The 144,179-nt window shown below is 37.2% G+C and overlaps 2 protein-coding genes across 2 annotated transcripts; one reads left to right on the forward strand and one right to left on the reverse strand.

Moving 5' to 3' along the window:
• The first annotated feature begins 17,207 nt into the window (after positions 1–17,207).
• Positions 17,208–56,731, forward strand: CERKL (CERK like autophagy regulator). Its single transcript, XM_070956871.1, has 13 exons — positions 17,208–17,466; positions 25,074–25,316; positions 35,287–35,418; positions 41,473–41,536; positions 43,600–43,742; positions 47,764–47,838; positions 48,295–48,472; positions 50,969–51,037; positions 51,497–51,522; positions 51,597–51,705; positions 53,378–53,474; positions 55,084–55,256; positions 56,650–56,731. Exons 1-13 carry the CDS (start codon positions 17,208–17,210, stop codon positions 56,729–56,731), a joined length of 1,650 nt encoding a protein of 549 aa, XP_070812972.1.
• Positions 56,732–62,138: 5,407 nt separating this feature from the next.
• ITGA4 (integrin subunit alpha 4) lies at positions 62,139–114,309 on the reverse strand. Its single transcript, XM_070956872.1, has 28 exons — positions 114,097–114,309; positions 112,963–113,084; positions 105,034–105,140; positions 104,650–104,776; positions 103,384–103,451; positions 102,109–102,238; positions 100,588–100,673; positions 94,684–94,746; positions 94,453–94,590; positions 92,635–92,746; positions 91,641–91,735; positions 90,443–90,533; positions 87,086–87,131; positions 85,388–85,542; positions 83,301–83,458; positions 81,369–81,518; positions 79,826–79,902; positions 75,120–75,270; positions 72,922–73,020; positions 71,603–71,682; positions 70,772–70,861; positions 68,526–68,616; positions 67,501–67,608; positions 66,003–66,122; positions 64,065–64,184; positions 63,688–63,786; positions 63,089–63,208; positions 62,139–62,422 (listed from the first exon to the last, which is right to left on the reverse strand). The coding sequence occupies exons 1-28, from the start codon at positions 114,282–114,284 to the stop codon at positions 62,321–62,323; spliced, it is 3,093 nt and encodes a 1,030-aa protein (XP_070812973.1). The 5' UTR covers positions 114,285–114,309; the 3' UTR covers positions 62,139–62,320.
• Positions 114,310–144,179: the final 29,870 nt, after the last annotated feature.

A 144,179-nucleotide genomic window follows, 5' to 3' on the forward strand; every position in this document is an offset into this window, starting at 1 on the left:
TCAGTGTACATACAAGCAACAAGTGATGAATCTTGAGTGATCAAATTATGGAGATGCCCACTGTATTTGAAGCTGGAAGTCCCACACTATGTCTTGGAAGCAGTCCTCATTACCCCAAAGTAAAGTAAAGAGGAATTAAAAATTAAACAGTAAGGAAAAGGTTTACCTTGTTAACAATAGTTATGAATGACTTCACAGGGCTTAAAAATATACATCACAAAGTAAATGAGATGCATCTCAAAGTAAACTGAAGTAAGGGTTGGTTAACCCTCCTCTCTGGAGCAGATAATGTTTAGTTCCACTCTTGCAAATGACCTCAAGATTGTACAGATAAACTGACAAGAAGTCATAGGGTTGTTGCTCCAACTTGTGTGCACAAATAATGCTTAACAGAATTTTTCTGTAACACTAGGTGTGAAATAATTATTGATACCAAAGTGAAAGTCTTTCCAACTGAAAAAAATTGGAGGAAAATAAGGATAAGATTTTAAAAAGCAAAGATCTGAGTAAAGTATGATTTCCCAGGTGTTCTGGAACCAACATGTTCTCCCTTCAGTTTCAACACCAGTTCCATTTTCTCCAAATCAAGTGGGTGTCACTTGGAAAACACTAATATGAATAATCTTCAGCAATGATGTTTGGATTTAATTTCTTCTCTTTGATGATGACATGCATACCAATAATGCTTGCAAACTAGTATGTGAGTGAAGAGATGGTTCCTCAAAAGTAGGCTTTACAACAGAGGGATGGGTATCCCAGTCAAATGTATTAGCTTGAGAGTAATATTATTGCACTGGACAACATCAAGAGGACAAAACTAATTACAGTAGGTATCTTCTGGCATCTTATTCATGTATTTAGAAACCTGTTCCTGAATAGGACTTTACAAATTAAGAGCTTGGAAAGTACATTTTTAATTCGTCTGACTTTCAGGGATTTAAATCAGATAAAATGATGCCCATGGGACATTGATAGCACTGATGTCTCTAAATATAAATTAGAGAATAATTTCAATATCCCGAGGAAGGGAAGGAAACATTTATAGACCATGTAATTTTCATGAAGAAGCTCCCTGTTATAGCCCCAGCTGAAAAGAATCCAAATAACATTGATAACCCAGAAAGACTCTCTCTGTATTAGAATATATATTGAGTTAGACAGACAAATAATGTGACTTATCATTATCTTCCAAAAATTCAAGCCATATTGACTTCCAAGAAAAGGTGCTGGCTAAAATGCACATCAAGTTTAAGTATCCTCAAATTGTAAATGGAAAGTTGATGTAAAAGCATATTGACTTGCACAAGATAATTTACAGACTTCTTGTTTCGGTCACTAGGCAGACTAGAATTGATAAAATGTCCCCTTGCATCAGCTGGCATAATAAAACTGTGCAACCACAGTTAGATTACTATGTTGTTATCAAGAAACTACATAAAAGGCAGGGTTCCACTTATGGAAGCCACACTCACTTCCATCTTCCAGCAGTGATTCAAACACACAGACTCTATGTAGTGAGTTTCCTTTAAAAAAACACTACCATATGATGCCTTCCGTAGCTTTCTTTTTCATTTTTATTATAAAATGCTGGTTTGCTGTGCTCACACATGTATACATATCATCTGCATACCTATGAACACTATTGTGTAGAATTATTGTGTCTGTGTCAATTTTAAGTTTTCTTCTGAGAAACCAATTCATAATCTGCATGAATGTCACTGAGATTTGATAGCAAAGCACTGTGTGGTTTGTGAATTCCACATATCCTTTTTCTTGTTTCCTATACAAATCTAGCCATTCTTCCCCCCTCAAAGCTGACTGTATTGTCTAGTTTTGTTTTGTTTTTGTTTTGCAGGACTAGCAAAGGTCCCCAAAGAAACACAGGAATCTATTTGAGAAAACATTACCTTTTTTTCTTCCAGATGAACTGGCTAGATCTTAAATTATGTGGAACACATGTCTACTTTTTATATTATGTGTTCTCTGTTTCCACACAACCTGGTTAATGAATAAGCCCATCTTCTGAGTTTGGACAATCCACTGAACTTTAAAATGACCAAATGGGTTGGGTTTGCACAATATGTTTAAACCACAAAGAACTGTATCATTATACTGCATCATTTTATCTGCTAAATCTTTATTTGAACTGGTTAAGCATCTAGTGTGAACACAAACAACATATGCTATGCAAATTACAGGAGTGAGTAAGGATAATGATGGGAAAAATATCTGTGATTTAAATGGGATGGATAGTGCATAAGGAAAGCCAACTCAATATGCTATTTCCTCCATTTAAACACTACTCCTACCAGTGTAGCAAATGGTTCTAATGATGTCTTGGGCTGCCTTTTTGTGGTACATTGAATTGGGCTTGGCATCTATTCTTTATGTTTAGCCTATACATCTGATGGGCAAGTTTACATCGTCCTTAGTTAGGATCTAAAAATTTTATTTCAAATCATTCAACTTGCTCTTCTGCATTCCCCACATGCTCTGCTCTAGGAATTTGCTGCTGTTTTATTTCTATTGCCCGTGCTTCCCCAAAAATAACACCAGGTCTTATTTTCTTTTGGGCCCCAAAATAAGCACTAGGGCTTATTTTCGGGGATGGTCTTCCCCCCCCCCCATGTACAGAAGGCCCACTTCTTTTGCTTGCTCACAGTGGGGCAGGAGGCCACGCAGCGTGTCAGTGCCACCTCTGCGAGGTGTGTGTGTGTGGAGCAACCCAAGAGCCCCGCACCGGCTTATCTCAGGGCCCCACAATCAGGCCACCCACGTCCTGTCATCTGCCTTGCCTCATGGCAGCGGCTCTGGCAGTCCCATCCAGAAGGGCCCCGTATGGCCACCGGCCCACTTCTTCTGCTTGCTCGTGGCTGCAACAGAGCAGGCGGCCGAGCGACATGCCAGTGCCATTGCCACGAGGTGAGGTGGGGGAGTGGAGCTGCCCCATGTGCCCCCCACCAGCTTACCTCAGGACCCCCACAGCCAGGCTATCCAAACCAGGGGTGAAATCTAAAATTTGTTACTACCGGTTCTGTGGGCGTGGCTTGGTGGGGGGGGTTAATGTGACTGGGTGGGCGTGGCCAACTTTTTTTTTAAACTTTTAAAAGCATTTTTTCTACAACTTTAAGAGGTTGCAGAAAAAAATGCTTTTAGAAGCCTCTGACGATCAGGCAAGTCAGCTGGGATTGCCAGAGGCTTTTAAAGGCATTTTTTTTCCTACAACCTCTTCAGCTGAAGAGGTTGCAGAAAAAAAATGCTTTTAGAAGCTTCTGATGATCAGGCAACTCAGCTGGGATCACCAGAGGCTTTTATAGGCATTTTTTTTTTTCTACAGCCTCTTCGGCCAAAGTGGTTGCAGAAAAAAATCACTCAGATTCGGACCGGGTTGGACTCCGACTGGACAGAGTCCGCTGAGGAGACTGGGGCTAGTCTTGATGGGGACATCTGGGTTTGAGCCTGTTTCGCTCCAGCTAGTCCAGAATGCAGCCGCGCAGGTAATTATGGGGGCTTCTCGATACTCCCGTGTAACACCTCTCCTGCGTGAGCTGCATTGGCTACCGGTGGCGTTCCGGATTCATTTCAAGGTGTTGATGCTTACCTATAAAGCCCTTCATGGCTTAGGCCCGGGGTACTCGCAGGACCATTTCCTGCCACTCTCCCATTGTCCCGTGCATGCTCACAGAGTGGGCCTCCTCAGGGTGCCGTTGGCCAAACAATATCGGCTGACGGTCCCCAGGAGGAGAGCGTTCTCTGTGGGAGCCCCGACCCTCTGGAATGGATTGCCCACTGAGCTCAGGACAGCCCCCGACCTCCTTTCCTTCCGTCGCAAGCTGAAGACGTGGCTCTTCCATCAACTCAACTGATCTGTTTGGATGTACACTGTTATAATTTTAAACTGTTTTAATTGGGGTGTTGATTTTAATTTTATTTTATTGTGATTTGTTTTGGAAATTGTCATTTTGTAAGCCTCCTTGAGTCCCTCGGGAGAAAGGCGGCATATAAATTGCAATAATAAATAAATAAATAAATAAATAAATAAATAAATAAATAAATAAATAAATAAATAAATAAATGCCTCTGATGATCCCAGCTGAGCCGCGTTATCATCAGAGGCTTTTTTTTTTACTTTTAAAAGCATTTTTTCAGCCAAAGAGGTTATAGAAAAAATGCTTTTAAAAGTAAAAAAAACAGCCTCTGATGATCACGTGGCTCAGCTGGGCATGGGGAGGGGCGCAGGTATTTTTGCTACTGGTTCTCCAAACCACCCGCCACCATCGCTACCAGATCGGGCGATCCGGTCCAAACTGGGAGCATTTCACCCCGATCCAAACCCTGACATCTGCCTCACCTCGTGGCCATGGCACCAGCATACCACTTGGCCTCCTGCTCAGTTTGCAGCCACAAGCAAGCAGAAGAAGTGGGCCGGTGGCCACTTGGGCTCCTGCTGCACATGGCTGTTGATGCTGCCACCACAAGGCAGGTGTCAGAATGTGGGTGGCTTGGCTGCAGGGACCTGAAGTAAGCCAGTGCAGGATGCACGGGGCAGCTCCACTTCCCACGCCTTGCCTTATGGCAGCAGCAACCAGACGGAATGGGTGGGCAGCCAGCTGCAGAGGCTCTTAAGTAGGGCTCTTTTGGGGGGTAGGGCTTATATTAGGTGCACATGGAAAACATGCTAGGTCTTATTTTCGGGATAGGTCTTATTTTCAGAGAAACAGGATATTACTGCATGTTGATTGGAGCCTTTTAGGCCCAGTGAACGTGGAGGCATCAACTTTTAATTATTTGTTTATTCATCACATTTATATAGCTGCCCATCTTACATATGTGACTCTGATTGGTATACAATAAAAGTGCACATTGATAGCACTTTGATGGTGCCATCGATGTTGCAGTTAATTTCTAGTTGTTCCATCTTGTACATTTGTTTTTGCTACTGATAGAACATAGGGTTATAATTAATGGATGCCAAAGCAAAATCATAGTTCCTCACCTGAGTTTATGACTCATGGGGGCTTTGAATCAAACTCATTATTTTAGTATTACATGAGTGAAGATATGAAAAAAGAGCAGTAATAATATATAGAAGGCAAATTAGATAAAATGATAAATTACTATTACAAATGAAGGCAAATATATATGTCCCAGGATAATGTTGCAGATTCAATCTGGGTTGGTCATTGTCTTCTGAGCTTTTGGATTTATGCTAGAGCCCATCCTCAGGGAACCTCTCTCTCACCAGAATGTGTGCTTTGGACTATTCTATTGTTGCTTGGGATGTTGATGGCCGGTTATTAAGTTGTTGGCTGTTATTTCCTTCTAGTCCTTGGTTCCTAAATACCTGACAAACTGGTGGTAAATCAGCACTCCTGTTGACTGATAAGGGGCCTGTTTCCCAGGCTTCAATCATTTCCCTGGCTATTTTTGTACCTGCTCAGCCAACAATTTTACTAGTTAAGAAATTGAATATATGTCCTTGTTCATTGCAATGTGAGGCTACCAATGAGTTCAGGTCTCCTTGTCTGACTGCTCACTTGTGTTCAAACCACCAGATTGCAAGAACACAAGCACACACTTCTTTGGAAGTGTGGAGAACAGATGAGGTTGCAGTATGCTATGATAATTTCTGAAGATCTAACCCAACTGGCAATGGAAATTGATTGTTTTTGGCAGCTGCTTCTTCTAGATTTGTGATGGTGTAAATATGTTATTCTCCATGGACATCTGAAATATTTAAGACAAGCTTAATGAAAGCAAATAAGATACTGAAGATTTCCAGTACTGTAGGTAAAAATAAAACAAACAAGAACCAGAATAAAGTAAGTCGCAGAAACAAGTTAAATATTGCAGTTGCCTAATTTAGCTATCTCAGATTTCCTTCTTTTATTATCATTGCAGATGGTAAACACATCTAAGATGAAACTCATTTCTGTCCCAGTAGTTACATGGACTTGTCTATATGCAGTAGTTGCTAGGAGTCAAGACTGACTGAATGTCACATATATGGCGCTTGGATTTAGCAAAGAAAGTGAAAGGAGACCTGTATCAAGGTTCATTCACTGAAAAGGGAAGATCCCATTTCTCAATTCTTATCAGGATGACATGTAAATTGAATGTACAAGATTTGAATGTAAATTAGCAATCTGAAGGTTCATAGCTAAATGTCTATGGAGATTCTCAGTCATCCAGGTCATAGTTGTCCCAAAGGTGTTTTTTCAGAGCTGAAGAAGTTTCTTGGATGAGAAGCGAAACATCTTCAAAGAAAAACCAGAAAGTCCAATTGCCTCTTGAAAAGGTACCTTTGGGACAATCTGAAGGTCCTACTTATGACAGCTCTTATAAGTATCTAAGGGCTTTGGAAGAGGAAACAATAAGAGAAAATTGCCTTAATATAGTAGCAGGAATATGTAGCCTTATATCTACTTTTCACGCATCTCATCTTTATTCTAAATTTCAGAGTTGTATGGAAAGTTCCCAGAAATAAAAAGAAAAGCCTAATGTGGCAGACAAGGCATATACATATTCTATAGACACATGTATGTGCATATTTAAATGATTTATTCATTATTTATTAGGTTTTCATCCCACTTTTATTATACATAACTCAAGGCAATGAACATATTCAACACAACTTGCTCCTATTTTCCCCAAAACAACAACACTGTGAAGTGAGTTGGGCTGAGAGAGAGAGATTGATTGGCCCAAAGTCACTAAGCTGGCTTTCATGCCTAAGGTGGGTCTATTCATAACTCATAGACTCCTGGTTTCTAGGATAGCACCTTAACAACCACATCAAATGTGCCATTAAGTTGGTGATGACTATTCATTTTATCCATTTGTATATTAAGAAAATTTATATGACTGCCCAACTTACTCATAGTGACTCTCACCAAAGTAAACCCCAAATACAAAACCCAAGGAACCTCCACTCCCATGGTGACAACAATCAAACCATTTGATCTGCTCTGTATCACTCTGGGATCACCAAAGAGATAGAAACACACATACTAAGCATAGAAGCATCTCGCTTAATGGTGACTCTAAGTGGCTTGCAATTAATACAAGAATAAGAAAAAAACATTAAAACAATGAAAATTAACACTAGAGAAATCATCTTATACCTATGTGTAGGAGTATACATACATCAGAGGTGGTATTCAGCTGGTTCGCATCAGTTCGTGTGAACGGTTTGGCTAAGGTCACCAAACTGGTAGCGATGGCTGGCTGGCCACACCCCTGAACTGGTCCCCCGGTCACTGCTCGCTCGCGCATGTTTGTCACCACCATGTTCTTCATGCACACACATCCCATTACCTTGCAAGTCCAATGGGATGCACATGCGCGAAGAACATGGCAGCTATGACAGCAGCTTTTTCCGCAACCTCTGGTACTTTTCAGTGGCATGGGAGGCTACTTTGCCAGCCGCTTTCCAGCAGTGCCGGCTGGCTGGGGGCCACCGAAAACTCCAGTCAGCTTGCCTTCCAGACTCTGGACCAGCTGCCGCAGAAGGTAAGCAGCCCGAACAAAGAGGCGGTGATGGGGGAGGAAGTGGGGCTAGGGCTGGGGCTGCTAAAGAAGAGGAAATGGGGGTGATTGGTGAAGGGAGGGTGGGGGTAGATAGGTGGAAATTCCAAAAAATTTCCTACCTTTTCCTGTAGGCCTGTTTAGGTGGGGGGGTGTCATGTGACTGAGTGGGCATGGGCATGGGCATGAGTTATGTCACGTAGGCCATGCCCACTCAGTCACATGGCCCGCCCAGCTACACCCACCGAACTGGTAGCAAAAATATTTGAAACCCACCACTGACATATATACACCTCTACATACAGGTATAGAATGAGAACAACATGGATCTGGTGTAGAGATGATGTAGTTTTGGGGAAAAATGTCTTAAGAATAACTTTGGGCACCATGGCCTAGCTGTTCGATCACCATCTTATTCTGTTGTGAAATTCTCCTTAGTTTTATTTCTAGAACTAAGTCCTGTCTCAGAACCATTTGAGCTAAACATTAATAGGCTTTTAAAAAAAAAAAAAAAAAACCTATACAAACTGTATTTCACGAGTCAGAACCTGTATTCAGATGAAGATTGATTAGTCCTCCACCCCAGCACTGCAAAAGAATGAAATGTAGTAGCTGGAGAAAAGTTTGACCTCACCATTTTATATCCACATCTATATCCATATCCATAATCATTTGATAACAGGGGTGGAGGGAGTCCCCTGCTCAGTGCAGGAATCCAAATTAAAGCTTGCCAGACAGATGGATGTTTAGCTTCTACTTGATCACATCCCATGAAGAGGAACCACCAACTCCCTGGCTAATTGGTTCCACTATTGAACTAATCTTATAGTCAGAGTTTATTTTTTTAAAACACTTTATCAATATCTCCCTCCCAATAATATGAAACACTTCTTTTTACATTTCATTATGTTATTTGTCAGATTTTTCTAACCTGAGATTATTTTCATATTTATTTCTGTTTTCTATAGTATTTGACTAACCCATCCAATTCTGTATTATCCATAAATTTGAGATGCATGCTGCCCACCTTCTCATCCAAATCATTAATAAAAATGCTAAAGGGGACCCAAAACAGAACCCAAAAGAGGTTTAGATCAATATGTCTCAAACTTGGCAACTTTAAGATGTGTGGACTTCAACCCCTAGAATTCCCTATTCAGCATATGATTCTATTCTGGGAGTTGAAATTCTCGCATCTTAACATTGCCATGTTTGGGAAATACTGGCTTAGATGCTTTTCTTCCTCTCCGCTTTTTATTTTCTGCCTAAGCTATGGCTGGGAACCAAAGATGCACACAAGTAATTTGCTACACCACAAAGAATTCTGCAGCTGTGCTTCTCCAAAAGCAGCCATCTTGCATGGCAACTAGTTGTTTAACTGGTGGGGACCCTCAAAAGCAGTTTGTGATGTAGTACAAGAGATAAAATGAATAAAATAAAATAAAATAAAACCCAAGACTGTGTCTAAAACAGTGGTTTGGAACCAAGCCTATCTATTAACCACAAATTATATATGAAAGATAATTGATAGCTAATTATACAAATACAGTTGCAAAAAGCATAGTGTCCCTCACTCCTTTAAATTGCAAGATAGAAATTTGCAACAGAGCAGAGAGCATATATGGTTCATTTTTAACTTGTTCCAAAGAGTTACTCATAAATGGGGAAAAGTGGAATAATTTTTGACCGAGGGGAACATTGTTTGTGTTTTATTCTTTTGCGGGAAGTGATTTTATTACAAATAGAAGGATTCTTCTAAAAAAAAAAAAGAAGAAGAAAAAGAAGAAGAAGAAACAAATGAAGACATAGGGGAAGAAAGACAAAATAGAAAGAAGACCACGAAGAAACAATGCTTAAAAATGATATGTATATGTTGTATGTTATGTGAATATCATATATGTGTTATAATAAAATTACAAATTTAAAAAAAAAGAAGGATTCTTCTAGCCAGTCAAGGGGCAACTCACATGCCACCATCTTTTATTCAAAGGAAGGCACAGATGTTCCTACTGCAGGGGAGATTTTAATTTATGAAAATGATATTTTTTATGCATGAATGCACCCTACATAACACACACAGCTTTCATCTGATGAGAGAAAACTGCAGAACCAGTGCCAATGTCAGGAACAGATTCTGCAAATTTAGTTGCTTAAATGTTTAATGAATATTTGGAAGGAATTGGGGAAAAATAGCTTTTCAATTATCTTGTCCTTTTTTTGAAGCTAATCATTTTCACTCTTCTATCCAATGTAATTGACTTTAAAGTCTTGTCAAATGTTTGTACTTGCAGTATTTCAAAAGAAATAGTGATCAAGAGAACAAACAAGCAAAATTACATGGTAAGGAGGTATTTGGGTTGAGAGAGATCAATTTTATATTTTCCAGAACTTTTTTTTTAAACCAGTTTTTTTTTTCCTTTAGGAAGAATTTATTTTCCATTATATTATAACACTGATAATAACTATGTATCAGTGGCAACAGCAATATCAGTAATGATATACAATTGTGCTGAAATATTTGATGCTACTTTTGCTAACATGTTTATACACTACCTTTAAAAATATTATTATTTTAAGAGCCGCGGTGGCGTAGTGGTTAGAGCGCAGTACTACAGGCTACTTCTGCTGACTGCCGTCTGCCTGCGATTGGCAGATCGAATCTCACCAGGCTCATGGTTGACTCAGCCTTCCATCCTTCTGAGGTTGGTAAAATGAGGAGCCAGATTGTTGGGGGCAATAGGCTGACTCTGTAAACTGCTTAAAGAGGGCTGTAAAGCACTATGAAGTTGTATATGTCTATGTGCTATTGCTATTATTAGAAGGCATTTCTTTGATTTTCAGATTGGTATCTTGTATTTTGACAAAATGCATTTTCCAGTAGCTGTGGCATAAACCCTATCTATATTCCTTAGACAATTCAGTTTTTGCTAAACTAAAACATCATTTGTCCCAAATGCCTTATGTCCCATGTAAGATCATTTGGTTTGATCGATCTTGACTGATTATAGGCCATTGAGCTGGTGTTGATTTTTAGCAACAACACAGATAAAGCTTCTCCAGGATGTCCTGTTCCCAACCTGGTTCTTCAAGGTCTTCCAATGGTGCATCCATTTCTGTTGTAATGAAGTCCATCCATATCAGTGCTGGTTACTGTCTTCTTTCCTTTCCTTCTACTTTCCTAGCATTATGGACTTCTCAGGGAGTCTTCATATAATGTCTCTCAAGTACAATTAGAATCTGATAATTTGAGCATCATGTCAGGAATTGATTTGTTTAATGATCTATTTGTTGGCTATCCATAGTGTCTTCAGGAGTGTTCTCTAACACCAAATTTCAATATTTTTTCTGTCCCACTTTTTGAAAATCCAGCGATTGCTTCTATGGTGTGTCACTGGACAAAATATTGCCTGCCATTCTCATTTTGTAGGTTTACACATTTTATAACACCTGAACATCTTTTTCAGGATTTTCAATGCTATCTTATAGAGTGCTGGTCTGTGGCATATTTGTTAATTGAGATTTGATCCTAAAAGGTAAAATTTATCCACCATTTCTTTGTGAATTCTAAGACTAGTTGCCATACCCAATGGCATTAATTTGGTTTCTTTACATTTAATCATAGTTCTATTTTTTTCAAACGGGCTTCTTGGTTTTCATTACTAGAGGTTGCAGATAATTTTCATTTATGTATTTAGCAGAAAGGTTGGATAAATGAGGAGAGAATATATAATCTTGCCTCATCCTTTGCCACCTAGAACCAATCGGCGTTACCATATTCCATCAGGACTGTGGCTTTCTGTCCTCTGTAAAGGTTTTGCATGAGGACAATGAGATATTCTGGGATTCCCATTTTCCTGAGGACATTCTACATTTGACATGTTGATGCAGTTAAAGGCTCCTCCATAAACCGTGAAGCATACATTGTCTTCTTATGGGGATTCTTTGGCTTTCTAAATTACCCAGTATGTACCAGCAATAATGTATGTTATTCTTCTGACTTTTCTAAAGCTATCTTGAATATCTAGCATTGCCTCCTACATGTGGGGCTCTATTCTGCCTTTGATGATTTTAAGCATTAATCTGCTGGCATGGAAATTACCTTCCGACTCTGAGTCACTGCCCAATTACTTTAGGGGTTTTTCCCCCTCTACAGATCACCTGAATCTGGACAATGGAGGATCCTTAGAACAGGAATGTTCTAGGATCAGATTACTTCCAGGGTTGGCTAATTCCAGAAGACTTTAGGATTTAAATGGCTGTGAAGTGAGAGGTTACACCTATTAACATGAATAAGGCCATCAAGCTAGGCAGTGGAGAATAAATTAAAAGGACTGGATGAACATACAGAACAATATAAGGTACAATATATACAGAAAAAGGAGAAGAAAAGGTGAGCTTTCTTCTGTCCAAGCACCAAGGTGTGAGGCAACAATATACTCTAATTTATGAAGCTCAAATTCTATGTTTAAGTAGAGTTCTTTTTACAGAGGGTATCTATAAAACATGTGTCTATACTGTTTATTGTTAATATTACAGTATAGATATAAAATTGTTAGTTCAATTTGGATTTTGAAAATATTGATTCTCGTTGAATGCAATAGGCTATTAATGACAAAGGCAAATTTCCAACTGACCTTTATGAAACAGAGTTTCCCCTACTGTGTGTGTAAATGTCATTATTAATCCTCCGAGAGAGAGAAAAGAAAGGGATATGTTTCTCCTTATTTTAATATGCAAAGTTTATTGTACCTTCAAAAAATGTAATAGCCTTCACTAGTTGTTGACTGACATCTTAAGAAATTATACTTAATGATCTCTGTATTGATTACTTGAATATTTTAAACTAGAAAGATTAGGCAAAAGTGCCAAGACTTCAGTATAGGGTAAGGAATTATTTATAGACCACGGCGTGCCAGATTGTAAATGTAATGTCATTTAAAATCATTTGTACTTTAACTTTCTCAGTCAGGCTCACAAACTCTCCCATGAGAACCACCTTCTGCTTGCAGAAATACTGTCAGTAGGGAGAGAGAAGAGTATGGGGAGAATACTATAGGAACAAATAAAGCCTTTTCCCCATTATCTCTAAATAGAGACGCCACATATAAGGAAAGCTAGGTAATAAATTAATAATGCTGTCTGGATATTCTAGGACAGAAACATGACCAATGAACATGCTAAAAGATTATACCAAAAATAAAGCCCCTTGGTTGGTGCAAAAAATATAGCCAGATAAGGCAAAAGCATTCAGTAAATCAGTAAGAAATGGACACATGCTACACATGTTTGCAAATACTGGAACCATTCTAATGCTGGCATCGGATCCAAAGATCACTGCTGAACAATTGTTTTCTTTGCATGTTGGCCTACTTTGCCCATTGTGAGCAGAATGATTCTACAACAGGCCAAAATAGTGGCTTCTCTGTTCAGTGCAACCTGCAGAGAGATACTAACAAAGGACTGGGCATTTCTACCTCCCTTATCCCCATCTTGGAGCTTTTAAAATCCCCCCAGCTGAACATAACACTGTAAAGCTTGATGGAGAGAGACTCAGGAATGTCACAATTGCAAGCATACATGGGGCTAGAAGGAAGATTGACATTTTTACCTCCCCAGGTGAGAGATGGAAAATGGATTGAGAGAGGAGATCCAGGTGAGGACTAGGAGGATGGCTAGCTGCCAACTAATATTTCTAAATTAATTGTCAGGAATCCCGTTGCCTCTGTGAAATGGAGTTCTGTTTAGCCTTGTATGTAATTATTTCTGTTTTAGGCTTTATTTTCCCTTTGGTTTTGAGCTGTTAGATTAGGTTATTTATTTATAGTGTTTAATATTGTTTGATAAATATATTAATGATACTTGATATTAATTCTACTTATAATTTTTCCTTTTCAATTATTCAATTTATTGCTGTTCTTCTGATGTTTTGAGGCATTTCGGGCAGTATCTACAGTAGTAGGACTTTTTTTTCAATTGAACTATTGAGCAGTATATATTTTAAATGAATATTAATAGTATTATGTCATGTATATTTTTATTGTTAATTGGATCCTGATATATACAAATAAAAAGAAGTCTTCTATTTGTGCAATTCTGGGAGCTTTTGTTTATGAGTCACTGTGTGATACTATACAGGTAGTGGTGGATTAATTAGGATAAACATTCTGGGGTGAGGTTTTGGCCAAACCTAAACTCATGGACAGTTGTACTTCTTATATAAAAAAAGAAACAGATTTGGATTTGTTTTATTGTGGACTATCTTCCCCTGGTTCACGGGTGTCAAACTCGATTGCGTCACATGACGTATTGCAATGTTTTTTCCCTTTGTGGAGCCGAGGTGGGCGTGGCCTGCACATGATGCATCCGGCCCATGGCCTGCCAGTTTGACACCCCTGTCAGCGGGCCCAGTTATATGCTGTATGGATCTAGATAAAGCTCACATAGAACTTAAGTGGAAATTTTTGGGTCTTGATGTTCAACCAGATAGTTCCACACAGAAAGGTACATTAGTCTGATTTCATGCTTTGCTCCTTCCTCACTAGAGGAATATATAGTATTACAATATTCTTTTTATAGGATCATCCTTGTGTAGATTCAAACACCTAGGCCAAGTCTCTGGCAAGTGTTAGATTGCTCCTTATAGTATATCACACCTTGTATTGTGATCTCAACCATCCACTTATTAGCAAGCTTTCTTACAGATCACAATCAGTAATTACAAATCAGCTGCTGCAAGATCACCACACTGAAACTTCTAACAGACAGACCACAAAGTTCTTAGCTGTAGCTATGATAATTAGAAACTGATGAGGTCCTTCTATAACCCATTAAGTGGATGTAAATAAAAGGTTCTCAGCTGCAGCAGTGACAATCAAATTGGGAATTTATACAATTTGTTCTTTGTTTAAAATCAGGGCATACAATTATTGATGCAAAAACAATACCCCAAAATGACTGTTAAAACAGAAAAATAAATAAATAACAGACTTCTTGGATTGTATAATTGACAAATAATATTACAAACTGTGCTTTCCCTGTTTCTTTTCAATTGCCTCTGGAGCACAAAGAATCCTGGACATTGAAGCTCAGAGAAATATAGTCATCCTGGCCTATTGACATAGATGAGCTCCTAGAACAGTATGTTCCAGATTATCAAGTATTTAAAGACAAAAATATCTAAACACCTTGGGGAAGGGGGGAAGATATTTATTCAAACAGGATTTGGACACAATGGTTAACTATGAAAAATTTACCCAAGTCCTTTATAATGAATCTACTTGAATTTGCAAAGCTATTGAGTTAGAAAACATATTATAAGAAAGAGAAAATCTTGACTGCACAGTAGATGAACAGCCTATTGGAATAATCAAAAAGCATATTTTGTGCATGTACAGAATCTAACAAATTATATATATTACAATCCTTTATTTGAACAAAACAGTACAATTGAGAACTGCATATGTGGAACTGATTGAGCCAAATTGTAAGGGTGACAAAGACATATAATTTCCATTTTCTTTATTGATTTCTTTTCTACTTTTAGCATATGATGTTATTAATGTTCTGTGTTTTATATTTTGTTTACTGTGATATGGCCTAATGGCTACTTAATAAAGTATTGCCATGTTTTTCACAATTATTGAGTGTCTTGTTCCATGTCATCCCACCATTCTGTGCACAGTGTAAAATTCAAATACCTTTTGTAACATTTTGTTCCTTGCCAATTTGACTTACTCATTGTGCTGACTTTTGTTATGGCTATATACTGTTGTTTGTATATTTTAGCTTCTTTTAATTATTGTAAATCTTACTACTTTTCCCTCCCCTTCTCCTGCAGTCCATGGCTATTTACAAAATAAATAAATATTGTTTCTAAGAATGCCTCTAGGCCACATTGGGATTAAGAAACTATTTTACTCACAACAATGACACTCAGAATGGGTCCCTTGCTTTGTAGCTTCTGCTTTGCTTCTGCTTTTTTCTAAAGTATTTACAAAAAAATCAAGCCAGTTGTAATACCATCTCTAAAAGCACATCCCCCCCTCTCTCATATCTATGCCTGTGGATACTGTCTCTGCATTAAACAAGAATGACTTCTATAAATTAAACAGAAGTGTTTCTCTACTCCCAATAAAAATATGGAGAAATGTTTTAAGAAGAAAAATGTTCCATTTGTAATTTTTATATGTTTAGAATATATGTGAATTTCTTTAAGTGCCACTTTTCAATTATTTGTGATTACAGTATACAGTACTGAGGACAATTTTTCTGCTTTGTTTGCTTTTCACAGAACATTTCTTTCCACTCTCTACTACAAAAACCTGAAGTAGGTAATGGAAAAATAGATGTATTTGATGCCTGGACAAATCCAGTATTGATTTTATTTATTCTCACAAGAATTATTTTTTGTAGGATATTAAACAGCTGGGCTTATTCTTTACTGTACAGGTTTACAGATAAGCCTGCATTTTCAGATACTTTTCTCCAGATAACCAGAAATGAAAATACTATGAAGTACTATCAGTCCCATGAATAGGAAGTACCTGATATGACACACAGGATGACACACAGTATATGTCTTTTCATGGGAATGTACCAGTGACCTTGCACTTTATCACTACATCCTTGGTGGGGCAGCAGACTAAAGCACTGTTAAGTAACACCAGCTGCCTGCAATTACTGCAAGTTCAAATCTCACCAGGCTCAAGGTTGACTCAGCCTTCCATCCTTTCGAGGTAGGAAAATGAGGACCCGGATTGTGGGGGCAATAAACTGACTTTGTATAAAAAAGAACACCACTTAGGTGGGGCCGATAGTCCTACTAAGCAGGTATATACAAAAAGTATGAAGGCTATTGCTTAACGCATTGTAAGCCGCCCTGAGTCTCCGGAAAAGGGCGGCATATAAATCGAACCAATAAATAAATAAATAAATCCTTTTGCGATCTGGCCTCAATTACCGGTTGTTAACCGAAGACTACAGACTACAAATGAAATTGAGAGAGCAACATCTGCAGATCCTCACCTGCGTCCTGTCATAAACTCAATCCACCCTACCTGAAGCCAGGCTTTTGACATTTACTCCGAAAGAAGTACTCAGCACAACAACCCACTATTTAGTTGGAGGGAGGGAGGGGGCTGAAGAAGCTTCTTGGATGAGAAGCGAAAGGACTTCAAAGAAAAACCAGAAAGTCCAGTTGCCTCTTGAAGAAAAAAAAAAAAAGCACCTTTGGGACAACTATTTGTTTGGCAACCGGAGAAAGAGCGGCGTTCCGCTTTTGTCCTGCTTTTCGCGGGCTTGAGCACGTTGCCACGAAACGAGCTTTTTATTCGCCGTTTTGCTAGCATTTGGTTTCCATCCCTCCTCCGGCCCTCAGAGATCAATCTGAATTCAGCCTCCTCCCCTCACCCTCACACACACACACACACACACACACACACAGTCACACACCCCGCGCGCTTTGCAAGCGCCAGAAAACTTTTCTCTCCCCGCTGGCGAGGCTGGGGCGTCGGTCGCGCGCCTACTCAGGCACAGGGAACGCGCCTTTAGGCCTCTCTTTCGGCTCCCCTCCCCGCCCCCTTCCGAAGAGGAGGAGGAAAGCAGCTCGATCCCTTGGCAGCGGCCGCCGGGACGCTTCTGCCTCCCCCCCTCCTTTTGTTCGGAGGGAGGGGACGGGCGAGATGCCCCAACTGCACAGGTCGAGGAGAATAGGCTGCGCCGAGAGCCCCCCGGAGGTCTCTAAGGGATCCGAAGGAGGCGCCGGGCACGTCAACCCCGGCTACTCCAGCGAGGATGAAAAAGGGAACGACGCGGCGACAGGGGACGTAGAGGACCAGCCGCTGCTGAGAGGAATTTTTGAGGTCAAGAAGAAGAGCTGCGACGTGGTGCTGAGCGCCCAGAGGCTTAGCTGGAGCCCTATCACGCCTGAGAGCCCCCTAGGTGAGGGCTGCGCCTCTTCTGTGAGGGTGTCAATGAAAGAGGGAGAGTGTATAATGTCCCCTCCCTCTCTCTCCATTTCCCCACCCCACCAGGGACAAAACTCCCAGAGACTAGATTTATCCCTACGTAAGTTACGTGGTCATATTCGCTGACTTTAATGAAAGTTGAACTCCCTGCCTCAGAAGTACAGGGAGTCCTCAACTTACGACCGTTCGTGCCACACCCTTGCTAAGGGGATCCCTGCAGCTGTTAAATTTTAGCCACCTGGCTGTTAAGTGAATCTGGTTTCCCCATCGACTTTGAAGCTCACCAAAGGCGATTGGGACGCTGCGACCGTCATACATGTGAGTCGCTCAATCAAGCATCCGAATGTAAATTACGTGAATGCTACAACGGTCGTTAAGTGTGCAAAACGGTCCTAAGTTGCCTTTTTTTCCAGTGATGTAACTTCGAACAGTCACTGAGTGACTGTTGTAAGTGGACTACCTTGTAGACATTGTTCTGTTTTAGTTTTCTCTCCAGCCCCTTTTCACTGAATGGGGAGGTCAAGGGGGGGGTGTTGTGTGGGGTGGGTGGTAGGAGCAGCAAAGCTGAAGGAAAGTTTGGTTAACACGAGTTTGCCAGTGATGGGCTATCTAGAATGTAAAGTTGGGTATAGAACAGGGTACTCTCAAAGAGTGAGAATCTTGGTTTGTTTCGCCTCTCTTTTCTATCTGCAAAGGGATATTTGTGGGGGGAGGGGCTCCTGCTTTCAAACTGCATTTTTACCTAAAGAACACCTTGCTTCCAATGCAAGGTTCAGAAGAAATACAGGCATTTTTACTGTATGTTAAGTTGCAACCACTTTTGCCTATTTTCTCATTGCAAAAAGGAAAAAAAAACTACTCTGAAAACCTATTAAAATCAGGTGTGTCTTTCCATAGTAAGGCTAGAAAGTGGCTTTTGGAAAGAATCCTAGTTTGAGTTAAATTAGTTTACCCAATGAAGCCTTGCAGTCTTGTATGACATGCAATTCCCTCTCATGCAGTCTCACCAGCAAAGGAAAGAATATTTTACTTGTAAAGGCTGACATTTCCTTTTTCTGCTTTCCAATTGAGCTTCTTTTTCTTAATCTTAACCCTGCTTAAACCTTAAAAAGAAAATAGGATGGCAGACTAGTGGCTGAAAGAAAAAACATTGTTCCATTTTTCTATCGAGGGAATAGCTGTCCCTTGTATTTGCTGTGGTAGGCAAGTTTTACGCCAATCATAACTGTTCTTAATGGCCTAATGCCAAGGTCAGTGTGGTTGGAGCTGATCATGAAATGCAGTGTTTTTTCCAGGAATAGGAAAATGTAAATTTTCATCACCACTTGGAGCTTTTCAATAGGGCATGGTTTATTAGGGTATTGCTTATTTATTTTACAGCATTTCTAAGCCACCCAGTTCCCAATGGGTGTTGGGAGGCAAATAAAACAGCAGTACAATACACTAAAAGTATTGTGGAAAAAAGAAAACATCATGGAACCCCACTTCAGTTCAGAACAGAGTTTGTGGCAATCCTCAATCTTGTGTTTCTTAGTAGCTTGGTGAGGGGGAAAGGTTTGGTAACCTAATTCCCAGAATATGCCTGCATAGGACTGAGATAAGTAATAGAATGGTCATTATGGGAAACTGCCAACTTATTCTGCAGGGCTGATAGGGTACTAGATAAAAGCCCATGGAGACATGCTACATGATGCCCTTAGGCTTAGCCAGAGTAGGGAATTCAGGGAGTTGATGAAATCAAAGCAAATCAGGCTCTTAACTACAAGCTCCACCCCTAACAATGGAGTGACTATGTACTATTCAAAGTAAATGAATAGGGCTCTGCATGTAAGGAATTACACATGGAAGTCTGCATGCAATCCACAATCTTGTGTTACTAAGATTCTGTTAGAATTCCTGTCTTGTGAGAGGACTTCCATTTGCATGATGAAGGCTTTTTTCTCCATTATTGTTGATAAACAATTAACATCACAATATAGAGTAAACTTGTATCTTTAAATTTTAAAAATAATAGCAGATTCATTTTCATGGAAATAAATGTTCTTAATGGTTCTTCCCATTAAGAATACTTTAGAATATTAAAATATTTAAAATATGCCCCTGATTATCTTGCATTGTGGTTGTTGGACCATATTTTATTTGTGTTAATGTCCTATCCAAAATATTGTAATGTAAAAAGCCTATATATTAAAATTAAAATAGTAAAATGACAGTTATCTTTGTTGACTTCGTCAGCATAGCAACTTATAGGCAAATCAATTTGTTCTATTTTTATTTATATCGGAACTTTAATCAGTGTATTATTTACAGATAACGTGAATCCTGTGAAATATAGCTTACATAATTTAAAATGTGCTGAACTTTTTATGTATCTTTAGCTTTTGCTGAATAAATTCTGGTAGTCTTTTGAGTTATTTTTATGTTCTTATGACAATGTTCTGTTGAAACAAATGTGTTACATTACCTCTGTGTTTGATACATACATTACCCTTCTACCATAAGGGTCTGCCATTATGTTAGACACCAGCTGATTTTATGATAGTATCAGATTTCTTTCACATATGTTTGTTTTGTCCAGATGAACTCAAAGAACATCTGTTACTTTTGTGGTGGTATCTGCTGCTTCCTTTCAGTATTTGACCTTTTGGTTAATTATAGCTAACAATCTGCAAAATGTTTAGTATTTTTCTCCTATGAGTTTCTTTGGAAGGGGGCAGAAATGAATTTTACTAATCTTAAAGTAACATTTGCATATTTAATACTTAATCATTCAGGTTTTTTTAACTGAAAATATCCAAAGCATCAGAAATTAGGATTGTGTACACTTCAGAAAAAATTAGGAAGAAGCTTTTCAGACCTACCATGAGCATAGCATTCATTAAAGTAGCCCACAGTTTGAATGGTGTTTGTGTAACCTTAAAATAGATGCAGATGCTTTAAAAAGCTGACTCATTAAAGATAAAGGAAACTCTTAAAGCAGTATTATTTTTTTTCAAGTTTGCATAGAAATCTGATACTTGGCTACTTTACTGACTAGAGAAAGGTAGCCTGAAATATTTTTAAATAATTTTTGGACTGTATGCAGCTTTAATGAAAAGAGAATATTATACTTTTTTCCATTTTTAAAATAACTGTAAGACTATAAACATTCATAAAATTCCCAAAACTATAATAAAATATTTCAAATATTTTAAAATTATTATTATAAAATTATAAATTTTAAAAAAATCAGAGGTACTTATAATAATTGGATCAGACTATAATGCTACAATCAGAAAAATTCTGTATTAATGTGATATTTCAGGGCATTCAAATTTACCAATAGTAGGGAGGCCATGATAGTTTTTATAAACTAGTATTTGATACTTTGAGGATGAAGATTTTCAGGAAATCTAAACTCGTAAAAATATACTATGATAATTAACATAATTATGCAGTATGCAAGCACAATTTCTATTTGCCTTGAACCATGAGATGGGTGGCATATAAATTTAATAAATAAATGTAATAAATAAAATTATTATTTCTGAGCTCCAATGAGTTTCAAAAATTTAATTCATGCCTTTATGTACTGTTTAATACAGTATTATTGTTTTATTTTTTTTAAGGTAAAACTGATTTTAAAAATTACAAATTACTCCTATGCTTACTGCGTGTGTAATTATACCAATATATATTTTTTTAAAAAAATAAATGGAAATTGATAATGTGGGGTTTTTTTAATGGTAGCGTTGAAATTAGTTTGCTATATTCACTAAGTGGTGATAGCATCTGTGGTGCAAAAGAAAGTATGCTTAGATTACTTTGCAGACCTTTTAATCTCTGAAACAACAGATGTTAGTCCTATCTAGCAATGTGTATCATGGAAACAGTGATTTTTTTTCAGGGAAATAATTGATGAAGAAATGACATAATTACTGAACCCAAGAATATATATTTGTTATTTATTGACTGATATATTTTGGTTATGATGATATTTTTGGAAAACAATATTATGTAAAATATGAAACGAAATACTGGAAAAGAAATGGGTTATAACAAATGCATATTTTGTCCCCCCTCCCTAGTTTTCTGATATTTCTGTGCTAATGATTATGGACTGGAGCCTAATGTTCATACACAAATGTTAATAAGATAAAGCCAAATTTTATGGCTAATTTTATTCTTAATGAATCTTTTTGTAATATTGCAAGTATCTTGCAGTGGGACATAATATGGAAGACTGTAGGGAAAAGAACACAAAATTTAAACTGAAATATTTTTTTGTTGTCTGAATAATAGTAGTACACATTATTTTGTGATATTTGATGTCCAGTACTGTACAGGATATAGTTTTTAAAAATTAAGTTCATAAATTGTGCTTGATCTAAGAAAAGTAAACACCAAATTCTCCTGCATCTTACCTCTAACACAAACCAAAGTGTATGTATCCTTAATTGCATATGTAATACATACTGCATTCTCTAAATGTATGTAAAGCAGCTCACATTCTAGGATAAAAATGGTGACATTAGTTTTCTTTTACCAATTCTGTCATACAGTTAGGAGATACCAGGTAATGTGCATAATCAGTGAATAAGTATCTTTGCTTAGTTTACTTTTAATGCTACAGTTTGAAACATTATTAGATTTTGCACTAGTTCCACTAGCAATAGTTTTTTCTATATTCTTTCTATAGAAGATAGTTCGAGAGGAAACATTCATTCTTTTGTACAGAGAACATTATTGTGGAATTCTGAATGGTATCAGTACTACAGTTTCTTGCTATGAATGTCAAGAGACAGTAGCTTTAGATGCTTTAGGCTATCTGATTTCTCTATAAAATGTTTGACATGCATTTGATTCATATGCAAGTATAAATTTACAGGTTTCAGATATTAAAAAGATCAAAGTCAATTTATTCAAATCCTTAAATAGCATAAAGTATAAAGTAACACAAAATTAATTCCATAATTAATGTTTTATCTATATTTATAGGTGTTACTAATCTAAATTTCTCTAATTCAAAGTAAGAGAATCCATTTCTCAGCAACTATGATTTGTGTCTTGTTAACAATACCAGTTAGTAATCAACTAATAAGTAGGTTCCTGTAGGTTGTTGAAATATTTTCATATATTCAAATATACAGCCCAATACAATGGAAGGTATTGATTTTAATGGATTGCCCAATCGAATGTCCATTTGTTTGCGCAATCTACTAAAAACAGTACAGTGCCAACAAACTGCATTGGATTATGTATTCTGTTTAGGTTTGTTCACTTTTATAAGAACATAGTTCTTGAAGAATGTACATTCAGAATTATATTTCTTCCTATCCCTACCACCACGTCTCAAAAAGTGTAGAATACAACCACCACACTTAATATTTTTCAGAATTCATGTAGCTTTGTTGATTCTTTTGTTGCCTGGCAGTGGTGATACTTGTAAATATTTGCCAACTTGTATAGTCTTTTTGGAACAAAAAAGAAACTGTCTCTGTGCCATGTTGGCCAAAGCTAAGCTTCTCCACCCACAGATCCAACATATATTAAACCATGAAGAAAGAAAATTTATCTATCTGTATAAATGGTCCTTGGAGTTAATTTCTTTCAGATGATATTTACCTAAAATGATTCTCTTCTGATCAGTTTCCTTCCTTCTGTCCAATTTTTGCATCCTAAATTTTAAAAGCAAAATAATAAGAATAAAAAATATCTCCTTCCCCTTTTATCTCAGAGAGCAAATCTCGGAGAAGTAAAATATGACTTGTCAAATAAGTTTGGTTAATAAATAAAATTAAAAATTTGAAATGTTTGAAAAGGTTCAGGTACTTATGAATGTGATATGCTTAACTAAAGTAATTAACACATGCTAATAGAAATTAATATCATAGCCAACCTTATTTTTGTATTATATTTGAAGAAGTGGACATGTGCAGAAACTGTGAGTACAATTAATGTCAAGCAGATAAATCCACCTCTAATCCTGTTTATGCTCTACATCAGGCAGATGTGCCAAAATTGATGTAGACAAGCTCTTGGCTTACAGTAATATTTTAAAGAGCTACTGTATGTAGTATTGTTTTTGCTGGGGCTTTTCTTAATGTTAAGTGTGGTTAAAAAGAGAAGAAAACTAACAAGTGTAACCTACTTTAGGAAGGTTTGTGGCCTGCTCTTATGATGACAACAACAATAGCAGGAAAGACTATCTTTGTTCCTTGTAATTAAATTGATTTTAAAAATACAGTGGGAAGTGAGCGCTGAATCAAGTAAATAGCATGATATCTAATGTGTACTTAAATCCCCTGTAAGAACAGATGGCACCCTGTATCCTACTAGGTAATATGAGAGGAGAGTTAATGTTTTGAAACAGCTAGCAATAATCAGTATCATACTAATGAATGGACAATTCCTGAATGGAAAAGAAAAGTTTGTAGTATAAATTTATAAGCCAGTTTTAATTAAAAATTTAAAAGTTTTCATTTTTTTAACTGAATGAGAATTTGATGGTGAAAGTCCATTCTTTCAGGTGAAGTTAAAATTTTTGTAATTTCCTTCTAATTGAAATTGTTTATAACTGTTTAAAATAACTGTGTAGCCATTTGAAATTGGGTCTAACACTATGATATCCTTGTTTATAAAAAAAGTTGTAGAACTGCCAATTTCAGATAGTAGTCTCCATAAGACCAATTACATTGGAACTTCAAGAGGTGTTTGTAATACACTAACCATGATTAGCATTCTATTATTTTAATCGCTGAAAAACAAGATCACTACATTTTTTGGGATGTGGCAGCAATACAAAACAACACAAGAGACATTCAATATTTCTATGAACTTCATGTAGTAAGGAGATTTTTTTAAAAAAAATCTCTTCCTATCATGATTTTGTTGGCTGTAGACCTTTGGCTATGTCATTCAACCTGCAGCTAGATGAGTCTTAATGGCTAAAAAGATGTGTGAAAATCAGATTATTTAGGGCTGTGTTTCTATAGATACTGTTCATTTGTGAGAAACTTGGACATGTGCAAAACTTACTGATTTGGGAACTTAATGTTCAGGAAAATTTTGTTCTGAATGAGGTTGAACCTTCTTTATTAAGAAGTAAATCCTTTGAACGAGAATCAGTTTGTGATGTCCCAGATGCTTATTCCTGAATTAATGAGCTTTATATTGTTTGCAGTTACTTCCAGTTCTTCATTACCTGATGGAGATCATTTCACAAGGATTGTCTGTCACTGTCCCAAAGAGGCTTTTTCCAAAAGGCAACTGGACTTTCTTGATTTTTTTTTCCTGAACTGAAATTTCAGAACTGAAGAAGCTTGGATGAGAAATGAAATGTTTCAAAGGAATAAACCAAGAAAGTCCAGCTGCTTTTTGGAAAAAGCACCTTACCTGCATAATTGAGAATTTCCATAGACTGTCAGTAACTACTTATTGTAAACTTATGCTTGTTTCATCATGAGAATAAATAGCCCCTTAATGTTTCTAGTAAGCAATCCAATTGTGTATGTATGTGTACAAATACATAATATTCTCTCACACTTATATATTAAGAACTATACATGATTAAAATGTATTCATTATTTTCCTTTTTTGCAGGAGGTTTCAGTATTGGTTTACAGCGTAAGGAAAAATCTGTTGAAATGAAAGATGTATTTTCCATAAAATTGAAACGGCGTCGTTTTGCTGGGCAAGAAAAAGGAGGCATATTATTAGGAATTACTATTTTTGTGTGTTTAAAAAAAGAAGGCAATAAACTTAAAGATGCCACCATCAATCTAGGTAACATGAGTGAAGACCATTGTTACTTATGGTTTAGATCTTTGAAGACCATTTTGACAGGTAAGTAATTTTCATATTTTCAAAAGGTTTTGTGATAAAAGATATAACAGCAATATTATTGTTTTATCAAACAATACATTCTACTGTCTATAGAGATTCTCAATCATCCAGGTCATGGTTGTCCCAAAGGTGCTTTTTTCAAGAGGCAACTGGACTTTCTGGTTTTTCTTTGAAGATGTTTCGCTTCTCATCCAAGAAGCTTCTTCAGCTCTGACTGGATGGTGAGGAATGGAATCCTTCCATTTCCCACCATCCAATCAGAACTGAAGAAGCTTCTTGGATGAGAAGTGAAACATCTTCAAAAAAAAACCCCAGAAATTCCAGTTGCTTCTTGAAAAAAGCACTTTTGGGACAATACATTCTACTGACTTTAGAAGAGTTTATGTCCAGGTAAGGATAATTAAGATTTACATAATTTTCTTAGCCATACATTATATCTCCTATAACTTATTTGATTCATGTTGATATGGTTTTTATGATTTTTATTATTACTGTTATTGTTTCCTTGATATACATTTCACATGGTGAAATTACACGGATTTTATTTTGTGTATTTGGTTCATAGATAATACTAAACTCTTAATTTGTGTGCATGAAACTCAGCTCTTTTCTCTGTCCCTGTGTTCAACAGGAGATGAGAAACCTTTCCTTCTGTTTCATTACCTGCAATTACTTATTATTTCTGAATCCTGTAAAATTATATCATCTTCAGGTCATGCATTATATTCCTGGCTTGTTTTCCTAACCCATGGGTGACCAACCTTTTTACTCCATTAAATTTTATTTGCATTGATTAGTAAAATACAAGTTGTGGCAATTGATGTGTTCACACCTGATGGGATTTAGGTTTCTTCTCAAAGTTTACTGTGCCTCTACCTGCCTATCTGTAATTTTACTTATTATTTCTGAATCCTGTAAAATTATATCATCTTCAGGTCATGCATTATATTCCTGGCTTGTTTTCCTAACCCATGGGTGACCAACCTTTTTACTCCATTAAATTTTATTTGCATTGATTAGTAAAATATAAGTTGTGGCAATTGATGTGTTCACACCTGATGGGATTTAGGTTTCTTCTCAAAGTTTACTGTGCCTCTACCTGCCTATCTGTAATTTTGACCTTACAAATACAAGTAGATTCCCATTCTCCCTTGGACGTGCACTGCAGCTCTACTTTTGCTTCAAATTGATTGGTACTTGGGAGGAGAAGGCATGTGGTTGAATAAATTTGTTTTTGTTATACATCTCCCCTTCTGCCTAAGCAATACATACTACCATCAGTTAGCAGAACTCTTCCATAATTTTTGTACCAGTCTGATGGGCAGAAACAATTTGCTTAGGAAAGGGATCTGCAAGCTGCATCCAGAATTCATTGTTCTCAGATTAAATAGAATGAACAATTTATAGTGGAAAAACTTCCAGTCTCCTTACAGCCATACTAGTAGGATGAGAGGTGACTTCTCACCACTCTAGTGCCATAGTGTTAAGTTATAGTTTAGCAGTAATGATAAATTGCAGTTTAATGATAATGAACTGTGTTCATATTATCAGGCCACATCAAATTAGTACAATATATGCAAAAATCTTTTGTCCTTGCACACAGTCACTTTATCTCAAACTATCTTGGCTTGCTCTAAAATTAGTACTCATGGTTTATGGATTATCATTTAATGGATGTTCACAAAAAAGGCCTGCCAACCCAGGGAAAAAGATTAGATATAATTCTGTTGTTTTTGATGCCACTAGGTGGGCTTTTAGTGAATTCTATTTAGGTTCTGTGCTTTTGTAGCTTTTAAAATTTATTCCAATTATTTTTACATTTGTTTTATGCAACTGTTTTAGAATTAATCTTTTAAACTGTTTTAAAAATGGTTAAGCTGATTTGCAAACCCCCTTTCTGTTTTGAAAAACTGAATGTCTTACTTATTTTTAAATGATAAAGGAAATTGTATCTGACTTGGGCAACATTTTCTAAACCATGTTTCCCATAAATTAATTGCTACTGTGAAGCCATCCTTATACTAACTAGTTTTCTGTTATAACTGAGTTTGTGCAGTATTGACTTACTTATTTACTTGTTCATCCATCCGATTTGGATGCTGCTTGACCCCAAGTGATTCCACACAGCTCAAAGAAAAAAAAACAGCCTGACAAAAACACAATAAATCGGAATAGAAGAAAAATAATTATTAAAAAAGATAACTATAACTACTGATCCAGAAATCCAAACCACACACCAATGTAAAAGGTAACGGTTCCCCTCACACATATGTGCTAGTTGTTCCCGACTCTAGGGGTGGTGCTCATCTCCGTTTCTAAGCCGAAGAGCCAGCATTGTCCGAAGATTTTCTGTGGTCATGTGGCCAGCATGACTAAACGCCAAAGATGCACAGAACGCTGTTACCATCCCACCAAAGGTGCTCCCTATTTTTCTACTTGCATTTTTACGTGCTTTTGAACTGCTAGGTTGGCAGAAGCTGGGACAAGTAACGGAAGCTCACCCTGTTACATGGCACTAGAGATTCGAACCGCTGAACTGCTGACCTTTTGATTGACAAGTTCAGCGTCTTAGCCACTGAGCTACCGCGTCCCCCTGATATTACAACACCTCAAATAAGGAGTCTCCATCTCATCCATCCCAAGGTTTGGGAGAACAAGTTTTTCAGGGTCTTCCAGAACATCATCAGGATTATTTTTGTTTGTTTCAGGGGTCTATTTCTTCATTGACATGACAGTTTCTTTATCTCTACATATGAGAAGTAAAGGAATTGGAGATGACTTTGTGGAGTGACTGTCTTTCTCAAATGTTTCTCACTACTCCCATAAATCAAGATCTGTAATACCATAAATATTTGCAGTAATTTGGTATCATAGAAAAAATTATGATAAACAATATTTTCATTATCTTTTGGTCCAAAGACCAAAAGCAAATTTAGGAATAAAATTAAGATAATATTAACATGAATAAGCAAAGTTTAAAATTATGTTGCAAATTATATATTATTAAAAGTCAGATAGAATTAAAATGTTTTACCTCCTTTTTTAAGCGATTAGGTTTATAGTCCTAAGGGAGGGAATTGTATGACTGGGAACTGTACCTTCGAGACCGTCTTCTGCCACCAATAGCCTCCCACCGACCAGTCCGCTCCCACAGAGAGGGTCTCCTCAGGGTGCCATCAGCCAAGTTATGTCGGCTGGCGACGCCCAGGGGGAGGGCCTTTTCTGTGGGAGCCCCAGCCCTGTGGAATGAACTGCCCCCGGAAATACGCAAGATCTCCGACCTCCGAGTGTTTTGTTGCGCACTGAAGACCCTGTTATTCCGCCAGGCAGGGCTATCAACTTAATAATTTTAATTGGGGTATTTTAAATGTTTGGGGTTTTAAATCGGCCAAATCTATGTAATTATTTTAATTTTTAATTATTGTTGTGTGTTGTGTTTTTAAATTGGCTGTACACCGCCCTGAGTCCTTCGGGAGAAGGGCGGTATAGAAATAAAATTATTTATTTATTTATTTATTACCAAAAAGCCTCTTCAGCATCCTTGATCACTTCTGCCATTTCCTGATAGCATTTTGTGATTGTGGTACTTTGGTTGACCCTTATTAATCCTGCTTTAATACACAGGATTGTGTTCTCATTTATTGAGTTCTTTTTTTTTTTTTTTGCTAATTTCTTTTCTCCATTTTTCAGTACTTCAAGTACTGAAATAGAATCATACATAGTGATATAAATAGGTACTTTATATTACCTGACCTTCAGTATCTCATTTTGTATCAAAAGACTGATTATTAATTTGATTGTTTATAATGTTCTTAAGTCCAAGCCTTCTAATGGCATTGTAAAAATAGATGTTACTATATCTGCATGTAATCAGATTGTTATAAATGTTGGTTTTATAGTAAAAAACATAAACATAAAAAAAGTTCTGTAGTTAAAATTGAATATTAAAGATTCTGATATTAAGGATTCTGTTATACCTCACAACCAGTTTCTTACGAAAAAATTAAGATATTTATCCTATCTTAAATATTCATTATATTGGTTTTGCACATGTCCCAAAATTGAAACTATACAGAGATCGCAATAATACTTTTGTTGATGAATAAAAGTCTACTTTGATAATATTTCTTTTGTTTGTTTTAAGATAACAGGTTTTAATATATCAAAGATGATCGTGTTGAACTTAATTAATTAATTAATTAATTAATTAATTAATTAATTAATTAAATTTATATACCGCCCTATTCCTGAGGGACTCAGGGCGGTGAACAGCAAAAGATAAAAATACATGTAATACAAACGTTAAAAAACCAATTAAAATATACTAAACACTCTGGTCCTAGATAATTTAAGACATCCCAGTTTAAAACAAAAGCAAAAGCAAAAGCAATATAAAGGGAAAGTTAGGCCAGGCCGGCCTGCTGAAACAGGAATGTTTTGAGGGCACAGCGGAAAGTGCACAGATCCGGGATCTTCTGTATCTCTGGGTGGAGCTCATTCCAGATGGTGGGTGCCCTCACAGAAAAGGCTCTTCCCCTGGGGGCCGCCAGTCAACACTGTTTGGCTGATGGCACCCTGAGAAGCCCCTCTCTATGCGAGCGTACTGGGCAGTGAGAGGCTATTAGTTGCAGAAGGCGGTCTCGTAAGTACCCCGGTCCTAAGCCATGGAGCGCTCTAAAGGTGGTAACCAAGACCTTGAAGCGCACCCGGAAGACCACAGGGAGCCAGTGCAGCACGCGCAAGAGGGGAGCCACATGGGAGCGCCATGCTGCTCCCATAACTACCCGCACGGCCGCATTCTGGACCAGCTGGAGCCTCCGGGTGCTCCTCAAGGGGAGCCCCATGTAGAGAGCATTACAGTAGTTCAGGTGTGAAGTGATGAGGGCATGAGTGACCGTATTTAATGAGTCCCGATCCAGAAAGGGACGCAACTGGCGAATCAGGCGAACCTGATAAAAAGACCTCCCGGCCACAGCCGTCAAGTGTTCTTCTAAAGACAGCCGTGAGTCCAAGAGAACGCCTAAGTTGCGAACCCTCTCCGTGGGGGTTATGATTAAATTATGATTTAATGTTCATTGATTATGTTTTATGTTTGTTTTATGTTTTATTAAATTTGTATACCGCCCTACTCCCGAAGGACTCAGGGCGGTGAACAGGCAAGGAATAAAATGCAGAAATACAAAAGTTAGAAACAATTTAAAACCAAATTTAAAATTATGCTTTGATACTTACTGTAGTGCACATTGATATGTCCCATTAACAGTTTTCAAAACTTTTAAATTAAAACTAGGCTTTGCAGTTCACTGAGATACAATTCTAAAAATATTATGAAAGATAATGTTGCTTGTTTTATGAAATACTGCTATAAAACATAATTATATAACATTATAATTATAATCAGAATAGGGTAGTTTCAATATTTTCATTATATCTATGATGAGGGCTTCTAAGATGAAACTATATCATTTGTCCTATCTTTCAAAATCCGATTTCTAGAACAAGTTAGCAATATATATCTATATCTATATATCTATATCTATATCTATATCTATATATCTATATCTATATCTATATCTATATCTATATCTATATCTATCTATCTATCTATCTATCTATCTATCTATCTATCTATCTATCATCTATCTAGTGGTCTTTTCAGAATAAAAGTAGAATGGTTATTGATATGAGTAAATGTTATTGAATCTCTTTTACAGGACGCCTCCCACACAAACTTTAAAATGGGTGTCTAAAGCTTCATGCATGAAGTCTTAATTATCCTATTAATGTTATACATTAACAGTTGTAGCATCAACTATGTTTTATCTCTAGTTAGCATGAAAAATGTTTATTCGTGTCATTATTACTGTCTCTATGTAGCAATTTTCTTATTGCTGGTGGTATAAAAGATTAATAATATATATGACAGTGACATCATTTCGGGCTCCGAACTTTGGTAAACATAAACCTGCTGCCATAAAACTAAGTACTGAAAGCAGCACAGATGTGTGTCTGAGGGTAGCGTCCCTGCTGCCCTAGGAGTCTTTGTTTTCAGAACACCCTGATTAACCCCTACTTTTCATGGTTCATTGATTCATTCACTGATAGATCAAATTTAAACTAGCGCATATTAGCACATTTGTTACCAGCAGAGGAACAGTTGGCTATTCTCTATAAAAGCACTACTTCAGTTTGGGGAAGAAAGCTACAATAAATTCTTAAATTAAATGTAGGTTATGATGCTGCCAAAGCTGTATAGTAGCCTCTATATGTTTATAGTGGGAGTTGAAACACTTAACACTTAATATTTAAACATATTAAGTTGTTTATTAAAAATTGGCTGAATAATTTCATTGGGGAAGAGGAAAATATGTTAGATGATTTTATGAGGTATGCCACCCAGAGCCACTTTTGAGATGGGCAGCTGTAGAAAGCAAATAAATTAGGAAATGCTTAGAGTATTATTGATACTTTGATAAGGTATTTGCTGATTTAAAGTTCAGTGCTATCAACCTTAGCTATTATGATTCATCAGACTAAGAATAAGCCTTGTGTCTGCAAAATCCTTCCCTGGCACTCCCTCCCTTGCCCTCCATTTAGGTTATTAAATGCAATGATTGAAGAGCTTACACAAGTAATGAGAAGGGCAGCCTTCTTTTCCTGTTTCCACACACTGATTATTGTGTTAGGACCTGAGTTCCCAAATCTAGAACTCCCTCTGTGTGGTTCCTAATGTTCATTTGATTCGCGTCTACTCAGTCCTTCCCTGCTCATTTCCTTAACCCAAAATTTAGGTACTGCCTCAGATACACTTTTAAAAGTTATTTACAACCCACTTCATTTGTTGTGAAGAAAGACAATCATCCCACATTTAGAGATGCAGAGATGAGCCTGAGAGCCTCACACATTGTAACACCCTCCAAAATGAGACTGATTGTCTGTTGCAGAGGGCCTCTTCTATTTCTTTAATGAAAGCTCTTCAATATATTGTAAACTTTGCTTTTTCTAGAGTCTTTAATTGTATGACCACTTCAAGAGATAAAACAACCTGCCTGGTGCAGGCCATTATTTATGTAAGGCAGATAAAGGAGTAAAGTGGAACTCTCGATGCTTTTCATAATACTGGAAGAGGCTTAATCAAGTTTGTCTGACTGGTTAATGCTTATCTGGAACGGGCAATTTTAGACTTGCAAACTGTATTTGGATTTGTTTTTTGTTTAATTGGAACAAATGACAGATTCTTCAGCTGGAGCTAGTCCAATGATGTAGACTTAAAATTCATCATCACTTCAAAAATTTATTCTGAAAAAAATCCCAAAATAAAATAAAACTCCCAGTTTTTCAAAAACAGTTCTGTTCCTGATTATCTTGAGGTTTTCTTCATTTCTGAGTTCTATTTTAGAGTCCTTATATATGGAAGGAATGTTACTGAAGCTGTGAGATAATTGGAAATAAGTGATCTTTGCTTACTAAGCACAAATTATCCTGACAGCTATCAGTAAATTGAGAAATACTTTCTGCTTGTCCCACAAATGTATAGGCTTTAAGGGCCATCTGGATGTTAGGTTAAGAAAAGAAGAAATAACTGATCTAGCTGAATGCTTGAGGGAAGGGGACCAATACATTAAACAGTGATTTGGACTGCTTTATAAAAAGAAAGATTAAATAAGCATTCAAGAATAAAATCAATTCACACTTGACAATTATGAATACATGTGGAAGACTGGTAACCCAAACTTAATGTATGTGAGAAAAGACAGGATTCTTGGTAGAATGAATCATTTTCTGTGAAATAAACACAGAAAATACATTTAACATTAAGGAATTAAGAGCACCAGAACTTGTATTCTTGAACCTTATTGTCTGCAGCTTTCTCTTTAGAGAATAAATTTTGATGCAGCACAAGCCACATCATCCTTAACAAAAGACCAAGAAGACCAAGTACAATCTGTTACAGTGTATAGGCAAAATCATCAAAGAAGCTTACAGGTAGTCCTTGACCTACAACCATTCATTTAGTCACTGTTTGAAGTTACAGTGGCACTGAAAATGTGTCTTACGACAGGTTTTTACACGTATGACTGTTGCATCTCCATGGTTATGTGATCAAAATTTGGTTGCGTAGCAACTGGCATTTATTTGTGACAGTTGCAACTTCCCGGAGTCATGTAACTACCATTTCTAACTTCCCAGCCAGCTTCTGACAAACAAAATAAATGGGAGAAGCCAGGTTTGTTTAATGACCATATGATCCCCTTAACAACTGCAATGATTTGCTTAAAAACTGTGGTAAAATGGAGCACAACTCACTTAACAACTGCCTTGCCTAGCAATGGAAATTTTGGGCTTAATTGTGGTTGTAAGTTGAGGACTACTTGTATTACTCTGATACGTATCAGTATATTAATGATTGAACTAGAATTTCTTAAATTGTTTAGGTTACAATAGGTTCTCAAATTAGGATCGGTTTTCACCACATCCATTCAAATTGAAGAAGGGTGCAATTTTGATACTTTTAAACAAAAATTCAAACGAGATTAAAGAATTGGACACGATTGCAGGTAGCGGCTGCACACAAAAAAGACACAATATAGAACTCAAGTTAACTTTCAGTACTGGATTCAATTTCTTTGTCACATAATGCTAAGGCAACAGTTTCTTATACATCTATAACTTGTCCTGGCAATTAATAAAAGTGAAGGATGGACTTTGGATCACATAAACAGTAACTGATATTTATACTGGATAGTTCAGTGCACTTAGCATTGTATCTTTTCAGATAAACGCTTGGAGAAGAACAGGAAGTCAGAACACACCAACATTTGTGTATAGAAGAGGAAACTATGCCAATTGCGTACCCTTGTCACAATGTTTTTCAGTCTGGCTACCTTCTAGATATGTATGAACAGTCACTCCTAGATGTTCCCAGCTAGCACAGCAGGCAGTGACAATTCTGGGAAAGTCTATAGAACTGGAAGGCACAGTAGCAGGGAAAGATTGCTTTCTCAGAACTTACTGTATACAAATCAACAATTTCAAGATTTTAAAAATGTGAATATGAACATTTCTATTCTACTCGGGCAACTTTTTTTTCATGACTCCCAATTTTATTTTAGTTGAACTGTAATAATATTGTATTATTATAATTATAGTACAAAAGAGAAGAAATTGAATTGTTTCATTATAGCTTCTATGTTTTCTTCTATGGGTTTTTTTCTTGCTCAGGATGGATAAATTGGAAAGTTAACTTTTATACTGCAGAAGAAATGTCCTTTTGCTTTTGTGAAATCCCACCAGAAATAAATATGAATAGAATTTGTGATGAATGAAATTAGTTTTGAGATAAAGATAATTAATAGTTTATTTTAAAAGATTAAATAGGAAAATAACCTCAAATTTTATTTCAAATGTGAATGAAATTGGTTTGATTTTTGCATATCCTTTCGCCCTGTGCCCTTTTTAAAAATCTTTTAATCAAGGGCAGATTTCTTTTGCACCTGCTCCTTCTGTGTGGCATGATACATAATCTGCAAATCCTGAAAATTGTAGTATCAAATCTCTACACCAACTGTGAAGGAGTACTATTATCAAATCCTTGCTGAGAGGCACTTCCTCCTATTCTCCCAGGAGACAATTCTCTTCTCAATTTATCACTCTCCCTCTTTCAGGTTTGAACTGTGACCTAAAATCTTTTTTTATTATAGCTGCTGCATAGTGCTCTTGATGGTGACTCACTTAAAGTAGGTATTGTCAGCTATAAACACACAAGTGGGTCAGTGCTCTAGTTGTATCAGGATTATATTGGGAGTTGGATATAAGTAATGAGCATGCTGGTTCCCTCCCCTCACCTCCTGCCATGGTTACGAAGAACTCTAAAAGCTGTATGGTTCCAAAAATGCATAAATATCTGCCTGTTACCTATGAAACTGTACTTCCTGTTATCAAAGGTGCTGTGACATCTGTTTGTTTTTAGGGTTTCCAAATCGGCCAAAGTCATTAAAGGTATTTATCAATCCAACTAGCCATAAAAAAGAAGCTACTCGGATTTATTATGAGCAAGTTGCTCCCCTCTTCAAACTGGCTGACATCATGACTGACGTTACTGGTAAGATGCTTTAGTAGAGACTTCGGTTTAATCCATTAATACATTGCATGACTCACTAATACTGGAGATATTTGTGTTTCAGTGGACAGGCTGACAAAGTATGAGCTACTGAATTTTCTAGAGCTTATTTTGGGAAAGTAGATGATAATACCAATAGTAGGAAAGCAGTCTGTCAATCCAGAGGCCTGTTTGCACAAGTTTGTCCCCCTATTGAGCAGAGCACATTGCTTATCAGAGATGGGACTGCCGTTCTATGAAAGTTCCTTTGCCTATTTTTGTTTTAAATATTTTTATTTTGGAAATATGATGTTGGCTTTTAATATTTATTGAATATTAGACAAGCCATGTTCCTTTGGATCATCAGAGATATTTCCTTACCTAAACAGAGAAGCAGAGTGACCACAGGTGGGTAAAAAAGCAGTGGGAGTGGAAGCAACTTCTGACTTCCTGCCAGCTTCCCCATTGAATTGCCATGTCATGCCATGGATATTTGTGGGACCGCCTTCTGCCGCCGATAGCCTCCCACTGACCAGTACGCTCCCACAGAGAGGGACTCCTCAGGGTGCCGTCAGCCAGGCAATGTCGTCTGGCGACCCCCAGGGGGAGGGCCTTCTCTGTGTCAGCTCCTGCCCTCTGGAACGATTTGCCCCCAGAGATACGAAGGATATCGGATCTCCGGGTCTTTCCCCGTGCCCTGAAAACTTTTCTTTTACATCAGGCAGGGCTGGCGTGAACCCCCCCCCCTTGTTAGTCTTTTTTAGTTTTTTAGCTTTTTAAATTGTTAATGGGTTTTAATTTGAATTGTTTTAAATTTGGGCCAAAGTTATGTAATTCTTTTAATAATTTTAAATTTTGTATTGGTATGTGTTTTAGTTCTGGCTGTGCACCGCCCTGAGTCCACTAGGAGGAGGGCGGTATACAAATTGAATAAAATAAATAAATGAATGAATGAATGAATGAATGAATGAATGAATGAATGAATGAATGTAGGAAGCTGGCAGAGAGCATTGGAAATCTCCCTTCCCTTCCTCCCTCTGGGGGCAGTTGGGTGGATGGCATACATTGGGAATGGTGTGCAGGGATTCCTTTCTCCCTCTTCCTCCCACCCTTCCCATCAGGAGGGTAAGTGGCTGTAGTTGGATGGGGAGGAAGTGAGGGATTGTGTGAGGGGCTGGGAAATTGTTGTGGAACGTTGAAAATTATTACGTCACTAAAGCAGCAGCCCAGCAGCACTGAAGCAGCCACATCTCATGCCCAAATTTCATTCCCTTGGGAGTCACGGGTCCTAGGTTATGGACACAGTCTGTAAATTAATTCCTTTCAGGTACCTTGGTTTAAAAATGGTGTGCCCCATGTTACAGCTGGTTTAATCTATTGTGGTGGATAACATTAATTACTAGTTTTAAAGTAGAAGTGAATTAAATTTTTAAAACTGAGACGTTCACATTAAATATATGCCATATATTAAAATTTGGTGATATGTAATAATAATTCAAAGAATACTGCTGGGTTTATTGGCTAGCACTCCTTCAGGAGAATTCAACAAATTACAAGGACTTCAGGTTTATTGAACTAGTTATTTTTGCAACAGTATAATTTGATAATCATACATTGACAATCACACAGGAATATATTCTTCCAAAAAAATAAACAGAATAATGGACTACTTAAACATAATTTAAAATAATTCTTTTTCACATATTTGAGTGCATTGTACAATAAAAATAAGTTAACTAAACTACAATTATTATTATTTTTTGTAGTTTTAGGGTTAACTAGATTATAATGAATGTTTGTGGTTTAGAACTTTGTAAAGCATGCAGCCATGGAAATAACTCAATTCTGAAGCTTTGTAGTCGAGACAGTTTAGCTTTGGCAGACTTGATTACTTCTACTTCCTGGAGCTCCCCCTAGGATGAGTCATAATTAAAATTAACAATATTTCCTGCTTCATATGCAATAACAAAGCAGAGTTAGTTGAAAAAAGAACAAATACTTCATATCATCTTATTGAACTACTAAAATGGACTTGTATTTTAAAGCGCAGCAAAGCATTATGTTCCAGCATAACCTATCTCATTGCAGTCATAAACTCTTTGCTTTGTATTGCTTCTCTTTGATTCAGCAAGAGAAAAGGATGTATGCCTTTGTTATATTAATTATTCAGTAGTCAATAGATTGGAATGTATCAGTCTATTGTATCCATTAAGTTCTGTTATCTAGGCAACTAAGCCAGTTTGATGTGATAGTTAAAGCACCAGGTTAGAATGGGTGAGTGACCTTGGGCCAATCCCTTTCTCTGGGCTCCAGGAAACAAGCAATGGCAAAAATCTTGCCAAGAACACTGCAGGGATTAGTCAAGGCAATTGCCAGGAACCAACACTTATTTGATTGTGCACACATACAGGTAATTGGAAGTTTGGGGCTGCGCTATAAATATATCTTCCCAATGTTTATGTATCCCAGTGATACATAAAATCACTGTATTGTTATTTCAATGTTCTATCAACTCATCTGCTCAGCTTTGAAGTATGCACAGAGAATGATAGTGTCAAAGTGCTGCTTCTGAGCTTTGCACAGTATTACTCTGGCCTTTAAGGTTTGGATATGGTGTGACACATGCATAATTTAATTGATGTTATTTTATACAGTAATTTGTTTTCACACCCTTAAGAACATTTTTACTTATTATAATGAATTAGGTGAGCTATAAAAATAAATCATATTCAATCATTAAATTTATTTAAAGTATAATAACTAAAAATATTAAAGCATATTAACATTGGGATTTTACAGTGATGTATCATTTATTCAGTGAATTTAAACATCTACAAAAGTACTGGAAATGATGGAACATACTACACCAAAGACAGCTAAGCATGAAATATTAATGTAATCTTGAATATAGTAATGTACATTGTTACACACACATAAAAAAATCCATCTGGAATTGTCATATCAGTCACCAGAAACCTTTGATGAGTGGATACAGCTGGGCTGCCTCTTCTGGCAACCATGGCCCAGAAAATTGTACATGTGGTTATAATACTTTATACCATCTGCATTGTGCCACTTTATTCTTTATTTGCTGGTGTTTATTGTACTGCACATAATAGCAACCAACAGCAGCAATATACATTTAAAAATTCATTTCCTCTGAGGCCACAGATTCTGATGTGTATGTGATCCATCAGCTTCTTATGTTATTTTATTTTGTTACTAGGTTCCCAGCTTTATTCTTTCCATACTTCATTTGTTCAAATTGAGGCAAAGATTTATATTTTATATACTAATAACTAAGATAATGGAATTATATGTAATAAAACTATTTCTATTAGAAATAACATCTATTTTTCTTGTTATAAAAGAACTAATAAGGTCCACAAAAAAGAAGCAGGTTCAAAAAGTTGTATTTATCATGGAAGCTTATAGTGCTCCAAGATTCTTTTAATTTAGAAATATGTTTTTTAATATAGTACAAGAATTAAGTTGAGCTCATTACTCATTATCTGAGAAAGTTTGTCAGTTCAAATTTTCAACATTTCAGTAGCAAAATTCTAATAGAAGAAACCATTTTGTAGTTGGAAGAAATCATATTGATTAGTTAAATAATTAAGTGTTAGAAATTCTTGCCAAGAGGCTGTAGATCAACCTATCAATAATGATGCACAAAATGTTTTGAATTACGCATTTCCCATTTGAAACCATGGTTTCAAATTCAAAATACCGTATTTTCCGGCGTATAAGACGACTTTTTAACACATGAAAATCTTCTCAAAAGTCGGGGGTCGTCTTATACGCCGGGTGTCGTTCTCCTGTAACCAGGCTCCTGTAACCAAAAGACTCTGACGAGCCTTAAATGGCTCTGGCGATCGAAGCTCTGACGATCCCAGCTTTGCTTGCTAATCAGGCAACTCAGCTGGGATGCCAGAGCCATGTTAAAGGAAAAAACTTTTTTCTTTTTACGTGGCTCTGCAAGCTCTGACGATCCCAGCTGAGTTGCCTGCCGATCAGGCAACGCAGCTGGGATCGCCAGAGCCATCGATCCAAGCTCTGACGATCCCAGCTGCGTTGCCTGCTAATCAGGCAACTCAGCTGGGATCGCCAGAGCCCAGAGCCCTGTAAAAGGAAAAGTTTTCCCCCTCCAGCTTGCTTACCTTAGCTGCTAATCGCAACGCTTGCCTTGCTTCGCTTGCCTGAATCCATTCCATCAGCAAGCCACTCCCTGCCTGCAATCATGCAGGCAGGAGTTGTGGACTTCAACTCCCAGAATTCCTCAGCCAGCAAAACAAAGCTGGCTGAGGAATTCTGGGAGTTGAAGTCTACAAGTCTTAAAGTTGCCAAGGTTGGAGATCCCTGTTCTATTGGGTAAGTTTTTTTCCCCTTTGGGAGCTTTAAAAAAAATAGTCAATTGGGGTTTTTTTAGTTCTTCTTTTTTAGACCTAGCCATTTAAAGTTTAGGAAGTTTTAAATTTAGCTTTCATATAAAAATAAAAATAAAATAAAATAAAGTAATATTTGTGCAGCTTTCTGAGATTTAGTGTGTTTCTGTAGTGTTTCACTCTAACTACACAAACACACAAAATCTCACAAAGCTGTATGTGGAATTTTGTGTGTGTAAAGTGTGAAAGTTGGTTTTTTGGGCTTTTTGTGGCTGTGTGAGGTTCCTGCTTGTTGCAGGGGCCATTTTGAGTCTAGCACAGCTGCTTTTACATTGTGGGTGAGCCTGTTGTGTTGTGTGTGTGTAAAGTGTGAAAGTTGTTTTTTTGGGCTTTTTGTGGCTGTGTGAGGTTCCTGCTTGTTGCAGGGGCCATTTTGGGTCTAGCACAGCTGCTTTTACATTGTGGGTGAGCCTGTTGTGTTGTGTTGTGTTGTGTTGTGTTGTGTTGTGTGTGTGTAAAGTGTGAAAGTAGTTTTTTTGGGGGCTTTTTGTGGCTGTGTGAGGTTCCTGCTTGTTTCAGGGGCCATTTTGGGTCTAGCACAGCTGTTTTTACATTGTGGGTGAGCCAGTTGATGTTTTTTAATTTTTATTTGGTGTGCGTTGGAAGAGGGGCAGTCTTATACGGCGAGTATAGCCCAAACCCTATATTTTAACAGGAAAAGTCAGGGGTCGTCTTATACGCCCAGTCGTCTTATACGCCGGAAAATACGGTAGTTGCTTGCATTTGAAATAGGTGATTTTGATTGTTTTGGTAATATTTTAAATATTGTAATATTTTAAACTCTGAATATTTAAGATACCCCAACATGATTAAAATTTCCCATCCTTAGTGTGAAACAGCTATTTCAAATGCCTTATATAAGAAAGAAACCACCAGGCAGACATTGCTGATGGGGAGGGGGGGGGCGTAATGGTCAAAAGGCTATTCTTTTGCAGAATTCTTGTCCTTAGCATGTAGCACTACCTCCAGCAGAGCATCTGATGATGGTTTGTTCAAGTCTGTGGGCATGCAGAAGCAAACAATATTTCAAAATTAAACTTGGTTGGAACTTGGAGACTCTTTTTCTAAGGGGTGGTGGAAGAGGGGAATTCACTGAGTACCCAACAATTCTCTGGAAAGCGATTCTAAGAATTGTGGATGAATATATATGTCCCAGGATAATGTTGCAGGATCCAATCTAGGTCAGTCACCAGGACCAGAGGTTTTGTCTTCCAAGCTTTCAGACTCATGCTGCAGCCCATCTTATATTCTCTATGTGCTCTGGGCTGCTTTGTGTGTGGAATTTATATGGTGGCTGTTGTGTGTAGCTTTTAAAATGTAGATTGTGTTTCATAGCCAGTCATCAATACCCCAATCTACATCTAAAAAGCTACACACTACAGCCACCATATAAATACCACACACAGAACAGCCCAGAGCACATAGAAAAGTTCCCTGAGGAGGGGCTCCAGCATGAGCCTGAAAGCTCGAAAGACAAAACCTCTGGTCCCGATGACTGACCCAGATTGGATCTTCTAAGATTTGTCTACCTTTTAAGAAGTTCAATACTGTTTAAATGGGTATTAATTGTTTTAGTTTTACAATGAATTATGGGGTCTTTCTTTTTACATAGTTACTGAATATGAAGGTCATGCTCTTACACTGCTCAAGGAATGTGACCTAAATTCTTTCCACGGGTAAGATTTTTTTAAAACCTTCTTCTTTTTACTGTAAGAAGCAAAAGGCTGAAGAGCACCAGTCTTTTTTTTTATAATTTGTGGAATGTGTGCATTGTTTCTTTGCTTATACCCTGTCCAAATTACACAGACTCTGTGTAGCTCATATAAAATTATACTACCATAGAGCAACAATTTAGTAAAGTGCAATAAAACCATAATTTAAAAGAACCTGCAAGAGAGACACCTCTCATCCTAAAGGAAGGAAAAGCCAATTTTTATAGCTTTCCTGATATTTGAAAGTATGGGGACAAGATAAATTGTTCCAGAGAGTCAGGGCACGGGAGGGTTTCCACAGAGTTGGCCTGCTTTGGCCTATCATCCTCCTGACATTCCTAGGGGAGAAGCCACAGAGCATGCCTTCCTGGGCTAAGTGCACAGGACAGAAACATTTCATTCAGAATGGACTTTTCATAGACATTGTGGATCCAACCTCTATAGGGCTTCATCAAAAACAATCAGCCATCAGAATTTTGGACCTGGGTTGTAAGTACCTTTTGGAAGGTCCGTCGTAACTTAGAATGGTTGTTAAGAGACTAGTCGTAAGTCAAGGACTACCTATATTGGTAGTCTTCAGAAGCCGCCCCAAGTAATGCAGTCTTGAATTACTGAGGGGCTTGTTAGGGCCTTATCCTCCTCTAACAAAGACTGCAATTGATGTATCCATTGAAGCCTGGCAAAGAATCTATCCAATAGTCAGGTAAGAGTATGAATTTGGGAGACCCTTAAGCTGTTGCTCTGCATGTTGAGAGAGAAAGCAATCCTATGTAGGACCAGCATCAGAGCTACTAGGGAGTTGGGATCATCTTAGCCATCTTTCTCCAATAGAATGATGCCCACCTTAAACAGAGGCACTAGATGACATTCTGCCAGCATGGTAAACATGGTAAACTTATCACTATAGTACAGGCCTTAACTTGGCTTTTAAGAGCAGTTCTCCTGAAGTAGTTTATAGTCATAAAATACAGTGCTAAAAACTCATGCAATAATAAAAGTGGGTTCAAAATGAATGTCCCTATGTAGTCACCATTATAAGTCATAATTGATTAGAAACCAATTTTTGATATAGAAGTTCTAGTATGCAAAAAGAATTACATCAAATATTCTCCTGAGAAGAATTACAAAGTCTTTCAAACAATGTATTAGAGCAGCAGTCCCCAACCTTTGCGGCTTGGCAGCTTTGCTGAGGGGGTGGGGGGAAGGGGAACTGGGCTGTGTGAGTGGCAGGCTGGTGTGCATGCAGCCCTTGCGTGAGTGGTGGGCCAGCATGAGTGGCGGGCTGGCATGCATGCATGTGAGTGTGTATGGGTACGCTCCAGCCAGCTACTCATGCAGCCCAATTCCAAATAGGCCACGGCTTGGTAGTGGACCCCTGTATTACAGCTTTTCACAAAAAAATGCAACAAGTGTCTGCAGAAGTGAAAGGCTAACAGAATCTGACTCCTTCTCATTTACATTATCATCTGCTTACATCTGCAAATGTTTTCAGTAGTATGCCATACAGTTTGCATGCCCTTTTGGCAAATTATTAAAAGGGAAAATGTTCCGGAAGTAAAAGAGGTCAGAAAGGTATCTTACTAAATAACTCTTGACTTTTATTTGATATATTGTCTAAGGCATTTCATCTGATAGAATTCATACAATATTTATACAAATATTTAATAATGATGAGTTTTTGAGAATTTAATTACTGTTACAAATGAGATGGCTTTTTAATTACAATGAGAACTGTATTTTATATAATTCACTATTAGAATGCAATGCAGATTGATGGTGGGGAAAAATGGAAAAAAGGGATTGCAAAGGAGGAAACAGTGATTTTTTTTTTTTAAAGAAAAAGTGTATTGGGTGACCATTCTTATCAGACTTCACTAATAAAAAAAATGTCAAAGTGGAAGTTATTTTCTCTGTAGAGATAAAAATTAAACTTGGCTAATAAGCTACCTGGAAAAGTTAATAAATTTCTAATATCTAATGCTTGACTCTAAATCGTCTTACAGGAGTATTATTTAATTATTTTGTAGGGTGGTTTGTGTTGGTGGAGATGGCACTGCCAGTGAGACTGCTCATGGTCTTTTGGTTAGAGCCCAGATGGATGCTGGAAAGAATTGTGATAATGCACTTGTACCAGTCAAATCACAACTTCCACTTGGGATAATACCAGCAGGTGAGAGTACATACTAGTAGTTGTTAATATGAAGAAGGTTACATGAATAAGAATCTCTACTAGATTTTATAATAAGTATTTTGATTTTTTAAAAATGCATATTGTTTTGCTATTACTTTCTTACCCTTTGCTTCCGATGAACCCATGATACATGGCTTATCTTGTTAATTTAGTAGTCTTTAGCTATAGGAATTATTTTCTTTGTCATTCTCACACTTTTAAGTATGGCTCCTATAAAATCAGTCCTTGCCTTTAACTTAAGAACTATTTATGGAAGTACTGTATAGCAAATGTACTAGCCCCTATGTCACTTTATGAACAATGCTGAAAAGACAGCAAACCTGAATCATCTTGGTTAATTGTTGAGAGATCCATGTGCATAGAGATGGCAACTCTGAGTGAGAAGGTCCCTCTCTAGCAGTGGTGGGTTTCTACTGGTTCGCCCCGGTTCAGGCGAACCAGTAGTGGCAGTGGTGGGAGGCTCCGCCCACCCACCCAGACGTCATCAAAAACGCTCTGTGCATGCGCAGAAGCACCGCACGCTTGCAAAGCAAGCATGCATGCCCGTGCACTACCGATAGCGAACCAGTAGTGCCGGGATTTGAATCCCACTACTGCTCTATAGCCTAATCTATCACTTGGGGTCACAGAGAAACATCACAGTCTAGTTCAGATGTATACATGTACATGGCGAAAAAAAAGAACCTTGAGAGTTTACAGGATGGGTGGCATAAGGAACAAAACTGTTACAGAATCTGGTAGTCCTGCTACAGATACTTTGAAACCTCCTCCGAGAGGGGAACAACAGAAAGAAACCATGAAGTGGGTGTATGGGGCTCTAACAATACTTCCAGCTCTAAGCACATACTGTAGCACTTATAAGTAGTATCCTGAATAATGGGAAGCAAACTTCCTATAATCATCTCAGCTGTTCTTACTACTCCCTATATCCATGATGGCGAACCTATGGCACGCATGCCACCTGTGGCACGCGGAGCCATATCAGTGGGCACGCATGGATTGCCCTAGCTGAGCTCCAGCGTGAATGCGCGCATTGGCCAGCTGGTTTTCGGGCCTTCTGGGTCCACCAGAAGTCAGGAAACAGGCCATTTCCGGCCTCCGGGGGGGGGTTGCGGAAGGCTGTTTTTGCCTTCCCCAGGCTCCTAGAAAGCCTCTGGAGCCTGGGGAGGGTGAGAAACGGGCCCACTGTGTCATCACGTGCCAAAAGCAGGGGGAGCGCGGGGGGAGGGTCGCATGTGCGGGGGGGGTGCATTGAATTATGGTTGTGGGCATGCAAGTGCGCAACCCCCCAGTGCGACCCCCGCTTTTGGCACGTAATGGCAAAAAGGTTAGCCGTCACTGCTCTATATGGACCTTTTATCTGAGTTTGAATGTTTGTTTCATATATTTATGCAAAACTTAAATGACTAAACCTGAGTTTAACTGTAAAAATAGAATTTTAAGGAAGGTGTTTTATGTGACCCATTTCCTAAATTTTAATAGGGCCTGTATGCTGTTGTTTCCCATATGTATATCCTCACATACATTATACTTCCTTGGGTAAATGTGTTTCTGTATGAGTCTGAGATCTAAATTTATACTATAAATTTATAGTATACTATTTATACTTTAGACAAAATAAAAGAGATCAGATGAAGGATGGCTGTAATTATTATATTACAATAGTGTTTATTTCTCTAATTAGTTCCTTAGTTTTTATTCACATAAAATATGAATATGAATAATAGTTAAGGAACTCAATAGACTTATTTGAATAAGGAGTGAAAAAAAATAGAAAGACAAGGGAAAAGGAATGTCATTGCTATAAAACAAAAGAAATTTATATATTGACTATATAATCTTACAGCCTTAAATCAGTCATTTGCAATGTATTTCTGCTTCCAATTAATTTGTGGAGAGTAAAATATTGTTATGAGACTTAGCTTCCATTATGGCTTGGGCAAAGCATCACAGTGTTGGTGTAGTTTTCATGAGACTCTTAGATATGCATGACTAGGAAGTCATTACATCACATTTATCTATTTGGATGAGGGACACATTAACAGACTTATGAATATTCATGATGTCTGGTTAATTAAGTTAATTGTTCTGCAGGAGTGCTTATACTTCCAAGGACATTTCCCTTCAAAATTTCTGTCTGGTATCTTATCAGTCATGCTTTGCATAAACTATAGATACTTTTGTCTTTATTCTTGCTGTTTGGTATTGGGAATGAAATATTAGTTAATATTAGTGTTAAGCAGAAAAGATTGTATATTGTATCACTTCTTGGAATACGGTTTGGAGAACATGGTGTGAGAAAAAAATGCTGCAGTTTAAATATTTCTATGATAGCTATTAATAAGTAGTTCTTAATACTGCTACCCAGAGCCACCACTAGGGAAACAGGAAATTTTAATTCTCCAAAGGAGTAATAGCATAGCAATAGTATTTAGACTCACATACCACTTCACAGTGCTTTACAGCCCTCTCTAAGCCGTTTACAGAGTCAGCATATTGCCCCCAACAATTTGGGTCCTCATTTTACCAACCTCGGAAGGTTGGAAGTCTGAGTCAACCTTGAGCCTGATGAGATTCGAACAGTCAAATTGCAGGCAGCCAGCAGTCAACAGAAGTAGCCTGCAGTACTGCATTCTAACCACTGTGTCACTGCATCACTGCGGCTTTTTACTTTCAGTTACCTGTCAAGCCTTTACTTTCAGTTTCCTGTCAAAACTTGCAACTGTAAATATTTGATCAATATTTATTATATACTAATATATTTTCAATACCAAATAAAAGTTAATCAAGAGAATAGTCATTGTAATGATAAATAAAACTGATGCACTATTAAAACTCTTGTTCCTATAACCATTTAACTGTGTGAAATGGTGTATCATAAGGAAAGACAAGCTTTTCACAAGCAAAACAAATGGGGAAGCCGATAGGAATGGAAGGGAGGGAGGGAGGGAGGGAGGAAGGAAGGAAGGAAGGAAGGAAGGAAGGAAGGAAGGAAGGAAGGAAGGAAAGAAGGAAGGATGGATTTCCAATGCTCCCTGCCAGCTTTCCACAAGAAAACTCAATGGAAAAGCAGACAGGAAGGCGGAAGTCCCTTGGTTCCAATTGCTTTTTTGCCCACCTATGATCATTTTGTTTCTCTGTTAGGTAGGTTAGGCAATATCTCTAAAAAGATAACTCAATAGGGCAAGGAATATTTAGTAATGTATAATTCTCAAGCTTTGCTGAGAGAAGAAAAATATGAAATAATTAGTTAGGGTTTGAACAAATACTTTGTTCATACATCACAATAAGGTGTTATTTGTTTAATTGGTGAACAATAGCTGCCTCACATAGTGCAATATGTCAAACCAATAATTAGGCCAAAATTGCTTAAATTGGGAATTCTGGGATCTTGCCAACATAGTTTACTGAATCCAAAACTCATTGGTTCAGTTAGTGCAGAAATGGAATAACAGTTCTTAATAGTGCCATCTGCAAAACCAAGATATAAATGAAGAGTGACTTCAGTGTTACCTTTTAAATAGTTGGATCAGGGGTGGGTTCTACTCACCTTTACTACCGGTTCGCAACGGGGCCGCGCACGCATGTTTGCTTTGCTTGTGTGTTCACGCAATCTTCTGCGCATGCACAGAAGCTTTTGCACATGTGCAGAAGCGTTCTGATGAGGTCAGGGTCGGTGGGTGGGGTCTCCCTCTGGTTTTACTACCGATTCTATAGAACCGGTCCGAACCAGGGGCAACTCACCACTGAGTTGGATCCTCACTTGAATTAAATGCTCAAGATTGAGAAAAGATATGGTCAATAAACTTGATCTGATTGTTGAGTTTACAACTGTGCCAATATTGAAAATGTGTATTTACATACAGAAGCAAACCATAGTTTATTAAATCTTTCTTTACATTAATTTGGAGATCATTCTACATTTATAAATTTTGTATAACAATTCTTCATGCTGATTTAGAGAATTCATCCATGAATATTCTCTCTTTAATATTTACAGGTTCCAACAATATTTTGGCACATACTCTGAATGGAATCCAACATACACGAACAGCCACATTGCATATAATACTGGGTAAGTATTGTACGCCTGAAATTTTAGAAAGGAATAGAATAATAAATATCCAGTGGCCTTGTTTTTTATACATGGAATAAACAGGCTTCTATCCAACATTTGTCAAAATTATGATTCAGATCTTCTGTGGGATGGAACATGCTTTCTGAAATTTATTTTTATTCATATTGCATGCTTTTAATTTATTGCAATGTGACTATTTTATTCGGTGCTGTTTTCGTTGATGGAGTATGTGTCCCATTTAAGTGCTGTCCCTTGGAGGCACACTCCAAGGCACACTCCTCTTGACTACACACACAGGAATGCACTCTTGTGTCTTGTACACAATTGTGTTCTAGGATTTTGATCCTCCTGCCCGTTTGCAATTAACATAGAATAGAGCTAGGAAATGAGTCCACTTATAAAATGTATGTATATATATATATGTGTGTGTTTGTATTAATGCTACAATATTAGGGCATCTAAAGTCAGTGGATATGTGCACCTTCAGTAGCCCTATCAAGCTACTTCGCTTTGGATTCTCTTCAATGTTTGGGTTTGGATCAAGGACTCTAGCTTTGGCTGAAAAGCATCGCTGGATTCCACCAAATCAGCGTAAAGATTTTGCTGTAATCAAGACCCTAGCAAGCCTCAGGTAAGATGAATTTGAAATCATTGTGGTATTACTGTAGGGACAGTTTTAAGTGAGTAATTATGCTATGCAAATTAGATTATTTGCATTCTAGTTTTAGCAATTCCCAAAAATCTAAAACAACAATTTTACATTGTGGTGAAGAGAAAACAACAGACCTTTTGTGAGGAAACCAGAGCATCAGAGCACAAGGCTGCTCTGAAGAAAACAGGGAGGGGGAGGATTGGAGAAGAAGAAGGTTGAGGGAGCTGGCAGATGCCAGAGGATGACAAAGAGAAGCCTACAGAGAAAGCACCTGCTGGATTATCGAGCCTCCATAAACAAACTCCCCCACCCTTCTGTGCTTCCTGGCTGGGACTCAGCCTACCGCCCAGGCAGAGGGAAGAGGGCTGGTTCCTCATGCTGGAAAGCCTTACTTAGAGGGAAAGAAGGGACCAGAGACTGTTCCAATAATGGCACTGCTGGTGTGAGAGCAGGTGAACAATCCTCAAACTGCTGCTGTCAGATCCACTTAGTTTCTTGGTTAGATATTTTATTTTGACCGTTACTGTGAGTTATTGGTTTGGACTGATGAGGTTAGATCTCTTTATGTTTTCAACCCCTTGAATGCTCAAGGGATTGGGAAGAATAAATGTCAGTATACGTTCTCTATATCTTGGAGAGTTTGTTACTCGCTAGTCAGTTCTTTAACTCTCTGTCTACAAGGGTCTCTGCCACATAGGTTAATGGCTAATGTTAAGGAGTAATTCTATACCCATCTGTCCATTCATGCCCATCACACTCTTCCCTTTTCAGTAAGTGCAGTTATGTAGAGTGAGAAGTAGTGAGATAAAGAAATTAAAGGCATGAGTTAAGAAAAAAGAAAAGGAATTCTAACTAAATGTAGTTTACAGTACTATTTACTATATCGCTCCATACTTTTCTCTGCAGCCCTTCCTTCCTTTCCCCACATTCACAGAATGTTTGCCTTTTCTTCAATCCTCTCCTTCTCTCCCCTTAAAGGATCTTGTCAATTCCTATTTAATGACTTTTCTTCTTTCACCATGTACACTTTTTAATTGCCTATTTGCACCACATTCAGCTGATTTTTTAAAATGTTTTGTTCTGCCACGACCATTTTCTTTTACTTCTGTAGAACAAAGTAGACAGAAGCACATTTTTATATAGTCATTTTAGCCACTTTTAACAAATATTTATTCTATACACGAGAGCTTTGGTCTTTAGTTTATTCATTTTTATATTCATCACTCCTGATTGCATCATATAATCTGTCTAATATTTTCTGCAAATCATTTATGTTCCCAGCCCACAATTCAGCATCATCTTTATATCTTCATACACCCTATCAACAACATCTCTTAACATTAACACTCAGGTGTTTGGTGTACATTTGTCCATAAATACATTAAATAACAGATTATTCTGCATCCTTGTCTTGCTCTTTGCTCATTGTTGAATCATTCACTAAGCATTCCGTTTGTTCTCAAATATTTATTTATTTCCATTGTTCTTGCAAAATATTGTATATTTCAAGACTATTCAGTTTACCATGCACTTTCTGTAAATTAGCAAACATACAAACTTCCCTTTTTAACATTCATACAGTATGTTTTTCAATTATTTGCTAAAATCATAAAGAACAAGAATTCTGGCCTGATGTATAACATAAAGGCACACTGTATTTCTGAAATTTTGCTCACTATCACACCTTGTACTTTTTCAATCAGAATTCTTCTAAATACTTTCTCGGGACACTTAGCAAACAATCCTCCCATACTTTATTTTCCTGAAAACACTTACTCTCTTTCGTGTTGTATGAAAAACATTAATGCCTTATAATTTTTCAATGTATTGACAGTATTATTTCCTTCGTACCATTTTTTTTTAGCATTAATGTAGCATTTATTTCAACCCCACTCTTCAGTATGTCGCTTTCCTTCCTGTACAAATCTCTAAAATATTCCTTTGCCATTGCTTTACTTTAATTTCATTCTATTTAATCATTTTTAATATTTGTTTTACATTTACTCTGCCGAGGGCTCCTTGTTTAGCGCATTGAGATGCTTCCATTAAAAAGAATCAAAATTGTTCTGCATTTTTCTGTCTCTTTTAAAAAAAAAATTACTGTTCCTTGCTCTCTTTGACTCCATTCTTTTTCACTGTCTTTTGGAAGTGGTTCTCTTACTTGCTTAATTTTTCATCCATAGCCTCTTTCATGTCTTTATTCTACCAAGCGTTGTTTTTCATATTTTTGTTCAGTAGGACATAGTTCAGTCTACTCCATGGAACTTCAAGATCTTCTTTTCTTACATTCATTTTTCATTCATTCTGTTGAGGATTTAGTCTGTCTGTCTCTCAATACTTTATTGAAACAGGATTCATACTTTCTGTTCCTGCAGTTATTCTAGTATAAACTCTGTAATATACTGTTCAATATACATCCTTGATATTCATTTTGTATATTTCTTTGTATGGAACTAAATCTTGTTCTGTCTGTAGACCAGAAGATTGTGAAATATCATTCCTCCCACTGAAGCATCTGCAGCAAGATGCACAAGAAAATGATAGGTAAGTAAACTAGTTAGAGGTTAATGAATGCCAAACTTCATTTTGTCCATAATATTAATTCTGATTAATTTAACTATGAGGGTTCATATCATTTAACTAATTTGCTAATGTTGGTTAGATTGCATTCTGCATTCAATGTTTTCCTAAAAGGGCCAATTTAATATACCTGAAAGAAATTTTAGGGAATCATGTTTCATTTAGATTTTGCTGTGCTGTAAGTAGTTTACCATTAGTATATTTTGTCTTAAAACATGAATAAAAAATAATCATGTTTACTTCAACAATGAAGTGTTCTCTCAAATTATGTGATTAATACAGGATTTAAAGCTTTTCTTTCATAAAGACATTTTTGCTTTAATTCAGTGTTAGATGTTTATTTTCACAACACGACAATCAAGCTGTGTTTATTTATTTATTTATTTTGTCGTCCTTTAGTGACTTTTAATTTGTTATTTTTAGAAGGAAGGAAGGGAGTCTTAAACCAGGTAAGTCTGCAAGTTTAATCATTCATCAAACATAATTAGGGTTACTTGAAGTTAATACAGTATGTTATATTTAGACCTCACAGATGAGTGGCAGAGAATTGAGGGTCATTTCCTGAACGTGAGCATTATGGCAATCCCTTGTCTCTGTTCAGTGGCACCAAGAGGCTTGGCTCCTAATACCAGGTCAGTAAGGATTTGTGCAATTAAACTAATGTCCTTAACACCTTTTTGTAGAAGCTTGGCTTTCTCAGATTGCACGCAATCTAGAACCTCAGGGTTGGGAGAGCATGATGAAAAAAAAATTGAACAATGGTTGATTCTGCATCTTTGGGAATTGTAATCAGTTTTTGTTCAGGCAGATGCGGTCATCCATCTAGAATAATCATTGGATAATTATGGTGATTAAATTATTTTAGAAGTCTGATTTAAGTGGTAGTCACAAGTCATAATCTCCTTTGGGCTTTGTTAATGGGGAAATCTAGACCTTTGGTTTTCACTGATTAAATTCAGTTATTGTGAAAGCTAAATGTAAGTGCTAAAGGGAAAACCTGCATACACAAGGAAAAGCAAAACGAACTGACAACGAAAGACCAGAATTTCATTTCAACCTTGTTATTTTTAGGATCTTTGACATTTGCCAAATGTAGTTCAGCTGCTAGATTACTGTGACTCTTGTTAATTTTATGATTCACCAATACCTCAGCAGGCAGGGAGAATCTGTGGCCCTCTGGGCTTCGCTAAGTATAGCTTTTAGCAACTCCAAATGTCATAATCATAAGGGAAGAAGGCTCAAAATCATGAAAATTAATTGAAACCTTCAAAAAATGAAATAAATAAAAACCTTTTAATGTTTCCACTTTGGAGTTACAAACCTTAGAGTTGTGTAACTTTGGGTTGGCTAAAAACTGCACCAGCCTTTGAATGTTATGGATGGGGATAACTGTGCAAAGGAAATTGGGATTACAGAAAAAAGTTTTAAAAACAGGTGAGGGAATAAATTTATTTTAATTAATTGTGTAGTAAAATATTTTTATTTTATTTATTTATTAAATTTAAATGCTGCCCATCTCTCAGTTTGAGGAAAATATGCCAGTTATACTTATATAGTAGTTATCCACAACTCACATCTTTTTAAATTCCCTCATAAAAATATATGGGTAATATTACTACTAGTAATTATAATAAATATTCCATATATTCCGTACACTCACTGGCATTGTTTTGGCTGCAAAATCTGAAAGAATGGTTCAACGAATACCCAGGCGGACAATTTGTGATATCTTGTGATATCTAAGACCACTAAAAATTGATAAAATGTGTAATATCAAGATTTTCCACAATTTATAGTTCCTTCTATAAATTCTATAAATTCTAGTTCCTTCTAGAAACTGGGTGACTATGAGTTTTAGTCCCATCTTAAGCACAGAGCCCTAAGAAAGAGGCAATGGTAAACCAATTCTGAAAAATCTTGCTTAGAAATTGCAAGGCAATCTCTGAGAATTGGACACGATTGAACAGATGGGGGGGGGGAATCTTACTGTTTCTACAAAGTTAAAAAAAACTAAGACCACACACACACACATCTTAATTCCTACTAGTCACTGGGTATTGTTCCAATATGCCAATTGTCCAGAGAAAAGCTACAAATATTATTGTATGCAGATTCTATGCAGTTATTTTCTGGGAACATTAAGGTTGACAATGTCATGCATTGAATATTATTTTACTTTGAAAGACAAAGATGAATTACTTGGGTTATTAAGGTAGATTCCTGATTATACTATATCATCTTCTGATTAATTCATTGTAAATTGCATTATTTAATTCATGCTTAACTGAACGTTGTCATTTCTAGATTGGATGATGGAAGCATAGCTCTTATAACTGTAAGGAATACTTCCCGGCAAGAATTCATTAAACATTTGAAAAGATATGCTAGTGTGAAAAACCAGGTAAAGGGTTTGCAACCTGATGTTATTTGATTTAAATTTTCTTAGCAATTGCATTCACCAAAAGTCAAAGAAAGAAATAGGAGGAGGAGGAAAAGTCGCATTTTAAAAGATAATGTAATAAAACCAGACAAAGATTTAAGGTGAAAGATAATTCATGATATAAGATTTTAATGCTTTTGTAAAGAGACTTAAACTTCCTGTCAGAATACATTAGCCTATCTTTTTCTGATTTTGAAAATCACCAGACTAAGTCCGATTAGCCTATTTCTGTCCATCTGTTGCAGTTTTATTATAAATGGTTCTTACATACATGAGGTACTACAGTACAAATCTGCTAAACTGATTTTTTTTAAGAATCCCAAATGCTATATTTAAATATAGAGCCTTGGTAGTACAGTGGTCTAAGGCACCCTGTTATTAAGCTGGTTATTAAGACCAGCTGCCTGCAATTACTGCAGGTTCGAATCTCGAAGGTTGACTCAGCCTTCCATCCTTTCTAAGGTAGGTAAATTGAGGACCCAGTATATATATATATATATATATATATATATATATATATATATATATATATATATATATATATATATATATATATATATAGACTGTGCTATATTTAGGGCAAGAGAAGGGTTGTTACATTTTGTAGATTTTTTTAAAAAAATTCCTACAGTGTATAGCTCTTCCTGACAATGGAAGTGACTAGATAACCATTGTATTTCCTTCCATGGTTTTTTATTTTGATATCTGAACCAAGTACGGTACTTCAGTTTATCATTCTCACAATAAATCGAAACAGAAGCCTTGATTTGTACTTGGCTTCTGATTATTGGATTGCTTTATGTAGATACTGTAGCTATATTGTCATGAAAACAAGTTTGAGCTTCTATAGTTTTGAAGTTGCTGCTAGTGATAGGAAGAATCAAAAGAGAGACTCTCCGAGATTATGGTTTATTGCAATCATGTAAACACTTTTCAGATAATTGATACAAAATATGATAGCAAACACTTCTACCCAGCATTTATTCAACACAATATATTTGGTTTGGATTGCAGGAGAGGTGGAAAGAATCTGAGCCTATTTTCACAATGGGATGTATTATAGTACTTGGTTAATAAGTACCAAGGACCATCCCTTTATAGTTTGGAAAATATAGATCAGGATTTATGGGTATTCAGCATGGTTCACAATAATGACACAATACTATAAGCCTGGTATCCAAGGATGAGCTAAGGATGAACTAAGGAAGGTCAATCATCCAATGCAGAATTAAGCATTGTTTACATGTTTTCCTAAGGTGTGTTTGGGTGAGAGTACCATTTAAGTTTTATTTCTTGATTTTACCAATGCTGCAGAATCAACAGAAAAAATAAAATCACAAAGCAAAATGTAGAATAATTTTTTTAAAATTAAAATTTTTTTAAATTTGTTTTGCAAATTCCATTCTCCAAAGCCCATTCAAATTTTCTGTAAGAATGCTAAAATGTTCAACTATATTATTTTGTCTTCTAGCATTAGTTTTCCACTCTATAGTGGAAGCAGACATATGACAAATCTTTGCAGATACCTAATTTTTCAACTGTTGTGTTTATGCTTTGTATTTTATTTTAGTTCAGCTTTCCTTTTATTGATACTTACATTGTTGAAGAAGTAAAAGTGTGTCCAAGAATTGGAATGAAACATATCCCTGCAGATAATCTAAATTGTATAGATTCTGAAGAAAATACTTATCCCTGGAATATAGATGGAGATTTAGTGGAATGGGCAACAGAAGTTCATATCCGGTAGGATTACATTTTGTCATGTTTGAACAACAAGTGTTGGTAATTCCTTTTAGTTTAGCGTAAGCTTTGTGTGGTATATTTCCATATTCTACATTGGATAATGAGAAAATTCACAGTGAGCCAGTGTTTGGTTCTAATTTCTTACAGAAAGATATTTGTCCTAAGATGATCTAGGAGTAATGAGAAAGTTGGGAGTATTTAAGTGGCTTGTCCCTTTAAAGTTTCACCGCATTATATTTTTCTGTCCACTGCTGTATGATGGCCTACTTCTCTTCTTGGACCATAGCCAAATGTTACATTTGATGCAAAGAGCATCTCGTAATGGGAAAACATAATCATGCCTATCTCTACCTGACATTTATATGTCATATTTGCATATGAGCAGATACATCCAAATACAATCTGTAATCTATAGATTTGAATTTTAGAGTTTATGGTTTTTATTGTCTGATACCAGAATATCAGCTGCAAAGTGTACAGGATTAGGCAAGACACTCTGGCATGCCAATCCTTTATGACACACATATTGAAAATGTCAGTTTAGAGCTTAATGTCAGGTAACAAATATCTCAGTGCTATTTTCGAATCAGCAAGATTTTTAAATCAAATGCTGTGTTCGTGTATATCCTTGCTTGTTGGAAACTGGAAGTATATCTGAAGGTAAGTATATTCTCCAGTTAGACTTTATGTATACAGGTAATCCTAGAATTATGACAATTGAGCCCAAAATTTCTGTTCTTCAGTGAGACATTTGTTCAGTGAATTCTGCCCCATTTTATGACCTTTCTTGCCTCAGTTTTAAGTGAATCACTGCAGTTGATGATTTAGTAACCCAATTGTTAAATGAATGTGGCTTCCCCTTTGACTTTGCTTGTCAGAAGGTCACAAAAGGGGATCCCATGAGCTTAGAACACAGCAATCAGTTGCCAAACAGCTGAATTTTGATCACATGACCATGGGGATGCTGCAAAGGTGGTAACTGAAAAACGGTCATAAGTCACTTTTTTCAGTGCTGTTGTAGCTTCAAATGGTCACTGAATGAACTGTTGTAAGTCGAGGACCATCTGTACTTGCTGCATTCTGTTTAAAGTCTGTCAAAGTTGAGAAACGTGGCTGAAGCTAATTTGAGTTACAAGTTAAAATAAAAACACACAAAATAACAATCAAATTCTCAGCAATACATCCATGCTTTGGCGCCTTCAGTTCCATTTTCCTCAATTTATTTGTTATACAAATAAATTACAAATACTTCCCCAAATTGGATTCCCACTTGTGTGAAGAGGACTATTTCTTCTATTTTTTTCCTATACATCTACAATATTTTTTTCAAAAACACGTAAACAAAAAGCAGTAATACAATTATAATTTTTTTCTGTGTTTCTTTCATTTTCAGGGTACATCCCCAGTTGATTAATCTATATGGAGGAAATGTTGTTATTTTAGATGATCTGAAAGAATCCTGCAGTTGTATTTAGAAATAATCTATGAAAAACAGTTACCTACTTTCCACCCCAATCATATTGATATGACAAAAATTGCATATAGAATATGGAAGCCGGGATGATTCAAGTTAGAAGTATGCAGTGTACTGTATCTCAAGATTCAACTCAGAACAAAGTTCAGAATCATGGGAAAATACCTACTTTCTTATCAGGACAAATGCTGTTGCTTTCACCTTCAGATTGGATTGAGGCATATTTTGCAATTCCCGTTTTGGGTTTTGTACGCAAATCACACCCCTGTAGCTTTGACAAATTTTCAGGAATATTTAATTAGGGAAGAATTGGGGGAAAATTTTAGAGAAATAACATAGACTTTGGGGAAGTTGGCTCTTTCAGTTTTAAAATTATTTTAGGTTTGTGTGTGTAACTTCATTGTTTTCAGACAAAACTAGAGGGTATTTATCCCTAAAATCATAGTATCATTTTTTAAACAGCTAGGTGAAAGTGATGAGGAAAAAATTCACTGACTACCTCCAAGTGGATGGTGTCCTCTGCACAGGAAATGATCTTAAAACATCCTACCTGTACTATACCAGGGCTTTTCAAACTCTATTTTATGGAAGTCTAGCAATCTGCAAGAATGCGATATACCATAGTTCCACGAGAGAATTGGATAAGTGTTCCCCCCCACCCTTTGGGTAATTACCCATAAACCCATAACCCAATCACAACAGGGACATTTAAATAAATTAAGAGGGTTTAACCTACATTGGGTAAAAAAAAAAACCTTTATAGCAATAGTAACAGCAATAGCACTTATACTTATGTACCACTTCACAGTGCTTTACAGCCTTCTCTAAGTGGTTTACAGAATCAGCATATTGCCCCCAACAATTTGAGTCCTCATTTTACCGACCTCGGAAGGTTGGAGGGCTGAGTCAACCTTGAGCCTGGTGGTATTTGAACTGCCAAATTGCAGGCAGCCGGCAGTCAGCAGAAGTAGTCTGCAATACTGCACTCTAACCACTGCACCGCCGAGGCTCTTTATGATAAGCAGTTTTGAGGTAATAAAGGGAAACGTTTGGAAAGCATTGTACTGATGGCAAAACAAAAATTCATTTGAACACAGCCATTTTTCTATCACTGAGCTTTCCCTCTCGATCAGGAGTTTTGAATTTGGTTCAGGTCTTCTAAAACTTGATTATAATGAATGAACACATTACATTAAACTGGGCATCATTCACCTGACTTTTTTAGAATATCTTAAGGACTCTCTTCTAATAATTCACAAATTACAGGATGTTTGATGTGAGTTAATGTATAAAATTACCCAGTTTTTAGTTGAAATAGAAATATATATATATATATATATATATATATATATATATATATATATATATATATGTATATGTATATGTATATGTATATGTATATATATTAATTTGATTTATATGCCGCCCTTCTCTGAAGACTCAGGGCGGCTTACAATGTGCTCAGCAATAGCCTTCATCCTTTTTGTATATTTATACAAAGTCAGCTTATTGCCCCCACAACTGGGTCCTCATTTGCATACTGAGAACATTTTTCAATTTCTTTAAAGCAAAACAACTAAAATAACTAGCTATGAATTGAATTATGATTTTATATGAGTAAATAAATGTTGAAGTTGGCATATCAACTAGACATGTCAACATAGTTTTAATGGTAATCATTTGGCAGATTTTTGAAATAGAAATCAGTATATTTGTACATTGTGGCCTTATATTAAGCCTGTTCCTTATATAATTCATTCGTAAATAAAATCCAGCAAAAGCACCAAATAGCATTGTTTCATTTTGTAAAAAGTACACCTATTTGGAAGATGACCATATCTTGGAAACATAGTAAGATGTCTTCATTGCAAGTTCTTTCACTCATATATATTTTGATTGTTATTACAACTATCTGGGCTACGAAGTCTATTCCCTGCTTGCTATATGGCTAGAAATTTTCTTCTGTTCAATTGTATCCAGTTTTTTGACTTTCCAGACAGTTTTCTTGGCAAGATTTTTCAGAAGAGGGTTGTCATTGCCTCCTTCCTAGGCTTTGTGCCCAAGGCAGGGCTAGGACCTGAGGTCTTTCAGTTTTTACCCTGGTGCTTTACCACTAAGCCAAACTGGCGCTCTGACTAACACAATTATTAACATCACTGGGGATGTGTAGATTCTTTGAAAGAGGGGTTCTGTAATAAATGGGACTGCATTCAATGCACTCCTTTTTAATGATTAACTCAGCTGCCTTTTTCATCCAGCTGCTCCCAGTTGTCTCTGTGCATAAACATCCATTTCATGCAAATGCAAAGTAAGATGGGATCAGCTTCTGAAAGACCTGCCTGCTTCAATAATTTCAAGATTGGATTTTCATGTATGGTTCCATTCACTGGGAAGACTTTCATAGATTTATCACGGCCCTAGTATTTATAAAATAACATAACATAAATGACTTAGATGAGGGAATAGAAGGGAACTCATCAAATTTGCAGATGACACTAAGCTGGCAGGAATATCCAATGCCCTGGAAGACAAGCGCAGGTTCCAAAAGGATCTTGACAGACTTGAACAATAGGCTCTATCCAACAAAATGAAATTTAATGTGGAGAAAAGCAAGGTTTTGCATTTAGACCGGAAAAACCAAAGTACAGATTAGGTGAAAAAAGAATAAAAGAGACCTTGGAATCCTAGTGGACGGTCACTTAAACAAGAGTCAGTTTTTTGGCAATAGCCAAAAAAGCTAATATAATCCTTGATTGTATAAACAGAGGCATTACATGAAGTATTAGTATCGTTTTATAAAACCTTAGTAAGGCTACACCTGGAATACTACATCCAGTTTTGGTCACATTACAAAAAAGATGTTGAGACTTTGGAAAAAGTGCAGAGAAGAGCAACTAGGATGATTAAAGGCCTGGAAACAAAAACATGAAGAATGGTTGCAGTATTTGGGTAAGAATAATCTAGAGAAAAGAAGGACTAGGGGGGACATGAGAGCAGTATTCCAGTATTTGAGGAGCTGCCACAAAGAATGGATCAACTTATTTTCCAAAGCACCTGCGGGCCAGACAAGAAACAATGGATGGAAACTACAATGGAGAGAAGCAATCTAAAACTGAGAAACTTCCTAATGGTGAGAGCAATTAACCAGTTGAACAGCTTGCCTTCTGAAGTTGTGGGTGCTTCATCACTAGAGGTTTTTAAGAAGAGACACAACAGCCACTTCTCTGGAATGGCATAGGATTTCCTACTTGAGCAGGGGGCTGGACTAGACAGCCTCAAAGATCCCTTCCAGCTCTATTCTGAATTGAAAATTGAATTATTTATTCAATTTGTATAGCTGCCCATCTCAAACCAGTGTCTCTGCATGGCAGACAATGATTAAAACACTGCCAGAAGAAATGGAATACAAATAGAAACCAAGATATGATATACTGTCAGTGTATTACCACAACATTACCACACACTTGGGATCTGAGGCCCAGGCACATTGCTAGGTCTTCAAAGCCTTCCAGAAGGTCAGCAAGGTTGGGGCCATCCTAATCCAGAGGATAGGTGCTATGGCAGAAAAGGGACATCTCATGGTGACATTCCTTGGCTGACGGGACCCAGAGCATGCCGATCCTGCTGGATCAGATTGGTTGGGCAGAAACAAGGGGAGAAGACAGTCCTTCAGTTAAATCTCATAAAGGCTGTAAAGGCGATAACCAGCACCTTGAATTCCACACAGAAGCATATTGGCAGTTCCCTGAAGCAATGGTGTCACATGTGCCAAATAGCCAATATCATTTACAACCTGTGTTTCTGCATTTTGTATCAGCTGAAGCTTCCAAGTGCTTCTCAAGGAGATCTTGAGCACATTGTAGTAGTTTCAGTAGGGCTTAATACTTTTTAAAGATGGAAAATACCATACAAACATTTATGTCTAATACAGAGGTTTGCAGCTTCTGTACGAAAGATTAGTAAGCAAATTACGGTGATAATTTACATTGTTAACATGGAGGGTATAGGAGAGATTGTCAGAAAATAAACTGTTCATTTTTAAATAAGACGTCTTAGCTTTTCCAGAGAGTTAAATGACAGAACATTGTAAATACCAGAGTTCATAAGTAAATTATATAGGGAAAGTCTAATTGTTAATAATTTTGATGTTTGTAAATATTCACTTTAAAAATGTCACAAAAATTGTATTTAGGAATTAATTCAAATATCTACAATTATTTGACAGCTTCATGTTCCATTTTATTTAATATTTTATTAGTTCAATGTTGGTGATTGTTCCTTTTTACAGTGTAGGGTATACAGTGATAGAACAGATTGGTTTTTTTTAAAATAAGAGTCTTTAATGCATTCATGCTTTCGAGCCTTTGAGGTACAACTGATGTTCAAATAATAATCATCTTGGGGTTAAAGTGCAGTACTTTACCATCTTCTTAAGTCTTATGCTAAACATTCTGAACCTGTATAATGTGTGCAAGAAAATACATTTGTCTAAAGATTAGACATTAGATATCAGGCAAAGATTCTCTCTATTTCTTCAAAATACAAAAATAAATAAAATGATTGCATAAGAAGTGGTAACTGCCATTTCCCTGATTTTACACAATGGGAGGACTTCTCCAACCCAGCCAGGTAGAACCCTCAAAACATGGTTGAGAGTCAAAAATCTCATACAGACCTTGAGCTCAAAGCTCTATTATATCATTCGGGTTTTCAGTTCAAGATACATAGGAAGAGCTCACAAACCAAGTTAGTTTCTTCCTCTCCACTGACCTGACCCCTCATTCCCTGCCAAGGAAGCCTTTTCTCTCAGTAGGGTCCCTACTAATACAGAGTGCCAATATTCCAGGGTTAGTTGCATGGTAAGTCTGAACAGATACAATGGAGGAGACATCCAAGATCGCATGTTGTTCCCTTTTCATTAAAAAATTGCCTCCTTTCACTGGAGAGATCCTACATATAAGCATAGTTCTTCTTGAAATGTGTTTGAGTATTAGTAGCTTGGGTTGGTAATTAGGCTATTGGTTTGAGCTCCGAGCTTGACAATTTGGTTGCAAACATTTCATCACAATTCGAGGAGACATTGTGAGGGCGTTTTTGAATTGTTCTTTTTACCTGGACGTTCCCAATATTTCCAGAGCAAGGTGGAGAAAGTAGAATAAAAATTGTCAGCAGCCACTAAATTTGCAAATCTAAAAAAACGATGTCACTGGTTTCATTTTAGGAACTAGAAGGGGAGAACCCGGGTCTACATTGTGTGGAGACTAAAACTGGTCTAATTTTGCATCCTCCTGAACACTGGAAAGTCTTGGGAAGCGAGGTTATACATTCGCGATTCAAGTATGATTAGTACAATACTCCTTCTCAAGTACTTTTTAAAAAGCAAGGAGCAATTCCTAGTGTTTCCTTGTTCTTGCATTTTGAATTTTTCTTTCCTTTTGATTAGAACTCTTGAAAATGTTTATCCTTCAGAGTTTTCTATGATTTGTGCTTTTGGAAGCCCGTTTTGATGGCTATTCCTTTCACATATGATATGGGGGCTTATGACTTAACAGTTCTTGTAGCAGATAGTTCTTAACTTCTACCAAACGTCCTACTCTGAGGCATTATTGTGAATATGTTTAAAAAACTCCAAACTTTCACTTCCATTTTTTTCCTCAGGAAAACGTTTGTATTTTCTTTTGAAGAATCCCATCTGGAATACACAATTCCAAAAATAGTTACAAGGTTTGCAATTTCAAAGCACTAATATGTATGCATATTTATATTTTAGAAAAAGAACATTACCCATTGTTTTAATATACCAAGATTCAGCTATACTCAAAATACATCCCAAAGTTTAAACATCCTGAATAAAAACTTATTTTTACATTTAAAAAAACAGACGTATTTCATCCAGCAGGAGGATCCCATGAACCAAGTAAAAAGCATTTTTCCTCTAATGTTTAAATCTGTATCATTTCCCAAATTGCAAAGTGTTTAAAATGAAACAAGAGCTCTTTATCTGGGAAGTGAGGTAACCTAAAATCTCTTGAGTTATATCTGATTACCACTTTCCCCCCATAAATTCCAAAGCCTCATTTCTCCTTCCCCTTTGTCATCTGTCCAAATGGCTATTGGAATTCTCTGCTCATTTTATGCTGTCAATTTCCCCAAATCACATTAAAGTGTAACAAGCTACATAAAAACCACATTTGTTCCCGAATGCCAAATAAAAATCATAGCAAAGGCTGTGTGTTCTAGAGTACACTGCAGATTTCTTTTAGTGTTTAGAAAAGCTATTTTTTCCCTTTTTTTTGGATGGATATCTAGCCAACCCATTAAAATGCACCAATGTGTGGATTAATACTGAAATACGTACCTTCCATAAAAATAATATAAGAAGCAAAAGCAAAAAAATTCCAAATAGGGAACCTATTGCAATAAGCAAGACACTGACGCTATGTTTTGTCTTCTGGTTATGACGTCCCTCCAAAATGACCTGTAGAAAATAAAACACACATAGTTATTGCAGGTAGAAACAAGTATTTGGAATACTCTTTAGGAGACCTTTGTTTCACTTCTCACAGTAGTACAGTCTGGATTTGAGCTGTGACTTGTTTACCTTCAAGGTAGATATATAAAAGAGCTTTCATAGAAGTCAAATGCCACTGATTTCAGAGGTATGCTTTAATTCTGATTACAGCATAATTTCTGATGAAATAAACATGCAATAAAGATTCTGCATTTATGACACTGCAAATTAGGCTTTCTTGCAAATAGACGCAAACAACATAATGTGCTTCTTCACAACAGCCCTTGGTTTAGATCTAATAGAATAGGCATCAGATACTGAAATAATGCAAGAACTAATACCAAAAGAATGATAAATCATGTTAGAAAATATATCCAAGTAGATCTGGGTTAATATTCAAGTAGTCCAGTGTTTCCTCCCCTTCACTGTCTGACTCCCATACTTACATGAGTGGTTTGCTTATTTTTGTGGAGTTCAATAACTTTGGGGTTTTGATCTGCTGAAACTTCTCCTTTTATCTCAAAGGTAAGCACTGAAGCTTCATCCTATTGTTAAGTTAAAAAAACATTTTAAATGAGCTGCTCTTTAAGGGTTCAAATAAAAAATAATATGAAATAAGTGAGGCTAAGGAGGTAAGGTGGAGTCTCTACATTGTACAAAGCCTATTCAAAATTATATGCTTTTCAACTGAGGGTATTCAGAGAAAGAACTTTAAGCAACTAAATCTGATACTGAAATATGACACTTTGTCTGTGGTTCTCTGACACTTAAGAATATGATTACACAGCCTTCAGTATGATAGCACAAAGATTAAAATATTTACTATGCTTAATAGTGAAGGTGTTGCCTCAAGATGAATATGAACTGTCGATTCCTTTCCACTCTCCATGTCTCCAAATTTGCAAAGTATTTGCAAACACAGTGGATCGTTCTTCATACAAAACTTTGGGAGAGAAAGAATATAGAGATGTATTATACAGAGTAAAATGAGTGCAGCACACACAGATATATATGCAAAATATACATATACATATACATATGTACAAAATGTACACATTCTGTACAATGGACAGAATATGATTTTTTATTTACTCCTTCCTCAATCCCCCACCTAACCTGTTGGCAGACTGCATGAAATGGAAAGTGGCTGAAGTCAATGCTATCTCCACTACTGCCAGCCTTATGGGATTTACCAGACAGGGAACCATGATCCGGGTGACCGGATTCTATTTTATTATAAGGTTACGTTAACATAATCTTGCAAGTGTGAAAGTGCTTCCCTCTCTCCATCTCCTTTACGGCTCCCAAATTAGGGAGGGTCTTTTCTAAGCCTCTTGCCCCACACATTCCTGCTGTGGGATAGGTTGTCTTTTATATGACTGTTCCAGGGGTGAAATCCAGCAGGTTCTGGAGAACCGGTAGCGGAAATTTTGAGTAGTTCGGAGAACTGGCAAATACCACTTCTGGCTGGCCTCAGAGTGGGGTGGGAATGGAGATTTTGCAATATCCTTCCCCCAGGAGTGGGGAGGGAATGGGGATTTTGCAGTATCCTTCCCCTGCCACACCCACCAAGCCACACCATGCCCACCAAGCCACGCCCACAGAACCGGTAGTAAAAAAATTGGATTTCACCACTGGACTGTTCCATTGGTTAGGTCTCATTGTCTCCCAAGGTCATTCCTATGTACCATTACAGCTACCTATCAGAAGATAGGGATTTGGGGGTCAGAAGGACGGACAAGGAGCAATTGCTCCTGCTTTGGTGTGTTAATAGATTTCATGAGTAATGTAGGAATTCAACATCATGGTTCACTCCAACTCATGAACTCTCACAAGTGCTCTAAGAAGTTGATAGGGGCAGACTAGCAAGGCACTACCTCACATTTTGCATGCTACCTGACAGCCCTCCCCATAGATGCTTTGCTTTGTTTTGCTGCAAATGTTATCCTAACACAGGGGTATCAAACTCGCATCATCACGTGACGTATTGCGATGTTTGCCCCTCTGCTAAACCAGGCGTGGACATGGCCAGCGCATGACGCATCCAGCCGTGAGTTTGATAGCCCTGCCCTAATAGCTGTGATTGTGGTGGATGCAAGATAGTAACAGAGGCTTCTTCCCAGTAAAGCAGAGCTCTCCCTCTCAGCTGGTCAGGCTCTGACAAACTCATCAGCATTATAATCTTTGCCCCAGGAACAGCAATAGGTAGTTCTTGTTTTCCTTGGGCAGATAAACCTACCAACCCAGCACATTGTTTCTTAGGACAGTACCACTGAGACAGAAATAGTTTTGTTTGCGTAGACAGAACGTGTGTTTTGCTGAGCTACCTTGTGCCAACTCCTGTCTGGAAGAAAGCAAGTTAATTTGCCTCACATATAAGCATGGCATAAAGCCTTGATAGTAATGTATTTCTAATTCATGTCAGGAAAGACCTTTAGAAGGCGGCACTGGTTATCACTTGTCAACTGAAGCCTCAGCAAGGGTTATTGCCCTTTTCCTTAAGTCTTCGTAAGTTTGTTTCCAACTGTTGAATTCCTAGCAGCACAACCTGCCTATGTCTTGTGGTAAATAAATGCCCTTGTGTGTAAAGTGACTTGTTCCCAGATAGCTTAACACTGAAATGAGACATAAATTAAGTTATTTTAGCATAATCAAGCTGCTCTGTGGTTCTGAAAACTCTGCTTATAAGGCAGAAATATGCAATAGGACGATATTACAGCTTTAATAAATCAGTAAAAAAACAAACAAACAGTGAAATTACCAGTGGCCTATTGTCAAGTTTTGTGAGGAATGTAATAAGATCTTGCACCATATTTCCCTGTTCTTCTGGTAAAATACAGTCTCTCCTATGACTTTCATAGGTACATTGTCCATCAGTGGTCTGCAAATGAGCAAAATCATAATTGTCTTACATTTTGGTATCAAAGAAATTTGTAGACATTGCATATAAGAACATAAACAAATCAGCTCAGTAAAAAATTACTGTTTTAATAAAACATTCTTAAATTAAAATAAAACAAATTGAAGTAATACTGGGAAGAGCAAGCTTATAGCTAGGATTTAATACTATCTAAATTTGACCCATACTTTAATCCATGTCTTTAAGAAAAGGGGATATAGTTTTATAACAAGACAGTTATTTTATATTTTTATTATTAAATTTATTTGCTGTCCATCTCACAATTTGAACTTTCAAGATTTCCTAAGGCATTTCATAGGATAGGAAAGCATGCAGTGATAACAAACACAATTCATAAGGACTCATAGTGCCTATAACAAGTCTTCATGCCCAAAATATGATTCTGTATGGGAAAAAGAACCCCAAATATTCTATGACCAACTGCACTTTATTGTTGATGCAGCATCACTGAATCTTTTCTCCTCATACGATCCATGAGAAAAGTTTCAAATTCCAAATATACTGTTCTGAGTTGGAACAGCTGTGTCACTTGTGCTGGGAGTATTTTGAGCGTGAAACCATTGCCCTGACCTCAGAACACTTCCAAAGTGACTGAAACAATGCAAACCAGCTGTTTTGAACTCAAAACAACTATTTGGGACTTACCCGTGTTTGAAAAGTTTTGAACCTCCCTGCCTAACCCTCTTTCCCTTTCTATGGAAGTTGTGTAAAAGTAAATCACATTACTTCCGTATTAAAATTATGTGCTGATCTTGAACAGGACAGCTCAAAGGCAGGATGCCAATTACAGTGTAAAAATCCACATCAGGGAGCCACAAACATTTCAGGCAAGGCAGCATCAATCTTGAGGCAAACGCCTCGTCAGGAACATCTATGGGATGTGTGTCAAAATGTGCGAGAAGACAGGTCATGAAACCAGACCTGTACTTTTTGAACGGTTTTTGTGACCTTGAGGCATGTACAAAAGGAATGCTTCTTGCATCATCATCCCTGCTATCTTGCAGATTGTGATTCCTTGTGTTGAAATTATATTATTCACCTATTCTTATATTTTTTTATAGTATTTTCTGATGATGTTTTCTGCAGGCAAAGCAACTCATCAATAAACAAAGATCCTTAAGCCCCCCCCCCCTTTGCCTGTTGTAACATACTCTCCCCTATGCTGCTTTACACCTTTTTCCATCATTGGCACTGCTGGTTTGTTCTTCCTCTTAGATCATAAACGTCAAAGATAGCATATCACAATCGTTCATAAAGATTGTGGGAAGCTAACAACTGCATAATTTGTTATGCTGTATCACATTTCATGTTCCAAATCCAGAAAATAAATTAAGCATACCTTGACATCCAGTATATTAAACAGCTTGGTATCTCTTGGTAGGAAAGAATTGGGTATCTGTATCAGCAGATTTACATCGGGAGCCAGACTCACTCCAGGATTACTGACCTTTGGTGTAAGGAGGGCCAGAGTTGAATTAGTATTTTATCTGAATTGGTATCAGAACTATTGCACCCTATCACCTTCCTCCAGTCAAAGCTTAAAACAATTGAAATTTTAGAAACCTTCACTTCCAAATGTTGAATTCTGAACACATAGTTCCTGATGCTCGACTATACTGCAAGCTAAAGCGTCTGTATATTTTAACATTTGCAGATTAGAACTTTGAATAACTTTATTGTCATTTTGAATGTACACTAATCGGCATATATTAAAATGAAATTCTCTTGCATACAGCTCTCAAAGGGTCACCACCTTCAGTATACACTACATAAACATGACAAAATAAATAAATACAAAATTATGCATATACCCACATATATTATATGACACGGAGAAAAAGATCTGTGTCCAAAGCATACTTAAGGTAGATGAAATGGCATTAAAGGACATTGCCAGACCACAGGAAAAACATAATAATTACATAATTAAAATGGTAGAAGAGACAAAAATAGCTCTTATTTGCCATTCCTCCAGCAAGAAAGTCTTTTTGAAACAATGAACATAGGGAGCAAAAATTAAACACCCATTTTTGAAAGGGGATATTTACATTATAATAAACTCGGCAATTCACAATGGCACTTATAATTCAAAAACTGAGATGACCTCCTTTTTTGTGAACGGAGAGTAGCTGTGACATAATGGGTAAAATTAAATGAATAGTGTTCAGAGAGTGATCAATGTGGACGGAGATTCAGTGGCTAAGAAAGCAGCTTTGTAGAAGGTTAGATGGTGAACTCAGATTGGGAAGACCTAGATTCAAATCTACCTCAGTCATGAGAAAGCATTTTTGTTTTTTTAAAAAAATTCTTTTCATTTAATTCATTTTTCCAAAAGACAATGAAAATAGAGAATAACATTCATACGTAGAAAGTGATGTTGATTGTCTCCTCCATGCAAGAAACTGGTGAATTTTTTTCACTGGGTCCATAAATAAATGATGCTGGAGACGCAGACCTACAAAAAATGTTTTTTTCAAAATAAATAACAGAGAAAATCTTGATTAAAATGGAATTAATCATATGAGTTTCCTTGAGTACCATTTACCATACAGATCTAAAAACTTAGTTACATCCAATTAAACTTCCATAACTGGAGTTTAATTGTTTAAACTTGGGTTTAATTGTTGTCCTTCCTCCTGCTTTTCTACGTGGCCTCTGAACCTGAAGGTGACCTTCCAGAGCAGTTCTGAGAGGTGCAGGAGGGGTTAGAGGTGAAGATGAGATAGTCTTCCGGGACTGATTATCCTGGTGGAGTCAGTCACATATCCAGATTACTTGGGAATATCAAAAAAGAACTCACCTATTTTGGGATGACTGCTCTACCTCAGTGGTGAAATCTGAACTGGTTTACTACTGGTTTGCTGGCTGTGCATGCACAGTGCGCACCGTGCACCAAATGCGAAGTGCACGTGTGCAGTTCATGCCAAAAGGAGGCATGCGGTAAGTAGAACAGCGTGCGAGGGGGGGTGATCAGCTATGGCACGCAATCTTTTTTTTTACTTTTAAAAGCATTGCTTTTAAAAGTAAAAAAAAAAGCCTCTGATGATTGCGCTGGGATCGTCAGAGGCTTTTTTTTACCTTTTATTTATTTATTTATTTTTAAATAGTTTTTATTGATAGAAAATATACAAACAAACATAAATACATTAAGACAACGTACAAAACAAACCAACATCAATTCAGTCCCCTGACTGACTCTTAGTTTCTACATCGGTGGGTTATCAAGTTCTCTTATCTTTCTCTATTCATATCTATCTATATGTTCACATATTTACATAATTGTATATAGGACATTTTGTTCACTCTTTAATTCTATACATTCCTATTGAATATTCAAAAATTGTTTTTATGTTTCTATTTTTCCCTCCAGCCAGCTGTACCAACTTTGCCACACTAAATAGTAATCAGTATCGTCCTTGTCTTGTAGTTCTTTTGTGAGCTTATCCATTTCTGCGCACTCAGTGATTTTGTCGATTAGTTTATCTTTTGCTGGTAACTGCTCAGATTTCCAATTTTGGGCAAATAGTATATGCGCTGCTGTGAGGATATGGATAATGAGATATTTTATTTCTTTGGTGTATTGTGCTGTGATCATTCCCAATAGGAAAATTTCCGGCTTCATTTCCAATTTTTGTTTTGTAATTTTTTTGATCATTATTCTAATTTCTTGCCAGTATTGTTTTGTTCGGCCAAAGAGGTTGTAAAAAAATGCTTTTAGAAGGCTCTGACGATCCCAGCTGAGTTGCCTGATCGTCAGAGACTTTTTTTTTACTTTTAAAAGCATTTTTTCTACAACCTATTCAGCCGAAGAGGTTGTAGAAAAAAATATTTTAAAAGTAAAAAAAAAAGCCTCTGATGATCGCGCGGCTCAGCTGGGCATAGAGGGGGGGCAGGGATTTTTGCTACCAATTCTCTGAACCACCCGCCGCCATCGCTACCGGATCAGGCAATCCGGTCCGAACTAGGAGCATTTCACCCCTGCTCTACCTAGATGGGCATTGTTGATACGGTATTTCTCTCTACAGCATTTGCAACAAGAGTATTTTGCAGCCTTCTCTGAAGAAGTTAAGCATCTTTTAAATTCCAAATGCATACACTCTACCAAGTATATGTCACTTTTTAAAAAAATGCTGGTATCTCTTACTAGTCCTTGAGTTTTATACTATCATCCATATTCCTATATTTACATTTAATTGCAATTAAATACATATTTACAATTAAATTAAATACATACATAAATACATATTATACACAAAGATTTCAAAACTTTGTCATTTATTAAAAAGCTGTATGAGGATCAAGAGCTACTATACACTTTAATATCTTTTTCAGAAATTGGGGCTTTTGTAGGTCAAATAAATCTCAGCTATCCATCTTTATAACATTAAGCCTCTATAAGGTTGAAAGCCCAAACACTGAATTTACCTGGTTATCCTGCTAAAACAGCATTTGTGAAGTTTTTATGCCGCCTTTCCATAAAAATGAGCAAAGCCTGAGCAATTAAAAGAACACACAAGAACATCCACAGGCTCAAAACCCTGAGAAATCAGCAGACCACTGCATGTTGCTTTGCAACAGCTCTATACACATTTCCAAATGCTTTCGCTTACCCATGAATGTGCAGTTCGACTTCGTGTTTCTGAGGCAAAGCTAAAACTACACTGTTATCGGACAGCAGGTCATGGTCTAATTCATTTTCACTAGAAGAAGGAAAGAAATGCATCACAATGTTTACTGACATCCCTGAGTACTGCTTGGTTTTCTTACACAGTACATTTGGCAATAGATCGCATGATCAAATGCCAGCAAGCACATTTTCTATCATTTCGGTACAAGAGTTTTGCCCATTTGAGGACTGTATCCAGTGGTGGGTTGCTACCGGTTCTCCCCGGTTCTTGTGAACCGGTAGTGGAAATTTTGAGTAGTTCGGAGAACCGGTAAATACCACCTCTGCCTGGCCCCGACCACAATCTATTTGCTGCCTCCCGAGTCACAGCTGATCAGCTAGAAGGAAAAAAACTTCAAAGGGCTGCCCTACAGTTGATCAGCGGTAAAAGGCAGTGTGGTGGTAGACCGGTGCGCTCCAAAAACAAATAGGTAGACCGGAACGCTCCAAAAACAAATGGGTAGACCGGTACGGCTCTGCAAGCAGTTAAAAGCCTGGTAAACCAGTACCTCTGCTAAATCCTAAGGAATTATCACCATCAAACCACGCCCACAAAATAAGCCACGCCCACAGAACCATTAGTAAAAAAAATTTAGAACCCACCCGACTGTATTCATAGCCTATTTACCCAACCCCAAAAAGAAACATTGTGCTCCCATTACATTAGACTCTGTGAAATTTCTGCAAATTATGAAATGTATTTTTTATGCAGTTCTTTAGTTTTTTTTTTCAAATATAGGTCTAAGGTAAACAGCCTGTAGTAAACAACGCTTACCAAGTTGCATTAATGCTGATGTGCAAGTCATCTTCTGCTCTGCTGAGTGAACTTGAATCCAACACAAAGCTAATGTCCACCTGAAAAAATGATTATTTTTCAACTTGCGTTAATTAATCCATATTCTATCAGAATGCATAATAGGCACTGTATTAAATAAATTAGCTGTAAGTGTATAGACTACTGAAGTCTATAACTATTCACTTATCAATGCAGCATGAAGATTAACGATCAATACAGTTCTGTGCAGATCTGTGACTTAACCTAATTTAACTACTAAGCATCATAAGAATCCTGTCTATACTGATGTATCCCTGACCCTGTTTAATAACTAGCCATGCTCCATTTTCTTTTTTTTTTCTAAAAAGTTTTTTATTTTTCAATTACAAAGATAAACATTCCATCTTTCCTTAAGCAGTGTGTTGTCTGGGTACAAGCATCTCTGTGCAACTTCTTGCTCCATTTTCATGGTTTCCAAACATTTCACTGAACTGAACATGTAAACACCGACAGCAAATAAGCCCCAAAGTGTTACCGTATGTCCTACTACTGTTCTCATACTTAAGAAATGCTGCAGTTTGACATTTTAATCTGATCTATTTTTAATCTTTTTACCAATTATTAGAGATACTAGAAAATGCATATGGACACCATATTTTGTTAATAATTATTAACAATAATAATATATTTGAGGCGATATATCATAGTTCCTTGGTACTGTTGTGGCCTGCCAGCGTCCTGCGTGGATCGTGGCTGATCCCGACAACGAGGAAGCTGGTGTGGGGTCGCGCCAGCAGCCTCCGCAGCCGGCGCTCGCATTGGACAGCGAGGAGGCTGAAGAGGATGTGGTGCCAGAGGCAGAGACTCAGCCTGGGCCTTCAGAACTTCCAGAGGCTCCTTCAAGTGGAGAGAGCGAAGTGGAGGAACCTCTCCTCAATGCTCGAGCACGCAGGGCTGCCAAAAGGCAGAAGTGGCTACTCAGGAGGAGGAGGTCTCCTTGAGAGTAAGGCTTGAGGATAATTGGCCACTCCCTTAGCCTATTTAAGTAGCACACAGTAATTTCTTGCTGGAAACAACTTGTAATTATCATCAGAGCATTTTTGGAAAAGTCTTATCGTATCTTGTTTTCTGGGCTGGTTGCCAACCTTTGCTGGACTTTGGTTTATTCTTGCTACTTAATAAATTTGATAAGGACTGTTGGTGTGTGTCAATATCCTCGGGAATCCGGAGCTGGGGCAGAACAGGTATACAGATATGATAACAATGAACTATATAGTCTACTATATACTAATCAAGTCACTTTTCATATTTATTCTTACCTTTGAAAGATGATCAACGTATAAATATCCAATGCTACAGGTAATTGTCACTCCATGACTTTCCTTTTCTGATATTTGAAAATGTATCTGTGTTTCTTCCTATTGTAAAAATGAACAGTATATAAGAAGGCACAAGTAGGTGAAAGTTTAGCAAAAAAAACAAACAAACAATTTTTCAAATTGACAAGGCACCAAAAATCTCTATCTAGATCAGAGGCCCCCAACATTTATGGCTTAATAGCCCGGCTGGGGAAGAGAGAGAGGAACTGGGTTGTGTGAGCAGTGGGCCAGTGCGCATGTGCGTGCATGCAGTTCTACTTCCTTGAGCAGTGAATCGGTGAACATGCACATGCATGCCAGCCCGCCACTTGCAGTAGTGGAGCTGTGTCACGGCTCGGTAGTGGACTGCGGCCCAGGAGTTGGGGACTCCTGATTTAGATGTTCTGTGAGATTTTGATTATAAGGAAGACTGAAAACAGGGGATTCTATCTAACCTTTTCCCATTATGCTTCTTTCTTGACTAATTTCGCCCCAATTTTCTGAAAGGGTTTGCTTTGCTAGAAAGGGGTACTTGTGTGTATTCCCAAAAAGAAAATAGCAGTTTTAAAGGAAGGGAAAAAAAATCAAAAAATGATTTAGGGATAAAGGGCAGTGTGGTGACTCAATGGTAAAGATTCTGGGCTTATTCACTGAAAAGCCCAGGTTTGAGACCTGAGCACCATACGACGGGGTGAGCTCCCATCGTCGCCCCAGCTCCTGCCAAACTAGCATTTCAAAAGTATGCAAAACTAAGTAGATAAATAGGTATCACTTCATGGAAAGGTAACAGCCCTCTGTGATGTCATACTGGCCACATGACTGTGGAAATGTCTCTGGATAGCATTGGCTCAATGGCCTTGAAACAGAAATATGCACCATCCCCTATGGCTAGCAATGACTAGCAGAGTAAAATCTGCAGGGACTCCGTTACCTTTTTTAGGGAGAAAAAGTTAACAGCAGTCCCACTTCTCCAAATCAAAATCCTACATCCCAGTTGCTCTTTATTAAAAAATACAGAGGTATTTGGAAGATTGAATAAAACAAGAAAGTGGGATACATTTACCCAGAATGTCTGTAGTGGTAATCATTGTCATACTGCTTATGATCTTTGCAGGCCAATAATACCACCAGCACTAACCACTGATAAAAATCTGAAAGTTTAATTCACATCAATGTAAACCTCAGGTTTTTACAGAAAACACTGATTAGGCTTATCATTCAAAGAGAAAAGAGTGAATTCTATCTTTCCAGTTACATTATGTCTACTGATAAGTTTCAAATCTTTCAAATTGTAAAGAAAATTTATGCTTTACGAAGTTGATGGGACATTGTTATTTTGGATAGAGAAAAGGGGAAAGGAAACGGACCATCATAAAGAAGGCACAATATTTTGTTGCATGAGTAATCGTAAGTCTGTAGTGTGGTCCAACAAAAGTGATTTCCACGAGGGATGATGTTGGTGATGCACCTGCTGGCTGCCAGCTCCTATAAACTTAATTCAATTTTTTTCTAAACAAATTGGAAGCTGTTTGAAGTCCTTACATTCAACACAGAGTAAATTACTTTGTGTTGTTCATGTATCACTGGCCACATGGAGGAGACAATTTATAGATCTAAAAAAAGTGTACAATGTTAAAATTCTGCTTTTAACCTTTTTGTTTTGGGCAAAAAGTGGTATTTGACATCTAGTTTGCTTGCTGCTTCATTAAATAATACTTGGACATTTTTCATTATAATTAAATATACTTTGCCTTGCTAGAAAATTGTACCTGTTGTCTTCCCAAAGAAGAAAGAGAAATTTTGGAAGGAAAAATAATATGGTTTTATAAACAAGTTTTACTGTATAGTCCTTGACATATTTATTCTGCAGTAAGCCCCACTGATTTCTATGAAACAAAAAGTAAAACTTTTTGTTTTAATCTATTCATCTTTTTCTTCTTATTCAATGAGTGATATTAAGAGGACCAAACAGTCTGGAAGAATGACTGTAGTTTTGTACATTGGTTTAAATGAGTTGCACTGTTTTATTTCAGTTTGGTTTGTGAATTAAGTTTCAAATGTTTTAAAATGAAACATTTGTTTGTTTGTTTTTAGCCATGCAAATGAAAAAGTGTCTGGCAAATTATTTTATACAAAGATATATAAGATAGGTTTCTTACCTGTGCTACAAGTTTGGTGAAATAGAGACCTTTAGGCAGCTGGATATGAAGGCTGGTCTGATAAGCATCATCGCCAGCATTGTATAAGCTGATATTTAATATCAACTGTTTTACATTTCCCACTGAAAGGTAAGGTTTCTTTTCATAAGGCCTATACAAAATGAGTAAGAATAGACATCATTTTAATTTAAACCACTTCTTTTTGAACTGCAATTTTAATACAACAGAAAAGGAAACACTGTATTTAATTTTAGATTTCTTCTTTTGTCCTGCATCCTACTGTTAGGAGTTCAGACCTGGCTTTTCCACTGCAAAATTAAATATGTGCATCCTTTCATTAGAAAAACTGGAATTTGCTCTTAACTATGCTATCATTTTGGAAAGTACATACATTTCCGAAATGTATCTTTGATATGAAACACTGCCTGTAGACTATCAAAGTATACTACCCATATTTATATTTTTCAGATGAATTCCTGCAAGCTGATTTGATCTCAGAATGAAGAGAAGCAGCCAACTGTCTAGTGATAATTTACCAAGTGAATATATTTGATCACTTAGTAAGCTGGTTGTTTATGTCCATCTTAAAGGGCAAAAAAAATCTCACTTCAGGTGAATCACGTTCCAGGATAGACCAGCGATGTGATTCCGGAAAAAAGTGAGGAAATATCAAGCAGGTTCTGTGGATTTAGGGGCTTTACGTAAATTTATGTAATAGAGGAATACAAGAGCCAACTAGCTTCACAGATATCATAACAACATCAAATGTGTTTCTCTGGGTCAAAGGAAAACCCCTATGTGATTTAGATGAAGGATAAGATAAAATAGTTATAACCAAATATTTTTTTTCCAGCTATATTTAGAGCCCACGTGTTGTATCTCCCAAAGCCATTAGTGTGGCTTCTACAGAAGTTCCTCCAGCAAATGTCATTGAACTGTAAATGTCAATGCAACAAAAAAGAAAAAAAAATGCACTGGGAATATGCATGTTAACTTTACTTAAAATAAATGCATTTTAATTAAACTCATATCAGATCCAATTTAGCTTTTATTCTGCTTTTAGGGAGGGTAGCCTTTGGGCTGAAAAAAGTGCATAAGATTCAGTTTCTGTACTAGGCATCAGTTGATGTCTTTGTAAGACAGAGTAGTTGCCTCTGTCTTTCTACCACGGTATGAAAAACTTTTTACTGCACATTTGAAGTAGTCAGCACACAACTGTTATCTATTTTCCTGCTAAATTGAGAATTTTTCCATTCCTCAGCTGATGTGTGTGGTATAATTTTCCTTACCATTTAAGCAATGTATAATAGCAGATGATCCATAACCACATATCAAACACAACAAACTTTTGCTTGTCCTCATTCTCTACTCAAACACTGACTCTTTAGTTCTTTATCCTTTCTAGAAAATCTGTTTCCCTCTATATAACTGAAATTGCTCAGTTCCCAATAATTAACAAGACATACCTTCTATGTGTGCTACTTCCACTATCACTGTTGGTTAAACGTTTCCTTTTTAATGCAGTTGATGCATTATCTTATGTTGCACAAGAGCGCCTGTCATTTTACTCTCAATCAAATTTAATGAAAGGCAGGACTTGTGCACACGAGTGAACATGTCTATCTTATGTTTCACCCAGTGTTTTCTAATCATGTTAACTAGCAAAAAGTGGGGGGAAAAACACCTAAGAGGATTTGAAAGTAAACTTCAATTTGACATTAAACTTTAATTAAGACTTGCAGAAGAGCTGCCTTGAAATAAGCATTTATCAAGCATTCTGGCTTGAGACCAATACATTAGTCATTTAATACCTTGGGGGAGAAAAGTTGGCACTTGGACAAGCAACAGAAGGTAAAAGTACTACATAAGCAGTAAGTTTCAAATGAAAATGTGAAATACAAATGGTAATATTTCAGTGGCTGGGCCTCTGGTTAATGGTATACTTGAAAGTTTCTTTAAATATAAATAATTGATATTCTTTCCTTTCCTGCTTTCTACTTCTATGGTATTTTGCTTTGTTAGCAGAGTGATGTGTAGATTATAAGCATCCATAGGGGCAAACTAACAGTTGTTCACTTTATTCAGAGTTTCTTGTTCTTCCTTTAACCCAGTGCACGCAATTTATATGAAATATATACCTGTCAACTCAAACTAATTAAGTTATCTGATTAAAGTAATTTAGAAAGGGCAAATGGGCAGATAAGGCATTAAGTGTACACTAAGGTAAACCATAAATATTCTTACCTGGCTTTTTTAGGTAAGACGGTTGGAGGAGAGCCACGTTAGTGAAATGTAACAAAATGTCAGAAGAAATCTGATCGCAACTTTCTGACTGGCAAATTTTATTAAAAGGCATAAGTTTTCATAAACTGTAGCATCAAATGCATAGATCTGATCTTATGCATCTGGCAAGCAACTGCTTGCAAAAATGTATGCCTCCTAATGGCATTTGTTAGTCAAAAGACACCACCAGCTTCCTGATTGTAAGAAGTTAATAGCCTGGGGGGGGGGGCTGCTGTTCGCAGGTAAAGAATAAGTATCTGGAGAACATAATTTGGCATTTCACACCTTCTGGAAAGCAAAACAAGGGAGATGTGATAGCAGCAATCCTATTTGTTTACACCTCTGCCTGCCACTATTCAAGTTGGGGGCTTTTTTTTTTTAACCAGCAAAAGATGACATGATTAGAATAGGTTTTTTTTTTCTTGTAGCTTTCATCTACTAAAAAAAAACTTCAGAGCAGGAAGAGGAATGGAAGTAAAAATAGGAAAGATAAGGAGATGTTCCCCCTCCCAACCATTTAGCCCTAAATTAAGCCTCCCTCCTTGCTTTATATATTTAAAGTTAAGCCTCCCTCCTTGCCTTATATATTTAAACAGATCTATCTCTCACTCTTAGGGTAAGTATGTTACTAATGAAAAGATGAATTAATGATTTTTTTAAAAAATGGCATTAATCTTCAGCCTATTCTATCCTAATCCTAAAAACTAGGATACACAGGAAAATTTGATGAATCCCAAATTGAGCTGATTTTGAAAACTCCAGGAGATTTTTGAGATGAAACAGAAGTCCTCTAAAACAGGCCAAATCATTATGAATTCCTGGATGGTTCAGAAGGGCATAAACAGGCTACAACTCATCTCTGTAGGAAACAGGTCCCTGGAGAGAAGGGAAAGAGAGGAACAGTAGGAATTGAATGAATGTTGGTTTCTAAGTAGGATTTAAAATGAATTATTTTGACGTCATGCAGAATAGCTGTGGCCCTGAAAGAAGACAATACAAATAGAAATGAAATCAGATTAGAAAAATGTTTCTAAGCTAGGGGTTTGCTTGTTTCCTAAGGAGAGGAAAAAATTAATTCAGCCCTGAAAAGAAGGCCAGGTAAATTCAGGAAATAGAAGAACAGATTATGCAACATTTGCCTTTATAAAAAGGTAATTTAAAAATTCTAGTCTTTGTAACCCATAAAAGCCATAATTTGCAGTTGAACAGAACTTCTGCTTGAATGTGAAAAACAATTACTTTCCCTTTTAATTATGCACAATGATTGTGAAAATACCTTTTTTTAACTGAAAACTAGGTTTGCAGATGGTATCACTGAAGCCTACATATCTATTTACCCACATCATGATAGATAAGACTGGCCTGTGAGACTATTATATGCACAAAAATAGTAAGACTGTGAACTATCACAACGGAAGAATGGATGGTGAAGATGACAGAAATAGCAGAGATGGCAAAATTAACTTATTTGATTAGATAAAGATCAATGCCTACATTTATCAGTGACTGGAAACCACTTATGAGCCCCTTATAAACTCCTTGGAGTTCCCACAATCTGAATCAACTCTCATTAATGACAGATCGCCAATTATTATTACAGGGTAGGAAGCAAAAGACAGCATGAGGTGACAGGTACAATTTTATAATAGAGGACATGCAAAGATCCAGAAAGAAAGGTATACACTTTCCACTAGTAAATGCAAAGTCTGCGATGAATAAGTCTATGCTTTTTAGAGGAAAAAAAAGGGAGAACATTCCTTCTCTGCCTAAAATAGCATGGGAAGATATTATAAACCTGTGCATATAAGTGGAATTTCATTGTCCTATCTAATCAGGTGGCAGCACCAAGGTGATTGTGCACCACCTGATCAAATGGTTATAGGGATATTTTATATGATCTAATATTAGGAAGTTGTTATGCTCTTTCAACAATGTACTCTTTTGTTAAATTATAGTGCACGGGTCTATATGGACATTAATGCATTTGTTGCATTCACACATATTATCAAGCCAGGTTTTTTTAACCATTATTTGTTGAATGGGATAGATTGACATGATTAAACAAATAACACTGCACTGGAAACAGTCTGCATATTGTGCTAAATAAAAAAAAGCAAACTAATGTATATAAAAGTTCAGTATATGTAAACAGACCAGTGAAATGTGTTTTGAAGATAGCAGAATAATTGCAGAATATAATCTCATAAACATAGTTTCTCATACAGTGCCAGGGCTCCACATGTTTATTCAGCTCTTCTTTGTGTCAATTTACTCAGCTCCTCTATGACTCCACTCAGTCACGATTCTTTATGCCTTGCGGAACTTTCTGATATCTGATTCCATTCTTTCTAAAAAGAACTTTTTTAGATAGAAAGCTAAGTTCATGAACCTTGCTCACTTTCTCTCAATTATAATGGACTTACTTTGGAAATGTAAATTTTCCAGAAACTTGAAGGTTTGCAGAACAGTTTTCTTGAGTACAAAATCTTGCAAAGACAAACTTTGAAAGAAGAACAAAAATAACTTTTTAGAACAATTTTGAAGGTATATATTCAAAAATATTTTTACCATGAAATCCAAAATAACCAATAAGAAAACATCATCTGCCTTTCAAATTACATGAATTTGGCACCCTCTATTTCAATTCATGCCATTCTGTCTCATTTTAGGCAGCTTTTTAAATCAATGGCTATATTTTCTTGGGGGGGGGGATTAAAACACAAACCTGAAAAAGAGATTCATAAAAAATGTTTTATAACTTTATGAAGTAAAATCCAAAAGCAAAACCAAGAAAATAAATAATTAAATTAAATAAATATAAAGGGCAGCTTTCTGAAATAAAAGACTTTTATAATCAAAGATATATAGTCACCGTACCAAAAGTTCAAAGCACCCCTTATCACCACATAAAGCTTCAGACACACCACAACATCAAACACAGGGTGTTCTTGTAAGAATATCTAGTAAAAAAGCTGCAAAAGTCCTTTCCAACACATAAATATGTAAAGGTGCCAAACCCTAGAAACAAGCAATTTGGGCATTTGCACCAGCAAACCCCAAAATATTTCTCCCGTCTTGAGTAAAAAATACAACAATAAATTAAATAATTAGCTAGTTGTTGCCAATTCACAACAAAAATAATTAAAAACAATTTCTGGGACAGCCATATCACACTGCCTTATGACAAGATCCGCCAAAATTATGGGTAATGAGAAGAATACTTTTTTTAAGTGAAATAGTTTCCAAAGCAAAGTGATGATAAAAGAACGGAAGGTGCTTCTCTTTTGACATTTTTGTTGGATGCCACTAGGAAAGTTCATGTGGAAACAAATCCCTTTGACCTTTCACAACAGTATCTAGAGAGCATGTTTAAATTTAGAGCAGTTGTTATGTTCAACTGCTTTTCTATCCTGTATATTGAAAAACTGTGTATCAGAAAATAAAACTATTTGCCTTGATCCAGAAAACTATGCCAGCAGCAGAGGTCCTACGTTATGTTTGAACTACTGCCTGATGTTTTCTGGAGATTCAGGCAATAAGTCAGTCATTTGGCTTAATACGTAGAGACTTTGTTTACAGTTTGACATTTTTAGAGCCATCCAAAGTATACACAAGGCTATAGGGCTTCATCATGTCTGTTACATTAAAAGAATGGATGAATCACAACAGCAGATGATGAGCCAGGTTCCATATGGTTTTCATAGTTACAGAATTTAGCACAAACATGTGTTCTCCTTCCCTTCTGCATGAGAAAATGCTCTTTCAATAGTTTTATGTGTGATAATGTTATAAAATCCATAATTTAGTATAGTTAATACTACTTCAAAGTCAGCCCCACCATCAAGTCCATATAAGTAGAAAACAATCCTTCAGATGAGGATCAGAAACAGAAAAGTAGCCCATTGCAACTGCTGTCCACCAGCTTGTTAGACTTCATTTACCATCGTACAAGCCAGCATGACATACCTTGCTGCGCACAATATTATCCTCCTTCCGTTGCTGAAGTACTGGCTGGAGTGGTTGGAGTTCATCAGCATTTCTCTTCTTCAAAACGTGGTGTCCCAGGTGATAGGTAGCTTCAACATGTATAGGAGTTTGAATATCCCTTACATCTTTCTAAGCATGGTGAAATCAAATAAATGAATTGCATAGAATTGAAAACAATATTTACCAATCAACAATAGAAGCTATTTCTACGTTTCAGCATTTATCCTGAAACAACACACAAGGTTTTGCAAGGCAGCATACACCCCAAATTTGAATTCTCTCTTGTAATGCTTCTAAGGAAATCCATTCAAAAGCAAACTCCAGACAACGGTATGTAAAAATGAAGCCCAAATAGTTTGAACCAGGGTAGATAAAAATCAATGATTTTTTTTAAAAAAATCAAAAAAATCGGATTTTTTTGATTTAAATCTAATTTATTTTAATAAAAAACTTTTGGGGTAAAAATCTATCGTAAGATAGTTTTCTATTTAAGATACATAAATAATTTAGTTTATTCAGCATGAAATGGAGCTTAGTTATGTAGCATGAGGCTGTATATTCTGCAACACTGGGACTATTGGTGAGTCAACAGTGGGTCAAAGGAGTAGCAGAGATGACAGTTGCTCTTTAAAAATTATGATTTAAATCGAGTTGATTTAAATCAAGCCTTTTTACTAGTGATTTAAATCATGATTTAAATTGCGATTTAAATCAACTCGATTTAAATCAAATCCACCCTGGTTTGAACATTGCATATTTAAGAATGTTTTATCATAATGTTTTATTTCTATGTTAAGATTCTTCATAACACAGAGCACATGAGATTTTATTACTCAAGAAAGATACCCTTCCCTCTATGGCCCACACTGATTACCCGATCAATTTATAAAGCTCACACTGAGTCGTATTTAAATGTTTTCAGTTCCTTGGATTTATTGTACTGTAATACAGATTGAAGTGCTGCCTATATTGAAGTACTAAGGAAGGACAGTGGAAAATGAGCATAAATCTTGAAACAGCAGTGAAGCTGATACTCCATTTCTCTCTTTGATTAATGGGGCAGTCCTGATTTTACTAGGATGTAAGTCCCATTGAGCATAATGGAAGTCATTCTTAACTAAACAGTAAATTTATGTTTAAGTTCAAGAAATGGAATCTTGTATGCTACAGTAATTACTACACTTTTATGCTGGAATAAGTACAATTTTTCTTTACATTTACACCTAAGTATGGAAGGTTTTATATTGTGTTTAACTCTTTGTGAAAATAAATCTATACAAAGTATCACAGATCATATTAAAGTTGATTAAATTATTCCCTTGTTGTGAGAGATAGGCTTGTTCTTCCCACAGGTTCCCTGCCCTAATTTTCAATAACAAGTTTGTTTCGATCAGTTCATATGTTTTCCAATTCATTCTGATTTTCCATAAGGTTTCCTTGCATCTGCTATATATTATTTTCATTACACCAATTAGCTATTAATTATTTTCTCAGGTATTGGAAAAAGCATGATTTGAAAAATGAAAGTTTGATACCTGACACCAAATTCACTTAACCTCAGTGTCTTCTTACAAGTTCAAAAGTTGCAGGAGGAGAAAGAAAGAGCTGAAGAAGCTTCTTGGATGAGAAGCGAAATGTCTTCAAAGAAAACCAAGAAAGCCCAGTTGCCTCTTGAAAAAGCACCTTTGGGACAACCATGACCTGGATGACTGAGAACCTCCATAGTTGACTTGTGGTAGATGTGAAACATCAGAAGCGAAAGTGTCTATTTTCATGACTTGAAATAAATCTTGACAAATGACCATGGTCAGAGTTTGCTGCAGGTTCCCTCAGAAGGAATCAGCTAGAGCTTTTTGGATAACCTTCCCAGTGAATACTTCCATCCCAACAAGTCTATGAAGACAATCTTACCCTCATGAATGCCTGATGGGTTCTGCATGTAAAGTTGTTGTTGCTATAGATTCGGACACTTCCAGAGGTGACTTCAGAGGTTCCATTAGAGGAAAAATAAAACCTCGCTGCAGTATCTGGCCTTCTATTAATATCCAGGCTTAGATTATAAAGCAATACTGTGAAGATTAAAGAAAAAAAAGAATAAAATAAGAGGAAGGATTTAAAAAATCTTTAAAAAGATTTCCATATTCATTAAAGTGATGGTGAGCTACTACTTATGTTAACATAAACAAGGCAGCAAGTTGTAAATGGTTTTACATTTTCAGGATTTACTGTCCAATCTTTGGAACATCACTTTTTATTATTAAATCTTAAAAGAAAAAAAAAATCAGAATGTGTATTCAGAATCTGGTATGTGCTTATGCGCGAGCATGTAAATAATGAGGACCTGTTAATGTCTTTTAGTGTGACATAGTTCTCTGCATCATACAAATATAACACTGCTTAAAGAACATATAGCTTTTCTCCAGAGCATGCTCTAAATTTGTAATTTACCAAGATACAATAATATGCATAAAATAATATGTACTTAACCTTTTTATTCTGGTTTGAAAAGTTAATTATAGTACAAATGCCTACGCATATATTTTAGGGGAACATAGCCTGCAAGATTATGAGCAGAACGCTCTTTTTATTATCATAACCACTAAGGAGGAACATTGTGGGCTAATCATGTCAGGATAAATTACTTTCAAATTATTAACATAGTGTATGTTTGTGTGTGCGTGCATGCCCATGCTTTTGAGAGATATCTGGAGAATTCTATGCAGCATTCATGGCAACATTTTTGTAAATGGCTTAGTTTCCTTTTTCTGAGAGAGAACAACTGGCTAAAGACTACCTTGCCTAAGGCAAGACCAGAATTCAGAATTTCCTGGTCTCTAACCTAATACCTTTAACTAATAAACTCAACTTGCTCTTATTTATTTATTTATTTATTTATTTTTTACTTACTTACTTACTTACTTACTTACTTACTTACTTACTTACTTACTGGTTCGATTTATATGCTGCCCTTCTCCGGAGACTCAGGGCCGCTTACAATGCATTAAGCAATAGCCTTCATACTTTTGTATATACCTGCTTAGTAGGGCTTTTGCCCCCTCCCTAAGCGGTGTTCTTTTTTATACAAAGTCATCTTATTGCCCCCACAATCCGGGTCCTCAGTCCGGGTCATCTTAAATCACATTAACTGTTGTATTTTTTTAAAAAGTTGCACTATTCATCTTTTGGATTATATCTATATATTTATATATCTATATGTATGTGTGTGTGTGTGTGTGTGTGTGTGTGTGTGTGTGTGTATTGTGCATATATTATACAAACTATAAGATTATAATATAAACTAATAATATAAACCATACACATATTTTATATTACATAATATATAGTTTATATATAGAAATCAAGATTTGATGCAGAATTTTACAAGGCTTCATTTCTAAACTTAGGACAAGCAAGTAATTTTCACAACAGAGACTGATATTGAAGGAACTGTTATTGCTTTGTTACTGACTTGGGTTTCTTCCGTTTTAATTCCTTGTAATCACTGGGTCTAATCCTTGCCAGACATTATCTTCTGCCAGAGTTAGGAACCTCCACCCTAAAGCAGACTTGTAGAAGTGAACTCTTTAACTCATATTCTTTGATTCTCTGTCTTTGTATCTTCTTGCCATGTGAGCGCCTTCCCCCTAAATGTTACCAGGCCAATTTGCTGCCAGAGATGAATGAGTACCAAGATGTCTGTTATGGAAATTTGCCCCTTTTTTGAGGGGGGGGGTTAATTTTAGCCACTTGGTGTGCCTTACTTTCTTGCTTTCTGACAAAAAAGGACAGGAAATCTTACTGCCAGTTTTGGAGGCACAATTTCTAGGGAATTTAGAGATCATAGAACACTCATGTATTTTAAACTACTGATAAAATAGTAGCTAGTGGATAACCACTAGCTTTGATATATGGATCAGCTATAGTAATACATTTGTCATAACCACTAGCAATTTTTTAAAATATTCAGTTATGAAAATGCTAAGCACGTAGAGGCTTACCTATGTAACCTGGAATGGTTTGGCTAGTTGAGTTAAAACAAAGCATTAGATTAACGCACACAGCTGGTTGTCCATTTCTCACACAGTCCAGAATGGTTCGGTTTACAGAGTTGGGGTGTTTTAAGGATGCTTCCACAATAATTACAGCCCTCGTCCTAAAAAGAGGAAATTTGTGATCACAAGGTGTTCTATCAATATTAATAATGCCAGGCATTCCATTTTTAAAGACATACACAAGGATTTAGATTCTAACAGATCAAATGACATATTAATTAAATAGCATGCATGTCTAACTTATTATTTAAAAGCAGACAAGATCAGAATTGTACCGAGCCGAAAACAGAGATTGACTTTTTCCTTCCTTGCTTGTCATTCCTGCTCAAAGTGCCATTTGCCTTTCTGTGTGATCATATAAACAGGATTTATAGAAAGGCATAGATGGGGATGAAAGAATTGGGCCACTTCTGAAAGTTAAAATCTCTATCTGTATCAGAGTACCCATACTTTGAAAACAGATTGAGTTTTGTGCTATGTACAGATAAATATTTTAACTTGAGAAAGTTTGATGAAGAAATGCCACTTTTCCTTTTGCCTTCAAATCATCCTCTGATTGTTAATGAACACTTAATGGCAATATCTTACTTAGCAAGATGTGACTGTGAAATATATAAATTCTGAGGTTCCCATTGCTTGGTACATAACTCCTAATGGTCCCATATATTAAAGATTTAAGTGATATAACTAATACCATAGCTTAATGATTAACTTCAGAGTTTAATAAGAGAGTCTGATTAAATGTTTATATATACCGTATTTTTCGGAGTATAAGACGCATCTTTTTTTTCCCCAAAAAAGAGGGTGAAAATTTGGGTGCGTCTTATACTCCGAATGTAGCACCACCCAGCTTCTCAAACTGAGGTTTCAGAGGCTGAAAAAAGCATCAGAAATGAAGCTTCAGAAAAGAAGCCCCCAAACAGAGCTTCAGAAAAAAGGCCTCCAAACAGAGCTTCAGAGGCTTTTTTCTGAAGCTGTTTTGGAGGCTTTCAGAGGCAGAAAAAAAAAACCCCAAAAAAAGCAAGGCACAAAGCTCACAACCAATGAACCTGTTGCTAAAATTCATCTCTGGGAACAGCTGATTGGGGGTATTTTGGGAGGTGGATCCACCTGCCAATCAGCTTTTTTCTTATTTTCCTCCCCAAAAGCCAAGGTGCGTCTTATTTTATTTATTTATTTATTTTATTTAACTTATATGCCTTATATGCCGCCCTATCTCCAACGGACTCAGGGCGGCTCACAACAATAAAATCCACAATAACCACAGTACAAAGTTAAAATACCTAATTAAACCGGATAAAAGTTAAAAATCCATATAAAACCCCATCAGTCCAGGCCGGGGGACTTGAATAACCAAGTTTTTAATTCGCGGCGGAAAGTGCGAAGGTCAGGGGCCAGCCGGAGCCCCAAGAGGAGTTGATTCCAGAGGGTGGGCACGCCCACAGAGAAGGCTCTACCCCTGGGGGCCGCCAGCTGACACTGTCTTATACTCCGGTGCGTCTTATACTCCGAAAAATACGGTGTGTATATGTGTGTGTGTGTGTGTGTGTGTACATACATATACATATACATATACATATACATATACATATACATATACATATTAGTTCAGTTGCCTCTAACCCTAAAATGTGTTTGACCCACCTCAGTAATACAGCAGAATCTGACAAAAATGCACCAACTGCTACATCTGTAAAAATAAATAAATAAACAAATAAACAAATAAACAAATAAAGCAGGAATAGAGTTTGAGGACTGAGGCATTATAAATGTTCTCTTTGGCACTTCTCTTTTATTGCACATTCATCTCTGGACTACATCAAATGATGTGCTATTTGCACATCATTAATTACAGGAATAGGCTGATATACTAAGACATGTTTTATGATCAGAATGTCTGAAACATATTTATCAAAATATGCCTTCATTGTTTTAATTAATTTATTTACTTCTGCTCCAAATCCACAAGAAATCTGAAATGGAAGAAAGCAAACCGTAGAGTCCTTTAAATGGAAAAAGCATTTATTTATAGCAAAAAATTAAACTCCTGCTCAAAATCTAAAGATAGTAATTTACAATTCCCTCTGCTTCTGCAGCCTTCTTTCCAATAATATGTTCAGGGGAAAGGGGCCCCTGGACATAACCACCCCTGCCCTTCACATTTTGAAAAAGATTCTTCAGGTAGTTTGCCTCAGTGACATTTGTGGGATCTTACTGAATTTGTCAGAATGAGAAAAGCAGTGTTGTGGCATCATGGCACAAATTCCACTTCTTTGGGGCCTCTGTATGATACACTATCCAATATAGAAGAAGAGCAGGAATTGCATCATGATGCCATAGCACTGCTTTTATCAGTTTGACTCCTTCTCTTACACATGCTGCTGCTTCAAATTTCATATGCAATCAAGAACATATGGAAAAGTCAAGAAACCTTGAAGCATATCCTAGTTTCAATGGGCAAATAAAAAGCATTTTCCCTCTAGGGACGTGTGGATAAAGTTAGTGCGTGCTTCCTAATTTCTTCTGGCACCATAGAACATATGGTCCCTCTGTCCTTCTGTTGGTTGCCTGAAGGGGTCTGATGCATCACTTGGGGAAACACTCAATTAACAAAGGAGTTATAACAAAATATTCTCATCAAAAAAGCACTTTCCACAATATTTGAGAGGAAGCATTGGAGGAGAATGATATACATTCTGGTTATGTGTAAATATAAGTGTCCAGTCCACTTTCTTATTTCTCTTTGCTTTCCTAGGAAATATTTACTAGAATTGTTGAAGGACTTTTTTCTGCCTGCAAATGTGATTGGATTACAAACTACCCCTAACAATGTACAGGAAAAGGAGAATGTTGTCAACATCATTAGCATCCGTGTTGGTACAACACATCTAATCTTCACATCACACTTCCTAAAAGTCTAAGTTAGTAGTTAATATGAGTATTATAATAATGATTTCTTTATTTTCATTTCACTCTTCTTTTGAATCTTCTCTTTATAACTTCTCAAGTAAAATCCGGCATGTGGAGGCTATTTCCTCAATGTGACAAATCAGCTTGTTAAAATATCAGTGAATATGCCTGCATGCTTCTATTCTCAACACAAGATGCCAGGAACATTTGGTGAAACACTTCAGAGAGCATCTTCATGATTTTTTATTTTTTTTTTTGCTTCTCAAGGGTGGTGCTCATAGAAGCTTCCAGAGTGCAGAATTTACATTGCAGTAAATCATGAACAAAATTAAACAATGTTCTCGAAGGCATAGAGAAGGAGCAATAGAATAAACAAGTCTTGTTCATCAATACCTAACACGTTTTTCATGATATGACCATCCTATTTATTTTCATGGCATTCTTCTGGACCAGTGGACTCCACTGGACCCCACCGGTGAAGATTGTAGATTGGAGGCACTCTGTTACATTGGCTTTCTCCTTTCTAGTTCCGCCCTGGGAGACAAAACAGCTAAGCTCTGCTGTGGAGTGCAATAGGACTTGGTTCTCTCCCTTAAACAATTTAACGTTTATATGATACCACTGGCGAAGTCAGTAGCCAGTCTAGGATGAAGGATACTGCACACTGCTAGTCCAGGCTGTATGAGGATACTGTGGAAATCCTTGTCCAATGTCTTGAAGCTGTGTAGTCAGCTGTGACCCTGTATGGTCAAAGTAAGTTCAAATTAAATCCTTGCAAGATGGAGCCATGATCATGCTGGCTCTATCCCAACTTCAGTGTTCACTGTAGACAGAGGTGCAATTCTCCCAAAGGAGTGCTTCATTGTTTGGGATTCTTCCTGGAGTTGCCTGCTAGAGAAGCTAATGGAGGATTAGAGTTGGGAGGCTTTCCCCAACTTCAGTTGGCACATTAATTGAAAGACCAGGTCTTTCAACTTTTTTGATCGGGAAGTTTTGACAACTTGACTCATTCCCTTAGCACCCCAAACTTAAAGACTGCAATGCACTCTACATGATACTGCCTCTAAAGATAATTTGGAAACTACTACTCTTCTAAAATGTGGTGATCTGACTACTAACCTACTAAGTTGCTTCTGATTCCAATTCAAAGTGCTGGTTATAAACTAAAAAGCTTTATGTGGCATATCTTCTAGGTCCCTCTAGAATTATCTTGCCCATGACTTCTGGGGAAGAAATGGTGAACTAGAGATTGCTCCACTAAAAGTGGGGTTGACAATTGCAGTTGAATGATGAGTTGGCAAGTAGACCAACTCTTTCCAGACAAGGAGAGAACTTGAGATCCCCCACAAGTGCTCCTTACAGCTGCTCCTTACAGTGACAAGACAGTGATCTCTGGTGAATTTAGAGCTTTAGGAGACAAGGGAGTAGTCATCTTTACTCAAATCATGGTTAGTACCTTTTCAAAGGACACAGAATTTTCATACTTAATTATAAGACTCCTTCCCATGAGAATATGCTGTTATTTTGAATTCTTAAAATGATAGGATGGAACTTTTGAAGGCTGAACATTAGAGGAACCAGAACAAACTAAAGATTACAATGAAAGGGGAATACTTAAATTTGATTTACTAATACAGAATGGAGCAAAATACTACTGTCACATGTAGGTATACTGCACTTACATTTGATCTTTTTACCCCACTACTAAAGACTTCTAATAAAATTACATGTCTGGTTCTATTTTTCTATTTTCTTTTTTCCAAGTTGTCAAATTCTAGTACATTAGTTTGAAAAAAAATTAGCATAGCAATGCTACAATTTTAAAGCATTGGAAAGGCCTGTTTATTTCAATAAGACTCAATGCTAAGTAGATGCATATGGGACCATGCATATTAATTCACTTACATGTAAACAGGCTGTCTTTAAATTGCTCTTTACAACTTGTGTGTTCCATGCCGGCTGTATTGTATTTTATTATTTGCTTCATAATGATTTTGATTTATTCATTTAGGTTTATGTCCCAGACAGGTGGGCAAGAAATGAAAAAACTTTGCCCAAGTGATTTAAAGCACACAAAGTACTTAAACTCACCTGAATACCCATTGCTGTCTACATCAATTCTCCCAGATATAGATTGACCAAACATGCGTAAATTGTTGCTGATTTGATGTCCTTGAATCCTCTAAAAATTATTATTAAAACAAAAATCAAAAAAGCTGCAGTAGAGAAATAACAGAAAATAAAATCATCCTTCCTTCATTGTGGGAGCTTTGTATTCAGTGCTAAGTATAAACGATGATATTTTCAATATTCCAAACACCTTTTTAGGATTAGCTAAACTGCTCTGAGAGCATCCTCAGATTGTCTATCAGGCCAAGACAAAATTGGCCATATTCTTAAAAGTTAAAGGGGGGGGGGGGTGACGGATGGAAAAAGTTGCACTGGTTTCATTCCATCTACATTTAAAGGAATGCATTCATAATTAATTATAATTACATTAGTTATAGGTAACATTAGTTACTTTGTCTTTTTTCTGCCACATTAAATATTACAATTTGGTAACAACTTTGGACAGGGATGGGATATGTAAAACATTTTCAACATCTACAGGTGGCTTTGGAACCACCATATGCATTTCTGTTTTACAAATACTTTTGTGCTGCTACCTTAAAATATTGTTAACATAAGCAGTTTGTTTCTACAACTGAGCTGGACTACTTGTGAACTGTTAAGCCTGATATTATGACTCACTTAGATTTGCCATTTAATACTAATACTGATACAAAGTGGTCTTTTTTCCATTAATGACTGATAGAGGAAAGGGCTGTTAAGCAAGTAGCAAAATACGGTTAGCATGCATAAAGGTTTCCCATAAGAGTCAACACTGACAGTACCAAGTAATTGGGACAATTTAGATCTTTGTTAGGTATTCCATCCTTCCTCTTCCTCTGCCCCAGCTCACTCCTACTTTGCATGTATAACACAGAATTTGTTACTGGGGAACTATTGTGTCAATAAATTCCTACCATGCATGCTTTCCACTTCTATGTTCTGCTTAATATTAAAAAAATGTGAATATGAGAAACCAATTTATGCTAGCTTATCTAGTCCAAATTGGCAATTGTCTTCCAGGACTCCATGCTGGAGATTTTTCAAACCTATCTGGAAATACTGGACAACTGAACAGGGGTCCTTGACAATTGAGTCTGCTTAAACAAACGAAACAGTTAATTCTGTAACAGCAAGATATTAAAAATAGTAGACCCAAGGACAATTTAAAGAGACCTACTTGTGAAAAAGTTGGTGATATTCCGTCTTCTCTGCCATTGTATATATAAACCGAGCCTTCTAAATCATTTTCTTGTGGAGCTCCAATGGCTACATCTGTTAAAAAGCAATGGAAAATGAAATTAACCATGCATTAATTGCATTGTACAATTCTTTTTTTAAATAAAAAAATAATTATGACTGGCATAGATCCCTCCCTGCAATTTATTTTTTATAGAAGAATCACAAGATAAATGAGGAATTATCTTGATAAGAGTATTGGGGGAAAAAAAGGCAGATCTGTATTAGGGGATAAATCCTCAGAGATAGTAATCAACTATTGGAGAACTTAAAAGATGTAGCAGAAATATACCATTTGCTCCATCTCTTTATAGAAATTATTAAGATGCTGTCATAGATCATATGGGGAAGTAGTAAAGCAGAGAAACTTCAACTGTTATACATTCTTACATAACTTGTTTCAGTCAATTATAAATTATACCAAGCAAAATCCAATGGGAAACAGATTTCTCTGGCAAAATAGACTTCCATTTCCTAAATAGGTCCCATGCTCCCTGAATATTCTCTAAAAGTATTCTCTAAAAGTTCTATCGGAATGAATTTGAGGGACATAAAGGGATGAAGGGGGAAAGAATGTTGCATGGAAACCCATACCCAGGCTCTTCTGTCAACATTATTTTTTAAAAATCAGAATTCATCATCTTGAAAGTTACATACAAAATTATATTAATAATTTGGAAAATCTTTTTCTCGAGGCAAAAAATGCTACTGCCAATTAAAGGGGGTGCTAGATGAGAACGCATCAGTTTTGATTAGCTGTATTGTAAATATTCTGCTAGACGTAAATGTGGAATCAAAGTTCTGCACTCTTAAAATAATTACATGTATCTCCAGGCATGGTTCAGAATAGCTGCATTTACAGGTAAATACTGAGCAACGCATCCTATTCTTCCTTTTACACTACTACAGATTTTTTTTAAAAAAAAACGTAATACCTTCAAAGCCATCATTATCAATGTCTCCTAAATTGGCAATGGAATCACCGAACCTTGCTGCATACAAATCACTTCCAGCTAGTGCTGTCTGCAGCTCCATCATCTTTGCTCCCTATAAAAATAAGTCTGATTATCCCTGAGTTCCTAGGTAATATATTACAATCATGAGGGATTCTGTTTTACTTTTAGGTGTATAATTTGTAAGCTGCAAACCGCATGCAGCTTCCATTAAATGTACCTCTCACAAATCTCCAGGTATGTTACCAAATTAAAATATTCTATGTATTGGAGTCATTCAGTCACACTTTATATATGGCAATTACTAAGGCTTAAAACTGATTTAAGGAAGTCAAACCTCATCCCACCCCAAATAATCACACAAGTAACTGACTAAATCTGCAACTGAAGAAAACAACTTTTGCATAGTAGAAATACATTTTAATGGTGCTGTACAAAGTTCTTCACTGCCATCTCCTTTACAGGATCATTTAACAAAGCAGAAAGCTAAATTAGAGACATTTAGTCTCTGTAAGTGATTTGGCTTCTGGATGAAAGGATACTTTAGTAAATTGCAAGTATAAGATGAAAAAGCCTTTTCATTAAAAGTGTCTGTTTATATAACTTTGAAAAATCAAAGTCCATACCCAGAAGTTAAAAAGTAGAGTTCCTGTCAATCATTTTCAAAGTGGCACCATGCAAATGTTCAAACAACATTTGAAGGAAAAGAAGCCATCCATTGTACCTAACCATTTTCATTAAAAAGTTACATGCCCAGGCAGTTTCACTTCCATGAATGTTCTTTCAACAGCATTATAAAAACATAAAGAAGTAGCTGTACTTCCTAGCTTTTCGATATTATCTTCCAATTTTTTTTTATTAAAAAGGGAGGGGGGGACACTGAAGAACTGTTTTACATCACTCTAAGCTAGCCAGGTGCAAGACAGAAATTAGTCAGAAAAAACTTAGATGCCTCCAGAAGTAAAGGCTCCTTCTAACAGTCAGAACAGGACTTTTCTTTATAGATGTGTGGCAAAGAAGAAAAAAAATAGTATGGAAGAGGAGTTGAAATATTTGGACCACTGTAAAATTTTATAACTACCATGTTTCCCCTAAAATAAACCGTGTCTTATATTTTTTTGAACCCTGAAGTAAGCACTTGGCCTTATTTTCGGGAAGGTCTTATTATTTTGGGGTGTGTGGAGCAAGACGGGTCTCCTCTTGCTTACCTGATTTCCAGCTCTATCTCCCTAACCCTAACCAGAAGACATGGCGGGGACCAACTGCGCATGTGTTTAAATATTTTCGGGAAGGTCTTATTATTTTGGGGTGCATGGAGCAAGACGGGGCTCCTCTTGCTGTCTTACCTGATTTCCAGCTCTGTCTCCCTAACCCTAACCAGAAGAAATGGCAGGGACCAGCTGCGCATGTGTTTAAATATTTTCGGGGAGGGCTTATTTTCGGGGGGGACCTTATTTTAGTGCATGCACTCAAAAGCCCGATTGGGCTTATTATCCGGGGAGGTTTTATTTTCAGGGAAACAGGGTATATTCTGACAGTTTCACAATAGATGCTTTATCTAGAAATTTGTTGCATTTCCATATTAAAACATGTTAATCATTTCTACATGCAAAGGAAACTATCAATAATAATAATAATAATAATAATAATAATAATAATAATAATAATAATAATAATAATGATGATGATGATGATAATGATAATAATAATTGTTATGAAAAAGCTGGGCCTAAAAATGGATCATTTATCTGTTTGAATCAACTCCACAACATTCTTCAACAAGAATGAAGGAATACTTACCGAACCTGAGTTAAGGTAAACATAAACCCTTCCTTCTTCTCTGACTTTACTATACATGGGTGCTCCAACTAGTAAATCTGAAAGGCCATCACCATTGAGATCCACCGCACAAACAGTAGCTCCAAAGTAAGAACCAAACTACCCACATAGAAGAGACAATAGTTAGCCATAAAATCACTAAGATGTATGAATATATCGTGACATTTAACAAACTTTATAAATGTATATTACCTTTTTACCCCTTAATTCACTTAAAATTGATAGTTGTTTGGGTTCAATTTTAAAAATGTAAACCTGAAATAAACAACAAAGGTCAGCTGCATCAGAGGCCCTAAACAAACAAACAAAAAAACCCCAAGAAGTTTCTTTATCAGTAAAAGAAGCAGGGTGGATAAAAATCAATGATTTTTTTAAAAAAATCAAAAAAATCAGATTTTTTTAAATAAAATGCTTTTTGAGGAAAGTATATTACCATCCAAAGGTTATTCCATCATGAAATAAAGATTAGTTTTTTAATTATGTAGAATAAGGCTGTATATGTTTATTTTTTTGGGTAAATAAATTCCATTAATCCATTCACAATGTCATGCTCTTCCAGAGGTTTTTGTAAGATTATTAGGCAGTTTCTCTGCCTACAAGATATTATCACAGATGCTTGGTTTACTTTTGCAGTTCTCAAAACTGAATTTGACTCAGCAGAGATCACATGCCTCTTCTTCACAGCAAAAATGTTATAACATGAACAGAGTTGAGAAAAAGACCTTAATCCTATTGTTCTACAAACCTATGAATACAGAATCAACCCCTTCAGTGCTAAGTTTCAAGAAGTTCAGTGAATAGAATAGAAACAATATTTTTCTGATTGTTTGGAGTGGAATAGATCTGCACAAGAAGAAAGTGAAACCAAATGTGAGGAAGAAGGGGCAAGCAGACAAGCAGTACAAAATGAAAGTGAAACTTTCTGAGCACAATACTGCACAGTCACAGACAGACAAGTCTTTGGATCTTTTTGTGTGTATGACCTGAGGTTTATCACATTCTTTCCTTGGAGGAAAAAAACCTATAGTGGCAGCAGGCCATAAAAGAGACCCAGTTTGGCAATATTTTAATGAAGTTCCTTTACCTATCGGTAAGGCAGACATGCGTGCAAACTGCAAACACTTCAACAAAGAAATGCAAGGCCTGGTGGCCCGAATGAAGCAACATCATGAGAAGTGCTGTGATGAACATGACCGAAGAAACACATTTGAACAGGCAGGATCTTCAGGTTGGTAAACATTTTTATTGAATCATATTTCTAAAGACTGCCTTGAGCTGTCATGTTTGAGCAAAATTATATTTCTTATTATTACTGCATGTTACTGTCATTTGGTACAGTTATGAAGAAAAGCAAATATTCCTTTTGGGGCAGTGCTGTGTACAATAAGCAGAAATTGTATAAACAATAAAATAACAGCATTGACTTTTTTGTTTAGGGGAATTCATGGATTCTGGAAACTATACACCTTCAAGATCACCATTTTCCTGTTCTACAGTTTCAGAGTCAGTGGTGGGATTCTGCCGGTACTAGGGGGGTTAAGTGGCAAGGAGGGTGCCCCCCCCCCCTTTGACCTGTGCCTTGCAGCACTTACCTCCTTGCAAGCAAACAGCAAGAAAAAAACAGCCTCTTTCAGTTTCAGCATAGGTTAATTAGCATTAGATCAGCCTCCGACTCTCAGCTGATTCGCTCTCAGCTGTTTTGCAAGCTTGTTTGCAAGCTCTTGTTTTGCAAGCTCTTTGCTTACTGCAAAGAGTGCTCGAGCAGATTTTTTTTTCCCCTAGCTAAAAGGAAAATGAAAGTAAAGCAGGCTCTGCTGCAACGTGACAAAATGAGGCAGGGAGAGAGATTTCTTTTTCTTTTTCTTTCTCCTCACCAAAAAACAATGGGAAATTTAGGGCAAAAGAGGAGAGTTCAAGATTTTAAAAGACAAAAGAAAAAAAGCTCTATTTAACTAGGGAATTGTAATAATTGAGATACTATTAATTGTACATTGTGTTGAAAGCAGAAATGGTTAAGTTGTGGTTTGGAGGAATATATGGGGGAAATTATTTGGTTTATTATTATTGCTAAATATAATTAATTGATTTGTAAGAAATTGGATTGCATGAAAATAATTGGAATATTCATGTTCATATTGATCAATATACAAAAAAGATAGTTATATAACATTGATTTATATTAAAATGTTGAATTTGTATTAAACAACTGTAATATTACATAATTAACCAATGTGAGGATGGATATAAAAATAGATGACAATGGGAAGGGGTATAATATAGAATAGAAAGGAAAAATTGAATTTTATTAAGATTAGAGATGAGGATGAAGGGTAATATTGGTTTTTTTAAAAAACAGATAAGGAATAAACATGGCAAAAAGGAAATATAGAAATTGTAAATTTAATTGAAATGACTAAACACTGTTTAAATTTGTGAACCAGCCAAATACTCTGTTCAAAGAAAATACATTGTATGTTTGTATGTGTGTTTCTAATTATTGCTATTTATTCATATTTGTTCTCTTTTATTCTTTAAAGTTTAACCATTCATTCTTTATCTTAATATCTTTATATTTGTTTGGGGTTGGCTTTTTTCCCTTTCATCTTTTTTATTGTACAGCAATCTTTCTCCTCAAACCTACCACCCCTCTCTTTTCTTTCCTTCTTACTTTCTCTTCCCCCCTCTTCTTCTCCTCCCTACTTCCTCTTCCTTTCTCCTTCTCCTCCTCTCTTCCTCCCTCTCTTACCCTCACTCCTACTCTAATTTCCCTTCCTTCATCCCTCTCTATTGCTGTATCCTTTTATGCATATGGACTACTCAGAGGGCTGAAAAAGTTATTTTTGACTGGTCCTCGCACTTTTGACCAGTCCTCGAACTTACGACTATCCTAACATTTTATGTTTTTGCCCTATCTTGTCACCATGGTGAAGAGAAGCAGTTGTGAAATGAGTGACACGGTTGTTAAGAATGCTACAATGGGCATAAATGATGACCAGTCATAAGTGCGAAGACCGGTCAAAAGTGCGAGAACCTGTCAGAAATCACTTTTTTCAGCCCTCTGGGTAGTGCATATGGACTACTCAGAGGGCTGAAAAAGTTATTTTTGATTGGTCCCCGCACTTTTGACCAGTCCTCGAACTTACGACTGTCCTCACATTTTACGTTTTTGCTCTAGCTTGTCACTATGATGAAGAGAAATAAGTGACACGGTTGTTAAGAATGCTGCAACGGGCATAAATGTGAGGGTGGTCATAAGTGCGAGGACCAGTCAAAAGTACGAGGACCAGTCAGAAATGACTTTTTTCAGCCCTCTGAGTAGTCCCTATGCAGATAGCCACGCCCACCTGGTCACATGACTAGCTAGCCACGCCCATCCAGTCGCATGACCACCAAGCCACACCCCCAACTAAGCCATGCCCACAGAACCGGTTGTTAAAAAAATTGAATCCCATCACTGTTTAGAGTTATCCTCCAGGATAGTGCTTCATTAGCCTCATCATCATCAGAACCTACAGCCACATATCACTATCACCTAAAAGAAAGAAAAAACCCTTCCCTCCTGGAACCACCATAGATAAGTTTGTGATAAAAACTAGCAGATTAGAAAAAGAGTTAATTGATGAAAAAATTGCCCAGTTTGTTTATGCAATGAACTCTTCTTTCCGTCTGACTGAGAACCCACATTTCATGAATATGGTTCAGTCACTGAGACCAGAATACAGTCCACTCAGCAGAGCAGATGTTGCAGGGAAACTGCTGGATAAAGTGTATGACAGAGAAATGGAGCAATGTGCAACAGCTCTGGAGGGTAGAATTGTTAACCTAAGTATTGATGGGTGGAGTAATGTCCACAATGATCCTATTGTATGTGCTTGTATAACAACAGAAGGGAAAGTCTTCCTTGCACAAACAATTGATACGTCAGGAAATGCACACACAGCAGAATACTTACAAGAAGTGGCAGTAAAAGCTATAATAACATGTGAACAAAAATTCAAATGTCTAATACGCAGTTTGGTCACAGACAATGCTGCAAATGTATCCAAGATGAGAAGAAATTTAGAAGAGCAAGAAGGGAATACAAAGCTAATAACATATGGTTGCAGTGCTCATTTGCTGCACCTCTTAGCCAAAGACTTAAGTGTTCCAGAAATAAAGACTAATGTTGTTGAAATTGCTAAATACTTCCGTAACAATCATTTTGCTGCAGCAGCTCTGAAAAGGATGGGTGGAACCAAGCTAACGCTCCCACAAGATGTTAGATGGAACTCTGTGGTGGACTGTTTTGAGCAGTATATCAAGAACTGGCCTATTCTGATGACAGTTTGTGAAGAAAATTGAGATAAAATAGATGGCACTGTCACGGCCAAAATCCTCAACATTGGGCTTAAGAGAAATGTTGAGCATATGCTGAGCATCCTGAAACCCATCTCTGAAGCTTTAAACAAAATACAGAAAAATAGCTGTTTTATTGCTGATGCTGTTGAAATTTGGAAGGAACTGAGTGAACACTTAAAAACAGAATTACACATGGACAGAATTAAATTACAAGCATTAAAAAAACGAATGGGACAAGTACTGCCTCCAGCTCATTTTTTGGCAAATATTGTCAATATCCAATATCAGGGTCAAAACTTAAGTGCTGAGGAAGAGGAGTTAGCTATGACATGGGTATCCAGCAATCATCCATCTGTAATGCCAACTATAATAAACTTCAAAGCTAAGGGGGAACCATTCAAGAAATATATGTTTGCTGAAGATATTTTAAAGAAAGTCACACCAGTGAACTGGTGGAAGTCACTTAAGCACTTGGATTTAGAGACTGTTCAAGTAATGATTTCACTTTTAACAGCAGTAGCTTCTTCTGCAGGCGTTGAAAGAATATTCTCTTCCTTTGGACTCTTTCATTCTAAATTGAGAAATCGTTTGGGACCCGATAAAGCAGGAAAGCTTGTTTTTCTTTTCCAGATTATGAACAAAGAAGAAAATGAAGATGACGAGTGAGCTACAGAGGACAGTATTTAAGTTTTTCATGTGTAGGCTGGGCTGACAGTTTCTTAAAATATATATACTTGGTTTAGCCAAATTAGTTAACAAACATGGATGTTTGTTTAAGCAAATAACAGATACTATAATGTTATTGTTTCAGTTGAATAAATCTATATAAATTGTTATTATTAATGTAATGATTATTTTTCTCCTTCCTAAGTACAACAGAAAAGTTGTCCAAATATGAATGATTAACCTATTAAACTGGGTATAAAAAAACGAATATGAAAAGTTGTTATTCTAAAAATCTTCATCTACTTGCATATTAAAGTTATACCAGCAAGAATTAGTCTTTATGTAGAAAACTATGATTTAAATCAAGCCTTACTGACTAGTGATTTAAATCAGTTTGATTTAAATCAAATCCACTCTGAAAAGAAGCTAACAAAATATAGTGTTTCTACAAGGTGAAAAATGAGAAATGGTCTGAATGGAGCAATTGCCTGAGGCAATGAGGTTTGCAGTAAGGCATAGCAGCTTTCATGAACTTCCTGTTCCTCTGTCAAAGTGATTATGTTGCAGAATTTGGCCTAACCTTGCTTACTGTCTTAGCTGAAATAGGAGAAGTTACTCCATCAGTTACAATGTAGGGTTCAACTACTGATCCAGCCAGCTTCTCTGCACAGATCAGTAGTAGGAAATCATTACTTCTTTGCTTCAAGCAGCAAAATGTCTTGGGTCATTCAAGTGCAACACTGATCAACTTAGGAACTTCTCTTGGCAATGGCCTGAATTGGACACTTCACTCTCTGATGTCTTCTAGCAATGAAAATACATTTCTTCATGAACCTTCTATTAATACTTGGTGGATAAAAGTCTGAGGATCATTGACTATCTCTAGCACAAATACACACTGGCAGTTGCATCCACCGAAACAAGCAGCATATGTATCCTTGGAAAACATTTGTGGAAAAAAATAGCCTCAGGTTATTTAGTTATCACCAAAGAACCTCTGACGGATAGTTCTTCCATGTCATTGCAAGCTATTAATTTATTTTTACACAGAAGTATTTTCATAATCTACCACTTTAAAGAAAAAGCTCTTACTTTACCAGTCTGCTCCTGCTGGGGAGCACCTCCAATTACTTCTGAACTACTTGCAGAAAGGAAGTGACCTGCTCCAACAGAATAACCTATCCATAAAAGAACAGTGAATGGAAGGAGTGAGTTTTCAGATGCAGCATTCTGTTTCATTTCAAATAATCTGAAAGCTTAAATTAAAGGAATTCTTTATTTGAGCACTGATTCCCATAATTGGGAATAAGTGTGTTTGCAAACGAATAAACAGATTAATTCTGTGTCTGTGCTTATATGTCTAAAAGTTGGATATCCAATCCCTTTAACAATCTATTTAGGTACAACTATTAGGATACTTCAATAGAATGTGGACATACGCTTCTATAGAATAATTCCCATTTATACTGCCCAGAAGGCAATCAGGTGACTCTGTTGTTTATCTCGCAATACATGTGGCAATATATGCCACTATATGCTGAATTGGCCCATTCAACATACCTTGCTGAGCTACTCTGAACAAGGGGGAAAAATGCTCAAATGGTTGTTTACACCAAAGTTAAAACTGGTAAGTTTGACTATAAAACCAACTTCCTGGGTGTGTATATATATGCAGTGCAATCACTGAGAACTGCTTTGCATATGTCCTGTTGAAAATCTAAAAAGCGAATGATTTTTCTAAAGAAAATTAAACAAACAAATGCTTTGAGTTAGAATCAATGCTCTCAAGACAAAGAAATAGATTGTCTACATAAAGAGTGCAATAAACTAACATATACTACACATTCTTGAGGAAAAAAGAAGAAACTTCAGTATCTTAATATCAGCTCTGGTGGAATCTGATTTGCAACTCTCATCACATAAATGAAATGCATAGCAGAAGAAATGTCTCACACTCAAAATATTTTGCATAACCCCACAAAATCCCATACATAAGGAAGGCAACAAAGTCCCTTAACATTTTCCTTTTCTAAGAATAGAATGAAGTCTATGGAGGGCTCAAAGTTGTTTCCGCCCCCCAATTTATCACAGTCTTAGACCAGAGAACAGAACCAATAAAAATGTAAATATACATTGAAAAATTCTAGTATAAAATAATAAATAACTAAAATCTATAATAAAATCCAGTCTGTCAATTATATATGGTCTAACTATACTACAATTACAATCCATAAACTGTGTGGCCTTTTGTAGGTTCAACGTTAAAAGGGAAAATCCCATACGTCATGAAGGCAACAAAGTCCTTTAACATTTTCCTTTTCTAAGAATACAAATTAAGTCCATGGAGGGCTCAAAGTTAATGCCGATCATACTTGACGCTTCTGCTTAGCTCCACAGCATGTTTGTTTCTTACTCATAGTGAAACATACAAGTTAAAATTAAACCAGGTAGGGCAAAATGCTTAAGGAAATAAGAAACAGGTCAGGAAATGCACTGCTCCCTACAGCATCACCATCTTCCTTTTTTTTTTTTTTGTCTGGGAAGCATACTGTCAAGGAGGTATGTTAAGCTGAATGTTCATATACAAATATTAAATAAAAAAAAAACATTTACCTAAATAACTTCCATACTTTATCTGATGATTCACATCCAGATATGAAATAAATATGTTTGCTGTTTTATTGTACACAAAGATGGAACCAGCCCAATAATCTGATCCTGGGGCTCCCATAATAATTAAATCCTAGAAGAAAACAAAAAGCTTAAACTTTTAATACATGGTTTGGAAGCTCCTGTAGCTATTCCATTACTAAATACATCCAAGCAGGCCAAATGAAAATGTGAGCAATACACTATACAATGTGTTTTTCTCATGTAAAGCATAAAAAAGTTCAACCTCAGAGAGAAGGTGGTGAGTTTTATTATTCCTTTGCATGAATAATCCCAGATCACATCATAATTTATGTTCTCTTAATTTCAAAATAGAAATGTTAGGAATATACAGGGCATTATATTTATTTTAAAACTTGTCATAGTCTTACTACGGTATCTTTGAAACAGCAGCCCAAGATCACAGATTGGTTTTGATTGAAACCAAACAATATTCCCTCTTTGCTTGGAATTAAAGCATGCCACTATGGCAACATCTGCCTCTCAGGAAGGCGATGCAGCTAGCAGTCTAGAATGGACAACCTGAAGCAACTTCTTTTCAACAACTCATTTCAATCACCTCTTGCCAAGGAAAGAGGTGATGGTTGGGGGGGGGGGAGAGAGGGTGGGGGGAGAGAGAGAGCTCAGTCTTGAAGAGCATGAAGGAGAAACTCCAGTTTGCAGGTGGATGAAGCAACAGCTTCCCAGAAAGGTCTTGTTTCAGTTCTTTGAGTTGGTATGCAATAATTGCGAGTTTCCCAATACAGGAAGCCCTCAAATTATTATCACAATTGAGCCCCAAATTTATGCTGCTAAGTGAGAAATTTGTTAAGTGAGTTTTGCCTCATTTTACGACTTTTCTTGCCACATTTGTTAAGTGAATCACTGCAGTTCTTAAATTAGTAACACAGTTGTTAATTGAATCTGGTTCTGACTTTGCTTGTCAGAAGGTCGCTAAAGAAAATCACATGATTTGCATGTGCAAAGGACATTGCAACCATAATAAATATGAGTCAGTTGCCATCCAAATGTAAATCATGTGATCATGGGGATGCTGTAAGGGCATTAGTGTGAAAAATGGTCATAGGCAACCTTTAAAATGCTGTTGTAACTTCGAACGGTCACTAAATGAATTACTGTAAGCTGAGGACTACCTGTATATTACCAGACTAAATGTATTTTATTTCATGAGTAAAATAAATAGCTTCAACAGTGAAGTAATAATCTTAACTTACGTACCTCAGTGTAAAATGTTGATATCCCAGCTTGACAAGATCCATATTTTTCTCCATATTTTCTCCAAAAATCTGGATATTCACCATGTGATTCAGAAAAAGAACATATTAAGGCCAACAAACTAAAAGAAATAATTCTTCACGAATATCACATGCTTTCTACAGTTGTTTTGACAAGCAAATTGATATTAGTTAAACTATTACCTGATGGCAAGATATTATGCTTACTAATGCCGGAAGAATAAAGGTTTTTAAAAAGCCTTTTTTTTTTTCAAAAGAAACCCTCACTGTCCAGTCTCATTTCCAGAATCCTAGTTTAAATGATTTAAATAATGAAGAGACTCATTATGGAAAATATTTTCCTAATAAATATGTATGCTATGTGGGTTTTTATTTGTTTATTTTACATTTTAGACTTTACTGACAAGAATTGTTTGAATTGCTGTTTTCTTCCATTCCCTTTACAATTTCAGACACAATCTGGTGGAAAGAATATTAGAATGTTCCAGGTTGGTGAAGTTTTAAAAAATCCTGGAACCCCTAATCAAGAGGTAAAGATCTCATGACAGAAAACTGGTTCTGTTCAAGTGAATTTTTCTCTCTCTAAAACTCTATTTATTCTTCTTGAGGCCTTGGCTCTGCCTCAAACAACCTTGCCTTGGTCCAACTAACTTCCACTTCTAGTCTAAATCAGCATGGGAAAGCTTGTCAGATAATCTAGCAAAGAGAAAACCAAAAGAATTTTTTAAAGTTACAATGGCCAATATCTTGAGGAATCCTGGAAAAACTAAGCAATCTGATGAAATTTTATTATTATTGTCATTTTTAAATAGGTTTTTGTCCATGATTGGAACCCAGCTGTATTGGGATGATACTCTAGCTATACTCTAGGGCTGAGTTCAACCTAAGTTCAAGGAACACTTAAGACCTTTTTTGTTTCATTACTATTCCTGTCTTCCTATGGATACACCAGGCAGGAAATACTGGAAGAGACACCAATCATGCTAACTGTCTTTTAAACACAGCCTTAATATTTCTTTAATAAAATAATAAATAATTTTAATGCACATTTGCAGTCACACAGAGAGATGTACTATAAAATGCCTTTGCAGGATTTCCAAACTATTTTGTTAAATAAGATAAACATAACACTGCATTCAAAGCTGCCTCAAAATACACGAGGCTGAACATGAAGTCTTCCTGGTTGCCTCTTCTCCAAAATGTTTACAGTTCTATTTTCTATTACTCAATAGCAAAATCTTTTACTTACCCTTATAGCAAGGGCATATTCTTTGACTTAACAAGGTTCGAAAATTGGGAGGTATCTCGTAACAAATGCCATGTGGAAGTTTGTGCTCTGAAATATAATATACATTTTTCCATCTATGTCCACAGACCTAGATAAAAACGAGACAGGAAAATAAGCATGGCGATTAAAAAAAAATAGCTTGACAAAGTATAAAACTACTTTCAGAGCCACAAAGTCAAGGCATTAATCCATCAATCAAATCCTACTATAGGATTTCAAAGAAAAATATTTCAGAAATGCAGTATTTTTGCCTGTAGAGCTACAGCCCTCTGGTTAATTTATTATCAAACCAGAGACCTTTCCCAAATACTTAACTTACACAGAGAAATGCAATATAATACTTACAACAATAGAGCCATTTTCTCCTGGCTGCCTTGCTAGGCTCACTCCCAACCACTGATTGTCTCTTTCTTCAGTGCAGGTTTTTCCACACCTTTCCCCTTTTGGATCACCTTTAATAAAAAAAAAAAAATTAAGATTTGTATAGGAACCTTTGAAAGTATTCAAAGCACAGTATCATTGTAGAGTTATTCTTAAATTGCAGGTAATCTTTGAATTATGGTCCTAATTGGGATTGGAATTACCATAACTGAGCAAAGCAATTGTTAAATGAAATATCATGTGAACGCACCACTTAGCAATGGCAGTTTCAGCCATCCCAGTTGTAGTCATTAGGCCAGGACCTCATATTTCTCCTGCCCTGTGTGAACTGTCTCCATTCCAACTCTCTCTACATACCACGCTTGCTTCCCAACACATTTGTCCTTTTGGTTGCCCTGCATAGTAGTGCCAAAATGAAGAGGCAACCAGAAAGCGGTACCTTCCCACTGCTGCCTTCCCACTGCTCTCCCAGCTAATTTTCACAGTCTCCACCTCTCCTCACCTTCACTGGGCTTGCTGCTCCAGCTGGCCTCAAGCCCCACAGTCTGTGTGTTTGTGTGGGGGGGTCCCTGGACTTGCCTCCACCACTGCCCCCTGGCTGCTGCAAGGAGTCTATGGTGGCAGAACGGAGACCTCTTCATTTTGGCCATGCTGTGCAGGACAGCCAAAAGGGCAGAGAGAGGGAGGAGACAGGTGAGGAGGGAGAGTTGAAGCAGGATGCAGCAATGGTCATAAATGCTGACTGGTTGCTAAGCACCCAAATGTAGATCATGTGATCACAGGGATGCTGCAATGCTCCCAAGTGCTAGGTTTTAAGTCCATTTTTTCAGTGCTGTCAGAACTTTGAACAGTCACTGAACAAACTATTTCTACATTGTTTATGTGAAAAGAAAATTATAATTAAACCAGTTAAGTTTCTATAACTCAAAATTACACCATAATGGAGACACCCTAAAAGAAAATGACATTGCTGAACTTTTTGCCATCATATGACCTTGTAAACTTAATTAATCTTAATCCTAAATATAATCTTTACGAACAAATCTCTCCTAAAAATCCAAACACCAAAATGGACACAAATGGAATGATGAAAACAATACAATGAAACCTTGGAAAAAATGGATTTATTGTAACAATGCAATTAAAAGGTTCTTTACACTTACCCAGGCTGCCTGCATCTTAGTTTATTATGCATTAGTACATGTGCATAAATAAAGTTTGAGTCAGTAAACATCATTCACCTAAAATAGTCAATAGCTATAAATATAAAATCTATATAGTTAGATTTATCTCCATGTCCATATTACAGAAAACACATGTTTGGCAGCAGGTGACCCAGCAAAAGAGAAGTGAAAAAGGCAGGGTAGATGAGTTAAAACTTTCATTGTCCTCAGAATTCTTAGTTTCATAGCAAATCCAAGGCAAAAATCACATAAAACCTCACAACCAGAATAACAAAGACGACTTTTAAGGTGTCTGTTACACCCAGCTGTAAATAAGAATTTGCATTTTCAGATAACCACGTTTCCACTTGCCACATATAACCACATGGGAGGCCACCAATTTCCTTTGTGTGATCTCGGGCTATGTGGTTATCAACTATTGCAGATGTACATTATTCTATCAAATGCTAAAATGCTCTTATCTGATAGCTTTTGTTTTTGGGGGCATATTTCATAGCTTCTTGTATTTTCATGCTGAAAAATAAGAATTCTACTTTTTAAACTTACATGACTTTGATGAATGTACATTGTACAAGTACACATATCTAAAACTGGCTAGAAGTCACATCCAACATTGGGTTTAGCAACCTTTTTCAATCTCTCTCTTCACCCTTGCTCAGCATTTTAGAACTATCACTTGTCAAATTTGGAAAGATGCAGAAATCTGAAGAGAATTAGGTTGGAAAAAACTATGGTACACGCAAACAACCTTACTCATTGATTTCTCAAGACAATTCTTTCATAAAAGAGCTTGAAAATAATTTCTGCATGTCAATTCATAACTGCACTTGAAGTTCATGGGTGCTCTTATAAAAACTTAAGGAAAATCCATAACACCAGACTTTGATCTTTGTACAAAGTCTTTTTATAATAATGTTTCTCAGCCACATTCTGTAATTCCAGCAGCATCATAAAATACAGTAAATTACATTCCATGATTTGAAGATTACAACTGTTTATGATTATACTATGTATGACTGATTTTACAGTAAGATTAATGTATTTTATATTTGTATCGTATCGAATGAAGTTGGAAGTTGTTTTATTTCCCCTACACACTTTTTTGGAGTCCAAATTTTGTGCTTTTTTGACTCCTTTTTCTAACTCCCATTTTTCTGTTTCTTTATATTTTATCCTTAAATTTAATAAAGTTTCTTTAAAAAACAAAGATTTCATTCTCAGTCCCAATAAGAACTGGGAATCTTAGGGAATGGAAAAGAGGTTCCACTGACAAAACTCCCATTTTGTCAACTCATAAGTGCACATAACAGAAGCAGATGTGTCCCCAAATACTGGTTAGACAGCATATTACTTCAAACCATCTGATCCAACCTGCTTAGCCCAATTCTATTAATGGTTGTATTTGGGATCAGAAGTATGATTTTTCTGGATTTTAAGCTTAGCCCCATTTGAATTATTTAGCTGTTCATAAACTTTCTAAAACAATACACCAAATGTAAAAAGTAAAATACAGCATACCGTAAGGCACAGCTCATTTTCAAAATAAATATTCTAGATCTAGAAACATGTATGGTCTAATACGGGACAAGTCTTTTGTATTAAAACAAAAATGTCAATTCTTTGTAAAACCCTGGGATTGTATTTCCTAAATTAGGTAAAATGTTTATTTTGAAATACAAAACCATTCTAAAAGCAATTAGTATTCTTTTTTACTCCAACATATTTCCAGTTTGGCCAATACGCAAGATTTGCATTTGAGAGTTAATTATTTTAAAACAAAATTATATGTAACTATGTCAAAGGTTCTTCCTTTTTACAACTTGCACTGAAGAGTGAAAAACAGAAAAAATGAACACAAGTTTATGAGCAAGCATATAATGTTGTAAATGAAAATAAACAAAAATGCTTCAGAAAACCAAAAACAGCTTCATACGGATTAACTCTGAGAGGATAAACTTTTGAGAACTTCAAGACCATTTTCAAGAACCTGGAGAATTCAATCAGTCTTCTCTTCTCATGGCTAAACTACTCCAATTCTTTTAGCCTCTCCTGAGATTAAGTATTCAGTTCCTTCATTATCGTTGTTACTTTTGTCTAAATCAGTTCCAGTTTCTTTGAATGCTTCTTAAAGTGTTGTACTCAGAACTGAATATAATTGTTGGGGTGAGCCTAAACAATGCAGAATGTGGCAGACATATAACTTTCTATGATGTGGCAATTAAACTTTTGCTGATACAGCCTAAAATTGCATTTTTTGATATTCACATTACATTGCTGATGCATACTCAGTGCCCAATTACTATTTTCTAAGATCTTCCTGACAAACAGTATTATTAAACCAGATAAGCATCATCCAATATTTAGTTCTGTTTTGTAGGAGAAGAATTTTACTTTTATGCAAAATTTAATTCTGTTGATTGCTATAACCTAATCTAAACCTATATAAACCTAATTCCTACTAACTTCTCCTATTGGTATCTTATGATGTATCACTTGTTTGTATCTTATGATTTATAAGATCATAAGTATCTTATGACTTACTACTTTGTTTTATGTACGTACACTGACAGCTTATGCACCAGAGACAAATACCTTGTTTGTCCAATCACACGTGGCTAATAAAGAATATTCCTATCAACATTGAATTTTTTTAGATTTTACCCCCCTTTTTTCCCCATTTACAACTGAAGGTAGTGAACATACCAATCCACCTTCTTCCTCCAATTTCCCTTATAACAACCACTCTGTGAGGTGAGTTGGACTAAGAGAGAGTGACTGGCCTAAAGTTACTCAGACCATTTTTCATCCTAGCACAGAATTAGAACTCATAGTCTCCAGATTTCTAGGCCAACACCTTAACCACACCACTATTTCTCTCTTTTTTAATCTGATTTCTGCCTTCTGGAGTAATAAATATCCCACCCAATTATGCATCATTGCAAATTTGGTATTTTTCCACCTCTTCAAATTTCTAACAGAAATATTAACAAATACAAGGCCTAGGACTGAAACTTATGGGAGCCCCTCAAAACCACACTGCAGTGAAAAGCATTCTATGAGCATATTTCAGTATAACTATCCTTCTTCTGCTTAGGATATTCAGTCACAGAAAAACAATCACTCTTCATATCAGATCATAACCCTCTCCCTCATTCTAGCTCAAGGGTCCCCAACCCACAGTACTACTGGTACGTGGCATGGCAGAAATCAGGCCGCACAAACAAAGCCCCTCCACAGGATGCACGTGAAACCACACCCCCTCCGGTCTGCAGAAAAACTCTCTCCACGGAACCAGTGCCCAAAAAGTTGGGGGCCAGTGTTCTAGCTCATCTAGCAAGTGGGACTGCAATTCATTGGAAAGGCACATGCTGTATACCTAGCAGGTCGAAATCTAACCATGACACTCTCTAGTATGGCTAATATTGCTCTGCCTGATACTTGGGAAAGATTTCACCAGCGGCCCAATTTAAACCTCCTGGTGTTATAGGTCTTATTTTATTTATTTATTAAATTTATATGATGCCCATCTCTCAACCAAGGAACTCTGCGTGGCTTAAAATACCATAAATAACAGAATAAAACAATTGCAGGATTAAAACATTAAAATATCAGACAACAGATATTAGAACATTAAAATTTGCCACATTCCATAAATTATTATGAACATGAGAGAGGGTGAGTTTTAGTAGAAGAAAGACTCTTATTTGTAAAGAGTGAAGCAATGGGAAGCTGGATTTGTATACTAGTTCCAACTGCTCCCCTAAAAGAAATACGAGTAGCAAGTTCTAATCCACCTTAAAACTAATTTCATTTCTTCATGTTTCTTAGTTTTTAATAGTGGTCCTAAGAAAGTTTATAACAAATCTATCAAATCAAAGGCAACAAATTCCCCTTGCAGTTAATCTGCTTGCTTCTGTATGCTACCAATCCATACTGTACATATTTTGACTTACTTCACTGTGCTGAGTTGAGCATCATAATAGCTTTTTTGTGCAACTGGTTTGGAAATGACTCTAGCCTCCATTTCTGAGTAATTGCTTCTGTACTTAACAGACAATCCCAATTCCACTCTTGAGAACAAATTCTAAGCAGTCAATTTATTTAATTCACTGCTAAAAACCATAAGATTTATCTATAAAATAGAGAGTAATAAATGATAAATCTTACCGGTTGTGGTGATTCATTCTGAAAGTACTTTTCAAATGCCATGACCTGTCTGATGACATACCAATCTGAAAGTGCATCTTTGCTGAAAGTGCAAAGTGCATATCTTTCCTCGATGTGAAAATCAATTTATTCAAAGTTGTATTTTTAGTTCCAGGCTGATAGACTTGGAAGTTTAGTTTCGGGTTTAGTTATGCTGCACCTGGATGCAAGACTTCAATGTTTAAGTGAATTTACTAGATGGCAATGAGATAATTGTTTTCAAATTAAGAAAACCAATAAAGGTCTATTTTTTCAATATCTTGGTGATTTTAATGGAATTGTTACTATCCAAAGTTAAATGATAATTCTTCATGAAACTCTTTGCTTTATTATACTGTATAAATCTTCCACGGACTGTTTGAACATAGTTTGCTAGGAAAGGAAGCCATAACTAAAAAACAATAATACATCTCTTCTTTCTTATAATCAACAGACAACTTATTTTATTAAATTACATTATATGTAGGGACGTGGTGGCTCAGTGGCTAAGACACTGAGCTTGTCGATCAGAAGGTCGGCAGCTCAGCAGTTCAAATCCCTAGCGCCGCGTAACGGGGTGAGCTCCCGTTACTTGTCCCAGCTTCTGCCAACCTAGCAGTTCGAAAGCATGTAAAAAATACAAGTAGAAAAATAGGGACCACCTTTGGTGGGAAGGTATCAGCGTTCCGTGCGCCTTTGGCATTTAGTCATGCCGGCCACATTACCACGGAGACGTCTTTGGACAGCGCTGGCTCTTCGGCTTTGAAATGGAGATGAGCACCGCCCCCTAGAGTCGGGAATGACTAGCACATATGTGCGAGGTGAACCTTTAGCTATATCATACAATATAGTGTATATTATACTATAACATACACTTACAATCACAAGACCTATAACATATCCACCCAAAATCATACATACTACATTGCAATCAGGGGTGGGTTTCACATATTCTTACCACTGGTTCATCCCACATGTGCGCCTTCCGCGCATGCGCCCAGCCTGACATGAATCAACTTGTCAACTTAATCAACTTTTACAGTATAAAAATTTGCAAATAATAAAACCAAGTGATCTGTGACTTATTCAGCAAGTAAATCATGATTTTGAATGATTTGTGAATCAATTATTGAGTGATATTAAGATATTTCCTAAGGTAGTAAAATAATGCAACAACTTTCTTTGGCCCAATTCCTTCACACATACTGTAATGTAAATACTGCCATTTGAAGTTGCAGCTATGAAGTAATGAGCACAGATATATGATCCAGTCCACAGGAATCCTTAAGATTTAAAGAAAAGAGTTGATCTTTCACCTTGTCTTCAATGCATCAACACAGAGATTTTACTGTGTTCCCAAAAAGCCTACAGGGAATATATAGCACTCACTATGACCCTTTTCCTTGAATGGTTGTATTTTACATAAAGCTATACATTATGGCAGACAGATGCTCAGTGCTGAGAGCATTCCTTTGCCAATTTATCATGAGGTCTTCTAGTTACAGCATCTACTCATTGAGTAAAATACATTTCAGTAACCGAAATGAAAATCAATGTCCACTTAACCTAATTTTAAAATTCTAGAGATTGTTCTCCTTTTTTTGTTTACTGGCTAAAATTAAAACTTAACTTTGTCTCTGAAGTTCATACACTCTTATTTCTGTAAATCTTTAAGAGTTCTCATAACCATAAGCCATAAGCTTCTGAACAAGTTATTCCACAAACTTTGTCTGTAAGAAGAAATTGAGACTACATGAGAGAACAGTTTTAGCTTCAAGAACTAATTCAGTGTCAACAGCTAAGTGATTTTAATCTGCAAATTGCTTTGAATCTTAATTATGTTGGAAGTTAACATCTTGTATGCTTTAACTATATTTTTAAAGTGTATGAATACCCTTCAAAGAGGTGCAAGCCATTAACAGATTTAAATAATAATAATAATAATAATAATAATAATAATAATAATAATAATAATAATAATAATAATTGCCAAGCACTTATTTCAGGGTTCAAAAAAATGTAAGACAGGGTCTTATTTTTGGGGAAACATGGTACTAAAGGACAATTTGATTTGGTATATAAATGTTATAATGAAATACAGTGATGCAGAGCATTCTTGTAAAGTGTTTATCTAATATATTTGATCAACTGATTGTGATTGAAGCATTTCAAAGAACTTCTATTTTCAGGTCAGCAGCACTGACCATCAGTGCAAGAGAGGATTCTACATTAATATGGCTAATAATCAAAATCCCCAAGGACAGAGAAGAGTGTTTATCCTTACAGTGAAAGCACAGGAGGAAGATAGTCAGAATCTTACACTGAATTGCTTATATATAGGTTCTGTTTTCTGGAAGCAAAATTACGTGCTTGAATACTCGTATTAGCAACAAATTTTCCTAATAAAGCTTATTAAATCTGAGCTAGAGAGAAGTCTTTCTTTACTCTTCTTCTCCAGGCCTGATTGTTGCTTAAGGTGGTCTGAGAACCAACAAGGCGAGATCAAATTTTCAGTTCCACTCACCCACTTGGAGAATCTCACAATCTCTTTTAGGATTATTTCCAATTTGGCATCTGAATATTGCCCCTGGATTCACCACAGAGCTATTACTGGGCCAGCTGGCTTTAGGGGCTCCGGCTATAAGCCTGAAGGAAGAAAGAGAGAGATTTAAAACACACAGACACACACACAAAGCTGTCCAGACTTGAGTAACCAAGCATTCATTCAGTGACTAGGACTCACAGAGATACCAAGAAAGAAACAGAAATGAATGCTCCCACTTATAAAACTGGAAGACTCCCCCGCTCTGCATTAATAGCTAGCTTGTGGTAAGTATGGAAGGGACAGCACATGAGGAAGAATACAAGCCATAATCCAAATTTGAGGTGAGGAAGTAACTGTCTTCCAGCTGGTAACCTCTAGATTATGGTGACCTTATTTTCTTGGAACAATTAATGGCTAAATCTGAAAAAGGGGAAAATCTGAAAGAGGTTCGTAAGGATAAAACATTTTATGTTTATAACTTTGCTTTGCAAAAGAAAATTCAAGGGCAAAAAGCAAGAAAACCTTTACAAAAAGACACGTTCGAACACAAATATCTAACAGTGTCAGTAAATTTATTTTAAAAAGTTAATTCAGCTTCCAGATTTTTCACAGCAACGTGCATTTTGTATATCCTATAAAAGATAAACGCCGGTATGATAGGACAAAAAGCCAATTTTTGAACAGTAAAGACCTCCCCAAGGACAGCTTTTCTTCGAACAATAAAAAACAGTATTGTTCCCGTTGTTCCAAATGTGTGCAGAGATCACAAGGGATTGCAATTCCAAGTCATCTCAAGGCACACCAGGGTTTGGGGAAGGCTGCGATGCCAACGCTCTCCACCAAACTTTGCTGGAAACAAAAAAAAAAAAAAACTTTCCCAGATCTGGAGGCAGCGCCCACTTTTGACTTAGCCTGACTCAGAACAAGAGGTCTCACCTCCTGCTTTGAAACCGCCGTTGAATAAAAGCGTAACCGTCCAAGGCAAGGCATACTCAAAGAGATGCGCTTGGGGTGGGGGCTGAATGGCGGGGGACAGAGGGGGGGACCAAAATCCTCCGTCCCCCCGGGACAAGCGAGCAGCCTCGAGGGAAAAGCCCCCCCTCCTTTACTCACCACCGGCTGGTGCCAAAGCTGTGCAGCAGCACCGAATAGCCGAACCACGTCCCATTGAGCCCTTCGAAGACCAGGGGGCTCCGAGTATCTAGATTGTAAGGGCGGCAAGCCGTCGGGCAACAGCTTAGCAAGAACAGCAGCTGGGTGGAGGAAAATCCCATCTTCGGCTTGTCCCAGGCAGCCCACATCACTAACTTGGGGTTCTTGGAAGGAGGGAAGGGGTGGGCGAGTGGAATGAGGTGGGGTCAAACTATATAAGCAGAAAACAAAAAAAAAAGTTGGTCGCCTCCCGCTGCTTCGCTCCGTTAAGACTGGACGAGACGGAGCCCCGGCGACAGGGACTGGAGGGAGGGGTTGAGGGGGGGTGAGATACTCCCTCCGCCGTTACCGCCGCTACTCAAAACGCCAAGTTGGGATGGCTTCTCATGACTTACTATTGCTGACGCTGCGCTTTAGCCGCCCTCGCCCTCCTCCACCACCCCCGCCGCCCCCCGCCCCCCTTTTCGAGCCGCGGGGTGGGCTTTGCGGCCGACTCCCGACGAGTTTCCGGGGGCGCTTCGCTTCGCAAACCCTTTTCACACAGCGCCAAGTTGACTCCCGGAGGGCGGGAGTCCGAGCACTCGGGGGCCGCCGCAGCTGCTCTCAATTTGGAGCTGATGCCTGCCTGACTCTGCGGATGTCGACGAGGCGGGCGGGGGGGAGAGGGAGGGTTATGTATGTATGAAAACTTCCTTGGGTTGCCCCGGAGAATGACCTGGCGGCGCCGGGCGGGAAAAGTCTGCGGTCTTGGGAACTGGCAGCAGATTAAACTGAAGGGAAAATCTTCTCCAGAAGTACCTGGGGGCAACTCTACACGTGGCATCCTCCTCTCTCTTTCTCTCTTTTTCTCTCTCTCTTTCTCCCCCCCCCCCATATTTACCCCGCAGGTAGACTGAGACTCCACCCGGGGAAAGCTCCTTCAGCCCACGGACTTCCCCAAATCACGTGCCAAGCAGAGGCCACGAAAAGCGGCTAACGGGATTCCAAATTCTCTCGGGCGACGTTTAAGTTCCAAAGTCGTGAGTCAGCGTCTGCGAACAAATTATTTCTCCCTTATTATCCCAAAGGCGTCCATCGGTCCGGAGCGAATTTAAACCCAGCAAAGAAGTTGGAGGACCCACAAGTCTGGCTGTTGGTAACATGTTCTTGGCTGTTTCTAATCGAGATTATTGCCCCCCCCCACTTCTCCCCCATTGAGTATTTGGGGAATGATGTAAAAATAAAATGGAGTTAAGTGCTTGTAAAATAAAACTGAGGCGGAACCAACTGGGTATTTTTTGAGATGAATGAGAACAATTTTATGAATGAAAGTCTTTCCATGGTAGACTTTTACTATCCCTTTAACGTTAACGAAAGCCACCCAGGACAGGGCAGAATTGTTAATCGCTTTGAAATGAAGTGACATAAAATTCTCAGTACATACCTCCATAAACATACCTCCATCACTCTGCTAAACAAATAATTCCCTCAACACTGTCAAACTACTTATTAAGTCTGCACTACCGTGTTTCCCCGAAAATAAGACCCCGTCTTATATTTTTTTGAACCCTGAAATAAGCACTTGGCCTTATTGCCATGCACTCAAAAGCCCAATTGGGTTTATTAGGGGATGTCTTATTTTGGGGAAAACGGGGTACTATTTATCTTCTCATCATTCCCACCACCCATCTCCTTCCACTTATGACTGTATGACTGTAACTTTGTTGCTTGTATCCTTACGATTTATATTGATATTGTTTCCTGATTGCTTATTTATACCCTATGACTATCATTGTGTTGTACCTTATGATTCTTGATGAATGTATCTTTTCTTTTATGTACACAGAGAGCATATGCACCAAGACAAATTCCTTGTGTGTCCAATCACACTTGGCCAATAAAAAATTCTATTCTATTCTATTCTATTCTATTCTATTCTATTCTATTCTATTCTATTCTATTCTATTCTACACTCCCAAAGGTTGCCAGACTGATGAAGGCTAATTTTCACATATGTGAAGAAGTATAGTATTTAAAAGGCTGTCAGCTCATACTGTTATCCAAGCATTGCTAATGTGGTATAAAAAGCAATTAGATTAGGATTAGAATGTCTATATCAATATTCCTTAACCCTAGCAACTTCCAGATGTGTGGATTTCATTGCTGAAAATTGTAGAAGTTGTTCTACAATTTTCAGCAATGGTCCTATTTGGTGGAAAATTTTGGGAGCTGAAGTTACCAGGTTTGTGAACACACTGGTTAGTGTGGAGTGAGCAGTGGAACTACTGTGGAATGAGCACAGAAGAGTGTGATGTTTACTAACAATCCTCACCAATCAGAGTCTGAAATCATAAAACATACATTAGATTACAATGTTACTATGTTCTGCTAACTTAATATTATAATATACATGAAATGTATATATCATATACATTTATGGTTTGGTTGTGCCAATCCAGACAATTGTGCTAATGATCCAATAATTCTATCCAATAGTTCTATCAACCAGATGATGATTGTTTAAATTTATTATAGCCACCCATTCCTATATCCTCTGCAAACCCACAACACTAAACAGCATTAAAAACATACAATCGCACAGACAGCCCAGACTAAATCAAACAATTAGAAATCAAGCTTTGCTGTCTGTCCTTCAAGTCAAGGAACCAATAAATGTTTTTGTTGTATGAATCTTTTTCACAAGCAAGCTGGTTCCAGGAACAGAACAAAATAAAAAAATTGTCTAATAAAAAAAAGTCCTTGTTAGTGGTCTGCTCTCCCCAACTCCAATTCATTCTATCTACGCTGAAGGAATTAAGAAGCACTGTGTTCAGATTTCTAAATGATTACAGGAATCTGGTACATTGCAGAACCAAACTTTCTGCATCAGGGAAAGACAAGAAAAATAATAGACTTTCTACTGGATGATATCCATAATCAGGACCACTAGAGAATGTAATATAAATCATCCAATTAATGCAGTGAAATGAACACTTCGGACAACCTCAAATGTGGAAAAAGAACAACTCCCAAGATGTAGAATTCAGAGTTCATACATATACAGGTACTTACCATTCTGGACAGCTAACTATTTAGGAGGCTAAGCAGTGCAGCAGCATGTTGTAAGCAGATTTTATTTATTAATATGTTTATATATTATTTATCTGGAGAGCGAGATGGGCTACATATAAATTTAAATAAATACGTATTTAAATAATACATATTTATCTTGCCTTTATTATCTTTTATATAGAATTCAACAGGATGAACATACCTAATATTCCTTCCTCCTCCCTTCCTTAAAGCAACCCTTTAAACTTTCAGCTAAAGTTAAACGTTGGGCTATGAGAGAGTGACTGGCCCAGAACCAGCTTTTATGCCTAAATTCAATTTTATGCCTAAATACGCTCACAGTCTCCAATTTCTACCCTGGTGCCTTACTCACTAGACCAAACTGGTTCTCAGAATTCAATGAGAAGGATGTTACGGTTTTCCTACATCTATCTATTTCTGGGTGCAGATGTATGGCATTACATGCATATTAGGCACAATAAATCATCATTTGTTTGTAGCTACTCGATCTATCATCTTTCTATTGCATTGTAAGTTTCCATGATCCTAACCGAATGCTGCAATTCTTAGTGCTATGCGCCTTTTGAGTGCAAAATCTTCCATTTCAGGTATGAGACCAGTTGTATCCAGCATAGAAAATCACTTTCTGAGCATTTCAGAAGTGTTCCAAACTTAAAATATTTTGTGCTTGAATTAGAGGTGTTTTGACCTTAAAATGCTTCCCAAATGTAAGTAGCCCGTTCACGTTTGAAACTGTTGTTTTACATGCAAAATGGAAAAATTCACAAAATTTTACATGCAAAGCAGTTTGAATCAAAACATTTTGGATATCTTTATTCTTAATTAATCTGTAATTAATCTAGGGACTTTCCTAAATTGGAGCTTATTTCTTCTTTCCCATCAACTTGAGGAATGTGATTTGGGTGGAGGCAAGATAATATGACAAATAGCAAGACAAACAGAAACAAAACTTAGGTGAGATGAAATTCTGTGGCTTCCTGATACTAGTGGGAAGATGTCAGGGGGCAGTTATTTTGCAGAACATTTTTGGTTTGAAAGTTTAGTAATCGAACCAATAAATAATAAATAAATAAATAAATAAATAAATAAATAAATAAATAAATAAATAAATAATAAGCTATGTGATACTTGGGACTGTTATTAAAAACTGCTCTGAATATACCCGAAAAGGTTTTTTTTCAGAAGGCACTGGACTTTGTTTTTCCTTGAAGACATTCGCTTCTCATCCAAGAGGCTTCTTCAGTTCTGACTCTGAACCTTCTTGGATGAGAAGCGAAACATCTTCAAGGAAAAACGAAGGAAGTCCAGTTGCCTTTGGGACAACTATCACCTGGATGACAGAGAATCTCCATAGATGTTTTGCTCAGAATCTATAATTGGTTCAAAAGACAGTGTTCAGCTCCTACTTCCCAGCTCCTATTGTTGAGAGTTTAGAATCCATTTTAATGGAACCTGCATTGTTTGCCAGCTGGTTTTGGGATACAGTTTAAGGTCTGGTTTTGACTTAAAAAGCTCTTTACGGCTCAGTGGCTGGATATCTGCTGGACCACTTACTCCAACCAATATTGGCCCAACCAATTTTATTCAACAGAAAGTGTTACTGATCCTACATTTTCAAAAATGGAATAACTGTGAAAAAAGAAACAGCAGAGAATAAGACTGTAACCTAGGATTAGATTGATTAACATTTTTAGATCATTACCATTTGTTGCTTCCATAGTATTTGTAGAGAAATATAGTGCTATTTCATCACTTTTACTTTATTTAACATACATATCAAGCTCTGCCACTACCATCTTTGTTGTACATTAAGAACATCTATGTAAGTTTGCTTCCTGGTCCAATTCAAGGGGTTGGTTCTTACCTTTAGTTTAGTTTAGTTTAGTTTAGTTTAGTTTAGTTTAGTTTAGTTTAGTTTAGTTGTTTAGTTTAGTTTAGTTTAGTTTAGTTTAGTTTAGTTTAGTTTAGTTTAGTTTATTTATACTTATATGCCGCCCTTCTCCCGGAGGACTCGAGGCAGCTCACAAAGATAAAACAATAAAACAGTAAAATTATGACTAAAATACTCAATTAAAATCCCCAAAGGATTAAAGTTAAAAACTCCCATCAGATCAGTAAATTTGTTGGAAAAGCCATGTCTTCAGGTCACCACGGAAAGAGCGGAGGTCGGGGGCCATCCAGAGCCCAGTGGGTAAACCATTCCAAAGGGTCGGTGTGCCCACAGAGAACGCCCTCATCCTGGGCACCATCAGGTGACATTGTCTGGCCGATGGCACCCGGAGGAGGGCTATCCTATGAGAGAGCACTGTGCGGTTGGAGGCAGGCAGAAGGTGATCCTGCAAGTACCCCAGGCCCATGCCATGAAGGGCTTTATAGGTAAGTACCAGCACCTTGAAGCGGATCCGAAGGACCACCGGTAACCAGTGCAGCTCGCGCAGGAAAGGTGTAATACCGGAGTAACGGGAAGCCCCCATAACAACCCGCACGGCCACATTCTGGACCAGTTGGAGCCTCCGGGTGCACCACAAGGGCAGCCCCATGTAGAGGGCATTGCAGTAATCCAAACGAGAGATGACGAGAGCATGGGTGACTGTACGGAGGGCATCCCTGTCTAGAAAAGGGTGTAACTGGCACACCAGGCGAACCTGTGTAAAAGCCCCCTTGTCACGGCTGTCAGATGGTCGACCAAGGACAGCAGTGAATCCAGGAGGACGCCTAGATTGCGAGCCTTTTCAGAGGGAGTGAGTAACTTCCCCCCCATCCGAAGTGATGGCGCTAGACCATGAGATGCCGATATCCACAGCCACTCCGTCTTGGAGGGGTTGAGTCTGAGCCTCTTCCTACCCAGCATACTGATGATACCTCACCCCGAAACTATGAATGATCTCACCCAGTGGCTTAACACCCAGATGTTAAAGAGCAAGGGGGAGAGAACCAACCGCTGAGGCACCCCGCAAGTGAGGGGTCTCGTGGAGGATCTCTGTCCTCCCGCCCAGACAAACTGCATGTGACCCGAGAGGTAGGAGGAGAACCATTGTAAAACAGTGCCCCCTACCCCCAGTCCCCTGGATCACTGCAGAAGGATATCATGGTCGATAGTATCAAAAGCCGCTGAGAGGTCAAGTAGGACCAGGATGGAGGAATAACCCCCATCCTGGGCCCGCCAGTGATCATTCACCAGGGTGACCAATGCCATTTCCGTGCTGTGTCCGCGCCTGAAACCCGAATGATACGGGTCTAGATAATCCGTTTCCTCCAGGAATTGTGGGAGTTGGTGTGCCACCACGGACACAACAACTTCGCTATAAAGCGAAGGTTGGAGACGGGGCGGAAGTTGTTCAAAATGGCCGGATCCAGGGCTGGCTTCTTGAGAAGGGGTCGAACCACTGCCTCCTTGAGGGAGGTAGGGAAGACCCCATCCCTCAATGAAGCATTGACAATTGCCCGGACCCAATCACCGGTCACCTCTCTGGTTGCCACAACAAGCCAGGATGGACATGGGTCCAACAAACACGTGGAGGCCCCCAATCTACCCATAATCCTGTCCACTTCTTCTATGAATACAGGGTCAAAGTCAACCCAGATGTTATCTTCAAGACCAGCTCCCATCTCGTCAGGTCCTGCCCAGTCGGAGTCTAAACCCGTCCGGATCTGAGCGATTTTGTCTTGCAGAAATTGAGCAAAATCCTCAGCACTGCCCTGCAGGGGGTCCTCCCTCGCTCCCTGGTTAAGAAGGCTGCCGGGCGATTTTCCACTCGAAACAAGGCTGCTGGGCGATTTTCTGCAGACGCCATGAGAACGGTGAAATAATCACATTTCGCCGCTTCCATCGCCACAAGATAAGACCTAATATAGGTTCTTAACTGTGTTGGATCAGATTCGGAATGGGAAGATCTCCAACAGCCCTCTAGGCGTCTCTTCCGACGTTTCATCTCCCTGAGCTCCGCAGAAAACCATGGAGCCACCCAGGATCCCTGTCGGAGGAGAGGCCTCAAAGGGGCGATTCAATCCAATGCCCCAGCAGCAGCCCGTTCCCAGGCATCCACCAGGGCCTCTGGCGAATCATGAGATAGGTACATGAGAAATGTCCCAAGCTCCGTCAGGAACCTATCAGGATCTATCAGGCGCCTGGGGTGGAACCAACGAATTGGGGGTTAGCGGATAGGAAATCTAGCTTAAGGAGGGAATGGTTGGTCCATGACAGGGGTTGAATAGAGCCCTTTAGAGCCCTTCATGGCATGGGTCCAGGTTATCTAAGGAATCTTCTCAACCCAATGGGACCAGCCTACTTTTCATGCTGACAGAACTCAGGACCCTGTCAATCAAGGATTTTTGGATAGCAAAAAGGTCCAGGAGAAGAACTTTTCTGCCATGGCTCCCACACTCTGTAACATGGTGCCTCCTGAGGTGAGATACACACCCACACTTTTGGCCTTCCAAAATGGTCTGCAGACCTGGATTTGCCAATTGGCCTAGGGCCCTGATGGGGTGCATCATAGTGGAGGCGGTTAATGGATTGGGATAAGACTCCACCTCCTTCCCATATGCACCTTGCTGCCTTGCTTGCCATCTTCATTAATTTTTAAGTCAATTTGAGTGTTAATATTTACTATTTACTAATATTTACTATTTCAATATTTACTATTTTATCTTATTATTTTCATTGGTTGTAAGCTGCCTAGAATTATCTCCAGGCAAGATGGGTGGCGTATAAACTTAAATAAATAAAACAAGGATATTGTTTTGGAAATGTTTAACATTGCAAGTAAAACTGGTTAAGCAATACTTTACAATAAATATTGAGCAGTATTTCTGAAAGGACATGCTCTTACTATATAATGTATGAAGATATTTCACTTCCTCTTAATTTTTTGATATATCACACCCTAAAAATTTAAGCAGTATATTTCTCTTGAAGCTGAAAACACTTGTCTAGTTTCTTGAGGGAAGGAGAGAAAGAACTTTAAAATAATTTTCAGTGCTTTATTTAAACTCTAATACTTGCACTCCACCTTTGGGGTTTTTAATATGGGTTTTCAATGTGAATTTCTAAAGTTCTTTAGATATATTTCTAAAAATGTAATATGTTAATTAAAAATGCTTGTTTAAAACCACAATTGGCTTATGCTTTCTATAAAATACATATTCATTTCATATGCTTAGTGGCAAAGAAATAGATTTTTATTAGAAAACAAGCCAAAGGACCAGTTTGGTCCACACTTAAATTCAGTTTCACAACATGGACAAAATGCCACATAACACATTTCAAATGTACAAATGTCAACAGTCTTTACACTTGGGGCATATTATATTTATATTAAATATAAAAATATAAATAGTGTAATATAAATGTAATAAAATTTATAAATTAAAATTTATAAAATATAAATAATAACCATCAATCAATAATCTGGCTAGATTGGACATAGATTTCAATCCAGTATAATGCTAGAGTTAATTTACAACCTTTAAGCACTTAGCTATGAAAACCAGTGAACTGACTCAGATTTTAGAATTAAATATGGCAGGATATTTTATACTATTTCAAGTTACTATGGTAGGGTGCAGGACAAGAAAGAAGATATTGCTAAGAAATTAATAAATCCGTCAGAGTGTATTCCCCAGATGTGTGTCATTTCTTTCATCTTACACTGAAGACTTCTAGCTTATTTTGAGATTTATTTATTTACTTAGTTTATATACTGCTGCAATCACAGAGAACTTTAAGCTTGATGCTCTACATCTGTAAATCAAGTAAAAAAAAAGACATAATTAAAAAATTAAAATCAGAAGTTAACTACATAACTAAACAATAGGGCTGTCAATTACCATAGGCAAATTTTAAAATTCCAATCCCAAAAGGATGCTGTTAAGTGTGAAGTTTAAATAATCTTTCTAAAAACCAGTGGGGAAGGAGCCATTTGCCTTTCCAGGGAGACAACAATTAAAAAACCTCTTTTCCCAATTTTAAAGTAGGGAATTAATTTGCAATTTTATATGCAGGTACTAGTTACTCCCTTTTGCAATCTTCTATTTACATATAAATTGCATTGGATAGCACTGCAATCACTGTTTCCAGTCAATTCAACAATTTTCATCTTTATTTATATCCCACCTTTTATTATTTTTACAAATAACTCAAGGTGACCAACATAGCCAACGCACCTTCCTCTTATTTTCCCCACAATTTTGGAAGGCAAAAGAAGGGAAGGGAAGGGAAAGGACACCTGGATTATGATCCAATTATTGATAATCTTTTTCAGACCTAAAAAAGCACACAAACTCTGTTTGAAAGATTGGTAGTAAAGCTGCAACCTGACAGCAAACAAATGACAAGCAGTGAGGGCAAATTCCCAACCTAGACAGGTTATAATTTTATGAAAGAAGAGAAGACAGAAAACAAGAGTTCAGTGTAGAAACGTAAAAAAAGATGTAATTTAATAAAGCATTTGCTTGAGCTATCTTTAGGAACTCTGTTCATGTACTGATGGGAGAGGGTTAGTCAGTGCAGATTAGAAATATGTTCCAAACATTTGTTTTCTTTTTCATATTGTATTCGGGAACATTTCATTGTCCCTCACGTCACCTTCTGATATAACCCGTTCAGTAAGACAAAGATATGCCAGTTCAAAACTCATCAAAAATGGGGGCATACTAGATCTCAGTCAAATGCCCCAGAGCCTAATTAGTTAGCTGTGCTCCACAGATGGTATTAATTAAAAAGAGGGCATTACATTGATCAAGGCTACAACAGTTCCTTGGATTTGAGCTGAATTTATTAGGACACACTTCCACCTGCTGTTTGTTGAGCTATGTTGTGCCAAGAAGTTGTTTTCCTTATTTTGCGTCCAGCATTTTTTGTTTTGTGAGCTGATTATAGATCTTCATGGATTCCAGACTACTATATCACTTCATATATAAATATATAATATAGGATCTTGCTTTTCAATCAATCAGAATAGAGCTCGAAGGGACCTTGGAAGTCTTCTAATCCAACCCTCTGCTCAAACAGGAGATCCTATACCCGTGATGGCGAACCTATGGCACGTGTGCCACAAGTGGCACACGGAGCCATCTCTGTGGGCACGCGAGCCGTCGCCCTAGGTCAGCTCCACTGTGCATGCGCGCAAGCCTCCCGCTGGCCAGCTGATTTTTGGGTCTCTGCCGCACATGCGAGAGACGCACGCGCATGTGTGGTGGTGGGGAGTCACACATGCATGTAGCACACCCCCTCGCACCCTGTTTTTGCTTCCAGGAGGCTTCAGGGAGGCCTGCTAGGCCCAAAGCGGAGTGGGGGGTTGCACACGCATGTGCAGGGGCATGCGGGGGGGATTTCATTATGGGTGTGGGCATGTGGTCTCTCTCTCACACACACACACACACACGCACATGCTTTTGGCACCTGTGGAAAAAAAGGTTAGCCATCACTGCCCTATACCATTTCAGATAAGGGAATCTAATGATAGACCCTATTCCATTTCCATAGTATTCTTCCATGTTCAAGATCAGCATAACCTGATAAGTGCGAGCTAGTGTGAGTACCAGCATTTAAAGCATCAAACACCATAGAGAAGCTCAAACTGACCTGTACCTGGTAAAGATGAGGTTTCTTGGCTCATTTTGATCCAATCTCCTCCAATCCTTCCTAGCCTACTTCAGTGGGGTTGTTAGGAGGCTAAAAAAATGATGGATCATATATAACACCTTGAAACTTCTTAGCAGAAAGCTGATACAACTGGGACATACATTTTAGCTGCTTTTATATATAATTAGATCACTGTGATAATTTACCTAAAAGAACATGAAAATGGATTGGGATTACTACAACACTCCAGAGAAAGGAATATAAGAATAGCTTTGCTCTTTACTGTGTGATCCCATGTGGCTAGGACACAACTGATGGTGTGAACTGGAGCTCAGCCAAAAGTTCTTAATTAATATGGTTACTCCCCACATACTTAAAAATTAACTTTGGAAACATTGGGAGGTCTGCATTCATGGCTTTTAAGGGCTAAATGTATCCTGAGAACGAGGCCGGCATTACCCTTTTAGCTAATCTTTTGATTTTGATTTCAAAAAGGTGCCTCTTGTTTCTTTTTTTTTTCCCTTCAAGTTTTTTTTTAGCTTTGCACGTATAATGTCCAGCCCCATTTTTTTTTCTTTTTACAGACATTTTCACCCTATTTACACTGCAAAAATATATTTAACCCTCAAACAGGTATGCTAGCTCACAGAGTATACTGTTACTGCTTTTTGCTATTGTGTTTTCCAAAAATCTTTTCAATTTTGGAACCCTCTAAAATTTGGTGGTTTTATGCTTATCAATAAGAATAAAGGAGCATAGTTATAAAGTTATCTGGAAATGGTACCTGTTCCCAATAAAATTATATAAAATGAATAAAAGTGCTAGCAAGTTATGTTGGAGATGTAAAGTGGAGAATGGGACATATGAACACATGTGGTATGGATGTCGTAAAGTGAATAATTTTTGGTTACGAATAGAAGAAGAATCTAGTAACATAATGAAAAAGAAAGTAAAGTTGGGAGTAGATACCATCCTCATATTAAAGTTGAATGACAAGGTGTTAACAATTGATGAAAGAGAGCTTGTAAGGATATTGGTCATTATGGGACGAATTGTGATTGCAAGATACTGGAAATTGAATATTGAATACAAAATAAATGAATTGTTCCGAGAAGTTTGGAAAATTGCTCTTAATGATAAGTTAATGTGTGATATAAAATTCAAAAAAGGACTATTGAAAGAAAATATATTTTGGAGGCTATGGCAACCATTTGTGGACTACGCAATCGGGAACTTGGAAGAATTAATGCCAGTGCCAATGCAAAGAGAATTTTGGAAGACCTGAAGATGAAGAAAAAATTCCTCCGCTTCTCCCTATTTTGTATTATACACTGGATGTGGTTTTGTGTTTTGTGTTTTGTCTTTAATTAAAAACTTAATAAAAAATAAAAAAAAATTGGTGGTTTTATGCTGATGCCTACTCAGTCTTAACCTAGAACCCAACCGTTCTTAGGACCTCAAGTTGCTTTAAGAAGTTCTTAAACAGAACAGAAGTTCTGTTTCTGCCACAATTAAAAGAAGGAGCAGGCTTCCAATATGATCTTGGGACATTTTTAAAAAGTCCTTCCATTGAAGTTTATCTGAAATTACACAAGTTGAAAGGATGATGCTTACAAGTTGGCATTCCATAACAATTTTGCATGAATAGAACTTACTTTTCACTTTTCAATAATAACATATACTAGCATGGTATTCTAGAAGCATAGCATTAAAAATCCTGTTAAATTTAATTCCTATATACACCCACATATTCGCACAAGCACGCGCACATGTGCGCACCTGCGTGCACACACACACAAGATAGTGTTCAGGCCCTTGAAAATAAGGATCATGTCCTTATAACAATGTATGGCAAAGATTTAACACTTAGAAACAGCATCTGCTGTTGTGGCTTTTGCGAGGGGGAAGAGTAACCTATTTTTCCCTTAAGCTATTTGCTGCATATATCAGGGTCAGCTTAGCTATCTAATAAAACTAAGGGTTATTATGTGAGAAGATATACAATACAGCATTGTGTGTTTATGCATTGCTTTGATGTGTTCTGACAGAGCAAAATAAAATAAAATACCCATCTGATGTATCCAAAGGTGAGCAGAACAAGAGCTCCTTAACATCAGATGAACAGTTTGAGTTGTGATATGCCCAGAGGCATTTTTGTTCCATAAGCACAAATGCCTACATTGCTTTCAGATACCAGATGCTGTTGCCTTCCTGAAGCTTGGCATCTGTGGCCCAGTATGCCTGTAGAAATTCCTTAGGTGCTAACCTCATTCTTGATGTAAGTGCAGAAGCATCTGATGAAATCATGGACGCCTTTGTGGAGAGTAAGAGCTGAATTCTACGTTAAGTGCAACAAAAGCTTAATTAAGGGAATCAATGCAATAAATGTTACTGATATAACACAATCCTTAGCAAAGAGATATATGTGTGTATGAACATATATCCATGAATGTTACAAAATATTGTTAAACTATACAATTATACATTTACTGTGATTTAAAGGATGGGATGAATAAAATGACTGAATGGAAGAATGATATAAAGTATATTTTGTTGACACTCCAAATTTTGCAGATTCAGCCTGGTGGCAAAGAATAGCTGCAGCCAATAGTTCCATCACTTTTTGTATTTTTGAAGGATGGTAACAACACAGTGATGTAAATTTTTTTTTTAAAAAAAAAATGTCTTTGTCATTCTCCCATCTCTCCTTCCAATCCAGATCTATGTTGCAATCTAAAGTCAATACTTAATTTGCAGAAGTAGGGATGATAATTTAAGTGCAGAAATAGCGATAATATGTAATGACTTATGAGTTTAATTCTTAAGGAGCCTAAGATCTCTCCATGAAGGTGTATTGATCAGCTGATTGTGTGCTATTAATGTTGACTCTTAATGACCACCTAGATAGATATTATCCAGGAGGATCTGCTCTCAACTTGATCCTTTAGGTCTTCCAATAAGGTACCCGTAGTTGCTGTAATTGACTCTATCCATCTTTCTGTTGATTGATTTCTTCCTCTTTTTCTTCCCACCTTTCACAGCATTTTAGACTTCTCCAGAGAGCTACCTATCTCTGGAGAGCACAAGGAGATTTTCTGGTATTCTTATCTTTTTAAGTACATATAATCCAGCATCTTTTTATAATCAATGAAATCTTTTTTGTGTGTTTGGCTTTCTTAATTATCCAGCCTACACCAACAATAATGTTTCATATTCCTTAGCCTTTTTAAAAGCTACCTTGAATATCTGACATCTGCCATGTGGAGCTTTACTGCTGGATAATCCGAAACATTATTTTGCTAGTGTATTAAAATAAGGATATTGTGCCACAGGTTGCATACTCTGATAAGTCTCCTTTCTTTGGTGTAGATATGTAGATTGACCTTTCTCAAATCTATATTGGTTTCCAAAATTTTTCTGGCATAGCTTGATTAGGACCTTTGCTGATTCTTCTTCTGTTGCTCACCATATATTCACAAGTATTCTGCCAGTTCCTGTAGCCTTTGACTTGGTAAGGATCAGATCTAACTTCATCTTCCAGTAATAGAGGTTAATAGAGAATATTTTCTAAAGTATCTTAGATGTTGACATCTCTATTACACAGGCTTTCAATCTATTTCTTCTGTCTGTAATTGATCACATAATTGAGCTCTATCTTCCTTTACCATTTGTTATGGATTGCACCAGTAGAGGCTAAATCAATTTTGTTGTATATATGTACAATGCCAATAAAGGTTGTTGTTGTTGATGTTGTTGTTATTATTATTATTACCAATAATATAGACCATATGATTTCTGTGAACTCCATATGGTGATGTGCATGTAAATAGGTGCTATTTTGGTAGTATGAAGACTATGTTAGCAATGAAGAAAGCATTGGAATGGCAGAAATTGATCAGTCATTCTGCTTCATTTCAGTTGCCTTGGCCATACAGTTCAGCTAAATTTTCTTCTTTAATAATTCCAAACTTGGCATTCCAGTCTTCAATCTTAAACAACACATCTTGCATGGATGTTCTGTCAATTTCAAATTAAGCTTGATCATAAAACTTATCAACCTCCTCTTTTCTTGCATCGATAGATCAAATATGCTTGGATAATCATCATATCGAAGGATTACATGAAATAAGTGAATTACATTTATATTATTTGTTCATTAATTACATTATAGCCAAGTACTATTCTTACTATACCCTTGTTAATTATGAAAACAATGCCATTTTTTTTCATGTCCATATAAATAGTGTGACTTACTGGAATTGTATATTCTTGTTGTAAGGTAAAGGTTCCCCTCGCACATATGTGCTAGTCATTCCCAACTCTAGGGGGCGGTACTCATCTCCGTTTCAAAGCCGAAGAGCCAGCGCTGTCCGAAGTCGTCTCCGTGGTAATGTAGCCGGCATGACTAAATGCCAAAGGCACATGGAATGCTGTTACCTTCCCACCAAAGGTGGTCCCTATTTTTCTACTTGCATTTTTTATGTGTTTTTGAACTGCTAGGTTGGCAGAAGCTGGGACAAGTAACGGGAGCTCACCCTGTTACATTATTCTTGTTGTAGACTCCTAATATTCTTTGTTCATCCCTCCCAGGAACACTCCCTTGCCACAATTAGGCAGCACAGCAACACTTGGGGGGGAAAATAACATATATCATGTTAAAATGTTGTTCCAATTATTACTTTTAGTGATAATTGCTAAATGCTCCAAGGATAGGATTCTGGAACTAATGCTAATGCCATGGACATTTTGTGCAGAGAACTTGGCTGTGCTTTTTGAACCTTGACATTGAAGGAACAATAAAAAATATTAGCTCAGCTGTGCTGGCTGCCGGTAGCAGAAGCTGTGAAAAGCTCGCTACATAACTCTGGTGATCAACCTGATGAAATTACACTGATCTAATTTGCACGCTATGGAGATATTTGGCACAAGCTCTATGCTAGCCTTGATATCTCCATCAAGATGTTAAAAATGATGACACCGTTAACCAGTTGTCTAGCTGAGCTAATCACCTGTTCTTCATCCTCCTCTTCCTCCTCTTAAAAAGGGGATAGTTTCAATAAAATTCCCTTAAGTGTGCAGTTAGTGCCTACCACTCTGTGGTGGCTCAATGTGTTAAGCCAGGAAGCTCAGGTGTGATGAAGCTTGGCACCAACCGCCTGCTCAATACCTGAGCCATCCTGTGCAATTTAATTGGCATTCAGTTGTGTGATAAATGGATCAGCTTAATGAAACAATATATTTGACATATGCAGGGTCCTCCTGAGAAATGTGAATCATTTTTGCACTCTGCACATCAACCTGCTACAGATACCAGCACAGCCACCCGCCAACAGCTGTGCCATCAACCAGGACAATGCCATTCCCCTGTTCTCACCAATAAAGCTGCAGTCTCTAAATCAATTCTAGTATAATTCTCTCTATAACATACTTCCTCTAAATTTTTGCAGCTTGGACATCCAAAACATAAAAGCCCTTCCCAGAATTTCATGTTAGGTAGCAAACACGCAAGAACCAAGACCTAGACAATTAAGTTTCCACTATCAGCTGGTGCTGAATCAGGTTCAAGGAGAGCACTAAAGTTAAGACAGGAATAGCCTTTCCTAATCTGTTGACTACAAAACTCAAGGATATTCCATTACATCTCCTTTCATATTTTTTAATACTTCTCAGTCATATTCTGACTGAGCATATAAATCGAACCAATAAATAATAAATAAATATTCAATATTATCAATCCTAGTGATGTTTTGGGTCAGCTATGAGAGTTTGAATTGGAGGTAACATTTTACAGTGATTCCATTTCTTCCTGACTGTGCAGTTCCAGTTGGGGTGGATGAGTAGGAGAAGTCTACCCAGTGGTTGCTTCGTGTGGTTTCTTTCTTCTCTATTTAAAAAGTATATGAGGCTAGGACCTCTAGGTCCACTCTAAGAGTCTCTGGAGGCTGGGGACAGCAAAAAAGTCACTTCCTGTCCCACCGGGAGTTGGGAAATGGGCCCTTTCAGGCCTCCAGAGGGCGTCTGAGGGAGTGGGAAAGCTTTTTTTTCGCACTTCCCAGATGCATAGAGAGGATCTGGAGCCAGGTAAGAAAGAAAAATGGGCCTTCCCCACCCCCCAGGCCCTCTGGAGGCAGGAAACAGCCTGTTTCCCTACTTCTGGTGGCCCCAGAAAGCCCGAAAATCAGCTGGCTGGCACGTGCAGAGCTGAACTGGCGTGCCCACTGATATGGCTACTTATGCCACTGTGGCACGCGTGCCATAGGTTCACCATCACGGGGCTAGGTCAATGACTTCTGACATCAGGAGTGGAACCATCACTTGGTGGTCTAGAAGCAGTAGGCTACATGGGGTTTTGCCCAGTTTCAGCTGGTAAACTAGTTATTTTTCTCCCTGGAAAATAAGGCCCTAACAACAGTGACCTATGGGCTTATAACTTTTCTGTTAGTGATCTCTAAATAGAGCTGCTTTTTGTAACTTCTAGAAATTGCAAAATGCAACAAACTACTTGTTGGGGGCTGAGAGGTGCCGGTCACATGTCACCCCAGGGCTGCAGGTTCTACATTAATTACCAATAGGTTTCTAGGTACAGTTTAAAGTTTTGGTTTTGACCCTATGAAGCCCTATATGGGTTGGGACCAGGATACCTGGAGGGCTATATGCATGAAGTAATTCCTATCCAGGTAGATATGATGGATTCCCTCCTTATGGAAGATTCAAGAGAAAGTAGGAAATCTGTGCTTCTCTCTAGTGGTAATTGCTCTTTGTCACCAGATAGATTCCTTGTGTCTTCACCCGGATCTAAGGCAATTAAATTGACGATTCAAGGTCTTCAGGCATTAAGATCCAACTATTGGAATGCTTTATGGTCATAATATGTTAGATTACATTATCTTTTTAAGATTACATTATTTAAAAGTTTAAATGAATTTATTATAGTATGTTTTGTTGGATTATTATCTTCTTTTTTTCTGAGCCATCCACCTTCCCCCATGCTTTTAAAAAAATAAATAGTATAAAATTTTATTCCCCCCACCCATCACTTGAGTTATGGTCACTTGAGGTATAAGTCACTGAGATTCTTTTCAATTGTATCAATTCCCAAATAGCCCAAATTAATGTAATCAACTTACAACAGTTTGTTTAGTGACTGAAAAAGTAACTTGTGACCAGAGGTGAAATCCAGCAGGTTCTAACAGGTTCTGGAGAACCGGTAGCGGAAATTTTGAGTAGTTTGGAGAACTGGCAAATACCACCTCTGGTTGGCCCCAGAGAGGGGTGGGAATGGAGATTTTGCAATGTCCTTCCCCCAGGAGTGGAGAGGGGTGGGGATTTTGTAGTATCCTTCCCCTGGAGTGGGGTGGGAATGGAGATTTTGCAATATCCTTCCCTGCCACGCCCACCAAGTCACACCCACAGAACCGGTAGGGAAAAATTTTGGATCTCACCCCTGCTTATGACCAGTTTTCACATTTACGACCATTGCAGCATCCCCAGAGTAATGTGATCAAAATTCAGATACTTATTTATTTATTTATTTATTTATTTATTTATTTATTTATTTATTTATTTTATTCAATTTGTATACCGCCCTTCTCCTAGTGGACTCAGGGCGGTGCACAGCCAGAACTAAAACACATACCAATACAAAATTTAAAATTATTAAAAGAATTACATACTTTGGCCCAAATTTAAAACAATTCGAATTAAAACTCATTGACAGATTAAAAGCTAAAAAGCTAAAAAACTAAAAAAAGGGGGGGGGGGTTCACGCCAGCCCAGCTTGATGTAAAAGAAAAGTTTTCAGGGCACAGCAAAAGACCCGGAGATCCGATATCCTTCTTATCTCCGGGGGCAAATCGTTCCAGAGGGCAGGAGCTGCCACAGAGAAGGTCCTCCCCCTGGGGGTCACCAGCCGACATTGCCTGGCTGACGGCACCCTGAGGAGTCCCTCTCTGTGGGAGTGTACTGGTCGGTGGGAGGCTATCAGCGGCAGAAGGCGGTCCCGCAAATACCCAGGTCCTATGCCATGGAGCACTTTAAAGGTGGTAACCAACACCTTGGGCAACTGACTCATATTTATGATGGTTTCAGTGTCCTGGGGTCATGGGATCACCTTTTGCGATCTTCTGACAAGCATAGTCAGTGGGGAAACCACTTAACAACCGTGTTACTAACTTAACAACTGCAGTGATTCACTTAACAACTGTGGCAAGAAAAGTCATAAAATGGGGCAAAACTCACTTAACAAATGTCTCACTTAGCAACAGAAATTTTGGGCTCAATTGTGGTCATAAGTTGAGGACTTATATATTAAATTTATATTAAAGTATGCATGTCCAGGAAGAGCCACCTGCAGAAAGGAATACAATTGACAATTGCTTTTTTGGAACACAAAGAGGGAGGCACAGCAGCAGGAAATTATCTGAGGATAGCTTGCAAGAGTATTTGGTAGCTTACAGTTTAAACTGAATACCTTGAAAACTGTTATCCAAGCAACTCTGTCCACAGAGGGGGTCAAGCTGGCATCAGCCCAGAACAGGAGCAGCTTAAGAGTGCAGTGTGAATATGCCTTAAAGAAAGCTTCATTCCAAGGAAGGTAAAAAAAATGAAACGGTATGTGACAGTTCCTAATTATTGCATAAGGAGAACATATGGAAACTTCATTGTCCGTTTCATCTTTCAACATGTACCATCAAGTCAGATTTCTTTTGCTCAGTCATTCTCTTTGGAGCATTTTTGAGCCTTTTCTGTATGCGTTCAAGGGATAAACATGCAGCTCAACAGAAGCAACGCTGCTGCTTTGATTTCTCAGCTTCCATTTAAGTTAAATTCTACTTTGTTGGAATGCATTAAAGCAGCCTTATTGTGCCTCAGAGAAGAATAAACTCATGTGTTCTGGTCCAAAACATGTAAACCTCATTTGAACAAAGTTATTTTCTAACCAGCAAATGGAACCATTTCAATTCTGAACAAAGCTATAGAGCAGTGTTTCTCAACCTTGGTAGCTTGAACATGGGTGGACTTCAACTCCCAGAATCTGGGAGTTAAAGTCCACCCATCTTCAAGCTTCCAAGGTTGAGAAACACTGCTATAGAGCATCAAACAACAACATTCTTGTCTGCAACCAGAGGAGGAAAAAGGGTACTCAACATTTTGCACTTTTACAGGTCATTTTTCAAATTTATATATTAATAATGTCAAATATGAGACAAAAATGAAATAGGCCACGTTTGAGCCAAAGAAGTTAGGTCAACCACCCATTTCTGAAGGCCAAGAAGCCTTTCAGCTTCTCCTATTATAGCCCCTGGTCATCAAAACAGAGTCAGTTAATGAATCAGAAAAAAAAGCTGGTTACCAGATGTCCCAGTTTATTAACACACACACATGTCATGTCCTGTAATGGCATTCAGCGATCAATCTGTGAGGAAGCAGACTCATCCTCAGCAAAATAGGTCTCTCAGAAAATATTCCCCTCCCTCTGGTGCCTTGCAGGGATAGTTGTTGTTTAGTTACATTTGTTTAAGGTGCTGTCAACCATTTTGCCAGGGACTATCCTGCATTCCTGCCCCTCCCCAACACACACGCCTCACCAATGCTACACAAATGCAAAGAAGAATCTGGCATCCAGGCAAATGATCCCCTCTTTTTTACCTTACTCTACAGGGAATCTTTATGAAAGTATAACAGCAAGATAATTTTAAAAGGCTAAGTGAAAATCTAAAAGAGCAAAAGGAAATCAATTCTCTTCAATTGGTTTCCCCTGCTGGTAATTTTAAGGCCACCCATTGTTCAGCTCTGAAGTCTAATTTTATGTTAATGCCCTGAAAGTTGTCAAATCTTGGCAAAACCTATGCATAAATTTCACAGAAAGTAACTCACAGGAGGGAGAAATGGAATCACTGTCATGGTTAGCCAAACCCATTAATAGTCTGAGAAGCAATAACCCAAGAATTCTGGTCAACTGCTGCTGGCATCTGTGAAAGTTTTGCAGTTAATTTCAGGGGAGGGAAACCAAGGAACGAGAGGGTATCATCTGCATGACCAGTGCCCAAATGAATGATTACGATCAGTTGTAGGCCTGATCAACCTCCAGCCTTCCTCCATTTTCTATATGGTGGCCTTTATGTTTGTTTGACTTCAAGTGGAATGGAAGGACACAGCCATGGGCAAAGAAAGCACTGAGGACAAAAGCAGCCATCTTGTTTTGCTTGCGGTAAGGTTGTGATTTCAAAGGCAGATAGAAAAAGATAGCTAAAATTATTCTGATTGGGTGAAAGGCTTAAGAGTTCAGCATGGTTTGGAAGTAGAAGTCGATAACCTCAGAATTTCTTTCCTTTCTATTTCCCCTGTATCTGTAAACGTAGTAAATAAACAAGAGACTGAATCCATTTGGTCCCAATACTCCTTTTTTATTAATAAAAGGGTCTTGGCAAAAGATATCAAGAACTTGAGAAACTATTATTAGAGATTTGGAGTGTCACATTCAATTTTTTGCAAGTCCAAATAAGAAAAAGGCCCTTTTCATCCCTTATATATATCCCTTATCTTTGTCTCCCTTCTGTCTCTGTCTCTATAATGTAAGATGCCTAGTTTCACTAAACAGTGAATGTCAACCATAATCGGAAGGCTTATATTTTCCATATTTTTTAGATTGAAATATTTAGAAATCTACATAATGCTATAAAACAGAAGGGTGTGTCTAAAAAAATAGGACGTGTCATTAAAACCTGGAGACAAAAAAAATATGTATTATCTTAACAGACTAATGAAAATTACTGTTCGCCTTATTTCCCTGTTTGCTTCCTTTCTTTGACACCTTCCTTGACACCTTAATATACTATATCAGTCATTGTTCATCGAATTATAGAATTATAATGGTGGAAGAGGCTGTTTAGTTGCAGTAATTCCAATTCAAGCATCCCCTAAAGACAATTGTCTAGCTTTTGCTTGAGCACATCTAATGACCACCTCACTGAGTAACTAGTTCTGCTGTTGAATTGCTCTCATTGTTGGGAAGGTTTTCTACATATTTAATCAGTCTTCGGTCTTCTCTTGGGTCCTGTAGGTAAACATTCTCCAGATACTTCATCTCTCTTCATAGGACTTAATTTCTAAGTCTCCTGATAATTCTTGTTGCTTCTCTTTCTTGCAGCTACATATTCATATTCAATTGGCAAACAATAACTATTCCAAGATCTTTATCAAAAGGGTTTATTGCAGACTCTGATATCTCCCGCCTTGCAGCATGTGATTTGGGGTTCCTGAACTGAAGAATTTTCCATTTGTCCCTATTAAGTTTCATTTTGATTTTTCAGCACATTTCTCCAACCAATCAATTTTTTATTTAATGAAACATCTGCAAGAAAAGAACCAAGTTCAGAAATCACCAAGCACCTCACAGTTCAACCCTGAGCTACAGATATTCTCCTTTATTGGTATTATCTCTAGCTCTTTGTCACTGATACAATTCTGAACTGTTGAATTATCATACTCTTCATTCCAATCCATTCAGACTTTCACTCATTTTATTAGGTACCATTGATGAGTCCTGAGGATAATTTTCAAACTAGCTACATAGCCACTTAATTGTTATGCCATCCAGTCCACACCTAACTAGCTTGCTAATCAGAATGCCTTTTTATATATCATACTGTTCTTTTTATGTATCACACATCATAAGTACCAAGATATTTCAAACAGCCTTTCAATTTCTACAATTTAAAAAAAGAAAACATTCTTTCAGCATTATAGCCTAATCTTCAAACACAGATTTGACACAACTCATTATGAAATGACATTTGTTTTGGACCCTTTAGTTTGACAGAAATATTATGCATTGAAATTGCACAATGGATCTATGAATGAAGTCTCTTTGTTTGGATAAGCCATTCAGACTTATATAAGACTCACCTTATCAGTGAGATGGATGCAGGGGTGGGTTCTAAATTTTTTTACTACCGGTTCTGTGGGCGTGGCTTATTTTGTGGGTGTGGCTTGGAGGTCATGTGACTAGGTGGGCGTGGCTAGCTGGTCAGAGTCATTTCTGGAAGGTCCTCGCACTTACGACCAGTCCTCGCACTTAGGACCCGACTCATTTCTTTGCTTTTAACACTGATCAGCTGTAGGACGGCCCTTTGAAGCCCCACGGCAAGAGTTTAAACAGTTTTTTTCCCTCTAATCATCAGCTGGGACTCAGGAGGCAGCAATAGATTGGGGGTGGGACCAAATAAAAGGTAAGAATAACGTGGGGGGTGGGGGGGTGGGAGGGCGGGGGGGGGAGAACCAGTTCGGTGACATCATATCGTCACCGCTACCGGCTCGGCCAAACTGGACCGAACTGGGAGGAACCCACCACTGGATGGATGGCATATAAATTTAATCAATAAAAATGAGTATAAGAGAGTTGTTGGAATTTAAGTTTAAGAAGGTAGGGAAACCTGGGAATACAGGTGAGGAAGTCAGCACCACCACGTTACAGGTGAGGAAGTCAAAACACCACATTAGCATTTCATCTGGCACTTGGATTTAGGCACTTGGATTTAGTTAATACAAATTAGGAATGCAGATGAATATATTATTGGTGTCAGGTTTGGAAGCCATATTAACACCAGAAACTTCCACGCTACCACCTTCTGTGCGTGGGAAATTAGGAGGGGGGATTTCATAGAGGGAATGTAGTTAGACAAAATAGCATTCTTCTTTTCTGTCAAGGTCATGGCAGTCCTGCATCTGATGAAGGAGTGGTTGGAGTGGTGTCTCGAGATGGGGACGGATGGTGATTGAACCATGTGATGGACTGATGGGTGCAGGGGCTGGATTTGGGATTTTGATTTACTGAGAGAAAACCCGGAACTCTCAGATTCGAGTTTTCCCAGATGTGCCAGTATGCCTACTCTAATAAATAGGAACTTTGAGAAATGCCTGTCTTGGAGTTTTAATTGGAGTTGGGGTTTTCTGGAACGCTGACAATTGGAATTCCAAGAAAAGTATACCTGTTTAGGATGAATAGCACAGGAATTTAAAAGAGAGATGAGAATAAAGTGCAAACCACTCACTCTTTTCAGTTTGTACTGGAGGATGGGAAAAAATCCTGCATCTTTTTGGGTAGAAGGTTTTTTTTTAGGTAGGGGAAATTGTTTTATTCTGTGTAATATCTACTTTTTTACTTTGAAGAAGAACAATAAAAATGGGGGAGGGGCAGCTTCCTAGCTCTTTTATCTCCTTTTAGCTTTATCCAATGTTTAGTTCCAAAGACATCTAGTCTGAAAATTATTCCTCAGGATGATATTTTCCTTGAAACTATAATCTCAGGAGTGAATTTTGTCCAGTTATAAAAATAATTGTATGCTAAAAGTATACTTACATTGCATACACTCGAATAACATTGTAAGTTTCTCTCCAGGTAAAGTCTTCTTCATTCCCCAAGGGCCTTTTTACAACACTTCATTGTTGATTGTTTTATTTAAATATCTTTATTAAATATTGTTCCATTTTTCTTTGTACACTACTCTGGGATGGATGGATAGATAGATGAATAGATAGGTAGATACATAAGCTAGCAAAAATGTCAAATTCTTGTCAAAGACAAGAAAAAGACAAGATAGGTTTGATATTTTTTAAATGCCAGATGGAGAAAGGAGTGGGGAAATTCTCTTTGAACTCATGGCTCCTATTTTAGGTGATTTGGAAAATTTGCTGTCTCACTTCTTCAAGGATTTACATTTATATTTAGAGTATATTTTCAAGAAACATAAAGTATATGTTATTGTTTTAAATAAAACTAAAAGTTTTTGATAATTTATGTAATCTGTTTCTGGGTTGAATATTCTGGTTAGGGATGTAGGCTTTATGAATGTCAATCTACAGTAATCTCTGCCAATCTGGCTCGAGTGGATTAAAGAATAAGCAAGGAGCAGTGGCGGTGAGGGGGATGACTCATCCTGAAGGTTAATGAAATGGAAGGAGTCTAATCCAAAAGAAATAAAATTATAATAAATTGGAGATTAATACAAAACAAAGTCCTTGTCAAGCCTTTTATATTTGGTATTGTTATGTGTAACATTACAAAGACAAATTTATTGATTTCAATTTGTATTGTGGTCCTAACATTTCCTAGTTTGAGGAGACTTTATGTAATGAGTTATTTTTATATGGTTTTAATAATAGCAATGCCTCTTAAACATTAAATACAATTCTTTTGGAATTGATATATCAGATACACATAGGACAAAAAAAGAAATTTCATAATTATTTGAAATGCTCTGGTAAAGATTTATTGGATTTATAAAACACAGAGAGAGAACATTCCTTGCAGAATAATAATCTGTGAATATGGAACATTAAGATAATTTTTGTTTGTTAAACTAATGGACAGCTAATGCAAAATTTGGGCTTTCACTGCTTTTTATTTTGTCAAAGAAAACTTAGAAGCACACAGTCAATTCATAGACAGATGACATCTGGGCAGATTAATATCTATCGGTCTTTCTTTCAGAGTAGTCTATAATCAGATTTAAAAAAAAAAAAGTTCTAATGTTCATTCATTTTTAAACCTGTTATGGGGTCCATTGACACTTTAGCTGCTAATGGAACTACAATAATTTTGCCAGAGTTCAATGGGAACTGAAAAGGCTAAAGTCTGCTGTAATGAATTAAGGTTTAATTATGTTAAAATAAATAGAGCTTGTTATATAATGTTCATTAAGGATTACCTCAAGTTATATTCATGCATACTTCGTTTAGAATAGGCCAAGAGTATCTATTTAATATCTTTTGGCAGATAATAAGCCATTTATTATGCCAGATCCCATGGCTGACATCTGCCACAGCATCTGTTCCTGAGGTAGTAGGGATGTACAAAATGTTTCAAATTTAAAATGAGTGGCGCTCCAAAGTGTTTGTTCCTATGCTGTTTCAGATGTCTTGAGCTCAATGTATCTGTTTGAATTGAAGCCTTCTTATATGAGAAGTGTCAGGGTTCTGACCGATGCCCTAATTAAAACATGAGCCTTGAGCCAAGCTTCAAAAGAAATCCAGTTATTTATTAGGAGCTTCATGTCGGCACGTTCCAAGTGAAGCCAACTCTGACATCAAATGAGGGAGGGAAGCTCCCTGAGCAGGTCACGGTACCCATAGCAGTTCTGAAATTGTGCATCACTAACAGTCCTGCTTATTAAGTAGTAAAATATCCCATGACACACCTATGAGTTTGTTGTGGTGCTCTGGCCACTGCAATGCCCCATTTGGAAATCTCAGAGTTACACACATGGTCTACTTTCAAAAGAAGTTTGTAACCTTGTCTGGACTCCTCCTATTGAAGAGTATTGAGGAAAGTGTGCAGGTTTATGAATCTAGACTTTCCATTCCTTGCCTGATGGATATGCTGCTGGCATAATATCCAAAAACATATGTGTGCATGAGCTGTCAGATCCTTCATCATCCTTAAAACCAAGGAGGTAAGATCTGGTTTCATGGTCGGATTTAACCATGAAGTGCTTTGGACCATAAATCTCTAATTCTAAAAACACTGAATGGAATTATGCAGAAGTCAATAACATCCAATATGTTAGTTACATGACTTTAAAAGGCATCTCAAGTACTATAACATTAATATACTTTGAAATGGGAATTAGTGATGCTTGTTGGAGTGCTGCTGCTATAGTTACTTTTATTATATCAATTCTATGAATTCAAAATTAAACCTATTTTTTCAAACCAAGAAGTCAGGAAAATGCTTTCAGAAATTATATAGGTTTGATGATTATTCAGGTGTTCATTAAAAAATAATTTTAAAAATCTGTTAAGCATTTTAATAGAGAAAACTTTCCTAATCTGGTGCTCTCCAGTTACATTGAGATTACATCTCCCATAATCATGTTGGAAGAGAATTATTGTATGAAAATGTGAGGTCCAACAAACTTAGAAGACAGAAATAAATATGTTATTTAGTCCTATCATTGGATGATTCCTATCTGTTCCTCGCTCAAATTTCACAAATATCTCCGTATATGATTTATGGCTTTTGAGACTGTATCAGAGCATTTTGAAAGAGGAAATATTTTATTCAAAGAAATATCTACATTCTTATAAACTTTTTAAAAAATTATATTTTTATTAGTTAAAAAGGTCAAATATAAACACAACAGTACTTGAAGTAGCATTTCTCCCCTATCATTCCTTCGCGTATTTTATTTGTCAGTAGCATTATTCAAGCGTAAAAGTGCAATAAAATAAAATAAATTTCATTTGCTGAAATAGAAATATGTTAACAAGTCCCAAGGCAGTTATAATTGTTGTAGTGCAATAAAAACTGAAACCCATATAACCAACAAAAGTATTCAAAGTTTTGCCAGACTTTTCCTCAGTTTTAGTTTTAAAGCAACACAGTGGTGTATTTTAATTAACTGACATTTCATTTTGTGATTAATTTTAGTCCAACAGCACAAAAACTACAAACTCATTTTAATGTGACAAGCACTTGGTAATTAATTTTCCAAGAATGCTATGGGATTCTAAAAAAGCACTCCTCATTTGACATGTATTTTATAATTTATTTTAAAACAATGCTGCACAAATCTGCAAAGGCATTATTCATCAGAGAGTTCATTAATTATGCAAATGTGTAGCAATTAACAAATCTGTTCGGAGGATGGCTTTTGCATAATAATGAACTTCATGTTGGCGACATTATTTAATAAGATACCTTTGTGCAAGCATCCCTCCTCTTCAGTGAGACAAGTCCTATGAACACTTTGAATTGGCAAACATTTAAAAATAGAGAGGAGGATTAGAAATGTGGTCCAAGAAACAGCATTTAAGAAAACCAATGTTTCCGAAACAAACAAACAAACAAATAAACAAATAAACACACATGCTATAACCAATATTGCTTTAGCAAGCTACAATATCACTAAGGTATCTCCAGGACCATTTAATTTGAATTTATGTCTATGAAAGCAATGCATTAGAAACTACTAGTAGAACACTTGGTAAGTGTGGAAAATAAATAACATTACGTGCATAGTATTACCATGTGCAGTATAATTCTGATGGGATTATGGCAATAATAAGGTCTTTTCTAGGTATAGTCAGGAACGATAGAAAAGAGGAAGAATACATGTTTTGGTTACTCTTTTTATTTATAAGACCACTGAAAGATATTCTAAACATTGTACAGTTACTTTGTAATAATATACCATGAAATATAAATTGAAAACTAAAACTACTTGTTTATAATGTCAATTAAACAGGAGTAACTTAAGCATTTTAACTAATTTTCCTCTATGCTTGTCTCAGTAGTTTACTCATAAGAGCAGGAAGATAAATCCTGTCTCTTCCTTGCAGTCTAAAAGCCAGGACAAGAAAAGCATATGGGACAAGAGGAAGAAGAAGAGAAAAAAAAGCAATTAATTAGAATGAAAAAGGTCTGCAATGGAATGACTGCTCACTAGGCAAAGTTTGAGAAAAAAATAAATGGTGTCCCAGCGGCGTTCACGGAATAGCCATACATCTCTCTCTCTCTCTCTCTACCCTACAGCTGGATGAAATGGCTGGTGGCCTTGGACCTTGTAACTTTCTAACCTAGCTTATCTGGCACCTCCTTCGAGCAGAGATGCTACATCTGGCCCCCTAGAGACTTATATGCCTCCAAATGTTGTGGATGAATTTGGATAGAAAAGGGGCTGTATAATTAAAGAGAAATTAAACCTGTTCTGTGTTACCTGTGAAAATCATTGGCGTAAACAGTGGACATTTTGATTTGCATTAAATTCCATGGCAAGAGACGGTATGCCTGTGTGTGTGAGATATAGACAAAGAACCCAACCCAAGATCTGATCATAAAATGTGATGTGGTATCACTTTGGCCATCATCATACGTGCTTAACAAATCTTGAGATGCATTGTATGTGCTTGATATGGGGGCTGCCTTGAAAAGCTGTTATGAAATGAGAACGGATTGAAAATCTACCTGCAGCAGCATATTGATATGCAAAGACTATAACTCCAGTTCAATTTCCCCTTCATCAACTACTAGTTCTAAGTCCCTGGGGTGGCTCTTAAGCAAATAGGTCAACAAAGGCTGGAAGCTTGTATCTCCTATGACAAGAAAGAGACAAAATGGTATGCAAAATCCTAACAATTCAAATGCCTACGTAACTAGTGAAAAAGGTCAAAGGTGTTGTAGCAGCAGCACAGTGAATAGGGAGGATGCAGACGTACCCCATGTGACAAAGACTTTCTGCTCAGTGGTGAAATTCAAATTTTTTTACTACTGGTTCTGTGGGCGTGGCTTGGTGGGCTTGGTGGGCGTGGCAGGGGAAGGATACGCAAAATCTCCATTCCCACCCCACTCCAGGGGAAGGATACTACAAAATCCCCATTCCCGGGGGAAGGATATTGCAAAATTGCCATTCCCACCCCACTCTGGGGCCAGCCAGAGGTGGTATTTGCCGGTTCTCTGAACTACTCAAAATTTCCACTACCGATTCTCCAGAACCTGTCAGAACCTGCTGGATTTCACCCCTGCTTCTGCTGGAAAAACAGCCAACACCAGGAGAACCAATCTGAAAGGGAGCTCACAGAAGGATGGGCTTGAGCCTATCCCCATATGATCAGAAAATGATTAAATAGGAACGATTGACTGGTATATGGTCTTTCTCACCACCAGACTTCTTAGGACTCATGACCAAGCTCCTAATAGTTGTACATTTAAATAAATAAATGATAACATAAATATACCTCACGATGATACATGCCAGACAGCTTGCCAATTTCAAAAAGATCCCTTTTTTTCTAGGAATTGTATAGAAATGTAGAAATCTGTTCAGCTCTGGAAATTGGCACATGTTCAAGAATTTGTTTTCTCCAGCTGGCTTTGTGGAGAGTAGGGTGTTACGCAGAAGACAGGTGTGTGTTGTCCTCCTGGAGTTCAAAGCATGGAACATAAGGAGTTACATTTGGAATGAATGTTACGAAAAGTATTTTGAAATGGGATGAATTGGCAAAGAGATGAAAGCTCCTTTTCATTGGCTGTGTGCAAGCAGAGATGGACAGCAATCTGTCAAATGCCTTCATTTGGGCTCCTTCACAGAGCAGGGTTGGTCTTGATGGTGTCTTTCAATTCTAAGATTCTAAGTTAATGTTCAGGGATGAGGTGGCTCAGTGGCTAAGATGCTCAGCTTGTCGATTGAAAGGTTAGCAGTTCAGCGGTTCAAATCCGTAGTGCCGCATAACGGGATGAGCTCCTGTTACTTGTTCCAGCTTCTGCCAACCTAGCAGTTCGAAAGCACATAAAAATGCAAGTAGAAAAATAGGGACTACCTTTGGTGGGAAGGTAACAGCGTTCCATGAGCCTTTGGTGTTTAGTCATGCCAGCCACATGACCATGGAG

The sequence above is a fragment of the Pituophis catenifer genome, unplaced genomic scaffold (genome assembly GCF_029215685.1).
Source record: "Pituophis catenifer annectens isolate HBS135680 unplaced genomic scaffold, rPitCat1.0.hap2 SCAF_1, whole genome shotgun sequence".
NCBI lineage: Eukaryota > Metazoa > Chordata > Lepidosauria > Squamata > Colubridae > Pituophis > Pituophis catenifer.

Excerpts from the sequence above, each read along its gene's own strand:
- ITGA4 (XM_070956872.1), bottom strand. The coding sequence starts at position 114,284 with ATGTGGGCTGCCTGGGACAAGCCGAAGATGGGATTTTCCTCCACCCAG. Across the intron at positions 102,239-103,383 it reads TATCAACATTTTACACTGAG|GATTTAATTATTATGGGAGC; the intron begins GTACGTAAGTTA and ends GTTTTCTTCTAG. Across the intron at positions 94,747-100,587 it reads AGCAGGAGCAGACTGGTAAA|GTTTACATTTTTAAAATTGA; the intron begins GTAAGAGCTTTT and ends TGTTTATTTCAG.
- CERKL (XM_070956871.1), top strand. The coding sequence starts at position 17,208 with ATGCCCCAACTGCACAGGTCGAGGAGAATAGGCTGCGCCGAGAGCCCC. Across the intron at positions 25,317-35,286 it reads TTTGAAGACCATTTTGACAG|GGTTTCCAAATCGGCCAAAG; the intron begins GTAAGTAATTTT and ends GTTTGTTTTTAG. Across the intron at positions 53,475-55,083 it reads ATGCTAGTGTGAAAAACCAG|TTCAGCTTTCCTTTTATTGA; the intron begins GTAAAGGGTTTG and ends ATTTTATTTTAG.